The sequence below is a fragment of the Rhyacophila brunnea genome, unplaced genomic scaffold (assembly GCF_057557595.1).
Source record: "Rhyacophila brunnea isolate RB1 unplaced genomic scaffold, BYU_Rbru_1.0 scaffold_14, whole genome shotgun sequence".
Lineage (NCBI taxonomy): Eukaryota > Metazoa > Arthropoda > Insecta > Trichoptera > Rhyacophilidae > Rhyacophila > Rhyacophila brunnea.
Window position 1 is genome coordinate 23,260,086 of NW_028232796.1, and position 122,405 is coordinate 23,382,490.

Consider the following 122,405-nt stretch of genomic DNA (forward strand, 5'->3'; position numbering starts at 1 on the left):
CAATTTGGGTGACCCAGCTAAATGCTGGATACTTGTGTCACTAAACTTGGGTTTTCTTAAAAATTTTAATTGTACCTAAGCAATTGTGCGTCGGTAGTGAACGTTAGCGCACGATTATTTTTTGGTTTTCAACCTAGTATATTCAACACGCTATTTGATTTTTAAGTTTGTATGTAAAACCTGACTGCGAGGGTTTAAAAAAAAAAATTGTAGTGAAATCTCTTGTAGGATAGCTAGTGCGCAATTCTGCATACTTTTTTTATTTTTCTCTTCATATAGTGCGTGAGTTATTTGATATGAAATATTTGATGAACGTTAAGTAGAACCACCCAAGAAACTTTTTTAACTTTTTGTAAAGTCATCAATTTGTCTATTTTTGGCTTACGTTTGTGCACGTGCTTTTTTTGTTTTCGAGAATATATCATGGGAGATACTATTATTTAAAATTTATTGACTTGATACTTGAACCATTCAATTTGCTTTAATTTTTTTTTGTTAAGTGCATACGATTATGTATAACTATTTAAACTTTTTAATTTCAATTTTTTATGTTAAGCTAGAAATTTGATTTTGAGCGGCCGTTAAGTTTGATTACCATACATTTTTTTTCATTTTTTTAAATGCATACCGTTGAGTAATTTAATTGCATAATTTTTCATGTAAGTTTTATTGCTTTTCTATTGAAATTACGTGAAAAATTCGCATTTTGCTATTTTCACTAAGTACCCCGAACAAAAACAACCGCATCCGCTTGGAAGGTCCAGTTAAAAGAGTCTGGCAAAATAGCCAAAACGGTGTAATGCTCACTAAATATTACGGTTTATAATAGATTACTTAAAAATTGATATTTAGATTACACAAAAGTGTCAAAATTGCAAAAACACTCATTATAAAACTTAACATTTGTCTTTTTATTTATGATTTTGAATGCATCAATGTCAGTTTCATAAGGAAAAAATGCAGCAAATAATATATAGGTATACTTATCTACGGGTTTTCTACGGTATGCAATACCTATATCTTTATGCAACGATATTTTCTACATTATACACTATTGGAATGACATTTATATAATTATATATATTTTTTAAATATAAATCCTACCTACACAAATAATTAATCTTTATTGGTGGGAAAACTCTCCCAAAACCTCATCCTAATTGCAGGCATTTACTCTTCCTCCTTATTTGAATTATGAATTACTTTTTTTTCTCTGTAACCTACTCCAGATGGCAGGGACGGCTCTTGTATAAGAGCAAATGGTGCACTGATCTCCCAAATTGTTATGTAATAATATGTATGTATTCAAATACCTAAATATTGTAATATATAATTATTGTAAAATATCTTTAATTTGTCGCCCGTCCTATACGCGCATCCACGTACGTATTTCTGGCGTATTTTTGACCCGCCACTGAGCTGGATGTATTATACATGTAGGTACGTCTTTCATAGTATTTTACAAACTAGATTACATTCTACTCCACTCTGGTTCCCACCAGACCACACCAGACAATTTGAGAATTACTCATGTCTCTTCGGAGCATTCGCTTCCCTGACGCTGCTTAAAACTAAGGTGATCTTACGCTAGTGCGCCAGGGTCACAGATGTCTTAGAGCAACATGATGCTGTAAGGAATTGAACCAGAGATCAGCCAGGTCCACACGTCACAGTCCATCTCCAAACTTGCATCTGACTCTATTGTTAAATTTTGTGATGTATTGAGTACCTACCGCATCTTTCTGACCGGTATTTATGCCGAGTCGTTGTTTCCGAAAGTTCGTAGTGTTAGATATATGCCTTCAGCTTATAAGGAATAAGATATGAACAAGATAAATTACATTAAGTTAATAAGAGTTGGTTCCTTAGGTCCCCACTTGAGTTTATTTGGTCGTGCGCCCTCGAAAGTGACAGATTTCACTTTTCCAATACCTCTCTACCATTAGTCAGATCACAGGGCCAGGACACACTGCTTTTCCCAGCTGGATTGACCCTCACCCAATTGCACGACTCATTGCACAGAGTCCTGTGTACAATTGCAGAATTGACCAAACAAAACAGAGCAAGTGAACTTAGACCTCCCAGTTGTCTTTCTCACAGCTGTCAAGCTCTTATCTTGAATGCTTTAATTAAACTACTTTACAAATTTTCGACATCTCAGTGGCATTCATATCGATTTCATCTGTACCGTGAGATCGGGTGTATACCTCTGGTACAGATCTCGTTGCGTGATCGCAACAACAAGGTTTCTTTTTGGAAGAGACACACTCTTTTTACGGAGTAATTTTGTAAAGGCTATTTGCATGTCTTACATGCAAGCTCAGCGTTTACAATATTCGGAAAACATTACAAAGAGGTCAACTTAATATTTATCTGGTATTCACAGCACAGGCTGTGACGGAGCATGTCTCAGATCAGCAGGAGGTCAAGTGTATTTGACGACTTCAATGCCGATCATTACTTTCTGTCAATCCCCTGTGGATCTCAACGTTCCTGCTTATAGACGAAATCAGATGTAATATCATAAAGAATACAGCAATTTTGAAATTTGATAACAACCTTTTGAATGAAAAACAATCAATATCTAATACATTGGTTAGGCTTATCGCCTTTCACAGAGATGCAACTATAGTAATTTTCTGAACAATAACATGCGAATCCAATTTAAGATAACTAGAATCTTATATACTTACTTTCTTTATAAATTACTCACAATAATTTTCACATAGTGTATACTGTTTTTCTATGGCATTCCCATAAGGTATGAATGTCTCTAAATGGACATATTTGTGCTCTTTCAAAATTGAAAGAATTTCAATATGACTTTTTGATTATTAGCATGTATAATAATTGTGACTCAAGTGTACTTGTTAGAAATGAACATGGATTTTAACCATTTTTGTGTGGCACAGACTGCTACATTTTTTTTATAATACCATCAAGGTAATGATGGTATACCTACTTCAAATTTAACTTAAATTATATTGTTAAATACTAAGGGACGGCACGTCATGTTACCCTATGTAATAATAAGTCTAGATCCCGGCAAGGTAGATCCTTCATCGATACGATGCAGAATAGGTACTATATTGCGGTTGTCTCTCAGTGGAATACAATGAATGCGGTGTACCTTGGAGGGATACATAACCTTGTAACTTGCATGACTAACACGCGTGTTATTCATTCATTGATGTTTCAAGAGATGAGACAGCTTCGGTGCTCTCATGTATACTTAATGCAAAGGCAGCGCTCGGAATGGACCGGAACGCACCGGAGCGCCGTTGTGGTTCGTGGAATTCCAAAATATACCGTTCCGGCTCGTGGATTAATTTAAAATTGCGTTGCGGTTCGTTAGATTGAGATAATTATGTATGAATGTATCTTTTAAAGTTTTTCTCAAAATTAGAAATTAACGAAGTTATGTTATGCCGGGCGTGCAAGGGTTAAAAATAAAATTTATGACATCCCTAAATTTCTTTAAATTTTCTTTTTTTGTGTCGATACGTCCGTGTCTAAATGCATTGTCTAAACACTCCAAATAATTGCATATTTACATGAAAAAAGTAACTGCAGCTGCAAGTTATAAAAAAATTGTGCCTTTGCTGACATTGTTTGAAAACCTTTTGTACTTAAATAACTTAAATTCAATAAAAAATAAAGTAGGCACCTACATATTTGTATAATAATTTCTAACGTATGAAACATCTCAGTACAGTCTCGCTTTTACATTTGACTGGTATGTATTGCCAATTTACTTACCTACTAATGTATTACTTATATTTTATTGTGAGTGATAAAACAAATTTATTTTCATCGCCATCTAATCGCCGTGTTAATTTTATACCCACGTATATTTTTGCGGGCAAATGAATTGAGTTTTCGGTGGTAAAATTAATATGATAAAGTTAGGTAATTTAAATCGTAAAATTCCACTAAAATATACTTATTAGTGATAATCGCTCTTTTTAAAGAACATTTTGTATTATTTAAATTTGTTCTCTTAAAATTTGGTTAAACATCTCAGCAGGCGATACCTTTCTATATATTGCATATATATTTTTTGTCGTTGGTATCCAAACTGATTTAACATAATGCTGTTGACCAGTGGCCACAAGCAGAATTATAATTAGAATTTACAATAAGAATTATAATTTTGAAAATGATAAATATGAGTGGATATTTATAAATTTAACGAAGGCTTAATTAAGTAGTAGGTACTTCGTGTAAATCTGCTAAAACATTAAGAATTCACTCCGATAAGCATTTAAGATCGACAATACAGTGGAAACAGGGTTTTCTGATTCAATGTCATTTCAACAATTGACTCGTGTTAAAAAATATTTATAACGTGTCGTAAACCCATATTTTTACAATGAATAATGAATGAATGCACCAAAAATGTTTTTGGTATGAAACTATTGAATAGCCTACCGTAATTAGTTTATTTTTAAGGGACGTTTATATTGTGTTATAATTACATACGTTGTAACAAACGTTACATACATACTTCGAAATATTTTATGGCATTGCTATGGTAATAAACAAAAATTTCTAGGCGTTGCCATGGTAAAAAATTTAAAATAAACAAACGTCACATCATACTTCTAAATATTTTATGGCGTTGCTATGGTAATAAACAAAAATTTATAGGCAATGCCATGGTAACAAATTAATTATTAAAAAACGTCACAAACATACTTCTAAATATTTCATAGCGTTGCTATGGTAATGAACAATAATTTCTAGGCAATTCCAGGGTAACAAATTTATAAAAAACAAACTTCACATACATACTTCTAAATATTTAATGGCGTTACTATGGTAATAAACATAAATTTCGAGGCGTTGCCATGGTAACAAATTTATGATAAACAAATGTTACATACCTACTTCTAAATATTTTATGGCGTTGCTATGGTAATAAACAAAAATTTCCGGGCATTGCCATGGTAACAAATTTATAATAAACAAACGTCACATACATACTTCTAATTATTTTATGGAGATACTGGTAATAAACAAAAATTTCTAGGCGTGGCCATATTAAAAAAAATATAATAAACAAACGTGGCATACATATTTCGAAATATTTTATGGCGTTGCTATGGTAATAAACAAAAATTTCTAAGCGTTGCCATGGTAACAAATTTATAATAAACAAACGTCTCATACATACTTTTAAATATTTAATGGCGTTGCTATGGTAATAAATAAAAATTTATAAGCGTTGTCATGGTAACAAATTTAAAATAAACAAACGTTACACACATACTTTGAAATATTTATGGCGTTGATATGGTAATAAACAAAAATTTTAAGGCGTTGCCATGGTAACAAATTTATAATAAACAAACGTCACGTACATACTTCGATATATTTTGTGGCGTTGCTATGGTTATAAACAAAAACTTTCGAGCGTTGCCATGGTAACAAAATTATAATTTACAAACGTCACATACATGCTTCTAAATATTTTATGGCGTTGCTATGGTAATAAACAAAAAATTCTAGACGTTGCCATGGTAACAAATTTATATTAAACAAATGTAACATACATACTTCGAAATATTTATGGCGTTGCTATGGTAATAAACAAAAGTTTCTAGGCGTTGCCATGGTAAAAAAAATATAATAAACAAACGTGGCATACATACTTCGAAATATTTTATGGCGTTGCTATGGTAATAAACAAAAATTTCTAGGCGTTGCCACAGTAGAAAATTTAAAATAAACAAACGTCACATACATACTTCTAAATATTTTATGGCGTTGCTATGGTAATAAACAAAAATTTCCAGGCGTTGCCATGGTAACAAATTTATAATAAACAAACGATACATACATACTTCGAAATAGTTTATAGCGTTGCTATGGTAATAAACAAAAATTTCTAGGCGTTGCCATGGTAACAAATTTATAATTAACAAACGTCACATACATACTTCTAAATATTTTATGGCGTTGCTATGGTAATAAACAAAAATTTCCAGGCGTTGCCATAGTAACAAATTTATAATAAAAAAACGTCACATACATACTTCTAAATATTTTATGGCGTTGCTATGGTAATAAACAAAAATTTCTAGGCGTTCTCATGGTAACACAATTACAATAAAGAAACGTTAGATACATATTTCGAAATATTTTATGGCGTTGCTATGGTAATAAACAAAAATTTCCAGGCGTTGCCATAGTAACAAATTTATAATAAAAAACGTCACATACATACTTCTAAATATTTTATGGCGTTGCTATGGTAATAAACAAAAATTTCTAGGCGTTCTCATGGTAACACAATTACAATAAAGAAACGTTAGATACATACTTCGAAATATTTTATGGCGTTGCTATGGTAATAAACAAAAATTTTGAGGCGTTGCATAGTTACAAATTTATAATAAACAAACGTGGCATACATACTTCTTAATATTTAATGGCGTTGTTATGGTATTGAACAATAATTTCTAGGCGTTGCCATGGTAACAAATTTATAATAAACAAACGTCACATACATACTTCTAAAAAAATTATGGCGTTGCTATGGTAATAAACAAAAATTTCTAGGCGTTGCCATAGTAACAAATTTACAATTAATAAACGTTACATACATACTTCGAAATATTTTATGGCGTTGCTATGGTAATAAACAAAAATTTCTAAGCATTGCCATGGTAACAAATATATAATAAACAAACGTAACCTACATACTCCAAAATATTTTATGGCGTTGCTATGGTAACAAATTTATAATAAACGAACGTCACATACATACTTCTAAATATTTTATGGCGTTGATATGGTAATAAACCAAAATTTCTAGGCGTTGCTATGGTAACAAATTTATAATTAACAAACGTCACATACATCTATAAAATTTATGGCGTTGCTATGGTTATAAACAAAAATTTCTAGGCGTTGCCATGGTAACAAATTTATAATTAATAAACGTTACATACATACTTCGAAATATTTAATGGCGTTGCTATGGTAATAAACAAAAATTTCTAGGCGTTGCCATGGAAACAAATTTATAATTAACAAACGTTTCATGCACATTTCGAAATATTTAATGGCGTTGCTATGGTAATAAACAAAAATTTTGAGGCGTTTCCATGGTAACAAATTTACAATAAACAAAATAAATGTCACATACATACTTAGACGGCTAAAAAGTTACGTAAAAACGCAGGTTTTTTCACTTCAAAAATACAATTTTTAACCTTTTTTTCATTTTAAATACACGCCTAGAAAGACAACAAAACACATGTTTTTTTTTACGTTACAAAGATTTCATGTTGAAGATAACCCTTGTTTTTCACGGTTAAATTATGTGCGTTTTCAGTCTCTTTCCAAAAAATTTTTTCATCTTGAAAGACGGCTTAAAAGTTACGCAAAAAAGCATGTTTTATCACATTAAAAATACATTCGTTTTGCGGAGTTTTTTAAAGCCTTTTTTCATGTTAAATACACGCCTAAAAAGACACCAAAAGAACATGGGTTTTCACGTAAAAAAGATTTCATGTTGAAAAAAACCCATGTTTTTCGGGGTTAAATTAGGTCCGTTTTCTGATTCTTTCTAGGCATTTTTTCATATTAAAAGACGGCTAAAAAGTCACGCAAAAAACATTTTTTATCAATTTAAAAATACATTCGTTTTTCGGAGTCTTTTAAAGCCTTTTTTTCATGTAAAAAAGATTTCATGTTGAAAAAAACCCATTCATGTTAACACGCAAAAAGCATGTTTTATCACGTTAAAAATACATTCGGCTTTCGTAGTCTTTGAAGGCTTTTTTTTGTTAAATACACGCCTAATAAGATACCAAAAACATGTTTTTTCATGTAAAAAAGATTTCATGTTGAAAAAAAAACCATGTTTTTCAGGGTTAAATTACGTGCGTTTTCACAGACTCTTTCTAAGCAATTTTTTATGTGAAAAGATGGCTTAAAAGTCACGCAAAAAAGCATGTTTTATTACGTTAAAAATACATTCGTTTTTCGGAGTCTTTTAAGGCCTTTTTTTCATGTTAAATACACGCCTAAAAACATACCAGAAGCACATGTTTTTTTTACGTAAAAAAGATTCCATGTTGAAAAAAAACCCATGTTTTTCAGGGTTAAATTACGTGCGTTTTCAGACTCTTTCTAGGCAAGTTGTACTGTAATCGGATGAATGGAATAGGAACGCATACGAATAGAAGAATACAGAATTGAAGAAGAAGAAGAATATTGTTGTACTAATTCAGAAACCTTTGCGGGTGTTACCACAACAACTGACGAAGGTTTCATCAGTGATGCCAACCGTACTATAATTATAGTACAATACTATAATTTTGATTCCGCGAAAAATGTAAAATACTATAATTTACGCCAAATATACCAAAATACTATAATTTTAAAGGATTTAAGACGAAAAATGTTCCAATACTATATATTTTTTAGAAATACTATAATTTTTACCCCTTCGTACTATAATCAGCATAAAAAAAGATGGCAGCACTGGGTTTCATCGCAATCGGATGAATGGTATAGGAACCATATGAATAAAAGAAGATATAATGAATAAGAAGAAGAAGATAGTTTTCTAATTCAGAAACCTTTGCGGGTGTGCACACAACAACTCACCAAAATTTCATCGCAATCGGATGAATGGTATAGGAACGCATAGGACAGACAAACAGACTTTCATTATTATGTATAAGATATAGTCTATAATCTGCGCGCAAGTACAAGCAATAAGTTGACAAAGTTTTATTGCAATCGGATGAACGGTATGGCAGCGCATATAATACGAACAAACAAACAAACAAATATTGATTTTTATATTATAGATTATAATCAGGGAATCGATATCGCAAAATTATAAGTATTTTTTTTTATATACTAGGTTATACTAGGGAAATTATCTAAAAGTAGGTATGATATATCTATAGTCTTAGAGGTATAGACTTAATACGTGCGTATAAGTTCAAGTAGCGTAGAGATTTATATTTATTAATGTGTATTATTTCAGCATAAGAAACATGATATCAAAATATATTTAGTGGAAACTATACGATCGGAGTATTTTTGTTGTTTAATTATTCTTATGTACGTATATTATTTTAATGTATTTTAAAATCCGATTTTTAAGAATACTTAATAACATGATACAATAAGATCACAGTGTTTTAAAATTATATAGGGAATCGATATTGCAAAATTATAACTATTATTTTATGTGGTGAACGTGATAACGCAAGTCCACACAGATGTATGCTACTTAATAACATCCCTCGTTCGCTTAGGATGAATTAGCCACCCCCACTCTCCGTGAAATGACAGCGTATGTTGGTTGTTCCATTTAAAACAGATCGAGACACGCCATGGTTTGGTTATGACGTACATTTATCGATGTCCGATATTATACACGATTATAAGATAATTGCATGTAATATACACAGAATAAAATGTTAAACGATGACTAAACAGTATTTAAAAACATACTTTACCTTTTGAAGCAATCAATTAGCTTTTAAAATGCCAATTTTCTATCGGTCCACTGAGTGGACAGCATGGGAACGCGCGTAATTTTTTTACCATGGTAAGAGAAAGGTTAAGATATACGTTTAATATATTTCCAAAAAATATACTTATTAGTATATTTTTTTAAATATAGGTATATTAGGTTTTATTTTTGCTAAAAAATCTGCGACCCAGTCAGATACTGCCATAATAATATCGTGAGGCATAGAAAAGGTTAATGGAAGCAATCTTAATCGTATATTATACATTATCGTTAGCAATGTGGTACACTGGATGAATAATGATCACTGTGGCTGCCCATCGTGAATCTCAAACATGCCTAATTTATTTAAGTAATACCTAGGTACATAGCATTAAGTTGAACTTACAATGTAAACTATATCATTGTACGCTTCATCAAATAATATTTCAACACGTAGGCCAGAAGTCACCTTCGTCATCATCCAGACAAAGTAACCTTTGGTTCACACGCAAGCCTGCAATATTTTTTATCAAATCGCGTAATTCGCGAATTCGTGACCTTAGAACAATAAGGTATGGTTTCTAGAATACGTCATAATTTCATATATATTCTCCTTTTTATTATTCAGGTAGGTGGAAGTACTTGGAGGAGTATGTTGTTTGCGAAGAAAACATAGATGTTGGCGATGATATTGACTAAATAATAATAGTTGCAATAGCTCTTTTCATAAACTATGTAATTATTACTTCATGAAACACTGCAGTGACAATACAATGATATCTTTATTAAGTTTCATTTAAAATTCGAGTAATTTGAGAGGTTTTGTAATAATAGTTTTGTGAAAGTATTTTTTTTATGCCAGTCTATTACCATAAAAACTTTTATTTTCAGAGCTGTGAAGTTATGTGAGTACACTGGAGAGTTCATCATGGATCATATTATGAATTCTAACAACAAAAACCTTGAAAGTGAAGATACTTTCCTGTCATTTTATAAACTATTAATATTGTTCTAAATCTCAGTATTATGCAACATTTTTTTATATCACGTCCTGTCATTTTTCATAAACTATGATTAATTTAATGTTGTTCTAATAAAGAATTAATCGAAAAAGGTATTTTTATTCAATTTTAAACACAATAATTAAGCCCTATAGCAAAACATTTTCACAACATCAAGGTTCAATAATCAGATAGAACTTTGTTGCTCTGATTTTTTTCGATTTTCAGAGCAATTAAGTTCCATCACAATGTCTGGATCAAATAATATCAGATATATTTAGTATAAAATGCTTTGAAAATACAAACATAATGCAATAATAATAATATTGTTATCTACCAATTTTCATTGCATATAGTTGAGATTTTATTCATATTCAAAACTTTGGAGCTTAATATCTCACTTTGGTATAAATGCCAGATGATACCTTGTTGTTCTAAGGTCACGAATTCTTGTTACAATGTAATACGGAACAAATCAAATTGCATATTTGTAAGCGATTCTTTTGGAAGAAAATATCTATGCAGGCAAAGGCAAGACAAATGACCGCTAAACAAGCTCGTTCAAGAAAGCACTGACCTCAGCCCTATCTTGACGCCCTTCCATTGTATTCAAACAATATAAAACGGAGGTATTTTTACCTACAAAAATACAGTCAATTCAGATCTCTTGCAACGCAATAACGTCCGTCGAGCCGTCATTTATCTCAGACATGATCTTCGTAATTGTCAATTATTATAATTTAGAATCAGTAACATTAAATACTAAAAACGTCCAGTAAAATTTGTAATCAATTTTAATAGTAGGGAGTAAATAAAGTCAGGGTATTATATTTCACACGCCAATCTGTTTATTCATTGGAGTCAAGCAACCATACCTCTCCTCACACACTCCCAGCTACATATTATATCACTATTATTATTAAACTTCACTTTGTGAAATAGCCTTAACGTTATTAGTCACTGTATATAACATGCATTTCAATGGTTGAAAGATTGCCACATCATTAATAATTTATCTCCCGGATCGAGACAATATAGTGCGTGGACTAATATTGTTATAATATTATTATGTTAGAAAGACACAAGGCTAAAGATATCTACATAAGAAGCATGGCTTCAGTGTTGTCTCGAGTTCTAGTTTGTTTTTAACAGTTTTTTTTTTAAAAAATCAAATAAGAGGCACGATATTGATAGCTTTTTTAAAATTCTTTATTTAAGTAATAATGTAACACAATGTATTATTACGGAAATATGTCAAACATTATTTATTGAAATAGGGCTAGTAAATACCCAAATAATTATAAAAGATAGGTACTTGAATAAATGTTCTTAATTTTATATGTGCATCAAAGTATAAAAATATCGAATGGCATTAAAGGTCATTATTTTTAATCTTCTAAAGTGACAGGCTTCATCGATGGATCCAATCCGAGTCTTTTCATTTCGACGGCCATCTCAAAAAGGTAATCGTAGCATTCAGTCCTGAAAAAAAAAACAGGTTTATTCGACCAAACTGATTATGTTGAATTTACCTTCGTTCTGAAGTAAGAACAAACCAAAGAAGAAATAAAGCTTAAATCCATCTACTTCACAATTAATACTGATGTTCAGTTAAAATCGATTTGTTGGCAAATCGATTATTTGTTGATTAGTTTCTCAGGGCAATTGGATATATGATGTCGTCTCATTAACATACTGGGTACTTTCACAGCTGTTCAATTTAGATCTATGTATAACATTTTGACATTACTTTGATTTAACCTAACTCAAGATTCTATGTATCTCGAACTTGGACCAATATAACAAGATTTTTTTGTGGCAAAATTATAGGAGCTATGAAAATTGATTTTTATGACTTTCTTTTGCAAGAATAACGGATAACCCTGCTCCAGATTTTAATATGAAGGTTAATTAGATACCCATTTGCTCAATACCTTGGATTCATGCTATGGATCATAAAGACATAGTATGTTAATTGAAGTAACAAGATGAGAATTTGACTCTAATGCAGAGATTCAAATCTGTGACCTACTAAACAGAAGTCATGGAATTGAACTCAATCGGAGTTATTGAATATAATATAATATTGATTATGCACATACGTAGTCTTCGCGATTTGCCAGGAATCTCCCCATACATATACGCCGTGTCGTCTGACCAATATGGCGCTTGTCCCTGGATATTTTTCAAGTGTATCAGCCATACTCGCAGCGAGATCCTTTTCAAACGGTGTATTTTCGATGATCGGCACAACAAGTTCTTCATCATACTGAAGATTGCGACCTAGCTGAGCATCTTTTATTCCCTGAAATTTAATAAAATTATACTATGTACCTACAAAGTATGTAGTGTTAACAATGTAATAACAAAGAAAATAGAAAGTTGATTTGTTTAAATTCACTAGAAATGAAGAGTTTCTAATTAAAAAAACTGATAAGTGAAACTTATTATGGTCAAAATTATAAAATAAAAATAAAATACATGATTTTTTGTAGAATTGAAACTGATAAAAATGTATTTGCATTTGGTCCAGTTATTGCTGTTAAGCGACAATCATTATAGTTTACATCCATGTTTTATCCGAGCCCTTTAATTAATTCAGTAGAAGAAAAATCGCACCTTTATCATCTCTTGGTGAGTAATACGAAATTCTTTTCCAGGCCATAGTAGCGTAACTCGAACCGCGTGCGGGGAATGGGTGTGGATGACAGCACCGGCTCCCCTCTCTCGATATGCCAGCATAAACAGCGGAGTGCATTGACTTTTCTTCAATCTAGATAAAAAAAAAAATATATCAAAATTATTAAAAAAAAATACTTAAGCTACTTCCTCGGAACCTAAACTCGGTTGCACATATATGTGATTTTGTTCTCATTCAGAAAAGCAAATATATAGAATAGCAAAATGTTGTAGCACAACATACGCAGATGCTGCTCGTCGCGATCAACCATTTGTTGTGGCTAGCCACGTGACGTCACTATCCCGGCATGGTCCCGCCAGTGTGCGTGGAAGAGAGTTGCAAAATTCCTGGCAGTTTTGATTTATCGCCATGTCAGAGTCAAGACAATTTTGTATGTATGACTGGGTTTGTGAATCGTGGCCCAGATGATTTGACCATCTGGCGACGAACTGTCATAGATGTCACCAAGAGTTTTCATACTTTTTAAATACATGAATTACAGTTGAAATAATCCATAATGTGAATTTTTATTAATCCTTTTGACGCAGGCCTATCATATCATAATTTATTGATTAATTGTGCCAAAATTTAATTATAGTTGATTTCGATTGCGCATCCATTTTTTGACCATTTTTATATGTTCAGCACGGTGAACATGCTAATTCGTGGGTCGGGATGTGAAGTCAGATAAGTCACAAATTGTCATTTTGAGATATAGCAAAAACAAAGTTCAAAAAATTCCCCACGTTCCCCTAATTATAATTATTATGTTTTTTTATGAGTAACAAATCAAAGTACATGTAATTTGCTTTCAATTATATGTCCTAGAAGTATTCTAACTATTTTGTTTCGTTAAAACTTTATTGGTTTAAAAAAAAAGGGAATTCACTTATCTGGATTTGCACAAAAAATGATTGACTTATTGTACGACAACATCTTCTTGGCTACGTGAAGGAGGGCGCTGTTGTCGACTAAATGGGAGGAGCTTTTTAGTTTATAATGGAAGTGTGGTTAAAAATGGGAGGAGCATGTTAGTTCACAGTTTTAACACGTAGCCAATAAGATGTTGTCATAGAGTACCTTACTACGCACAAAGTAATATTATTATTTTTCCATGGTAAATCCGACTAATATTAGCAATAAAACACACATTTTATACATAAATCTTATTGGTTTATTGAACAAAATATATAAATTTAAAATTAGCATTTTTATAACTTTTTTTTTTAAACTTTAAATTGTTATGTAAGTAGTGAAAAGGCACAAAAACGTGAATATTATAAAATTTCATCGTTATCATTAAACTTCAGTATGGATTTCTTCAATGGTAGCAGGTTAAATCCCTAAGTGTCTCAAGTGACTCTTAAAATTCTCTATAATACGGTGAAATGTATGGAAGTAAGTCTCAAATCTTTCGTCATGTCTCGTCTTATATTTGAAATTTGTTAAAATGCAGTCGTCTCGTCGAGAGTTCTTTGAAATTTCACTATTCCCGGTTCATGTTTGTTGAATTGAAGCCACTTAACATCTCTCTAAACAAACTTATTCCTATCTGTGTATATTTTTCTTAGTTGCAATGGTCCTTTTAATTGATCCGAGTAGTTAAAAAAATCTGCACGAGTCATTTCAGTGACTTTAAAAGGATTTTTTTTGCAGCCTCGCACATTAATTTGGCCCAATCATGAGGATGTTCGATCATTCCACCAAATGTCTTTTTCTTCTTTACAATTATGCGATGGTCACTATTGCACTCCATTTTATGTGTGTGGCCAGAGACTAAAAATTTCGTTTAAAGTCTCAGAATGTTTCACTGCTATCATGCATCCCCTCGGTTAAGCATATGAACAGGCATGAAGCGATATCGTTAGCTCGTTAGCTTACCTATTAGCAAGAGCCACATGCCATACATAGCAATATCCCTGGTTATTATCAAAATCATGCACTGTCAAATTTAATATCCATAGCTGTCGTTTGTAAAAGGCCAGGCAACTTTCAACAACTGGTGTGGGCAGACATTGCTGCATGTCAAATGTTACAATCTGGCAAAAGGGATCTTGCAAGATGTATGTTTTATCACAACTCTTAGCTGAATATGCAAAGCCAGCTTCGTCATGATGCTCTTTCAATTCCTCACGATTTTTATTTCTTTCCTCATCGTCGGTGGAATTCTTAATTTGTATATTAAGTTTAGCACATTTTTGGCAAGTATCCTTATTTGGCCGTTTGAATGTTAAGTTCATGCTATGAAATATTTCACTGTATAAACGAATATTGATGGGATTAGAGCTCTCTTCAAATATTGAGAATAAATCTCAGTTATTGTCAAATGTGGCGGTAAGTATTTTCTGACACTGACAGAGTCCCTTCTAGAGTAATGACTCTCATATGATGGGATTGAGAGTATATTATGTGTCTTTGCTATTTGGCTATCTTCTTCGCTGTTTTTTTTTCCTCTAGCATCTTCTTAAATAAGTATACCGGAAGTAATCTCACGTTATTTTTCAAAACATGTTCAAAAAATTGTGACTTTCACCCAATGTTTTTATTTTACAATCTTTACAAATCGGTTTCCGTAACAGTTCAACAGTCAAGTAATATTGAACTGTTACTTGGCGAAAATGTTGTTTTCCTGGTTCGCTTTGTCTGATATGACTTTTTTTCGTATTCATAACTTCCATTATAATTGTTGTGTAACTTTCGCCAGTATTTCGTACAACTTCTTTATCATTTCTGAAGGCTTTTGTATCATCCTTTAAGTTACGTTTTTGGTGATTATTTCTTCTCCATCAAGCGTGAGGGTTATAGGTTAAAACATCGTTGTGATGTGTAATCGTGGAAGCATTATTTGAGAACGAAGGGTGTGGTTCTTCAATGTCACTATCATCAGATGGTAAATTAGACTGTAATATTCTTGAATATTAAATTCAGGATTTTTTATGCTGTCATCTCAATACTCAACATACAAGTTATTGGAGTATGTGGTTGAACCTAGAAGTAGGATTATTTGTTTAGATATTGTGTACGTGTTTTTAGATTTAAATAAATCAAATTCGATAAATTTTGTATAATTTACAAATAATACACATACCTACTTATTTTTATAAGTCATATTTATAATATGACTATTTTACTTACGTTCTGTTGTTATTTTTTTTCAAAATCTCTCAAAATATCTTAAAAAATACGCTAGATTCACCAAAATCAACACTGAGTAGGTATGACGTTTGAAGGTCATACACCAACTAATGCCTACTATGAGTAGTAAGGTAAGTTACACAAAATGTTGACTTATCTGACTACTCATGTGACTTAACTGTGTACACACACCATAAAATAAAAAATATGTTTTGACTGAAAATGCATCTCGCCAATGGTGAGATGTACGACTTACCTGACTGCACACAACGAAAGATTTTTTTTTTTTATTATATTGGCATTCATATCTCATTTTTGCTGTTTTGTGACTTACCTGACTACACTCCCGACCCACGAATTGTCTCTATGAAACTTTATTTCAAAATACTTACTTCGATCAGGCAGTATTTTTACTGTTCAGAAAAGCCAACATTTTTTCTGCCAAATAGTTTCTTTTCTTACTCTGTCTGACATATTTTTGTCTATTTGTGTTGGCAACATTGGTCATAACAATAATGTTCAAACCAAAATTGGATATAATCTTTTTGAAAAGCTGCCAGCCTCGCAGAAATCTTATATAAAGGCACGAAACATTGGAACTGCCATTATTTATTTGTTCAAGATTGTTCTATTGATGTAAAATATGTAGATATACCATGACAATAAAATATTAGGTACAATTAATAATAAACCTATGAACTAATGGTAATCCTCACTTTTTTTCTGGAGGGGGTAGTTCAAGATCCTCATCATGAATATTCTGTACGAACATATCATCAGCCTTCATTCGCTCCTTTTGTACCCCAGATGGGGCTATATAAATGTGTTCCCTGAAATAACCAGAATATTACATTTTATCAAACGCTGAAGATTTTTCTATAAAGTAATTTGTATTGAGTTTGACCTATTGAAGAATTTAGTTGAAGTTTAATGGCAACAATCTCGAAAGATATTTTATAATTCTCATTATGTATTCTTCTTCAAAACACAAGGATTGTGACACAGGTAATTTCGGCATCACGTGACGGGTTACCACCAGATATACACCTGAACCAAATTTCAATAAAAATAAATAAACCAATTACAAATCATGATTGAAATTGAGGTGCTAAGGATTAAGATTAAACTAATATAAGTGCACTGGTAAAGTAAATTCAATTCAAAGTTTAATACCTATGCAAATGTAAATTTTATAGTTTTCAACTTTCTGTAAATGAGATCTTCTTCTCAAATGATCCTTTATTCCAGGGCTCGAAATGGAACGGAACGCACCGGAGCGCCGTTCCGGCTCGTGAAATTTGTAAAATTATCGCTCCGTCTCGTGGAAAAAATATGTTTACCATCTGAGCTAGATAGGCCATAGAATAGAAAATCTGACACACTTATTTTTATAAAATACACATACGATTTGATGACTATGTAAATATCTTCAGCAAATTTGTCCAGCGCTCCGGTTCGTAAACTTTTCCATTTCGAGCGCTGCTTTATTCCATGAAAACAGACGACAAACCAAGCCAAAACAAATTATATAATATGGTTACTATGGAAATAATAATGACATTTTATATACCACATCCATGGGATAATTATATACTCCAATGTCGAGAATAAAATGGTTATATCTTTTCATACAAAACAGTAACATGTTTGAATATGCCATATTATATGAATTCTGTTTCATGCATAAATAGTTATGTGGTGTGTGAAAACAGCTTATAACTTTTTTTTTAATTAATATATTATGTCACCTGTACTCTTTTATTTTGTTAACTGTTAATTCATGGTGGAACTGCATTGTATTGTTGTTTTTATTTAATAAAACGCAATTTTTTATAGTACTTATTCCACTTTTAATTAATATATTAGGACCGGTTTCGTCCGCCTCAGTTGGGACATTTTCAACTGAATACATTTTTTTTAAAACAATATTTATCAAACAAAATTCAAAGCGATAGAAATAATATAACAATAGGTACATAATAATTATCCGTCCAATAATATTTAATAATTATGTATGATAATTATTATGTACCTATTGTTATATTATTTCTATCGCTTTGAATTTTGTTTGATAAATATTGTTTTAAAAAAAATGTATTCAGTTGAAAATATCCCACTGAGGCGGACGAAACCGGTCCTAATATATTAATTAAAAGTGGAATAAGTACTATAAAAAATTGCGTTTTATTAAATAAAAACAACACTCACCTGTACTCATCAAATCTAAATCTAATCAAATAATCGAGTCATCACTTATCGATAGTCTTAATTTTTTATATTTATTATGATTGTGAATAAAGTGTTTACACTTTGAATGCTAAACAAATATATATCGTTGTTAATAATACCAACGAGAAATGCTAACCAAAATCATTGCTGACGTCACAACGCTTATAATGGTAAATTATTTTGAGAACTTCGTACACCATTATCAAACCAGTTTTTATTATGTTTGCTTTACATATTTAATTACTGTTTTCAAAACTTCATTTGGGGGTTAGATGATTTATTTATTGGGAATTAAAGTTATTTATTAAAAGGGAAATCAATGTATGCACCTATGTCTTATTAAAACTTCTAATTGACATTAAAATGTTACAATTAATTATGTGCACTTAATAATGCCTGTACATGTGCATTGATTTACTGGCACCAATAGTGTGTAAATTCAGCTATCGCGATAATAACTGTTTACATGTAAAAGTGCTGACTGTCTCTCCAATCTCATTCTCTAAGTGTAAGCGAGATTCAATGTTGTCATTGTATGGTGCTATTTGACAGGTTCGTAGATAATCAGTAAACGTCAAAATGTTCTGTGCGGTATAGTTCATACTTCTTCCGGCAGGTTTGCCTCTATCGTTTATCTATCAAGTACCAATTATTGTGTGAAAATTCAAAAGCTTCTGAACTTTTTTGATTCATGCATGCAATCTTGCAACTTGCACGATAATACGTGTTTCCACTGTATTATCTTGTTATGACCACGATAATGTGTACCTACTGTCAGCAGTATATCAATGCAAGTGTAAACGGGGTATAATGGACAAATACAGTTAAGTAATACATTTTATGAAATACCTACCTACCTATTATTATTATGTCATATTCTGAATAATTATTATAATACAATCAAAACATAAAGAAATAACGTAATTAAGTGTAAATAATCTGAAGTTATTGGCAATAATTATCTGATCAATGTAACTTTAATTGTACCCGCAGATATTTATTTTTAACTTTATGTGGTTCCGCTGACAAAACCATTACAATCTGCGCCGTAAACTTTCATAGTTGAGCAAAGAAAAAAGGTGTGTGTGATAAATTATTATAAACAGTGGCATGTGTGTGAATAGGGAATGTAGATTCCTCTACCCACAATTGGCACGTTTGCAGGCAATCGGACAATCCTATATTCAATTCAACCTACCGCGAGTTGTGTTATTAGTCTCCCGTACGCTTGGCGTTAAAATAATAATCCAATATCCCACAATCAATAAGAAAGGTAGAGTGTTTTAAAATAATACCATATGTTTTTATCGACAATAATAATTATAAATCAGCATTTCTCGCTGGGTTTTTGAAAACCATCATAGCAGCGAAAAGGTTTTCATCGACAGATGCATTAAGCAACTATATTTTTTAATGAATCATCTCACCCATGCTTGATTGATATTCCACCGCCTGTACCCGTGACCCATCCTAGATGATAGAATTGTTTGCACAGAGCAGGAATTAAGTTTCTAGGATGTTCCTGTAAACCAAAATTTTTAATTGCAATAAAATTACCTTTTGAAATTTTTCTAAACAATGAAATCGTTTTGATTCAGTATAAATCGAGTAATGGTACGATGAGCACACACCTATAATGCAATGAGTTCCAAGGAGTGATGGCTGGTCCAACTAATATCGTACAAGTGCACTGCCTGCCTGCATTTTTTTGGAATATTGCTCAACATAGTTGAACATAATATATATTATTGTTCTTCATAGGTTTTCAATATTATCACTCATTTATTGTAGTGCAAACCATAAACATCCACCATGGATCGCATACGTCATGTGAGCGCAAGTACTCTAATTCATAATGCAGGGGAGGGTAGAGGGCAGCAGAAGCGTAGGTAGAAGGAGATTCTCTTGGTTATGCAACCTCCATAAGTGGCTCAATGTCCAAGGTGTTGGGGATCTGGCACATGCGGGCATGACCATCATGACGCTGAACACGTCCTCTGGGACTGCCCACTGATGGGATCTGACCTGTTTGCCAGGGTCTGTACACAGACGGGCCCGATTGGCCACACCGGCTTGATATCAACTAAGGCCATCTTTGAGGCATTTGAAATTTTTTTTTTTTCATTTTCTAAAACTCTTTCTTTAAGCACTAAGGTGCATGGTTGCTACATCAGTTCCATGCAGCATCATTTCGGGACAAGTGTGGCACTAAAATCTTTTCATTCTGACACGTTTATAGCGTTCATAGAAGGCAGTCGTGCACAAACCGCAACTGCATATACATGGCGTGTGGAGATGGGGTAACTCAAATCATGGCCTATGATAGGGTGGTGTACTGCGAGTTGGTCATCAACCTTTGATGGAAATTTTAATCAAAAGATGGAAATCATAGACTTACCAGCATTCTTTGTCTTTGATTTAGGGCATTCAAACCGGTATAAACCGAACCAAGTTAAAATTCTTAGCACCTAAGTATATGTATATAAGTATATTGTACGCCCACGGTGGCCGCGCGGCATAAGCGTTGGACTATAAAGCCGTGGGTCCCAGGTTCGAATCCTGGGTCTGACAAGTACACATATTGTTTTTCAATTTGTGTGTGTCAGGGTATTGACACGAACAAAAACGCCGACCTTCAGTTAGTGTTTATGGCAGAGTATGGTTTAACGACATAACTATACAAATCTAGCCTTGTAGTCAATTCTACTTCTCAATAGCCGTGCGACAATCTCACGACAAGGTACAAACAGAATATATAAGTCCCATGGTCCTAAACTATGGAAGAATCAAGAATGAAATGGTCAAAAAGACTATGAACAGGTAACCACTAGCGTAATCGTTTAGTATTAGGAAGTAAAATGTATGTTGTTTACCTTTTCTTTGTAAATGTAATAAAATTTTACGTAGAAAATTTCGCCCCCAAGAATCGAGACTGCTCAAGTGTAATTGGAACGCTGTGACCACAGGCCTCGAAGTGACACGTCGCGTAGATTTGGCGCGATGTTATTTTGGAAATAATTTCCGGGAAATCTCCATTAAACTTAGAAAATAAGTTATGGGAGAGATTGTTTACGTAAAATTTAGCAAGTACATGCTTCAATAACTTTTATAGCAATAATGGAAATGTATGAAAATTGAAAAAGAAAATTGAATATTTATAAATTTATATACTGTATAATTATGAATAAAGAATTTTAACACTAATTTTATCAGCACAAGATAGAGGCGAACTACCGTTATAAAAATATTGTAAACGCGTATCTATATCTATAGACGCGTAATTATAATTATAAATTTTGTTAATGCTATAACTCGCTAACTATAATGAATATTGTAAAAATAACAATTGGAAAAACTTAAGGTTCTGGTATAGATGGGTTTCTACCCATAAACAATAATAAATCTTAATCGCGTCTTGGATAAATAAAAGAATCAAATACTGCGACTAAAAACACAAATTGACGCGTGACCTTGAACCTTAACTGAATTCTGTTCGACTAGAATTTACGGCCCGGCTGTGTTGAGTTGCCAGATAAAAATAGATTCAAGGTTACGTTTAGATTACTATGGAAAAGCCACTATTAAAGACTAAATAAAGTTGTAGTCGCTTGTAAATAACATCTTGTTAGGATTAAGCATTTATATATTTAAGTTGAAATGTTAAGTATAACATTATAGTATTTTCACGTAATAATGTTCGTCCGAAAGGTAAATATCGAATGAAACGTTTTCTGCGGCTCCAAATAGTTTTATTAAAACTTAGTAAAATTCTATTGGCCTAAAAAGGCCAAGAGTGGTGGAAAGGACTAGTACGTGGGTGTCAACCTTTCGTTTTGACATTTTAAGTTTAAAGACTGCCATTCCCTTATTTAGTACCCGAATACTTATTCCGATACCTCGATGGAAAGCTAGAAACTTTCCCCTTCGTTCGAACACGAAAAATCATATAAAATCAACTATTTTGCTTACGTCACCGCTACGGCGTATTTAAGGGACTTGTTCTAGAGGGTGCTTGAAACACCCCTATTGAAACTTTATTTTGTGAAAATAAGGTAGAGTAATTTTAACCCGATTTAATTAGAAGATATCTCTATTAGAAAGTTGCCAGGAACGGGAGATATATGTAAATTTATCCCGTGAGAGAAAGATATACATCTGCTATCCCTTACGGACTGTTTCCTGTTAAACCTCTATCCGAAGGGTATAAAAGGTGACCACTTTTCCCGTAAAATCATTAGTTTCTACACTTCTCACCAGCGATCTCCTACTAAGCAGCAGTCCTTCCGCGGATACGAGACACGGTTCTCAGTAACATTCGTGAAATTTACCTACAATAAGTCCCCATCGACGGGCAAAAAGTAACGCGAATATCTCGTATCTGCCGGTCGTGACGTGTGCCGCAAAACGTAGCGCGAATAACACGTATCTGTCGGTAGTGACGTCGGCCGCTAAAACGTAGCTCGAATACCACGTATCTGTCGATAGTAACGCGCTCGCGGAGTAATTTCATTTTTCATTACTCATCATACGAGGTGACGTAATCGGGATAAATTACGTGATCGGATTTGTTTTATAAAAACAAATTAATAAACTCAGTTTGTAATAATAAATTTTACAAATCTTTTTTCGGAATTATAAAATAAATTTTTGAAACTTTATTTAGTAAACATAATCATAAAATAAATTTTAGTAAACAAATTTATAAACATAAAAACAAATTTTAGTAAATAAATTTGTAAACATTAAGTAAACCTTTTGTAAACAAGTCTGTAAACACAAATAAATATTTGTAAATACACTGTGAACATAAATAAACTTTATAACGACAATAAAATAATTCTATTCTTTTATAAACCTAATACTGTGTGACCAAAGAATAATTTATATTTTCTTTCTTATGGGAAAATATTTCTCGAATTAAAAATATCCAAAGAATATCGGCGTATACATTCTCTGAATTAGGTGTGACTTTTCGGGAATTTGTGAAAGATTTCACAGAGATCCTATAGTGAACAAATAAATAGTTTGCTGATACTTTAATGAGATTTAATTACGGGAACAATGACAGTTAATCTTATTGTGTGACCGTGAACTCTAGTACCTGAATAAATTCGGCACCACACCAGCTGAGAGTTTTATTCGGGAATTCAAAAGTTGTGATACTACAAAGGAGATCCACCTCTCCTAATTCATCACTAGTCTCCTCAGTGACGGCCCGGTAGCATTATTGAGCTAGCCGTGAGCCGGGTCATGTCAGTATGGACCTAATAGGTTGAGCAAGTGGCTGATATCCATTTCTCGTAAAAAACAAAATCTGTCAAGACAAACCTCCACTCTGTGGAGGCCCATATGATCCTATCAGGATCGGACATGGTCAAAAAAAAAAAAAAAAGTATATGAACCAAAGATAAGTTTGAATATAACCAAAATAGCATGTGAAAGCTATTACGGCACATGGTGACAAATAATAAGCAACACTTATAAAGTCGCCTGCCTAATTTACTTTATTATCCAAACTTATTGTTATTAGTGTTGTGACAGTCTATTTGTTTGGTCAAAGTTATTAGAATAAATAATGGCGCGGCTGCCTTTAATGATTACGTGTATGCCTCAGGTGTATGCAACTGACCAAATGCCCCATGGCCATCTATAGAGAGCGGTCGGATATGCACAACTTCTTTGAGTTTTTTTGCTTAATCCACCAATGGCCCAATTACAGATAAAGTGTTGACATTGTATAATTTTTCCCATATTATGGAGAGTAGGTTTATTTATATTAGTACAATTTGAAATATAATATTGTTAATTCAGCAAGCAAAGCAACTGGCATACCTTTTAGCACCATTCAGATAACAATGCGGGAAGGGAAAGAATCAATATAATATGTGACGGGTAACTCATAATTCAGTACTCCAAAAAGCAACAATGAATATGGAGAATTTAACCGAAAAACATAAAATTGTTGATCGGTTTTTACATATTTACACTCTGAATAAATGGAAAAAATTCTGTGTGCATGTGATAAAAATCAAAGGCAAGTAATTTAGGAATAAACACAAATAATATGGATAATTTGATAACAAAAATTGGCACGGAGTCGAATGACAGTGGCAACGATTATTATTTAAACAGCTAATCAGATGCAATGTTAGAGTAATGTGCAATTTATGTTGTAAGCCATTTTAATTATGTGTAATACAGGTTGCTCCCCTCTTAACCTCTTTCGTAACAGACCGAAAACTGGCGAACCCATCCGTACTTTAAAAACTCCATGCATATGTAGTCTACTTATAGTTATATGTATCATCGATATTTTATATAAATTTCAAAACTAAAAAAATTCCAATGTGTACATATTCTTTTTGATATCATTATCAGGTGTATTAACCACATCATATAAAAAATGTAAAACACTGCTGGAATGTATTTACATTTTGTTTTTTTAATAATTTGTGAAGTAACTTATTGAACGAAGACCAAACATGATTAAAAATGAAGAAACAATGGAACCTCGGAACTATTCACATTTTTGAAGGGAACTAGTTCAGGCTGCGGGTTCTTAAGGGTCCTAGTCCCGGTTCCAGCTACAAAATAATATAGTGGTTCTTTCCAGTTCTATTTTTAGCTTTAGTAGGAAAAACATAGGTTAAATAAAAACACAAATATACATAATGTTGTACTGTACATATTTTCATGTTTATTATTTTCCAGTTTTCCATACGTTATAGTGATCGGCACCATCAGGTTTTATAGAGTGCTGTATTACTGAGATTCTACTTGGCTATACCTCAGTTGAGGCATGGTCTAAAAAGATCGTGGCTAGGCGATGCGCGGATTGCGGGTGCAAATGACACACGCTGACCGAAATATAATTTGTCATATAAATCCAACATGCGTCTATTTAATGTTCTGTTTATTATTCTATTAGTAACAATAATAATATATTCATTGACATGTTTTCTTTTTAAAGTAAATGGGTAATGTTTTAGTCATCTTTACACGATTTAAGAATTAATACCCCCGTCGCCATCACGAAACAAATTAACGTATTCACACCTCGACGTTCGGTCTCTGAGTGCCAGCGAGTCCAAAATTTCGTCGTGCCTATAGTTGAAAATTATTTGCCGCTTCACTGAAGTATCGCCTTAATAATTATTATTATGTACCTATATATACACAAGTTGGATAATTGTTATTTGCTTCACAAAGGTGAATAACATTGTTATGAAAAAAGTTTATAAAGTTTTTTTATCTTGTAGGAGTACCTACCTACCCAGAAAAAATTTCATGAACATAGAATTATCTTGACAGGGAAAAATTTTTTGCATTCTGTATTTTTTACCCAAATACTATAATTTTTATATATTTATCCCATTTTGAGAATCTGGATAATTATTCGGTAATGACTTGTTTGAGGTACACCCGATCCTCTTTTTGTACTTTTTTTTGCTTTTACTTTAAAAAATCTAAAAAGAATAGAAATAGGTATGTATGTACATATTTATCAAAAAATTGCATTACAATGGACCGCACGCCACTGTTGTCATACATACATATGTATGTACATGGCGCGACTAGTCAGTCACTTCGGGTTCGATACGAGAAGACATGCTGCGTGCTTTGGCATCAGCGTCATTAAGCCAACGAACAACAGCAGTAAAATGGCATGTTTATTGTCAAGTAGCGACACTGAATGAATATATTTCTCTATGCTAAATATAATTTAAATCAAAAACTATATATTTTTTATGTATAAATAATAAATACATTCGATTTATTTTTGAGTTCAAGATTGTCGTATTTTGAGTAATGGAACCTACCTATCTACCATTTTTGTATGGGCACCTTATCTTTTTTTACAGTTTTGTTTTGCACGGTAGTCTTTGGAACGTATCCTCCGTGCAAAAAGAGGATTGGGTGTATAAATAACACATGAAAAATAATACCATGTTCAAGAACAATTCAGTTTTAAAAAATCTGGTAACATTTTCATTGGACGATCAATAGACTGTACGGTGACACCATCCTATGCATTCTCTTCAGATCTAATCTCTGCCTTGAGAACCGCCTCGCTCAACAAAAGTTTTATATTGGTCTGCTCTACCATTGGTAGTTTCTTTATCGCCTTAGCCATGCTCAAGAAAAACAAATCAAGGCGGTCAAAGTGATCCAACACAGGGAAAGTATTATCTCTTTTTTCCTCAGCAATTTTGATTGACTTTTTCAACTCCTCATTTTCCTTTTGTAGTCGTTCATTCTTTAATTGAGATCTGTTACGTTCATGTTTTTTGAAGTTATTTGGGTCGTGATTTGTGGTCTTCGCTGACTCTTCCAATGGTTTAAACCAACTTACAAAATCTGCGAAAAAATTACAGACAGTTGATTTCTTAGTGTAAGGTAGGGTAAATAAATATACAGTATACCATATTGTGTCATTTCCAGTAAGTATAAAAAAAGGTTCAAAATCGGTCTGAACCATTAGTTTCCTTACTTAAAAACAAACTAAAACCTCTAGTGGTCATATTAACTCACATCAAGTTATTCCCGGAGATCTGTCAAAACGGCCCGGCCTGCAACTGATCATCTGGTCCTGCCTGCTTTACCCTGACGGCCAGTTATGTCATATCAAACCTTGGTATCGGTAATGTATCAAAAGAAAATTGTCTATACCTACTTACCTGCTCTGTATCGATAGAGAAATGGATGTCAAAGTATCAGCAAGTAGGTATAAAATACTTATTGACATTTCTAATGGCGGTTGAAAACACGCTAAATTGATGGTGTCATGTAGCGGAAATTGTATCTGGACACGAATTCATGGTAGGTTGAAATAAAGCTGCAGAATAGAGCAGCAACACCTTACCACAACCTAATAGTTTCTGGGGTGCAGTAAGTTGTGCTAGTGTTTAAGTCTAAAAACCATGCTACGGTATACTGTATATTTACCCAAAGTCGTATAATTTCATGAGTAGGTAAGGTAGGTACCTAAATATTATGAAAAAAAAAACCTACCAGGATGGCAATAGCTACTCCTGTCAATAACCATTGACGGGTGGCAGTGCTTCAAATGTCCGGATAAATTGCTTCTACCGCCTCCTGTACAGCTCAATACTTTCAAGCAAGCGTCGCATCTCGCACAGTCTGAATTTTCAGATTTCGTAAAATATCTCCATATATAACTTGCATTACGACGCTTGTAGGCTGGTATCCACATAATTGACAATTTGTATCCAGAATCAAGACACTTACGCTGTGACTAGTATTGTGTTAATATTATGTAAAAAGCCACAAGCCTTTACATACATAAAAACAAGTCTCAAATAATATGTACGAAAATAATCGCAGCTGTCAAAACAACATTGTTTTTTGTTGCTATCTTTTTGTCACAAATTATAGTATGCGTTCCGAAAAATTATAGTACCTACGCAAAAGATAGTATGGATGATATTTTAAATATTTCCAAATTTTTTTGGAAGTGAATTAGAAAAATTTCGTTCAGTGGGTCTATTCTATACTTATCGAACACTAAATTGATAAATAGTATCAAACTTAGGGTAGGTTTGTATCAAAATATTAGCACTTATTGTAACAATTACACGAAGCCGGTTTTTATTGTTGCAATAAGTGCGATATTTTAACAGCAGCAAGATAGGTGCTGTTAAAATATAGCACTTATTGCAACAATAAAAACCGGCTTCGTGTAATTGTTACAATAAGTGCTAATATTTTGATACAAACCTACCCTAAGTTTGATAATATTTTTCACTTTATCACTTTAGCGGTCGATAAGCATAGAATAGACCCACAGAAATTGAGAACTTTCTTTTAGTTTTAGACTCATCTAAGAGAATGCTAACGAATATAGAAAATCGTTTACGCGTTAATTTTTGGATCGAACTTCAACGCTTTTTTTCTCACATCTTGGCAAATATTTCGTGTCTGAATCATTTTAATTTTCCAAGTTAATTTCAAAATTACAGTATTTCCAACCAAATTATAGTACCTATGGAAAAGCGAAATTATGGTGCTTTTGGCGTACCTACCTATTATACCTTTTCCATAATTCGTAATAGTACGCAGAACAAAATTATAGAACAAATACTATACATATTGTACGGTTGGCAGCACTGCCTGAGAATGACCTCTGCAATGGAACGAAATGCCGAGGAGGTTGTCGAAGGAACGAATAATAATTAATAGTACTTTATTAACAGAGTATTTAGTATTGTATTGTTATAGCAATGATATAAGCCTTACGTCAGAAAGATCAGCCATCTTCACACTCAGCAGGTGGATACAACACAATACAAGTCTCAGAAAATTTTCCGAGCGTTAAGTCAAATCTTTATCAGTAAAGTTGTTTTTATCAGAAATAATTAAACAAACATACTACGTATGCGTGCGGACTGAAGAAGTAGGTATTAAAAAATCGAGCGTTGTTGCAGTTTGACATCTAGTAAGTGTCAAAACAATAATGTCAAAAATATCACTGAACCTGATAAAGTGACATTTTGAGAAGGCAATCGTGTTTACTGAAAGGCTGTAGTTAACTAATTTTAAATGCCCGAAAAATGAATAGAGTAGGTAGGTACATACGTATTGGGTATCAGAATTATAAATCAAACGCTATTATTTAAATAACTATTTTTTGAATTTGAATTAAAAGTTTGAAAGACCGACGAGTTGCTAGACGAAAAAAATAGGAAATAATATCCAGTACGTATTTATTTTTACACAGGTTTTATTGTATTTTTGACAAATAATAATATTATACGAGACTTGTCGGGTTTGAATTGTTATTTTATAATTTTAACGGAGCATTTACAGAGTTGATCTAGAATTTAAAAACAAAAAAATAAAGTAGTTGGGATAATAAATACTGAAAATGTGTTATTTTAATTTCATAGCAATCTTTACTTTATGCTATAGTCTATGGTAATATTGGTAATAAGTGAGTTAACTTTGTGTCAATATTGAAATAATGTTGAGTAGTTGTTTTCATTTATGTTGAAAACCTTGTAATGTTTTGAATATTTCATGCGACACGATGGATCAAGACGATCCAGTTCTAGCAGGTTACTTACTGTTTCCTCCTCACGGGAATGTTTTGAACAAGATTACTAAAAAGGTAAGTTTTCACACCAGCATTCTTTCTTTGAAAATTCGCGTACTTTTTTCTATCGCGGTACGTATATTTATTCCTAGTGTCATTACCATACCTTTATTTTTATATTTGTAGAAGCCGTGGCAGCAAAAATACTGCATGCTCTTTAAAGCCAGTAAGCAAGGAATAGAGAGACTCGAAGTGTACGACAATAAAGAAGACGTGACAACATGCGTTTGTCAAAGAATAATTACTCTGGAAAACTGTATCAAAATCACCCATACGAATCCAAATAACATAAGCATCGTCACGAAATCATCCACTCAACTGCTTTCAGGAATCACTGACAACGAATCTATCGAGTGGGTGACCGCCCTGCAGTCCATCGCTTTTACGGACGATGCATCTAAGCGGGCTAGTTTGGACCAGGATAATGATCTTTATTGTTCTTCTGGCGAAGGAGTGTTTTCAGTTAAACTTAGTCAATCGGAAGCTTCTGTCCGTTGCGCGTTTGAACCTGTCAAATATATTCTGTTGATGACGGCTACAGCAATTGAGTTGAGAAATGTCGACGATAATAAACTTTGCGCTACTTGGCCGTACAGGTATATCCGCAGATACGGTTACCGTCAAGGAAAATTCGCATTCGAGGCGGGACGCAAGTGTGAGACCGGCGAAGGGACATTCCATTTTCAACATTCAAATCAACAAGATATATTTCGGTGCCTATCGATGAAAATCAAATCCATGAAGAACATAATGAATGGAGAATCTCTGCACAGTCTGGATTGCGGAGATCAGTTTCAAGCGGCTTTAAGCATGGAGGCCAGGTCTCGGAGTCCCCTTCCCCTTTCGGCTCGTTCTGAGGAATTAAATTTCAGTTCCATGTCGACTAAGTCATCGCTGCAGCTGACCTCAGATTCACGGTTGCCATTATTGGCTAACAGTTCTACGTCTAAGCCGGCTTTAAAACCGAAACCTGAAAAACCTCCTCGTAAACATATCTTCACAGTTGCAAAAGAAAAACATGAGAAAGACTTCACAAGCGATAAGGTAGAATTCGGCAAATATCGAAAGCTCGATTGTCACGATTCTCCGGAGGCACCGATAAAACCAGCGGTTGTCGGAGGGCCTTACGATAAGGTCGAAATCAGGAACGAAGCTTGGAAAACCTTGGGCTTAAATGAAATAGACCACACTGAATTTTTGCCAAAAGTAACACATGAAAATAGTTGCTTAAAACTGATATCGAGATCGCAGGATAATTTAGACACTTTGGGCCCAGGAGAATCATCGAAAGTAATCATTCTACAGACTCCAATGTTGGATTCGGATGACGCCAACTATGATAGGCTGCAATATTTCAGATCTTCCAATAAAGGCAGATCGGAAGGCTACAAATCTGTTATCGCCCGTCCGTTGGCTACTCAAAATAATAACACGTCAAAAGAGACGTGGAACGATTACGATGAAGTGGAAAACGTGATGCAGTCCGTGAGGCTGGCAGACGATTCTTACTTAGGTTACGGTATGATAAGGAAACCGAGCGTCCCGGGTCCTCAAGTGCCTATTAAAACTAAACTAGTTGAATCTTTGAATCTGGAGAAACCTTCTCCGTATTCTGATATAGATCACTGTACGTTTAATACGTCTGAATATGCAATTGTAAGCAAACCGAAACGGGTATGAATCCTGCAGTGAGTTGCCAATACTTACAAGGTGATTAATTTTTATTTAGACTGATATTTCATACAGCTTTAACATAGTCCGATTCTGAAACCTGTTATTTACTTTTCAATTCAGTAGTTGATATCATATTGAAGACTATCTGCATTTAAAATGTTTAGCAAAATACTGCATTTAAATAGGTGTCATTTTTATACATTTTACTGCTTTTATTATATTTTTTCTCTCATTGCTTTACCCATTCCGACCAAGTATTTGCTATCACTGTACATACAATTCCAGAATTATGTTTTTAAATATACATCATATTTCAGAACATTAGATTTCATATTATTCATAAATTATGCATGACACATTTTATAAATATAATAATAAAACGTAAAAGATACTCATTAAACACAATGAGGAAAGGTAATTTTCATAAATCATGGTAAACTGAGTCAATATATTTTTATATTATGCCATTTTAATATTAGTTTCTCACTAAGTGAATCAACAGAATTGTTTCATATTACTTATTATCTTTAGAATTTAATAGCTGATGTATACGAGCTATACTTATTTCACTTCTATATAGATAGTTAGAATTGTGAAAAGCTTTTTATTTATAACAAGACATTACCATTGATTTACTAATAAAAGGGGCTTCTTGAATGAGTCTTATACAAATTTCATTCTTAAATGATCTTATAAATACACGTTTTTATGTAATTTGCCAATGTGTACACCTGTACACGTTAATATTGAGGTTTTCTATAAGTAATTGTATATTATTATGTTCATGATTCCGTTTCGATGCTACATTGTAGTAATATTAAGTGAATAATGCATACATACATATATCTTTTCTGTGCAGGTAAATTTCATATTATTAGATCATGCATACTTAAGCGGTATTTAATGCATAATTTTATGAACTGAAAACATTCTGCCGGTAAATAAATACATAATATGAGACATCTATTTCCAAATACCGAAATGTCCACAAATGAATATTTGTGATAAATGACGCTTTTGTGTTTCAAGTTTATATTCTTTTTTTCAATTGTGTTATATTTTGAAATTAGAGCAATGTGTTCATTTTTATAAGCTAAAATTAATATAACCAAAATATAATTGGGTATATCGACACTTCTTTGTGTATTTTCAATTCGACAACTTTTTTTTCCGTATGCTTTTGATTGTTTTCTGTTTTGGAAGTTATGGATTAGGCATGTCCAACTTCAAGTAAGCTGTAATCTACTATCTAGTATCAAAACTGGCAGTGATTTACTATATAGGATAGGCCTTTAGCTAAATTCACATAGATTTGATGCATACATATATTCGGAGCCATTCATTGGTCGAGGTATTGGTATTAAACGATATGCAGCCGATGAGGTATCACCTGATTAGAATGGAGTGGTTTTTAACCAATGAGATATTAAATCGGGTTTGCCCAAACTGAAGAATGTATGATTTTCGTTTATAAAAAAGACTTTGCTAATGCCATTCTTCACAAATGTTTTATATTTGCCTGAGGAGACTGCGGCGTTACAAATTAAACAACAACACTTATCTTTCATCATTACAAACAAATGCTCAATTTCCCATTCGTCGTGAAAATATAAATTTTTGTCATCTTTTGGGCACTCATTGCCATGGTATTCTTCTGTGCAAGAGAAATTACGCATCAGTTTAAAGCGCGGAGATTCACTCTTCTCTTTCTCTCACCCCTGCAGCAGGCCATGAGTGATACAATGCGAATTAAGTGCAAAACGGGCAAAACGACTTCCACGTAAGTTGGTTAAGGAAATAAAAATAGGAATGGTTAATGCATCCCCTTCAAAATTTCGATGAATTCATATTTCTATTGCAATTGAACGTCCACTCCTTTTACATTTTCATGACTCAATTCCAATGGGCCTAAGGTGTGATCGACCAAAATCTATCCAATGATCGATGTGTTGGACATGCCTGTTATAGATCATTAGATATTGTGTGAAATTGCATGTATTTTTTGTTAAATTTTAACTGTACATATTATATGGAGTTTTGGAAATAAATTCCTCAATATTGTTCAATACTTGTCTTTCTACCTTAAATTTTATTTCTATTTGAACATTGTGTGAATTTACATAATAGATTATGTACATATTTTTTGTTAGATTTTGGCTAAATATAATATGTGGACTTGTCGGTTTTAGAAAATAGATGCTTCATAATATTGTATTATCTTTGTGCCTTATTTTCGCATGACTGAAATGATAATTAGGTATTCTAGTGTGTAAGGATATTAGAATATTTTTTGTATTACGGGATCAATAGTGATTTTAAATGTTTTTCTTCATGGCCGTCATATTATTATTCCGACACCGTAGGTTAAGCGTTATTTAATATTGATGATTATTTTTGTAGTGCCATTCCTGTTTTGTTAATATTTATGATTTTTCAAAATGTACAGAGGAGTGAATATAATAATACATATTAAATTATTAACTGTCATTTTCTGATCAATATAAATTGTTATTGTGGCTAAAATCTATTTTTTTTTAATTACAAATAAAGCTGTTGAATATTTGTGCGATACAAATTTGTGAATCCATTTTATATTGATTTTGCTTAGGAACTTGAAGGTCTTAATATATACAAGTATACAAAAAGGAATACAGGTAACCCCCCCCTTGATCGCGGGTATGCATTCTGAACACAGTCACAGTGAGCGAAATTTCATGATTGACAGGGTATTTAATATGTTATGAAAACAAAGCGAGTGTCATATTACATGAAATAAAAGTCATCTAATTTTGCAATAAACTGAAAACATAACATTCATTTTGTTTATGTTGCAAAAATGTGTGGCGACGCATCGGCATACTTTTGTTTCATTCACGCTTGCAACTTTATTAGGTATATATTATGAACAAGTAAGAAACGTTGTACATGCCTGATTCCACTCATGACAATTACTGGCATGTGACACACATCCAAACAAATGCAGGATAAAAATATTATCAAAATAAATTCGCGCTCATTGGGGTTGCAGTAAATGAGGGTTACCTGTATATAAAAAACTATTTTGACAATATTGCCACATTGGAGGTTTTAACATCTCAACGATGAAATGTAAAATTGCAAGAATACCTGAGTAAAACCATAATGATGTGCCTTAAATTTTGCTGCCTTTTGGAGAAATATATTATAAGACACGTTGGCGTGTTCTGTGCCAGGCGGGTAAAGGTCCCATTCAAAAATTTATGCTAGTGCTACGTCTTAATCGGGATCGAGCCAAGAGGTTATTATGTATTATTAAATAAATTTTAGTTATGTGAATTTTGTGTGCTCACTTTCGTAAATGAGAGTAATTAATTTAAGAAAATATTCTACAGTAATTTTAGTGAATAGAAATTTTGTATTTATTAGTAATATTATGTTAAAAAAATATATGACTTATAAATGCGCTATGAGCGAAAAAAAATATTTTATCTTCACCATGGTGCTATTTATAGATCAGTTCGAACCAATCAATACACTAGTAGTTTTTGTACCCGAATAGATAACCAGACCACATTGCATTTGTGCCATCAATTAACATATTATATAATATATCCCATGTATGATAATCCAATCTACTTTTTATGATTGATATTGTTCTTTTGAATATTAATTGACGCATGTTTAAGTTTGTCTTTTTAATGTTAAGACAAAGTTTTGAACTAACTTCGTATTGCAAGAATTTATAGTTGCTGTTTGATATCCCTATTTTTATATTCTGTAATGGGCTAAGTATTGAAAGGTAATACTATTGTTTGTCATTAATGATAGTAAATTTCAGATTGCATAATGTCTAAACCGGTGATTCTCAACCTTTTTTGTTTGGCAGAACCCTTACATTAATTTGTAAAACCTCAAGGAACTGCACTTAACTGACTGACACAATATATTAAGGGTAAATTATAAAATATATATGTAAAATAGTAGACAATTACATACATTGGTAACTACACATCCTTAAGTAGACTCAAAATGCCATCCATTTTAGTCTCACGTTGTATTCTAAATTCACTATCTATGACATTGACTAACCCCGCTTTCAGACGGGATACCGGTGTCGCGCTCGTATATAATAAGGAGGTCTTTGTATTCGAACAAAAGGGTATTTGTATAATATTTATGAACGCCCCGAGCTAATGAGTCAAAGCGTGTATGGTACACTTTTCCGTCGGCCGCTACATTCTCAGGCCGCCGGTACACATGTTTTTATGATCGCAGCCAGTTTTATGTTCTAATTTATATCGCGAAATTATGCGTTGACTCATTAGCTCTGGGCGTTCATAAACATAATACAAAGTCCCCTTTATTCGAATACAAAGGCCTCCTTATTATAAACGAGCGCGACACCGGTGTCCCGTCTGAAAGCGGGGTAACTGTTGGCACTGTGAAATCTAATTTGAAAATTTGTTTCATTTGCGTTCCTTACTTAATTTACCGGCCCCAAACAACACTCGACTTGCCTATCCGCATGAGACATCACTTCACGTAGGATTAGTAAATGTTAATTAAGTGTTTTTGTTAAACTAGTAATATTTATTGCCTCCATTTAGGATACATGAATTATCTCAATGCGTTTCAATAATGTCAACATTTTTTTAATGTATGGTACCAAAACGGTTTTAAGTAATTGTACTTTTTAGCAAACTTTTGGGAATGCTAACGGAACCTGGTTGGGAATCACTGCAGTGAATTAAATATTCCTATAACTTAATCGTAGAAAATAGTGTGTACACTAAATAGCTATAAAATATATTCATAAAAATGTAAATTATACAATGACCGACACAAAATGATTTTATTAAATAAAAATGATAATAATGAATCTGGAAATAAAAATCATTAACGTTAAACTATAGCAATATTGAAATCAATTTTCAACAAAAATGGCGCTGAAAATTTTGAAACTTTGAGTTAGATTTTGCTAAATTCTACATAACTACGATAAAACAAACTGTGTTGAAGATAAATTGATAATATGTGTATAAAACTTGCAGAATATACGAGCATTCTGTTTAAAAAGCAATATCTAGCTGATGAGTTAATTTTTCTAATAGAACTGTAAAACTTAGAATCTGACATTTTCGATTGTTTTCACAAAATGTCAGAACCGATGCTATAAACGTGTAATAAATAGTAAACCCAACATCGGCAGTCTAACCCAATATCCAGGAAACGTATTCGATACTGTCTAGAATAGGGGATTAAATTTTATCCCTTAAGTTACCATAAAAGTAAGAATACCTACCAGTCAACAACACTCTTTTATAATGGTGCCTTTTTCGGTGGATATTCATCCCTAAATCACTAAATATACCCACAAGTTATCAATTGATTTTAAGTTACTGAATTTAAGATTTTTGTATCCTGCTGTTTAGTATATACCAGGACATACTAAATGATGTGTTTAGTATCAGAATTAGGCTGTCTAAAGCTTGCTTTTCCATATTTTCTAAATACCATATTGCATTGATTACAACATGCATATTGTTTCCTGTCTCTGAATTCGGGGTGTGTCTTGTAGAATTGAGTTTTACAATCACTGTCAAAAATGACTCTCGTGTCAAAGAATTTCATATCCAGTTTCCAAGAATAAAGTTTGGTTTATTTAAATTTTATTGCTGGTATTTAAAAATAAGGATGTGGCTTATGATTAATGCAATACGGTAATTGATTACCAGTGATTTAAATTGTATTCAAAGGCATTAACTTCCTATGTAATGTAAATTCGGCAATAAATATTGATTTCAACTTTTTTGTATTTGCTATGTATTTACTAGGTGTGGCCGCGCGGCTTAAGCGTTGGATTATAAAGCCGTGGGTCCCAGGTTCGAATCCTGGGTCTGGCAAGTACACATATTGTTTTTCAATTTGTGTGTGTCAGGGTATGGACCTAATAGGTTGAGCAAGTGGCTGACATCCATTTCTCGTAAAAAACAAAAATCTGTCAATTTAAAAAACCTCTACTTTGTGGAGGCCCATATGATCCTATTAGAATCGGACATGGTCGAAAGAAAGAAATTTGTAGAACATGTATATTTTTTTTTAATAAATTGGTAACTAAGAAATAAGCCGTTCACAAGAGCTTTATACGATTAATTTATTTAGATGAGCGGAAACCCGAACATAATATAATAGGTACTAGAGAATCAAATGATGCATACACATTTCCTAATGTGAATATCGTGTATGATGAAGCAATGGATCTCAAAACCTTTATATGAGGATTCATCAATAGTCATTCTTTCAACCCATTGTATGTGTGCGTTGGATTACAATGCAAATTAATCAGAAAATGAGAATTTTACATAGTGTTACATGGTGTGTGTAATTTCATAATATGTATAATTACCAGTCAATGCGCGGCTAAGCGTCGGCTTATAACGTTGTGGGTCCCCGGCCCGGTTTTGCATTGTTTTTCAATTTCTGTGTCAGAGTATGGACATAATAGGTTGAGCAAGTGGCCAACATCCATTTCTTATAAATACAAAATCCTCCACTCTGTGAAGGCCCATATGATCTTATAAGAGCCAGGCCACACCGGGTGACTCTGGTCTCGAGACCAGTCGTGCGACTGTGGTCTCTCGGGCGACCAGAGAGGCAGCCATTAAATTATAATAATGAATGTACACGCAAGTTATGCAAAAAATACGTCTCTCCGCGGCGTGGCTGCTCGCCCAGTGTGGCAAATACAATGCTATATGTTTTCATACATCACTACCGATCGCCCGACCAGAGAGACCGGGAGACCAGACCGAGCGCAAGAACGAGATTTTACTGACTGCCCCACTATTGCTTGCGCGACTACTGGGCGACCAGGTGTGGCATGGTCCATATAACTGCATACATCGGTCTGGTCTCGAGACCAGAGTCGCCCGGCTCTTAGGATCAGACACGGCTTAACTATAGTGGTATTTTAAATACATTTCGAACATGCAATTTCCTCTAGTGCCCACAATTTATGGTTTCTATTGCTGATTTGACTATATTATATTGCCTATTGCATTACTTTCTCTCACTCAGCGATGTACCGACTGTGAATTATTTTCTGTCAATACTATCGAACTCCACACTATTGTTTATAACTAAAGTTCACGTACTGGTAGAAATTCCTGCATTATTGCATGCACGATCAATGGTGAGTCATGTCAATGATACATTACCATGTAAAAAGGGATATTGACTTCGTCACTAATTTATAGAATTTTACATGTAAGCTTTAATAATTCCATACCACAAATCAAATATCAATAAGCATTAACCTGTCAAACTTCTGATGTACTCGGCATTTCACTTACCCACTGTTTTGCCTGCTTATAGAATATAATAAGAACAAAGCCGTTCTTGGATACGTACCTCATTTCGACAATTGATTTTCTACCTCATGATGGTATCTTGTTACTGAAATGTGAACTTTCATTTTTTGTTTGTATTCACACTTCCCGTATGTAATTAAAACTACATAATATTATGACAAATCTTTGTTTCCCAGTAAAAACAGATGTAAATAATGTTTACAAAATCTAAAATGAAAGAGCATTTTTCTTGTTGTGCATACAAAAATGGCGCATACTTTAAATTGGAACTTGATTCAGCAATTTTTATAGGGAAACGAGAGACATTTTTGACTTTGTATATTATTTCATATTTTGATATCCCTTTGACGAGATAACATTGCAGAGGGTTCATTTTTATATTGGACTCAATTGAAAACGAAACAATCGGTTTTTACAGAGAAACAACTATCATTTTGGGTAATTAATTTGAGGCATTTATGTCATATCTTTGTATCATTCTGAGTATTTGTGAATGTAATATTAAATGAATAAAAATTGTAAAATGTATAAATATCTACAAATTTAAAAAATATGTCAGTGAAGATACTACGTTTATTGAACATGTGCTTCATCCAGTTGTAAAATAAATAAAACATTCTAAAAATTTAAATTTGTTTTATTAAAAATTTTAAATATAATTTTGCAGAACAAACAAAACACTTCAACCATCATCCAGCCCTGTTTTTTCTAAAACATTATCATTACAGAATTGCGAACTTATTTTGGAGACTCACTGTCATTTCAAATAATACATAATGCACAAACAATGAAATAAGTCACCACAAATCATAACTGGTCATTGTAACCTTCGAAATTTCAAGATTAAAATTCTTAATTGATGACACCATTTTTTTTCAATCCAAAAAACAAATTATAGATGCCTATACCAACAAAAATCATTCCAGGTTTTGAATTTAGAACCAAGCTTTTCACAATATTAAAAACAATGAATGATAGTCCTTACATGGTCCTTACTCAGTGAACTTATACTGGTAGATCGAAAGCTATATTTGGATGTTACCACCTAATTATTTTTTTATGGAATAAACACGAAAATTAGCTGTTTATAAAAGTATAAAGCAAAATTAAAAAATAGAGCCTCCTCAGCTTGTATTCAGTTAATATCTTATTTATTTAAAATACATTTAAGTATACTAGTTATATACATAGTAATAATTTTAAGATTGGTTGCCCTTTTCAATTCTTGCGGTGCCAATATTTGTTTTCTTGACTAATGTTATATAAAAGGAAAACTAGATATATTAGGTGTCTAACAAAACGTACCCTATTCAGTGTGCAATTTCTCACAATATGCAATGATCTATAACTTGTAAAATGTGCCAAAATTATACGAAAAATCTGATTTAAAATAAATGTTGATGTCCAATTTTATTTATCATATATTTAATGGAAAAATACTTTTATCAGTTAATAATAATGAGTAGATTATTAACTTAAACTTACATTAAAACCAACCAGTTCCGCTCCACACACAAAAACGTCATTAACAATAATATTGAATTATGGACTTACCGGTTTTTGTTATTATACACCTCATATGCAATATTATCATCATTAATTTAGCCGGAAAAAAAATCTGTAACACTGCGTTGAGCAAGTAGACATGCCCAAACAAATCGAGAGATTTAAACGTGCAAAATTAATTAACATCAAATTTTGCCACAATTAATTATTGATAAGTGGAATTATACAGGAAGAACTTGTGAGATAAATTTATATATTAAAAATCAATGACATTAATATGGACGAATCATCTGGAAAAGAAAATGACACTCACTTTATTGTCGGGTCTGCCGAATGGCATAATCTGTTCTAACGCCATTACAATAAAGGTGATATTGCTATAAATTCCTGATGCTTTTTGTTGGGTCTGCCGAATGGTTCAGTTCAAACTGGTCCGCTTAAATGAACATTGACATTAAAAACACTGCTTAAACGCCATTACAATAAAGGTCATATTGCTATAAAGTCCCGATGCGTGATATCGCATAATGGAAATTGCGTGACGTCTACCTATACATGCGAATTTACTTGCTAGCTACTGTATTGAGTGCGTCGTCCATTAATAATGTCATTGTTAAAAATAGTGTCACCCATAAATCACAAGATTTTGGGCATTTATCGACCTCCTCATTCTCACAATTTTTTGCCCTGCTGTCTAAATTATCTAGGCCTCCAGTCGGTAACTTATGGCATGCAGAAGGATTAATGATGACACGGCATGGACTCTGGAGAATGACGATTAATAAATTTTTTCAGTACTTTAATAATTATCCAATAAGCTCTGTGTTTGGCTAAATAGAATCTCCGACTTGGTTACATGACGAATTGCAGAATGCCAATCACATCCTCTGGGAGTGTTTTCTACTGAAAGGGAAGAGCTTCTCAAGTCGGTCTGACCCTCCATTGGACAAGTCGGCCATTGCGAGTTGGTATCTACAAGGCAGGTGAGCGAGAAGGTTTTCTCTCACCAAGGATTGACGTAATATATTATATCAAAGTAGGTTACCGACCACTGATCTATTAAAAAAATTATTTGGATAAAACTTATCGATTTCAGTGTGTTGTCGTGAGTGCATATTTCATTCTCATAAAAACTTTGTTGGTTTTAGTGATGTAATAAACCCCCATTGTGATGTGACCTCATATGGATGACCCAATAATTTGAATGAACATTTTATTTTCAATATTAAGTGGTAGGTAAGTACTCTGATATATTTTTATAGCATCCATCCACACAAATGGAACACTACCCAAACCCTTAAATAAGTTCATGGTTTTAAATGCACAACAGAAGAATTTTATGGTTTGTTTGTGTTATCGAAAGCATAACACATCATACATAATGAGAAATAAATATTTTATAAAAATATGTTTTAAATGAATCAGGTGAGTTGAATAGGTTTATCCGGTTTTGAAGAATCTTCTTTATCAGTAGACTTTTTTTCGTTTTGTTTGAGTGTTTCCCTGGCGATGATCTCCAAATCCATGGATGTTATTTTCTCCACTGTTTCGCCTTTCGCTTTCAGTATTTCTTCAATATTTTTCATTCCATTTAAATCAGTGAACCAATTCAAATTGTCAGCAATAAGGTGGTTGTTTTTGCATTCGTCGCATTTGACAATCACCACACCTTTGTTGTAGGCGACTTTTGATATTAATTTGATGTTTCTTGTGTTACACTTCTTGCATGTATAGCATAGTTGCAATTTCGCCTGGTTGGATATTTCGTCGTTGAGATTGTGGTCCGACGCAGCAAAGGTTGCGAAATTATTTTTGTTATTTACATCATGCAATCGGTGGTTATTGTTTATACTGCTGGTGAACACGTTCGCTCGTGAAAATACCATTCCGTTCAGTAATCTCATATTCGACCTGCCTCTGATGCACAATTCAATTATACTTCTCACTGACATTTTTATATAGATTATGTGAATTTTCTTAATTATACAAATCTTTCAGCTCACCCAAATCTCAAGTTTATTCTATTGAATTCTACCTGACATAAACTAAACAACATTGGCGCATGATGCTATAGACAATTTCAGATTTCAGAGCCCGAAACTCATAGACTAATATGGTAGCCAGACTACAAAATCTAAGTTTCCCTAAATAAATAAAAAAAACTTTCAAACAACTATCAACAATGTTACCCCAATACATATGTACAATACACTACCATAAATAAGCGTCACGTAAAATATATTTTATTATAAGTCATTAGAAAATATAATAGAATTAATTTTTTTATAATAAAGTATATATTATTACACATATATTTTTAAACATTTCTAATTCATTAATTTCATAATTATAACATAAAACTATTTTTAGGGTACCGTTCATAAAGCTATACCTTATATCTTTTGGTCAAGGCTCTATAAACTAAATACATTTATTAGTAGCACTTAATGACAATAATAATTTAATAAAATTATTAATATCGACGATGACAACCCCGTTAATTATAATCATCTGCCAAAATCTAATCTAGGCCATTCAGTAATTGTCAAAAACTTGCCTAAAACATGCCTTCTCCTTGGTTATCTGATGAATTGTCAGATCAAGTAAAACAAAATGAAAACTTCCAGGAAAATGCACACATCATATGTGAAGGTAAAAAGTGGAAACATCATTATTTTACAAAGTTTATGTCTACTTTGTGGTATTAATTAATTGAGGTTATGTTTTCAGATATAATGACTGGGAAGTTAGACATAACCCAGTTTGTAGAACGACTAGTTGGCGTATTGACTGATACAGATGACTCAATCAGAGCAAGAGGATTGCAGGTCTACTCGCAAGTTCTGAAACAGCTCCCTTCAGATTTTTTAACCGAGCAGCAACTAAAATATGTTACCGTATTTTACCTGGCCAAATTACGGGATGATTACTTAATAGTCACTCCAGCTTTGGTTGGTACACTGGCACTGTTTGCCATGAAGCACCTGCCTCTGAATATGCACAAAGAATTGATTAAGGCCATGCTTTTAAGTGTTAATTGCCAACAACAACCATATGCTGATAGGCACAATGTATATAGTATCATACAACTGTTCTCCATCAACTATCCTAACGGTACGTCATTTAATTACATTGTAGTTCTGTTCATCAATTGTGTTAGAATTTACTAGTTAGAATTACAATTCTCAGAATGAAATTATAAACTATATTATTATATATCGACTAATAAATCAACCTGTATAATTTACATAATTAATATTATCGTTTTGTCGTTATGTTCATTACGACTTTGCGTGAAAATTTAGCTAAACGTTGCGTACACGTAGAATCACCTAACTTGTCTTGGTGTTACTGTGAGTGGCCAAATTTATTGCATCACTGTTTTTCAATTATAGACAAGTTGTGGGATTGAAGCTATACACCATGGCTTATCAAGTGGGCGCTGGAGGATTCTGAGAAGGGGGACTTTACTGGTTCCATGGGAATTAGGAGAGAAGTGAGGAGCAAGTTTGCAATAAGGAGACACTAAAAAAATAATGGTCACATTAACAATTTTGAAGCAAAAACACTTGCCTACTTCACGCTTACTATAGATTTTTACAAGTTCTGCATTCTTAATTTGTTTTATTTCTAAAGAAGCGTTAGTTAAGAGAGATGTAGATTTTTTTGGCCCATCTAATATTGACTAGGCTACATCCTAATAATGTCACTATGTCCTGTTTAGTCATGATTGCAAGAATTTCGTAACTGTATCTTATATGCAGATCGGTTTTAAATCATTATATTAGTACGTTTGGAAAGAAAAACATTTCAGACCCTGTTATTATTCGACCCCGACTATTATATAGAGCTCAGCGATATCACAGAAGACAGAAGGGGCACCCGTTCAGCTATATAAAGCACTGCTTGACCTTCAAATATACTTTCCATTGTTAACAAAAAAACTTATTTCAGATTTACAAGAAATGGGTGACGATTTCATTGGCGGTTTTATAAATTCAATGGAGGGTGAGAGAGACCCGAGAAATCTAATGCTCCTCTTCAGAATGTTGCCACATTTGTTAAAACTGATGCAGCTACGCGAAACCACTGAGAGAATGTTCGATGTGATCGCTTGTTATTTCCCAATTTCATTTCAACCGTCACAAGATGACCCAAACGCAATAAGCAGAAATGATTTAGCCGAAAAACTCTGCGTGTGCCTCTGTGCTATTCCCTCCTTTGCGGAATTTTGCTTACCATTACTGACTAAAAAAATTGATTCAACGTTGAAGCTTGCAAGATTAGATTCCCTCAAATTGCTGGTATGTATTTATTTCATTAATCTTTTATGTGTTTACACATCTTTAATTGTTCGATTGTTATTCCAGTCCTATAAGTCTTAGCTATTGTCTAAAAGTGCGGCAACTTCATGGTATCTTTATCGGAAGTGAGATGGAATAGGGAACCGGAGGGTAGGTTGGTTTGACTCCAATAATAAGAAGACGGATGCGTGAATGAAATGAACCCTGGTTTTATTATCTCCTTCCGAATAAATGTCAATTTAATTATTACAGGTAAGTTTCCAGATTTATAATTTAGCTGGGTGGAAGCACGTGTATGCGTTATAAGAAATTGCGAAGTCGATCGGGCGGAGCGGAACTATAACCTTATGGTTAAATCTTTGATAACTGACTGACAATATTGTTTTCATATACTGGGTGTTTTTATAGTGATTCGATACAATAGAAAATGTTGTTATCGCTACTTGAATATTTTGATAATCATGCTTTGTTGTGTAATGCATGATTGTTTTTAAATTATAAATTATTGATTTTAATTTGAGACAATTAAGCACTTTTTAATTATTAGGCACGATTGATTTTCATATAAACAATTTTGTGCATATCATAATGTTTTGTAAATTATAAATAATTGATTAATATAATTATTTTGCTAAATTAGCTTTCTGTTTAAAATTGATTTATTCACATAAATCACTTGTTTTGCTATTTCAACCGTGTTATGTTGCAAGATACATTGTAATTATAAATTAAGTCATGCAGATGGTAGGGTATTGATCCCTACATCTTATTAATAATGGCTAAATGCAGTCATTGACTGATTTCTGTGTTTCTGACATTTCCTACATACATTAGTGTTTGATAGTAAAACAATTATAATAGAGATTCATAATTGTGGAGAATTTGTATTGAATCCATATTCGCATGACTAAAGCCCTGTTGATAATGTTTTCGTAAATAAGCAGCTAGCTTAGTGGTAACCCACAACGTGGGTAAGATACTACATCAAAAGTGGTGATTGCAACCGAATTGAATGCATACATTCAAATGATACGTAGTATATAGCAGGTACATGCATTGTAATGCAACTGCCCATTGAATCATTTTGATTTTGTAACAATAATTTTTCTATTAACCATTAATTTACTATATAGCATAGGTTTTTAGCTAAATTCACATAGATTTGATGCATTCACATTTTCTAACAGTTTGAAAAGCATTTGAAGTTATCCATTGATCGGCATATTGGTATTAAATGGTAAGACAGCCAATGAGGTATCGACTGATTATTATGGAGTTGTTTTCACTCAATGAGATTTTATATTGGGTTTGGCCAAACTGAATGTGGGCAATGTACGATTTTCGTTTGTAAGAACGTTTCCATTAGCACAGCATAGAAAATCAAAAATTATTTACCTCACTCTCCCAATGCCATTCTTCAACTTAAACAAATGTTTTATATTAAGCTGAGGACACTAATGTGTTATAAATTAACAATAATTTTCATTAGTTGTAATTTCTGAAAAAACTATTCTAAACTGTTATTATAATATGTTTATGATTGCGATTGCATTGTTGCTTATTTTAATCATCAGTCAGCTGAACTTTGAAACATGAACATAGTAATATCTAATATGTTAATTATGCATTTATTTAAATACGCTTCATGCAATATTTTATTATTGTACTCACGCATTTGGAAATTGATAGTGTGGTGTGTTAATTCATATTAAACATGTCAGAATAATAATTTTGATGCATTTTTTTGTAGGAAAAAAGCTGTGAAACATTCACTCCATTGAGCTATGAACCGTACCTATCAACAATTCTGTCATCGTTACTGGAAGACATGTCTCCGAAAACTGATGACGACATAACGCAATGCGCCCATGACGCTTTATCTGCATTAGTTCATAATTTATGCACCGACGAATCAGAGATGAAAATATTCACACCGTTTTTAAGACAGATTCTAACATCTATGCAAGTCTTGCTTGCAGATGTCAAAGACAGAGCATCTTTAGAATTACCGCTAAGAGTACTTCTAACCACTGCAGGTTCCTCGAAACAAGCATGCATATTTATCTGTGAGAATGCATTGCCTATTGTATCGGCAACTTATAGCATGATAGACGACAATAGATGTAAGGTCTCCATATTGAAATGGTTTACAGGATTATATCTAATTTGTCAGCGCTTGGAAATGTTTACAGAAAGTAATAATTATTTTAAACACATTCCCGAAATATGCCTCTCGGCTATCATCAGTACGCAGAATGATTTAAAAGTCGCCGGATTTGAGACACTTACATCTGTGACCGAGTCCGTTCAACTCAATGACGTATCAGCACTTCCGGAGATATTTTATAAGTGCATTCACAACGAAACGTGTGAAAGAATATCGAACGCTAGTAAAAAGTGTCTGCTTTCATTGGCAAATAAATATCCAAGAAATTATCTCGAGTTGATCAATGACAAACTAAATTTAGACACACTTCCGAATGATACATTCCAAATCAAAAGGAGAACTGATATTGTGTGCTCTCTTGCGAGTATCGATGAATATAGCAATGCCATTGTGCCGAGGATCTTTGAAGTTCTTAACAGAAACGTTGACATTAAATTTTCCAATACTATAATAGCGGCGTTAGTTGATAATTTGGGACGAAAAGACTTATTTAACAATGAGAAATTACAAAAAATACAACACAATCATGACATACTGAAACATGTTTTATTTTGGAGTAATAATAATCTTAACAATATAGGACAAAAAGAAACAACAAATGTTTCAAAATTGATAAGTATAATCGTGCAATCGCAAAACAAAGATGTTCAACAAATTTTATATTCCTGTTATCTACCAAATTATTTAGACCAAATTCAAAAAGAAAATGCTTATGTATCTATATTAGAGGCTTTATTAAAATGCAGTAAACCAGGAGTGGTCATTGATAATTTAAATGACATCATATCGAAAGCTGTTGAATTAGCTACAGTTGAAAATGATAGTTTACGTCAACATCATGCCTGCGTTATTGTTGCAAATGTTTACAATAAATACGGAGTATCCGGTAATGTTTATGACTTATACAACAATATCCAGAAGAGGTTATTTGATGTCATCGACGGAGCTAATTGTGATGATTTGATTTACAAAAATGTAATTGAGTTATGCTCGTTCATTAGTAAAGCTCTTTTGCTATCTGGAGATCAAAATGCAAGCAGTTGGATTGCAAAGGTATCATAATTCATTAAGTATATTTACACCCTTTTCAAAAACTTGATTTTTGGTACATTTTTGAATTCCCCAATTCAATTCAGCTCAAAAAATAAGTTTATATTTAGCTAGTTTTGTGGTGTCACATATTCTACATCCTTTCTTCCTATTGCAGCTATAATTACTATTCCATCTAGCGGTTGTGATCGAGAAATCTCAAGAATTAATCTTGATTATCTTAAATAGTCGAGAATTATCTGACAAGAAATCGGCGATGACAGGAAGTCACTGTAGTTGCATATAGAAGACTTCTCGGTGACGTACCTGTCATGGTGGCAATGCACGCACGGCAGTCGTGTTTAAATAACGTATCAGCTCTCTTTTTAGATGCGACTCCTTTTCTTCTTCACAATAAACCAAAAGTTTACTAATAATAATTATAACATTACTTCTGATCATTTTAGATATATTTTTATTATAAAAAGCTTAAAATTATGTAAATTGATAGATCCGCACACCACGGAAGCGTAAAAGTCTGTTTAGCTGCGCTGCAGGGGATTCTTAGTTCACTGTTTTAACATGTGGACAAGAAGTTCTTGTTCGACAGTCAATAATATAATTCCGCAACCAAAATTCAAACAATTTGGCAGTTTTTTCAATTTTTGCCCATAACCAATGTATGAATGGATCATTTTATTTTAGATTACTGAAGTTTTGAGTAAAGAAAAATGGGGCATGCAAGGAGCCAAGAGTTTTAAACAAATAATGAGCGACTCCGATGATCTGAGTGCTGAATACTTTTGCCTAGTGAATAAATATTATCGACAAAAAGTCTTGCATCAGTTCTCATCACTGACGAAGGATATGAAGCGGACCCCAACTGTTGACAGCAAACGGGAACCATATCTACTGGCTTGGGCCTATATAATACAGTCTGTTCCAAAAACCGTTCTCAAAATGCAATCATCAATGGTGAGGCTTGAGTTTTTATGTTTGTCAATTACCATTACATAATATGAAGTCGAGCTTGGTTATTACGATCACGGATATAGCGAGACCTCGGATGTAACGAGGAAACATTTGTTGATATGTTAGTATGATTTTTTCAATACATTTATTCACTTTTATAACGAGCTCCTTATCGGATATACTGAGCTAAAATATCGTCAAAAATTTTCTTAAAACTATTAATGTGTCGATTGTTTAAAAACAATTCGACCCTGCAATAAAATCAGACCAGACAGGATACCGCCGGGTTCGGATTACGTTTATGACACTAGTTAAGTGTCTAAGTACCTATTCATTGGTGTTTTCACCTACAAGATTGAAGAGTATCCACGCATATTATGGCTGAAAAAAGAATCCAAGGTTTGTGAAGTAAGTAGGTACCTACCAGCGTTCATTACAATAAACAACTTCTTTTGTAGTTTATAAATGCCATGCTTTTTCAGGGAAAAATTCTAATTGTGTATATTTGTTTGAATTGCGGCTTTTTGTGTTATGTGACCGCTCATTTAAAAATACCTATTCTCTGATATAACGAGTAACACTTATAACGGGCAAATTCAGTCTGTCCCATCTTCCTCGTAATAACCAAGTTCGACTGTATTATCTATTAATATATGCTATATAATATATCGTCACTGTTCTGGCAGAAGACACTAATTCGAAAAAATTAGATATTGAGTTAGTTATACCAAAATGTTCCTTATTTCAAACTGTACCGTCTGGAAACCTTCTTAATAAATAAACATTCTTTATTTTAAAGTCAACCTTTTTACGATTACTTAATAAACTCACATGATGGACCATTTCAAACATTTCAACAACTTCAAAGTCAAATTACTCAAAACTAGTATTCTCCAGTTAGTGTGTTCTGCCAGAACAGAGACGATATTATATTAGTGGTTAACTTGGGTGCTGCATCTATGCATCATTTGTTGACAATTGGAAGTGTTTATCCAGTTTAAATAGCTGTCTTGCTAGATCTGTTACAGCATTAAGGACCCTAGTTATGAAGTGTGCAGATGCTATTTCTTCCTACAGCAAATAGGCGGAGCTAATTTCAAAGCCGACTATTATTGTCAGACCGTGACTTGAAACTATAAACTTAGATGGTAGTGCTAGTTACATTAAATAAACTGTTTGTAGAAAATGATGATTGTTGCATATTGAAATAAATAGTATAGTTTGAAAGATGTTTTCTATTTGTCTTTGCTTTACATAAAAAAATAATAGGTTTTTTTTTAATTTTCAGATTCTGCCAATTTTATTTGAATCTTTGGACTATGCTGACACGGATATTTTACTAGCTTCATTGTCATCATTATCATATTTCGTTCAAATGAAGCATTCTTCAGTCATCGACAGTCTGCAGACAATCTTACCAAGATTTATCAAACTAGCAAAGTTTCCCACGTCTATGGTAAAAATATATAACTTAACAATTAATAGACTATAGCTATACAACTTAAGCACGGACCTATGCAGAAGCACACCTCCTTTTGTGTGCATAGAGTAGGGATGGATAATTAGTACATCCCTGAGTCCTCGGGTATGGTAACGTCGGTACATGTTCATGATAAGTCTGTTTTACACGATTCAATCGTATATTTAAAGTTTTACTATGAATACCCCATCTCGATCGGGGTATTACAAAAAACCTTTACAAGGACAAGCGCGAGAATTTGTTTATAATTTGACCGAATATTTAAAAAAGTTTTCAAGTTAATAAATACCTGCAGCAATAAAATCAGTTAACATGGGTTTAATGATTTATTTTCTTCCAAACTCATTAATTATTATTTATTATTATTATTTGACCATGTCCGATCCTAATAAGATCGCATGGGCCTCCCAGAGTAGAGATTTGTATTAACAGAATATTGTTTTTACAAGAAATGGATGTCAGCCACTTGCTTATTATTATTGCCAGACCCAGTATTAATTAACCTAACCATCGTAATAATAATAATAATTAAGTTGAATTATTGGACATTGAATAATTATTGGACTTCTAAGCGAATTAGGTGCTGAGAATAGAATTTTTATCCATTAAAAACCTAACTCAAAAAATGACAACACAGAAACTTTCTACACCCGACCACAGCGCCTTCCTGTTATGGCCGAGATCTTGTTGTGGACAATGGTTTAATAATTATTTATATTGAAAGTAACTTGACGATTTGCTACATGTAATACGGGCTGTTCCCTTAGGGTCGTATGCATGCGATTCCCAAAAACCTTATAGGCTATATATTGCACGTTTGTATGCATGAGCACAAACGTAATTAGCTGTTAAGTGACGTCACGAATGTGACATCTCATGTGTCATGGTGTTCGTATTTTAAAATTTCTTTCTTTCTTTTCTTCTGTATTTTATAATTATTCTACTGTGCACCGAATACATTTGGTGGCAATACTGAATATTATTATGACTAACTTCACTTCAATTATTATGAGATGTCAAAACAGAATAAGAATAAATGACAAAAAATGCAAATGATTTAGATAATAATATGTAATGATCTCTGTATAATATTATCATTTATACCAATCACCGTATGACACTATTGATGTTTCCAGTGTATTTGAGAGTTGTGCCTTGTTTATTACAGTTATCTTACAATAATTAACTAGGTAGGTAGGTACCATAATATTTTGAAGAACGCAGAATGCTTCCAATTGCATATTTTAATGCCAGATACAGCAGTAGGTACATATTTTTGCAGTGGTTTAGCGGAGATACTTTATCGTAATCTTACGTAAGTCCATCTTATGTCTCCATGAGAAATATTGCAAGCAAAATAGGTACGAGGCATTTTATCAGTTACCTACTATCTAGATTATAGACTAGGGATCAAAATTATACGTATTTTGTAAACAGCACGACTAGGAACTGTTTTTAAAGTTCGCAAATGTTTTACAGAATCTACAAAACGAACAAGGGCCTCAAGCAAACGTTTGTTGCAATGAATGCAAAATTAAAATGACATTTGAAAGTGACAGCTGAGGCAGCCATTTTTAATGGCGCGTGACGTCAGATCGCTTACGTCACAAACAGTGTTATACGCTATTCGATGGAAAATCGGTTAAATAGCTTATAAAGAATTTGGGAATCTCAAACATACGGCCCTTAGACGCTTCCGTACTGGCCGAAAACAGCCGAATCCAACCGAACATCAAAAAGTTAACGTTTATGTTGTCGGACTATAGTTATTGAATTCCTCCTAAATATTTTAATTTTTTTTGTTTGATATTTCAGAAAGTTCGAATAGAAAGTTTGCAATGTTTATTTGACGTCGCCAACTGCTTCCCGACAATATTATTACTGCCTTACAAGCAAGATACCGTTATTCAAATGGCCCAATGTTTGGACGATCCGAAAAGACTCGTGAGAAATATTGCAGTGAAGGCGAGATGCAGGTGGTTCCTTATTGGTTCGACAGAGGAAAAGAGCAATTAATTGATTGCAACATTTGGCCCACGATAATAGCTCTACTAACGAATCATAATATGAGCGTTTTTATTGCGGTGTTGACTAAAATGACAAATTAAAATTTTTTTAGATATTATTTTCCTTCGAATAACGTTGCTTATTTGTATACCTATTTTTAAAAGTTATTAGAGATGTATCACGAATGCACAAAATGATACCATTAGTATAGATTAAAAAATGTTTTGAATATTCTTGGAATAATATTTTTTTAATTTTTATAATCATGTATTTTATATTACATACATATATTATATTTCCAAATTTTTCTAACGCTGGTTTTATGACAATAAAAAAATCCAAAAAATAAGATGAAAAATGTGAATTTATTATCACAGATTGCAGATTAATGAATAATTTCATAATTCTTGGAAACTTCGACCTTAATAATTGCATCATTAAACTTAATAAAACTTTGCCAATGACTTCAAATTGTTTACAATAATTCAATACACCTTTGTGGTCAACGTCATTTTTGTAATTCATGTGTAAGTCGTGTACCTACATAATATGTTTTAACGTTAGTTTTATTTTTCTGTCTTATTTCAAATTAGAACAATATTAGCTAATTAATATGCTATAAATATTAGCAAAATAAAATTGGACATATCTGCATTTTGTTTTTTCCGTCATGCATGAAGTCATATCTGAGTATGGCATGAATATGCATATCTCAACAAATTAAATTTAAAAACATTTATGATTTAACACAGAATACCAACCTAACAAATAGCTGCCTTGAGGATTGATGTTTTTAGAGTAAACGACATATTCACGCCATGCACGGATATAGCATAGAATATGAGGCCATTGGTTTCAAAGTCGGTTACCGCCATTTAATTTTTCTTATGTCTTTCATAATTCTGGTTTTCTAAGCACTTTCCCATTACAATATGTATATTCATAAACTCTCGAATCAAGCCCCACTTGTTAGAAAAATACAATTAAACCGGAGATTGATTGCAATGTTTTTTATATTCATTATTTTATAAATTGACAGTTTTTTGCGAATATCTTAAAATCGCAGATGGAGGTAACTGACTTTGAGACTGTTTGAAAGTTTGACTTTGTTTGACTTTGAAAGACCTACATATTTTTGTTAGATTTTGACCGTATTATGTGGACTTAACGATTTTTGGAAAAGCACACCTCAAATCAAATAGCCAACTGTTATAATGTGTATGTACACATTTATACATAACATGAACGTAAACTTTCCTTACAATTATTTTCTTATTCGTCATAATAATATAATTTTGGATGAAAAATTATATCAAACTGTAATGAAATTTAGTGTTTTTTATAAAAATCAGAAGTTGGAAATTGGAAATTAATTTATGAAGATATTCGTCATATTATGTTATGTTACATCATATCTGTTAACTATTAATTAACATATTTTTGTACAATACGCACAATGGAAGTTTTCTGTAGATTATTAAATGTATTTTCTTACTTAATATAAAAATAATATTTTAATGACTATTTGCCTTCTCCAAAATAAATGTTATTATTATGTACCTATATTTGTAATATATTGGTTATTAAAAAAAATAATACTACATAATGGAATTTTAATTTAAATTCTGATTTAAATTTTGTACTATTCCATTGGAGTTGTTTTTTGCTACCTGAGTTTCGCCTTTCAGCATCTTCAGGCACTAGCGCACTCATCAATGGTAAATGCACACCGACAACGAATACAGTTATTTCTCATTTATTGACAGTTTAATGCGCTTACTGAATGTATTAATAGTGGGTATCTAATGTATCTAGGTACAACAGGTTTTTACAGACACTTCAAATATTCAAAATTTATATTTACACTCGATCCTTTACTTAGTTGGTAAAATTTTTACCTTCATTTGTTGTATTAATTTATTATATAAACGAGAATTAACCGTATTGTTAGTATTTACCATTTGCCAAAAGGTGAAACCTGGGTCGCAAAAAACGTCTCAAATGGAATAGTACAAAACTTAAATCAATTGGAATATTGGTTATTATATTAAAATACACTAAATGCTATCTTTATTTTATGTAGGTATAGCAGCTATTTCAAAATTGTCATTATTAACCGGCTCTATGCCTTTGGATCGATAGGCCGCACATACAAATTTCGCGAGTTATCTCATCCAACTTTAAACTCAAATTACTAGCCATTATTGATTTGCATAATCTAAGAAATTAAACGCAGGACATCTATTTGAATAATTATGAAATACTAAGCCACGAATTATCAGTATTACAGCGATTTTAGTAAGAGCTTCGCTCTATATTGAACGAGTGTCATTAAAAATCTACGGCCTATCAGATACTGCTATAGTAATATCGTGAGGCATAGAAAAGGATAAACATTTTGTAAGACTTGTATTATTACAGAAAGACTTTTATTTCTATATTTATGCAATGCAATACTTTTTTTCTTTCGTCTCGTTAACAATCATTCAGACATATTAACAATCATCAAATGACTTTTGTGAACTCAGCTTATCATTTTGACCCACTTAAGGTTAAAATATTTTTTTAGGTGATAATTAAAAATAGGATAGGTATTTATACTCTTTTACGTTATCACTGTGTGTGAAAGTTTTTGTCAAATTGACAACCAAATATTTCAATTGCTTTATGTAATTAACTATTTTTTTTATTCAACGAATAATTCACAAGATTTATATAAAATAATTAAAAAAATGTGTACGCATTCCTGTGCAGAGAGAACAATACATTACAATAAGACGAATCTCTGCACGGGAGAGCGTAGACTCATTCATAAATTTGAAAACATTTCTGAGAAAATATATTATAGAAATAATCTTTTTGAAAAAAGTAAGATACCACACCCCGCAGGAATCGAACCTGCATCTGTCGGGTATCGCACCCACGCACATAGACTACTATGCTAAAGGAGTCATACTTAATTGCGACAAATTTTAACTAATGGCTTTTAATATTCACTGAAGCGCTTTCCAAATTAAGCTACTATTGGCGATCGGCTTTTGTATTTTAAATCAAAGTAGGTATTACTTTAATTACTAACCGACGTCACTGATCATTCGGATTTTTTGTTGTACTCTTGGAGTGATAGTAGTTATATTTTTCCGAAGAACAAATTTCACAAAGAAAAAAAGTATATCTGGTGTTGAGTACTGCATTCTACCGCCAAGATTTTGATTTTGCGCGTTTTTTTAAATTCATACTGCGAGTTTCTCTCTTTTCGAAAACGGGATATTTTGGCGTCCCGAAACTATGTTCGGGGAGACCGGTGGACACGCCGCCTGAAAACGGGATTGTCCCTGTGAAAATGGTACGTCTGGTCACATTAGGTACCTATACATTGAGATTTATTTTACTAGTGTTATATAGAATTTACTCTTACATAGGTATACTATCAAAGAAATTTTGAATATATTTCACAATATTATTCGTAAACTCATGTAACTATAGAATTATTTGTTGATATTAGTCTCGAATGTCACTCTTCTTGTTGGTAACCTTTTATGTGAGCACTGAAAAATAAATAATAATAAACATAAAAGTAAATACACACTACAATATACCCATTAAAAATCAGGCAATTTAGAAACACAAACATGCTCTTTCTCTCTTTTGTCTCGATGGCTAATCGAGTGAGAAATTGGTACATTTATCCCCCCTTCCCTCTATTGATAAGTTCTGTACTAAAAAATAGCAATTTATTATGCAACTTATCAGTTTTATACATAAGGCAAAAAGTTAGTCAAACAGATAAATTAAAGTACCTACTCATCATGGCGAGGTTTTATTTATGTACAATATTTGTGTTACTAGTTAGCATAATTATTTCTACAGCACGAGCTGGGTCCGAGTCGAATATAAATGTTGTTGGTAAGGTGGTTATTTTTATAAGAGTGAATTAGTTTGTTGGTAAGCTAAATTTTTTAGTGGATTTGTACACAATAAAAAAAGTGACATTTATTATTTGCCATTTTTATGTGAAATTTTATATTTCTGTGAAGATTTTATCAATCTATGTATCTCACAGTAGTTGTCTATCGAATGCTTTGACTATTATTGCTCATTCAGTCATAGAGTGAGGGTGAGCTCCAGGGGGATCGCCAGTTTAATGATAAACTGAAAAACATTATCTATGATGCAAAAATCATTATGGTGTCGAATATTGAACTTCTTAGGATGACATTTCAGATTTTTCTTTTTGTGTAAGTATAATTATGTAACAGGCATGAGTTGCCCCTTTGCGAGTGTGGTGATTTTTGGATCACGGCCATGTGACATGTAGGTATGTCTTCCCCGGAGGAGTTTCAGCCATACCCCAGGCCGAACCGGAAGCTATTGTGTAGATTGATACCATGCTGATTTCCCTCTGACCCAAAGAGATTCCGAAGAGAGAGGAGTCCAATCTCTTTGCTCTGACCTCATATTACCTAGTTATGTGATTTTGTTTTCTAATGACTTTTTCTTTTTGAACATAATGTTTGTTAGGTTAGGTTAGGTAAAATATCAAATCGAACATATCAAATTTGATATCTGATAACAAACAGCGTTATTATGAGATATTTGAAACCAGTTAATATCAAATTAATGTTCGTATTGAATCTAATAAAATAATTGGAACATTATTGTCTGCGTATAGTATACAGTCATCTCTTTCCGATAAGAAAGCTCACGGCGAACTGTGCTACGGTGAATTGTAATACGTACAATTTACATGTAACCTAAAATTATAAGTGCGATGAATAAAGTTTAGTCCAGACCAATATACATTTGCCGGCAAACAAATTATACAATAGTTTATGAACCTTTGCTGCTACACAAACGCATGTGCACAATTATTTGTTTGAAACTCCACGTATGTCCTTTCCTTCAAACATTGCTGTCAAATAAAATATAGTTTGGGCAGTCAAAATTTACATGCTATAATGAAAGCAACGTTCGATGACAATTAAAATAGAGTGAGAGACATAGGGATAATTGATCACAATCAACAGCACACAACATTTTATTTAGTATTTTAATCACCTTATTACAAGTGGCTTTTTATAAATGTGGTGAGGGGGGTGTTCACAGATTACTTGGCTATTAATTATAGAAGGGGGTCATGATTCAAATTGTGTTGGGAACCGATCTATTAGATGAACTGACATATGCCATAATATTTCTTATTGAATAATTTATCTTTTATAACGCTGGATACATTTGAACAGCAGTTTCATAAGAAATTATTCAGTGTAACATTTGCGTACTCTACACGAGGTGATCATGTAAGCCGTTTATTACTTAGGAGGCAAATATAACATTAACGTTGAGCCCATTTTTCAATGCATGTCTTCGTGCAAGTTTTTATGTTGGTGTTTGGCAATTTTCGTATTGTAATAATAAATGAGACAATATAATATTGTTAAATTTATAATTCTTTTAGGAGATTTGAGTGATCCGATGGTCTTCAGCAATGTAAGAACTTTGGAAGACTTGAAACTTATGGAGGAAAATATAAATCATGCAATGGAAGAATATTTCAAAAAACATCCCAAACAGTCCAAAGAAAACTGAAGATTTACGATCAACATAGAAACAAAATGATAGTTTTTATTCCTAATAAAAAGTAATAAATGTAAAACAAATAATTAATTTAAACAGAAATCATTAAATACTTTCCTTTCTAAATAAATTGTAATTTAACAATATGACGTTTGTAATATTATTAATATGTAGTAATTTTTTATTATTTCAAACAAACAGTTACATATTATATTACATTGAGAATTATATAGAGAATTAAAAAATTATATGGAGAAATGTGACCCAAAATGCGACAAAAGATGTAAAATTAAATCATATAAGCACATAGATAAACCAATAAAATGATAATTATAAAACTATTGATATACTAGGTTTCTCCAAGTATATAAAATACCTCCTCCAATCCCCTGGATACCTCAAGAGTAGGGATTCCAATCCCGGGATCCCGAATCCCGGAATCCCGAGCTATTTTCGATACCTATGAATCCTGGGATTGATAAACATAATCCCGAAATTTTCGGGATTGACTTTTTTATCAATTTTTATGGAAAATAAAATAAAAACGAAAATAGAACAGAAAAAATACTTTTAATAACAAATAATTACATTAGAAATAAACTGAGTATGAATGAAGTTTGATTTATACCCATGTGTAAGTTGCCGATTCATTTTATTTTTTCGAATAAATTAATAAAAATGAGAATGATTGGAAAAAAACAATGCTTCACACTATTAACAAAGTAATTCCACCATGATCTTATTCGTTTTACGGCAGTTTCATATTTGGCTGACTTATCAGATTTATGAAGCGGAAAGGCCATAAGTACACATGATTTGCTTTACTATCAGAAACTGCAATCGCATATTAAATTCACATTATTATTTATATTACAAATTATTTACTCCATTAAACTTATGTATTTCCAAGATTGAACGTATACAATATTAACAATAAATGTCTTAAATAGTATAAAATATACTAGATTTTTTTTTGACCGATTTAATCGATGTTATTTGTAAATACAAATTTTTATATTAACAATGGAAAAAAATGCCAATCCCGGGATCCCGGGATTGTCAAATTGTAATCCCGAAATCAGAATTTTGGCTCGGGATTGGATTCCCTACTCAAGAGTACCCAAAACAGCAGTTGCATTACCTCTTTGAATTTCTATGCTTATTTGCTGTCTCAGGTACTCAGTTGAACGGCACTCATCTGTCTTATCAGTCAAGCACTGACCTATCTCAGCCACTGTCTTCAAAGCAGGTCACCAAGGTCCAATGTTTCGAAACCCAGTGGACAGACAGTCATAGTTTTTGGCTTAGAACTACTGAACCTGACGATTGAACTGATTAAATTAGAATTAATTTGTAAATCCCAAAATCTGACGAACTTTAGATTCGAGACAGACTTTTCTGGTTTGCTGTTTTGGAATTTATTCATAATATAGCCTAGATATATAGATATCCTATATATATAGATATATATATATCCTATATAGATAGGATAAAATTCTTCATATTGTGTCAGGTTAAAGATCGGAGAGTGCGACGAAGAGCTCCCTTCAGATGGAAAGACCATATTAAGAATGCCACAGGTTTCACGCTGATAATGGCCCTGCACCGTTGAATGCTGAGAGGGATGGAGTAATGCTGCAGAAAAGCCTGGCAGACAGCCAACCTCATCTGGGTTTGGGTTTTAAAGAATAAAAATCTATAAAAAAAGCTAATGTATCTTAATTTTAATTATAAATTATTTTTAACACATTTACGGACACAATATGTTAGCTAATAAATGTTACTGATATGACACATTGAAATTATTGTATTAAGAATTTTTTAATCACTTTTTTTAACTTTTCGATTTAGGGCTTGCGCAGACAGGGAGCGGTCAGGCGGTCTGCGTTCCGCGTTCGGAGTTCGGCGTTCTTTGTACTGTACGGACTTCATACTGTATGGTCACACAGCCGGCGGTCAGACCGCGCCGGTCAATTGGAACGCTAGCGTTCTAGAGTTCTATTCCCGCAATTATAAAGAACTCCGTACCTCTCAACCGTTGCAATGTCTGGATCAGAAAAATGAATCGATATAGAGAAGATTGATACTTGATTTAAGTGACGCAAATTATATAAATCGTTTTTAATACTAACATATTGTTTTTAAATCAACACTTGATTGATTTACGTGCATAAATACTTGATAATTTGGCGAGATTTATAGTTTTCATAGTTCAATAATAGAATAAATTTGACATGTGAGGTTATGGGTAAAATTAAAAGGTTAGAATCGAAATGTCAAATATTATAGATAGAGGTAGGTACACAAACAAATAAGTTTATATGTCACTTCGTTTAAAATCATCGATATTAAGTTTTTAAATATCCGGTTTGATAAAATGCATTGATTACAGCAGTAATTTTAGTACCTAGATTATATTTAGTTTACAAGTCAATGTCAAATGTAATCAAATTATATAATTCATCGAAGCTTTGTATTGAAATGCGAAAGTAAATAAAAATTTGAATGGAATTTGAGCAGTCAAACAACATAGAGCGAAACCACACGAGGGAGTGAGTACGCAACAGCGGTGCTTTCTCACTTCCACTCGCAGTCGGAATATAGCGGTCTCGCATTATGCAGCGCCTGTGTCACTACGTTTGTATACAAATGGAACGCATATTGTTGACCGCCACCTGTCTGCTGTCCCTGAACGCTAGCGGTCAACGGTCGGTTGAACGCAGAACTCCGACCGCTCTCTGTCTGCGCAAGCCCTTAGATATGTTGAAATGAGTTAAATTTTAAGATATGACACACTATCTAATGGAAATATCGCACTGTGAGTGTAAAACCATGGCATATGCAAATTTTTCAATTTCGAGATTAAATTCAAAACAACTGCAAAAGTCGTGAACTTGATAATGTAAAAGTGAAGTAACCGAAAGAACATGCCACATATTGTAGATATAAACCAAATATTATGTATTTTTTTAGAAACTCTATTTTTTCTCCTAACAAAACGAAGACTTCAAACCCTAATATATCCAAAATATGACTTCTATAAATGTCATGTCGTATTCCGTTCTACAGTACAGGACGTCAATGGACGTTCTGTCATATCACATTTCACGGAATACAATGTTTATAGACGGTGTCCGCGAACGTGTTAACATTGTTTCTTCGAAACAAAATAACAACATTGTTCAACACATTTTACCAGAAGTGAGGGATATATAAATGGAATGAAAAAACAGTTTGTAACATAATTAGTTATTATTGAGTTTTAATATAATATGCAAAAAAAAAAACAATACAATTGGTGACTTTAAATACAACTGTTCTAACTCAATTAGGTTTACATTTGATAAGACCATTTAAATTTCAAAGACAATAATAATATATTTAGGTGCCTACAAATAGAATGTTTTCCTAAAAAATCTTAGTCTTAAAATAATTTTTGAGTAATTAGAATAATTGTATTTAGAGTTTACAAATATACAAAATGTAAGATAAAACAACTTTTACATACCTACACTATTTTTGACCATAAAAAAGAAAATGACGATACTGAGTATGACGATTTGCAACTTGTTAGATTGCGAAAGTTTGTATTTATAATATACGTACAATGTAATAAAATATATTTATGATTTACAACACGCAGAATATGACGTATTCTATGGCTACCAATTCGACCACACTGAAAATGTTCTGAAATCACCATCGAGTGTTATTTTTTTTTTTACAAATCTCTATTCGTCTATTTTATCATTGGTTGCGGGCTGCACTGGGTACGATCAGTGCTCGAAATAGAAAATCTTACGAACCGGAACGCTGAATAATCATTTAAAAATATCAAAATTATGTTTAATATTTTTCGGATATCATAAGGGCGATATGCCTAATAATTAGGGTTTCATTTATACTTGAAGGGGCTCTGCGCTAATACACATTACCCCCCCCAATACAATATTAAAATGTAGTTTTTTTTAAATGGGTACCTACTCATTTTTGCAAAATCACTTATTTTTAGTAAATTTTCTTAGAATTGGGCTCTTATCTTCAAAATTCTTGAAGCTCATACATTTGTGTATAGCTTCGCTGCAAGGTTCTTTTGTGATTTTAAATTATTTTTCAGGTTCCGGAGACCTACTAATTTAAGGTCCTGGACCTGTAGCCCCTTTAGCCCTTTTTGTAAACACATCTGAAATCCGAACAGCCTATATTATATTATAGACCTTGTAGGACTAATCATTAATAAATAATATACATATTTTGTCAGCGCCGCAGGCAAATTTTTTTCCCACGAATCAGTTCTTACAACTTTAAAAACTACATACCTACATGCAATATTATCTCAATAACATGAATCGGAACGCAATTTTCAAAGAAGCCACGAGCCGGAACGGTATCTTTTAGAATTTCACGAACAGGAACGGCGCTCCGGTGCGTTCCGGTCTATTTCGAGTCCTGGGTACGATATATTTTTAACGAAAGTACTGTTAATTTTTTTAACTCACAATTTCACGGACATTCATTGCTATATGCACTACGCATCAAGCTATAGGGAGGCGTTATAACTTATATCTTATTTATATCTGTTTGTACAAATGAAAGCATTATATTGTCTGTACACGTGCATGGATTTATTTGCACCAATAGTGTGTATTTTAAGCTATCGGGATAATAACTGTTTACACGTAAAAGCGCTGACTGTCTCGCTAATCTCATTCTGTAAGAGTAAGCGAGATACGATGTTGTCATTGTATAGTATTATTTGACAGGTAGTGAAAATCGGTTAAGCTTAAAATTAGTCTGCATTTTCTCATTGTGGTCGCGTTAATATGTACTGTCAGCAGTAAATCCATGCACGTGTAAGTGGGATATTAGTTTTTTTCCATACGTATTTCATTTAATCAGTAGGTTGCATGCAACCCATGAGTAGTTATATACTTCTCTGCTTTAGGTATAGTCCAAACCCTTGATTCCATAATAATTCTTTGATGATTTAATACTATTTTAGTCATAGCAGCCAAATTATTGATTTGAACCTATTTACATAATTCTGAAATCAAGTAGGACTTACCCAGTCAGTATTGGGCTAATATTTACATATTATGAATGACATCGACGTTGAGGCAAAGATATGGTTGCGAAATTGCATTCTTAAAGGCAAATTAAGATTAATATAAAGGAGTGATGATCGCCATCCTTCGCTAGGAAAATGCCTTTAAGAAGAAATTTATTCTATTTTGTAAAACAAGCTATGTTCTTAGATACAAGTGAATTTTAGAAATACTTCAAATTAACTGCGTCGGGGTTTTACTGTAAAATCAATATCTGAAGTAGGGTAAAGGTCTCAAATGAACCTAGAAAAACATGTGTATAAATGAAATTATCACACATACCCTACAACTAAGTTTTGGTACTAGTTGGTTTAACTGGGATGGGTAGAAATGCAGTGTTCAACTTTACGCGTTATTTACAGGTCTACTAATAACCCTATGTATTTTTTTTTTAATTCTACAGACATGATTATGTACAACATGTACATAGTTGACATGACATTAACAACTATTTCCTGAAATACGTGATGGTGACTCTGCTGTCAGGTTCATACAAGAACGTAACATAATACCAAGTGAGCAAAACTTGGACAAATGTGTCCATTATGAAAATTAATTTTCGAAAATGTTCAAGTTTAATTTGCAAATACATTAGGTTATTGTAGTGACTGATTTAGTGTCATCCCCGTAGACATTGTCGGGTTAAGGCAATCTGCACAGGGTAAGTTGTTTATGTGGGAAAACAGAGGAGTGGTGAAATTATGTGAGTACTGAGTAATGCAATCATTGATGAGGAGAGGGGGTAGCAGGCATGTGAGTAATTCGTCAGGTTGAGCACCACGCTTTGATGCCCTGGTTAAATACTCGAGTAGCACAAAATCAATTAGACTTGGTATTAAGCGCCACTCCTACAACCAGGGCCACCAGGGTCAGTCCTTGTGCGACAACTCGGAGCCTCATCATATTCTGAGACATTTGTTGTTTTCCTTGTCGGAAGTTGTACAATCCATAACTAAGAGCCATAGCTGTGGCAATGCATCCTGAAACATTACAATAATATATTTTAATACGTAAAATTGGACAGTGAAGGAGTGTCCAAGCGCCTAACTCTGAATATTCTGGGGCTTGCAGCAATACCAAATAAAAAAATTGTTAATATAACCTTCATACTGCGGAGGCGCATGTGTTCCGCTTAGGAGTGAAAATAGTAATTTACCATTATTGATTAATCTTGACAAATTACATTCAGATAAGGGTGCATAATGAAAATTCATATTCATGTCTTTACAGCATAGTCTTATACCCCATTTACATGTGCATGGATTTATTGACAGTAAAAAAATGTATAGGTAAACAATCCTGTAATTGGCAAGAATGTATACATGAATCAAAAAAGTTTGGAAGCTTCTGAATTTTCATACGACAGTAGGATTTTTTCGATCAGCGCCTGCGCAGTAGAACGACAGTGGCGAACCTGCCTGCAAAAAAACCAACTACGAACGAATTTTCAGGTTGACCGATTTTCACTACCTGTCAAATAGTACGAAATAGTACCATAAAATGACAACGTCGCGTCTCGTTCACTCTTAAAGAATGAATTGGAGAGACAGTCAGCACTTTTACGTGTAAACATTTATTGTCACGATAGTTTAAAATACGCACTATTGCCGCCAGTAAATACATGCACGTGTATAGGCGCTATTATTCCGTTAATTTGTATGTACATTTCTGCTTAAAAATTACATTAAGAATATATTGTAGGTAAGTATGTGATTAAAAATAAATTTTACCCACAATGCAATAGTGAATATTGCAAATAACCATTCATGCCTTTGCCATATTCTGCTAACACTCTATTTTAATATGAAGATTTTGTATATAAGGTTGAATACCGGTAAGTATATGGAAGTCAATGATTATTGAAAAGAAATTATCAAATTTGAGCAACTTGAAAATATGAGAAAGATACAGTACTACAAATATTTTAAAATAAGACAAAAAATAAATTCCTATTTATGGGTATTTTTTACAGATTAAAAAATATAATTTACGCAGCAAAGTTTTTATGTAACTTTATAAATTGATATCGTGAACAGGTTATGTTGGGATTTCATTTGCTCACCTAGCGGTACAAAAGGATTCTCTTTTGTTTTTCGCTGGAGTTTTTGTATCATAGTTTCACCATCTTTGTGTGCTCCAATGTCCTTTCTTAATTGAATCCAATCAAACTGTGACAAATCCTCAGCCGTCGGTTTCGCCTCAACATTCTTAGCCATTTTAATATTATTTTGAAGTTTCGAAGTTTGACACTTTTGATTTTTTGACGTTCTATGTTAGTGTTGCTAGTATCCGAAACTCAGGTAGTGCTACCAAATACAAAAATTCGAGTTTATAATATCACTGGTATACATAATAATATAAATAATAATATGATTATTATGTAGAACGAAAAAATATAATACATGTCTCACACGATCGGCTGTTCGTCTTTTCCGTCATTCATCGGATACAAAGACTCGAAACCTCCGTTATTATCATACTATAGAACAGGGTTTCTCAAATTATGTTCCGCGGAATGTGAATAGTTGGTGATCCACGAAAACGTGAAATGGTTTTATATGCTGCAACGGCTGCAACAAATTCAAACGTGTTCGACTTTATTAGGAACTTCATTCTCTTGAATTTTTTATGTTACATTTAACAATAATTACTAGGTATATAAATAATTATTGCTTTCCTCACCTTAAAATTTTTGTATTGAGTTACCTACCCTACCATACATAACTAAAATTCATTTTTAATGTTGGGGGGGGGGGAGTTTTGGGTTGGTAACAGGGCGGCAACCATCCTTGTCGCGGCGCGACCCTGACCTTTACTATAAATTAAAATGCATTGTAATAATAATATTATGTCTCCTAGTAAAAACTACTTATTTGAGGTTCATATCTTTGCTACATTTCACTATATGTACATACTAAATAAATCATTCTACAGTGGCACCCTGGGCGATTCGTAGATGTATTGGTGTACTAATGATTATTGTGCTACAATGCTTGTTTCAATTGCAATACAACTGCGAATCGCTTTTGTTGTATTCATGGCGCCATTGCAGACTTTCGTGTAATGTTACCAGGGAACACAGAATTAATGGGAACTGAAAACCTAACGGGTGTGGAGTAACATGCAACCGATCTCGAGTGTGGAAGGATGCTCATTCAATATTGGCGTATTTGAAGGTTGCAACACACACCATTGCACGTCTATAATGTGTGTTTCATTTTCGCAGGATACTCACACATTCAAAACCCTGCTTCAAAATGTAGTGTATTGGGGTATATAACCTAGGTACATGAATTCCATTTAATAATCTGTTCTGTGAACATTACCAATTTTCGACGTCATAGAACATGCGTAGGTACATTAATCATATCGGTCGATTACCGATCGCGACACAGCTTTTGAGAACTATTATAGATAATTAATAGGTAGATACCTAATGCACATTATTGCAAACATATAAATAATTGTGAGCGATACGACGTTCGACTAGATACAATTGTATTCTAAAAAGCTTCAATTTGAAAAGAATTAAAATTATCTTCTTACCCATGTATTTCTAGTGCTAAAATTATTTTCGTTTATATTTCTAGTGTTGTCTTTTTATAAATCAGTGAACATAACATCAGATTGTGGCTAGGCATACAATCAGATTTTCCTGTACTATTTTGTATCAGAAAATTATTCACCCACAACCTGATTAACAAGTGAGCATGTATATATGTATTAAGATAATAAAAAGTGTGTAATATCATTAGTACCTAATTGGTTAGGTTAGGTATTCTATAGACAGGATGAAAGTGTGTTTATTTATTTTTTGTATTTAAGATGGTTTTATTTCCAGAATTTATATTACGTATCACAGACAAGTTTACAAATTTTAAAGTTTATTTTTTTTTAATTTGAAAATGTAATAGGTATGTAACCGGCTTTGGAGTTATGATATAAATTGTTGAAATAATCATCATTTATGGCACTACAACCCTTGACGGGTCTTGGCCTCCTTAACTCCGTCCTGGACGATCCAGCGCTGACACTCTCCGGTTGTTTTGGCCGAGCATTCACTTAATCTCCTGCGGCGCACTACAGCCTTCTCGATTTCGGCCCTCCAGGTCTTCTCTTGCCCTCGGAGGTTGCGTACATAGCCCGCCTCGCTGGTATATCCTCCGACATTCTATCCACGTGGCCGATTCAGCTCAGTACCTACATTTTTATATGCCACCTGATCTTTTCGGTCCTATAAAGTGCGTACAGCCAGTGACGTCCCTAAACAAAATTCCGCCCCTAGGCAGCGCCAAAATGCCGCCCCATTTTTTATACAGCATGTTTTATCATACTTTCATGACTAATATTATCTAAGAAATGTGTTGTATGGATACATTGCTAACAAAATATATAGGTATAACTAAAACAGAAAATTAAATTTATAAATATATTTTTGACGTTGGTAATACAGTGGCTTCTTACTTGACAATAATTTGGTCTGTCTTGAGGAATTAAGGGCGATCTGTGTCGCTTTTCTTCTTCACAAAACTTGGCAACATTTGTAATGATAGTTTTAGCCTGAGATCGCATAGGTTTAGGCATTATTAACTCGATTTATGGTCACCAAGGACATCAAAGGGCAACGGAAGTAAACTAGCCATCGCGAACCCTACAAAAAATACTGTCCTGTTAAACCTTTTATGTTAATAAAAACACACACCAGTGAGCTGATTTTTTTAATGGAAAGATATTTTCTTTATTACTAAGTTTAGGTACCTAGCTATTTCTATATATATGTATCAAATGATTCTCCTCGATTTGCCGCCCTTCGAATAACTGCCGCCCCCAAGCGACGTGACTCTCGTGGTGCAGTGGGTAAGGCGCTGGCCTTCCGCCCGAGAGTTCTGGGTTCGATTCCCAGTGAGGACACTATATTTATGTGTTTTTCTCAAAGCCTGGGTGTTTGTGATTGTTCAAAATTACTAACAACCACCTTGTACGAAAAAGCAGGGACATGGTTATTAATAATTCAAAAAAAAAAAAAAAATCTGCCTACCCCTACGGAACCTCACTCCGTACAGCTCATCATTATATATTGTAGGTATCTCCAAGTTCCACTTTCTTGAACATACGTGGAAATAATACATATGTACTTAAATCATTGAAAAGTACTAAAAAATGGTGTCATTCCTTTCAATATTATAATATGTATTAATTATAATAAATTCACTACCTATATTAAATATCTCAGTATGCAATGCTTGACCTGCCCATCCCCACGAGACGTTGATCGAATGGTAAACAGATGTAATTTAAAAAGTTGTAATGATTTATAAATCGAAATATTGTCGCTTTTGAAACAATCCAGAAATACCTCGTTCAGACAAATGCGAATATAAAAACATAGTTTATACTTAGATGAAATAGAATAGGTATAAACAATAAACAAAGGAACCTCTTTTATTTATTTCTCAGTTCAGTAAACAATAATTATAATATAGATAAATATATTGTGAATAATTATTAATTGTAGGTAGGTACTCAGTGTGATTTAACTTATGTATTTATTTTACATTGGACGTATAAAAATTTGTTCATAATATTATCAAGTTTCTTGAGTATCTATTTATAATTGTTTACTTTATGTAGTCGTAACAAATGATTAATTTCTTATTATTTTCATCATTTAATAATTATTGCGGAGATTGAACTCTTGTTTTGATTGGTTCATCTTGTAATTCTAAAATTTTCATTGTGTTAATTATTATTTTTTACAGTAATATGTGTCAACAAAAATGGTATAAGGCCGGTTTCAGACGGGACACCGGTGTCGCGCTTGTATATAATAAGGAGGCATTTGTATTCGAATAAAAGGGTCTTTGTATTATGTTTATGAACGCCCCGAGCTAATGAGTCAACGCGTGTATGGTACACTTTTCCGTCGGTCGCTACTTTCTCAAGCCGCCGATACACATGTTTTTATGACCGCAGCCAGTTTTATGTTTTAATTTATATCGCAAAATTATGCGTTGACTCATTAGCTCTGGGCGTTCATAAACATAATACAAAGGCCCCTTTATTCGAATACAATGGCCTCTTTATTATATACGAGCGCGACACCGGTGTCCCGTCTGAAACGGGGGTAACTGTTGTATTATGTAGAAAAATGGTTTGGGGTGGAGGTCCATCTTGTAAAAAAAATATTCATAATATTTTTTATTGATTTTCAATGCGGCGGGGTCAACAAAATGTAACATGTAACAACTCTCAAACAGTTGTGGTTTTAAGTTACGTGGAGATCTGTTTAGACAGGTTTAGAGGCACTCATGTGAAAATTTTATCTGTGCGATAAACCGCCATTACAATATGTGTTACAATACAATAATAGTTATATTGTCAGAATTATTTATGCATTCGATTATTTTATAAACTAAGATGTCAATAATTTATAATGAAGTGACAGCATCGTTTGATTCATGGAAAACCGCCACGGCCTCAAACGGTAAAAATACTCGTAATATGCCGCCCCTATGCAATATATGACCCGCCTACCCCCACGGGACGTCACTGGACATGACATAATCCATAATAATTGACCATTCGTTGGACGAAAACAATTAATTTCGATTTACATAATAATTATGTAAATTTTCAGTAAATTGTATTCAAAATCATGACTCTTACTAGTTTTGTCACTTTATAGAATTACTTCCATACATTTACATTAATGTATTTTAATTATAATTGATTAATTGTTGGTAATGATGCTAATTATAATAATCTAGTACAAATTTAATTGTAATTGCGTTGTATAGCGATGGCAAACACATTGTGTATACTTGTCAAAAAAAAATATAAATATTGGTTATAGTAGAATGGATGGTGTGCCAATTGGAGAAAAATGATGAAAAAAATATAAATAATTACAAGATAAAAAGAACTTTTTATATACTTACCACGTTTTTAAATTTTCTGTTGAATAATATAAACTTGACAATTCTATATATTAATAATTTAGGATAAATAAGGCGATTGTCAACAAATCATTTTTTTGCTATTTTGCAACAAACAAATATAGAATACTGAAATGTCATTTTGATTTTCATAGTAACGCACGTATTTATTAATAATTTAATTGCTAGGACCACACCGTTATCAACCAATAATAGTGGACTGGATTACGGATTTCTTCCGAAATAACTTTTCATACAAAACAGAATTAACTGAAAATGAATTCAATTCTACTTAAAGATGGCTAAAAGTATTAAAAGAATGCATTGGCATCGTGTTCTGATATATTTTAAAAGTTTAAAATGTCTAGCTAGTTGGGAAGTTAGTTAAAAATCGATTGCAAGATTTGTACTGGATAAAAAACCACCGGACAAACAAGAATACGAGCTATAAAAAACGTGGTAAAAATTAAGTCAATGTTCCGCATGTTGACCCCTAAGTTATGATAAATGAAATGTTAAAAAAATATGTTTTTCATTTGAACAGGTGATCATTCGAATAAATTAATTTAAACGGTGTCTTCTAAACATTTCGGTGTTAATTTTTATTTTATGACAGTAGTTTTTTTGTGGTGAGGGAGGCCAGTCCTCCAGATATGGATCAGAACGTTGTGCTATATTATGTAATAGTCTGAAAATGATATGATATTTTGAAAGAAAGATTCTGAGAGGGATATTTGGAGCAACGACGTAGTGTACAAATACAATACAATCATATTGTAATCTACAAAAAATGGTGTCGATCGTAAAATCGATGCAGGTATATTATATGCATCCATTCTAGTGAATTTTATATGTTGTTCTACATCACAGATACTGCCGACTTCATCATAATCATCAGGGGCGCGACAACCCGGTGTGGGTCTTGGCCTCCTCCAACAGCTCCTTCCACCTGTCCCTATCCAGTGTGGCCGCTTTCCAATTTTGTACCCCTAGAATACGGCAGTCATTGGCAGCTCCATCCAACCAGCGAATCTTTGGCCTGCCTCTTCTTCTACGCCCGATTGGATTGCCGGACATCATTCTCTTTGCCGGTTCATTGCCATTCATATGGTGCATATGCGGTGCAGTCTACCAATCTTAATTGATTGAACTGCGTTGCAATCTTCGTATAGCCCGTAGAGCTCAGCATTATATCTTCTCCTCCAATTGGTGTCGTCCCTGATCGGTCCATATATACGGCGGAGAATTTTTCTCTCAAAAATGTTCAGGGCTCGTTCATTTCGCAGAGTTAATGTCCAGGTTTCCGATGCGTATGTGGGCACTGGCTTTACAAGTGTCTTGTAAAGAGTGCTTTTAGTTCGGCGAGATAGTATGCGGGACTTAAAATGTCTTAACTGGCCAAAGTAGCATTTATTCGCAGACATGATTCTCTTGTTGATTTCTTCTGTAATATCATTATGTCGAGTTACGAGAGAACCAAGGTATATGAAACTGTCGACACTGCCGACTTATCTACTGTAAAATCAGTTTTAAGTTTAATCAGTTTTTGTAAAATCAGTGTTAATACGTATGGATCATTTTCTTTGGTGAATTCTTTGGTGCATTTGAAGCATTGATTTTTAAACATGTGACATTTTATGTCTATAGTAGTCATACCTTATATGCGTAATGATTAACATAGGATTTTTAACGTTTTTTTTTATTATTAAAATTTAATTTTTAATGATTCATATGTGAGTGACACTGAGGAAATATTTGCTCATAAAGAGGTCGTTAAGGCAAAAAAGTTTGAGAAATTTGTTATGCATGAATACATTTTATTTCATCTATAAATTCATAAATCAATATGAATAAATTATCGTCGCTTTTCAAATCTAATCAGAATGTATTTCACTCACATACTAATAATTTATAATATATTCAAAATAAAATACAGTCGAACTTGATTATTACGAGGAAGATGGGACCGACTTAATTTGCTCGTTATAAGCATTACTCGTTATCTAACATGTATCGCGCCACGTTCTATTCAAGCATAGAACATAAAAAATCTGAAAACCATCGTAAAATCTCCGAAAGAAGCATGGCATTCATAAACTACAAAAGAAGTTGTTTATTGTAATGAAGTGCTGAGTCGCCGGCGCTGGTAGGTACCTACTGACTTCACAAAGCTTTTTTATATGCAATTTCAACCATATGCATGGATACTTTTTCAATGTTGTCGGCGAAAACACCAATTAGGTACTTAGACACTTGACTTAGACAACTTGTGTCATAAACGTAATCCGATCCCGGCGGTTTCGGTCTAGTTAACTGCCCGGTCGGATTTTATTGCTTAGGGTCGAACATGTTGTTTTTAAACGATCGACACATTAACAGTTTTGCTCGGTATATCCGAGAAGTAGCTCGTTATAGAAGTGAATAAATGTATGGAGAAAGTCAAAGAATGTTTCCTCATTACATCCGAGATCTCGCTATTTCCGTTTCCGATTGTAATAACCAAGTTCGACTGTATGCACATAATATCTTCATACTTCGTGCCTATGATATTAGCTGTATGCCGTTCGAAAGCCTTTTGAAAAAGAGTTTATCGACGGCTCTGGATAGAAGAATTTTCTTAACACTCACAATTTTATTTAGTTCTGGATGGAAAGAATCTTTTCGTCAAAATAGCTAAACAAAATCTCTCATTCTCGTTTCTCGAAATTTTCATCCCGGATGAAAAAACCGACAGCGTTGAAAAAATATTGGAAAGAAGAGAATCCTTCTATTAATATTAATCCTTCTATAAATCCGGAAAAAAATAGGGGGCTGAGAAAGAATTTTTACACACTGATCCCAGTCGCACATTGAAAACCGTCTTGACTGGGATTATTGCGAAATAATCGTCGCGACGTCTTACTTGACCTGGGGTTGCTGACCCTGGTCTGCATGTAGACAACAATTGATTTACAAATTATATTGATACAATGTATACTTAACAACCAGGTTTCTTACAATGTAACATAGGTAAAATAAATTATGTTCACGATGCATCCCTACATAGTCATAAATCAAAACTGAGCGCAATGTTGCACTTACAGGAGAGATTAATATAATATAAATGTGATGGAAAGTTGCCCTGGACCAAGGTTCTGAAGCCGGGGTTTATTATTATTGTATGAACCAACCCAAAGAACATAACGCTGACGATCTTCAAATATTGAACGTGCGTTTTGTTTACGTGACAAAATTAAATGTACCTATGTTATGATACAGGGTAACAATTGAACATAACACACTATTTAACACTTGTTTAAGTTTATCCCATATTTCTCCACACTCGAGGTCTGAAGCCTGTTATACCACACTCAGTAGGGTAAGCAAGTTCTCGTTAATTTTGTGTTCCCTGGTTGCATCTTCCTTCCGTGAGCATAGGCGACGCGGCTAGCCAAAATGAATAACGAAGTGCAACATTTTGGTATTATACCTGCGTCACATCGGGTGAAATTTATTGCTTCGACACCAGCTGTTTTTTTTTCAAACTAAAATGTCGCTTTCGAGCTGTGTGCAAGAGGTAGATGAGATTTCTTGTGTTTTGTCAATACCAACAAAATCACATCGACATATTTGACATGTTGCAGTCGAAACAAGATTATTTGTGCGATCCGGCCGGCTAAGGGCACCGTAAAACAAGTTTAAAACTACCTATTGCAATGCGAAAAAATGTAAAGGGAGGGAGGAACTAATACAATGTCAGAAGAATTTCTTCGTTGGCCCTCTGGAATAATACCTACCAGAAGTTTTCTAATCGTGACTCAATTTCTGCAATACGTACTGATCGAATGCTCTCCTTCAGCTATTGCATAGTTTGTTGATTGTTGAACCCTTTGATTCACAAACATAGATAATGTCACGATGTTGAGAAATTTCGGTGTTACCAGAACGAATAAAGTAAGATGAATTTTGAAAATATCTAATGTTTACATACTATTTTATTCTATTTTTATATTTTACAGCATCGCTTTCGACTAATTATTCATTAAAATGGACACCAGCGAGTCGACAACGATAAACCGATCCCACGTGAAGACTTTTTCTAAGGAAAGTGAAAATTGGTGGGACCTGAACGGACAACTTCAAATGCTACATCTATTTAATATTATCAGGTGAATGATTTAATCAGTTGACCGATTACTGCCGTTTCACACGCAGCGAATTATATCGCGTGATAAAAATCCGCGCGGGTTATTTTACCGTTAAGCGGTTGCAGTAGAATGTAGATTGTAGATACTAGAACTGTATATGAACTATCGTATTATTACTCCCTCCCCCACTTCCAAACAGTACCATGAAAGGAATGACGTTTGATTCGAAAAATAATCGTTTAATGTAACATCGATACAGTTAATAGAAAAAATAGTTATAAACGAGGCATTCGTAGAAACCTTTTAGAAAGACGTTTCTAATGACATATAATGATGTTATGTAGACATTGGAATAAAATAATATAAATTTATGATTTCAGGGTGCCGTTTATACAAAATGGCTTATTGAACAATGTGAATACTACAAATAATGATGTTAATCATCCGTTGAAAGGGTTGAAACTGCTAGATATTGGATGTGGAGGAGGAATACTTACAGAGGTAATTTTTATACATATTAATTGAATTATAAGGGCTCGGATTGCACGTGGTGTAGAGTTCCGGTCCACAACGTCTCAATTCTTACTGCTTTGACTCGAAAAAATGTCCACTATAATCGACCCACCGATAATAGTATTATATTATTCTTGTCAGTACTGCAATAAAACCATAAAATGTAGCCGCCTTTAGAAACATTATTCCCATTTTATAAGGATGACTATATCTCTAATGCATCCTGCTAGAATCTGAGCCAGGAGAAAGAGAATGACGATATTTAAGAGAAATTTAATTTAAGTGTTGATTGATGAGAGGATTGAACAGCGTTCGAAATGGAAGGTTTTACGAACGCTCGATAATTTTCCGAAAATATGTACATATTTATTTGATATTTGTGTGTATTATATAGAGATATATGTACATACCCGCTAAGCTCAGACGGTTAAGTTGAGTAAATTTCTTTAAAATTGTGGCATGGGGGGACATGCTCGTCGTAGGTCAAAATTGAGTTTTTATTGTATTTTCAAACCATGATCCTGGACACTCCTTAAACGTTGTAGATAATCTATTTATATAATTTTGAAGCCTTATTATCCTTTATAGTTATTTTAAACATTTGATGACTGCATAAAGTATTTTTGTTACATAAAATAGTATTCTTTTAAACCTCTCGCTCTAATGTTTTAGAATATAGTCATATTTCGGTACATAACTGTGCAGTGGTGTTAAGATTTTTTACGTTTATTAATTTTTAAACGCATTTATGAAACCATTAGTATAATTTATTACGAGATAATTTTTGTAAAATATTCACGATAAAAAATTATATTGATAATCTCTGTGGTCCCAAATTTGACAAGAATTAGGCATTTTATTATTCAAAAATCGGCAAGATTAACACATTTCAAGATAATTCTAAAGATACTTATTATAAGCTATGTCTTTGACCATTCAAGTGTGATAAACATCTTATGAATAATGATTGCTTTATAATAATTATTGACCTAAGAATAAGGTAGTGTTTTTTTGAAATACGCCATTTCTTTTGTCATTCTCCAGTGGTTAAGCTACAACATACGGCCGTAGCCATAAATTGACAAACTACAATTGAAGTAGGGAGTTTTTATTTTTGTATTTTTTTTTTTATTTCTCAACATAATCTCCTTGGAGCTCAATACACTTGGTCAGACGTTTCTCAATTTTTTTTAAACCGTCAGAAAAATAAGTTTTCGGAAGGTCCTCAAAATAAGCATTTGTCCGATCGATGACTTCTTCATTTGAAAAAAAACGTTGTCCACTTAGCCATTTTTTTAAGTTTGGGAAAAGGAAAAAGTCATTGGGGGCTAAATCTGGCGAATACGGTGGGTGGTCGACCAATTCGAACTTACACTTACACTTGAATGGTCAAAGACATAGCTTATAAGAAATATCTTTAGAATCATCTTCAAATGTGTTGATCTTGCCGATTTTTTGAATAATATAATGCCTAATTCTTGTCAAATTTGGGATCACAGAGATTACCAATATAATTTTTTATCGTGAATATTTTACAAAAATTATCTTGTAATAAATTATACTAATGGTTTCATAAATGCGTTCAAAAAATAATAAACGTAAAAAATCTTAACACCACTGCACAGTTATGTACCGAAATATGACTATATTCTAAACATTAGAGCGAGAGGTTTAAAAGAATACTATTTTATGTAACAAAAATACTTTATGCAGTCATCAAATGTTTAAAATAACTATAAAGGATAATAAGGCTTCAAAATTATATAAATAGATTATCTACAACGTTTAAGGAGTGTCCAGGATCATGGTTTGAAAATACAATAAAAACTCAATTTTGACCTACGACGAGCACGTGGGCCGTTAAGGTATTATATTGTAGTCGTCGAATATCGAGGAATACGTCACGTCATAAATATTATATTTTTACTAAGTTCCGACAAGTTTCGTTTAAAATTAAAAAAAAAGTATAAAAGTAGGTATTCTTAACGAAAATTAATTTTATTACTTTTTCATAATTCACGATCATGAACGAAATATTTAATTTTTCCACCAGACGGAGCGATGAACTAGGAGATTTCATGAACAGAAGCTCCGCTCCGGTGCGTTCCGGTTCATTTCGAGCACTGGGATTGAACTATTTAACAGGGATTTATTTTAGTACCTAGTACCACTTAGCCATTTTTTTAAGTTTGGGAAAAGGAAAAAGTCATTGGGGGCTAAATCTGGCGAATACGGTGGGTGGTCGACCAATTCGAACTTCAATTCTTCAATTTTAGCTTTTGATCGTAAACATGTGTGAACACGGGCATTGTCCTGATAAAAGAGGATTTTTTTCCTGTTTAAATGAGGCCGTTTTTCTTCAATTTTGTTTTTTAGCTGGTCCAATAAAGATGCATAATAATCCCCTGTTATTGTTTTTCCTTTTTCCAAATAGTCAACGAAAATAATTTCACGTGCATCCCAAAATACAGTAGCCATAACCTTACCAGCTGATTTTACTGTTTTCGCCTTCTTTGGACATGGTTTGCCTTCGCAATCCACTGCTTTGACTGTTCTTTCGTCTCGGGAGTATAGTGGTGTATCCATGGTTCATCTACAGTCACAAAGCGACGAAAAAATTCATCCGGATTGCGTTGCATGAGCGACAACAGGGCTTTAGAGGCCACCACCCTATTGCGTTTATTGTCGACTGTGAGCAAACGCGGCACCCATCTTGCAGAAATATTTTTCATGCCCAATTTGTCATGTAAAATAGAAATGACGCTACCTTTTGAGATCCCTGTAACCTCAATTATCTCATAAATATTTAATCTTCGGTCACTTAACACCATATCGTGGATTTTATTGATCATTTCTGGTGTAGTCACCTCTACAGGACGTCCTGAGCGTGGTTCATCCTTTGTTGATGTACGACCACGTTTAAATTCATTTAACCAGTTATAAATAGTTGCAAGTGAAGGAGCAGATATGCCGTGAACTAAATCCAACTCATTTTTTATTTCCTTTGCTGTTAACCCTTTTATATTAAAATGTTTAATAACAGCTCTAAACTCAATTTTCTCCATTTTCCATTTTTCCATTTTCCACAAGCAATTTTTTTTTTTAAATGTACGAGAAACACACAACAACCCGACCAATCTGATTGAAACTTCGCAGCATACTGAATCGGTAGTGCCGCTGCATGAAAACAAACCGCTTACAGTACTAGTCGCGCCACCTGTCGGCTTTTCTAAGGACTTATTGACCCACCCTCGTAATTGAAACAATTCAAAAATGTAAAAACTGAGTTAATTTCGTAAAAGTTAGATAGGATGCACATGGATTAGTTGGTAGAGCACATTGGCGCGAATCCAGTGAACGTGACTTTTTGATCCGTTGGGTGTCATATTTTTTTTCTTCTAGTAAGTACTTATATTTTCTCGAAGGTGTTTTTAAATTATGTATTACATTTATTTTATATGAATATATCAATTATTAAATATTATAAATAATATCAGACTAAATGGTGTAGGTATACGGGCAACAAATTATTTATTTGACCTGACAAATATTATGTAAAGGATGCGTCCTGATGAATTTGAAAACAGACACTCAATAGCCTATCTAGGATATCTGGAGCGACAAGGGTGGGTTATTATAGCGAAAATTGGTAGCACGTTGAAGCTTCAGGCATATTATATCCTTTGCATATAGCGAATTACTAGATAAGCACAATAAATATATGAGAAGGATACTAATGATAGTATAAGTAAATTATACCAAGTCAAGTGGTCGAAGTGGAAAACTTCATGAACCGCTACACTAAAAAATATTCTGAAATGTTATGCAAATTCCATGACAAGAGCTTGCTTGTCGCTTGATTAAACAGAGCTGTGTGTATTTACTAGATATTATTCTTAAATACTTTGTTCATTTTATATTTCAGGCTCTAGCAAAATTGGGAGCAGACGTAACTGGTGTGGACGCTAGTAGTGAACTAATATCGATTGCATTGGAACATGCAAGGCTTGATACATCACTGCAAAACAATTTGAGTTATGAAAACACTACCATTGAAGTACGCTAATTAATTATTTTGTTCATTAAATAGAATTAAAAAATCGAAATCCTTTAGGGATTAAAACAATGTTTCTTCGTCTCTACGAAAACAAATATCTTTCAAACATGGTAAAAACAAGCTGCTAAAGATTAATCACTTTATCTCCCTATCGAAATTTTCTAGATTGTAACAACTATTTACAACGTTTTTATTAGCTCGTATTCTTGTTTGTCCGGTGGTTGTTTGTCCAGTACAAATCTTGCAATCGATTTTTAATTAACTTTCCGACTAGCTAGACGTTTGAAACTTTTAGAATATATCAGAACACGATGCCAATGCATTCTTTTAATTTTTTAACTTTTACCCATCTTTAAGCACAATTGAATTCATTTTTAGTTAATTCTGTTTTGTATGGAAAGTTATTTCAGAAAAATCCGTAAAAAGTAAAAGACTATTATTGGTTGCTAAGAGGGTGGTCTTATCAACTAAATTATTAATATATACGTGCGTTACTATGGAAATAAAAATGACATTTCAGTATTCTATATTATTCTTTGTTTGTTTGTTTTTTTATTTACTTCATATCAAGTACACGTTTGAGCATATTGAGCATAATAATTCAACAAAAAATTTAAAAACGTTGTATATAAAAAGTTCTTACCATGGTCTGGATTACCACTAAATTTAGTCGAGTTGAGTCGTCTGTTCAGGTCCAAAATGCTGTCCATCAAAACGAAATTCCGGGTGTATAACGTGGTCATCAAGCCAATCGTCATGTATGGATGTGAAACGTGGGGTTTAACAGAAAAACAAGAAAAGGCGCTCCAAGTGTTTGAAAACAGAATCCTCCGGAGAATACTTGGACCCGTCAATGAGAACCACCGGTGGCGCATCCGCACAAACGCTGAGCTCTTCGACCGATACCAACCTAGAATCACTAATATTCTGAGGTCAAGAAGGCTCAGATGGGCGGGCCACGTTGTACGATCTGAAAGATCTAGAACTCTCTATAGGATTTACAAAGGCACACCAGCTGGCACTCGACCTCTTGGCCGCCCTCGACGGAGATGGGCGGTCAACATTCAAAGGGATGCGGAAAGGCTGGGGATAGTCAACTGGGAAGAGAGAGCGCTGGACAGAGATGCCTGGAGAAACTTTGTGCAGTCGGCCATGGACCTGAACGGCCCCTAGCGCCAGTTTAATAATACTAACTAAATTTAGTCAAAATAGAAAATTTTGCCAAATAAGATTAAGTACTATAATAATATTCCACAAAAACCGTATTTTTCTTACATACAAGATAATTAATGAACAAGACAAATAGTGATAAATTAACAACATAAACATGGGCCATCCAAACCAATCCGCCTCGCACCACATACGGTCTTAATCGAGCGTATCACGAGGCACTGGGCAATGAGTGTGAAACATCAGCAGTTGTTTACGACTGGAAATGTCTCGGCAGCAGATACCCAAGACTTTGACTGAGTTTACTGAAAGACGTAATTTAATAAAAAGTGCCATGGCAGAGAAAGACACTGAGATTTAACTTAAAGCTAAAACAATACGTACAAACACAACTATTTGAAGTTCACGTCCGTAATAAGACGCCACAATTTTTTTTTAAATGCAATATAATTGGCCTTTTTGGCGACCAGGACGGACGTTTGATTGGACCGACTTAAGCATCTCTTCCCTCTCGGACAACATTCTCGGACATTCCCAGAGGATGTGGTTTGGATCCTGTAGTTCTCCGCCACATGGACACGTTAGCCGTGATAAATTAACAATAAAAATAGCCGACTACTTAAAAAATATGTAGGTACAATCATGCAACCACATTTTTAAATGTGAACTAAACACGATAAAGAATTGTGCCTCATGCGAATTTTTATTTGATCAAAAATAAGAGTAGGAGTAAAAATTGTATGATAATACAATAACTGTTCATCTAAATTTTAATTCTTTAAGGATTTAATCCTTTTTATGAAATGTGCAGTTTACTAAAACACTAATAAGATGTTCCTTAAAACTTTTACAGGAATATTCACAGAACAACGAGAATAAATTTGACGCGGTTATTGTTTCTGAAGTCATTGAACACATAACCGAAAAGGATCTATTTATAGAAAACTGTGCAAAAACTTTGAAAGAAGGTGGCTCCATATTTATAACCACTTTCAACAACACATTTCTGTCTTGGATGCTTGGAATTATTATATATGAAAATGTTTTCCGATGTATACCAAGAGGTGCCCACCAAACGGACATGTTTATAACACCCGAAGATATGACAACGCTACTTCAAAAATGTGAGAATCATAAATATTATGTTTTATTCTAGTGATAGTTTACTAATAATAATTCTAACATCACTCCTGATCGTTTTAGACATATTTTTATTGTTAAAAAAACTTCAAATTACGTAAATTAATAGATACGGATCTACGGACACCACGGGAGCGTAAAATGAAATGATAAATTTGCGGGCGTTCTTCATTTGAAAACGGAAGTGCGATTAGCTGTAATGGAAGGGATTTTTAGTTCACAGTTTTAACACGTGGACAAGAAGTTCTTGTTTGACATTTTGTTCATTTTGACATTCATATTCTTACTGTCATCGCACTGATGGTGGACGTGTCTGACCTCTAATAGGGGATGTTAAATAAGAAGAAGAGTTATTACTGTGGTTGTTTGTAATGTAGTTTACCCTTACTCCATATATACAAAAATAAATTCAGACTAATGTGATCTAACAATGAAAATGTCAAATTATAAAATTGTCCCTTAAAGGAGTGAGTAGTCTAGTAGTGTAGTGAGGCCGGAAAGCGCTGGATCGGTGACCTGGGACCTTTTGCCAGACCGGAGAGTGTTCCGGTAAATATTCAAGCAGTACTCGTCACCACCAGGCAAGTCCTGGATAAATCGCATCGTAGGTCCAATAGGAATTCGTGAACATGTACATTCAGTTGTAATATAATATGATTTCATTAAGATTTTGAATGTGAGATTTTAACCATTCCTCTATTTGTTTCCATAACCAGCTTACGGCTCAGACACACAGTACCTACTGTAATTGCAGCGTGTCGGTGCAGGCTTGATTCCAAATGTATCCAGTATTTGAAACTCAAATTGTTTTTTTACCCAACTGGATATTCTAGAACTACGTCGACGCGCTGCAACTACACTGTGTGTCTGAGTCCTTACATGGAAATCTTTTTCAAATACCAGTTTACCAAATACCAAATTTCAATACCTACTTACTCGAGTGAGAGAAAGAGAAGGTGTGAATCTCGCGCTTTAAATTTCTAGTAATCGCGTAGTTTCTTCATCAGTTTCTTATCGCCACACAGTAGGGTCTTTGCACAGCAGGATAATAGTTTATCAATGAGTTCCCAAAAAAACTTATCGTTTTCACGACGAATAGGAAATGAGAAATTGAGTATTTCTCTGAGATTTCAATAACAAGTGTTATTTAATAATTAATTGTCCTCAGCCAAATATAAAATATTTTTTTCAAGTTGAAAATGTGATAGTGTAGTAGATCACTGCCAGTTTTAATACTAGATAGTAGGTTACAGCCTACTTGAAGTTGGACATACTTATCTCTTATACACCATAACTTTTAAATATAAGTATTAACAAGCATACGATTATGTCGTTTGTTATTTTTAACATGGTAACTCTTTACACCCACGATGGCCGAGTGGCTTAAATGCCGGCCTATAGAGTCGAGGGTCCCAGGTTCGAATCCTGGGTCTGGCTAGTACACATATTGTTTTTCAATTTGTGTATGAGTCAGAGTATGGACCTAATAGGTTGAGCAAGTGGCTGACATCCATTTCTCGTAAAAACAAAAATCTGTCAATACAAACCTCCACTCTGTGGAGGCCCATATGATCCTATTAGGATCGGACATGGTCTAAAGAAGAAAACTCTAATAGTTATAATGATATCCTATGAACTGGGAGAAAAATGTCAGAGAAATTCCAATTCCAAGGATAATTATTTATATACTTATTGTCTTTTGGCGGTCAACCACTACACCAATGCTGTCTAAAAAGGAAACATAGATACACAATCTATTTATGTCGTCTCTTGCCAGATACAATAACAAACTTTTAGGAAATCAGTTATTTTGAATTGTATATAAGACGATTTCAAAGCCTGAAACAGTTGTCAACATAAGTACCTATTATAACTATCATACCTATAATCAATAAAAAAACTTCCTTGTAAAACTAATTTACAAATTACAGAATCTCTTAAAATTTTAGTTTCGTCGCATTGTTGATAATTAATTATTAAATAAATAATAATATTATTTAGCGAATAATCATGTTCTTTTTTTCTTCAGATAACTGCAAGACCATGGCTATAAATGGAGCATTCTACAATCCTATAACGCACGTGTGGAGTAATGTTGAAAACCTCAAATTATTTTATTTGCTTCAGGCGATTAAGAAATAATAAAAATATAATTTACAACTGGTTTACTATATTTGAATTTGACACTGAGTTCGATTTTGCACTATATTTTTTGAGACAATTTCATACAACAACGACACGTAATATTGCCGAAGTGAATGCAAGAAGTGTCGGTCGACAGCTGTTACAATATTACACCAAGGTAGATGATATCCCTAAAAAATACCTTGCATTGGGAATATCTCATGTAACATTCAACTCAATGTGCAATGTCTAAAAATCAAGTGGCGACAACTGGACGGCGAACACCTGACCGCCGCACGGATGAATGAAATTATACTTAATTGCGATAAATTTTCTGGGTTCATGCACATATTGAAACTAGGGATTGCAATACCGGTATTTCAGTATTTTTCTATACCAAAATACCGGTTTAAAAAATCAGATAATACCGATATATTCGGTATCGAAAGTGGAAACAAGATGTATTAATTAATGTAAAAGGTTACATGACTGTATTTTTTGTCGGGTTACGCGATGTCTGGTTTACTTCCGTGGCAATGGCACGCGCTATAAAATATTAATATTTTAAAGAAATTTATATTAATTATTATATTTATACATATATTTATTTATTGGTACCTAGATACTTCTGTTTTCCCATATATTTCACGAATATCGGTAGGGATTAATATTTTCATTCGGTATTGCAATCCCTAATAATTGAAACTTCTTGCTAAGATCTACACCAGATTGCAAAGGCAGCATGTAATATATTACATAATTATGTTATTTTTAAATATAATATTATTAATTTCGTTTAGTCTTGACAACATTTAATAACATGTTTCATTAATAGATACAAATAAAAAGAGAAACCTATGTATCTACAAAATTATAATAATTAAAAACCCTTTTATATTTTTATTTAAATATAAGGAGTCCTTTCCTATGCAAATATTTTGGGTAAGTAAGGATTAGTAAATAGTTACTCAGGGACGCTCCAAGCGCGGGTGTTGGGGGTGCACAATACCCATGCGTCAGGATTCAGAGAGCGTCAAAATACACACAAACTAAATTTTATAGTACGTACCTAATATTAACTTATAAAAATATATTATTATATTAATTTTAATCAAGTAAACTGAATTTAATCTTGAAATAAAAGTAACTAGGTATGTGTGTTTTATGCTACCATATTATATATATTTTAATAATACATTGAGCATATAATAAAAAAATACATAGCACAAACAAGCAATTGAATATACAGGTTTATAGTGTAATATAAATTTTCTCTCCAGTAAAATGACAACACTAAAAATCTCGCTAGTTTGAATCAGTCACAAGGATTTGTAAGATAATACTGTAAACACAGAAAAAAATCATAAGTGGCACCCCTGGCTTTTTTTTATAATTAAAATTTAGTTTATTAAGTTTTCTCTAATATAAAAACTATTTTTGACTTATTCGTAGTTTTAATGTTGAAAAACATAAAACAACAAAAAACCTTGCTACGCCTCGGCGTACAACAGTCTGAATTTTACCCTCATTGCATCTCGTTTTATTGGAAAATACTAAACGGATGGCAAAACATCGGTTTAATATTGAATACATAAAATTATCAAGTTTTCCATGATTACTTAACCGAGTTGATTTATATTTACACAACATGTCTAAAAATCTCTAAGATAAGTTGTAATTATTTATTTTACGAACGATAGTTAATAATTATTCAGATAATAGGTGTCTTCTATTACCGAATAATTATCTAAAATGACGTTATTACAAAATAGCTAATGAGTAACTGAATAGGTAACCACTAAAGACAGTCTAATATCACGAGTCCAATTAGGCATGTGTCATTTTGTAATAGATACATGCTTGCCCAATAAACAATTACAATTACAATTATTCTAACTTGGGTTGCTAGAAAGTTTTATATAATATACACCTATATTTAAATATTTATAGAAGTAGGTACCGATGCGCTCTACTCAAATCTCTTTAGCAATACCAGATTTTGTTTCATAGAATTATTTTTCAAATATTTGTATGATATTCCTTTAATTCTTCTTCTACAAGGCTCTATGTATCGAATCCGTATGACTATGCGTTTCATAAACACATTGTTTTTTTTCAGCACGAATATGGGAGTAACTATTTCTGCTTTCTAGTCAATGTCTTGGCTTAAATAAAGAGTAGGTATTTTTTTGACGAATGTGAAAACCGAATGGAAGCTGGTGCGCATGTCATATAAGTTGAAGAGGTATACACATTTCTCCGTGGGGTGAACGCGTGGCAATAGTAACAAAATCAGGGCTTCGAACAGTTATTTTTTTCGTTTCGGTTCTCATTCGGGTTTAAGTAAAAAATGTATATCGGTTCTGTTCCGGTTTTCGTTCCGTAAAAATAACGGTTTTTCCGGTTTTCGGTTTTTGGTTCAGCTCCGAATGATTAATTTTTAAATTTGTATTAAAAATTATTTTATACCATAATTTAGAATTCTTATCATATGGTACTTGTATGATAGCACGCAGAGTTTCAAAGTTATTTAGTACTGAATACGACTCAAGTGCTTAGATTAGTTCAATAACTTTGAACTTTTATAAAGAACCATTTTTTACAGCATTGAAAATACTGCACGTGTATAAATTATTTTAAATAAATATATACTCGGCTCAAACTGAACTATATTTTTAATTGCTAATATATCTACTCTATCTATAATAAAGTTATGATTAGTTTCGATTACGTTGTTCTCAAAATACCTACTCATCGTGAAATACGTATTGTAAGATAAAAACACATTTTATAAACACCGAGTCTTTATAATACCTACCACAGAATTATTTGACATTTTGCAAGGGGTATTTATACTTCAGTCAAGTTAAATGTAAAACGAATGAAAGAATGTTAAAAAACAACAATACATCGGTGGCATATCGAAATTTTCACGTATGATAGTGCACACTATCTGGGAAATTTCGGATGTTGCATGGTTTCAATACCACCAGGTTTATATTTAAAAAAAATATATTAAACATATGAATTATTAAAAAATATTTATAAGTAGATTGAAAAAACATACATAATAAAAAAATTAAGCATATGATACGTAAAAATCATTTATAGAATTTATATTTTTCACGTTATTTAGACATTTGAAACACGATTCACATTTTCCGATAGGCGACTCTGGTAGTCTGTGCTCAAGCAATAATAAACATTTGTTTTAAAGCTTCCTTAATAGATGCCACTAAGCAGCAATTATCTTCTAAAAATAATATTGTTATCAGTTATTTTGGTTCTCCTAGTTACCGAACGAAAGGCGTATCTATCTCCATTTCGAATAATCAAAAAGTTTTTTAGTAATAATACTAATCAAAGAAAATAATAAAATATTTTTAACTCTAGTCACAATGTCTCTTGATAGATGTCGTCCAGCAAGAAAAAAATATTGAAACAGTACTAGTATGAACTGATATGATTATTTTCACCATATTATTAAAATATTGAAGTCATTCACATCACGTCTGCGACGTGATAGACGTGAATCTATTAGAAAAAATCTGCAAAAGAGCTTGGTTGTAATTGCAGTGTCGATAATATAGTGTGCTTTTATACTCATATATTTGAGAGGGAGGAGAAGGGGTAGTATAATATGGGTAGTATGCACCGGCGAGCCTCACGATTTTGGAGTCCTCAGTTTAAAAAAAAATCATAATTTGTTTGCAATGTATTTTATAACAAATAATATTGTTTTGTATAAGGTATATATTGTGAAAGGAGAAAGATCATATTAGTGCCAATACAATGAAAATAATGAAAATTTTTGTATCGAAAATAATGAGTCAAGAGTGACTAGCGAGATTGCACATAATATGTGCGATTACATTAGATAATATAATATAATTAAATACTAAATTTGGTGGTGCTAACCCGTGAAAAGCTTTTGGGTATAAATCACTAATATTAAATACCTATCGTGAACAAAAGTGTTTTATATTTTCTTCCTAGTAGTTTTGAATTTTGATAGAGGGTGGGGACAAACAAAATTACCGGTTGCCCCAGGTCGAGCTTTTTCTCGAAAAGGGTCTGATTTAAGTTACCTCATCTACACCCGCCCTGTCTATTCAGCCGCGATTTGTGCACGGCCGCCTTCCATGACGATGTAAACGTGTCAGAATGAAAAGATTTTAATGCCACATTTCCTTGTTCCGAAACGAAGCTGCACTGGGCTGATGTAGCAACCAGGCATCTCAGTGCTTATAAAAAAAATTAGAAATAAAAAAAAAACAATGTTGACTTGCTAGGCTATTCTTTATCTTTAGTGACATGCAAGGCTCGAAATGGATCGGAACGCACCGGAGCGCCGTTCCTGTTCGTGAAATCGGTAAAATTATCGCTCCGTCTCGTGGAATAAATAATTTGACCGTCTGAGCTGGGTAAGCCATATAATAGAAAATCTAACACACTTATTTTTATGAAAAAAACACATAAACTTTGATAACTTTACTATGTAAAAATCTTCAGAAAACTGTCGAGCGCTCTGGTTTGTAAATTTTTCCATTTCGAGCGCTGGACTGACATGAAAATTGAAGTGTCCTCTGTAGGTATATTATATGCAGCCGAAAAGGCAGTTGGCGTTTTTCTTGTATTTTTGAATAAGCATCTAGCTTGCAAATTTTACATCTGGCGTGTGGCGTTAAGTTGAGTGTTTTTCGTAACACTTTACAGCTTGAATATTATACTAGAAATGCTTGAACATCAACGTGCTGGTATTTTATACCTTATATTATCCCATACATACAAAATAATAACTAAATTTCTTACCTGCATATTTTCTTAATTTATTACATAGTAGTAAAAAAATATTCTTCGATCTTTGCTCTTGTGAAAACAATGTTAATAATTTTGACATACTTTTTTGGAATGATAGTTTCTAACTAGACACTTTGAGCGGAATGCGCAATCTAAGATTTCGATCCTAAGGATAAGTCGCCGAAAAGCATGATTTAACTATAGACAATCCTGAGTATAGAGTTAAGGAATCCGTAACCATAGACTACTTTTGTTATGAACACGCTCCATTCTGTATTACTATTTACCACTGACAGCTGCTGTCAAAATAAATTTGCATGTCTATAAAACAGTCCATACACTCAAATTCATTTAATAATGTATCTCAATATTGATATTGATAGTGTTAATTCGTTTGGCATGTAGGTACTTGGAGAATATTATTTTACTTTTATATGCCAGCCCGCAGAAATACAAAATACCAGGTGAAGAATGACACTTGACGCTAGTGTTACCATGTTAAAAAAATTATCTTGCGGTGCCTGTGGAATCACGTTTAATGACTTATAACAGAAACATAAGAGTATTATAATTAAATATTATTATGTATTTATAGTTATTGCATTTATAAAATGCAGTTGTCATATTTTTGTTATCGTATAATAATTATAAAATAATTTACCTAAACTATCGGAAAGAGAATTTTTAAATATGGTTTTATTTTCAATAGAAATGATCTTAACTAAGGACAATGTTTCTGCATATAAATTTTAGTTATGACAAATGTTTCTGCATTCTGCTCCTAGAATTTTGAGAAATCTAGCATTTTTTCTGCATCTAGCTTATTTTCTTACACTATCTGGCATATTTTTGTAAATGACAGTTTCTAACACTGCTGACAGGACAATGACTAACGATGGGTAGAGAAGGAAGAAATAAAATCAATACACAAGTAGATTTGTCATTTATATATTTTTATTTTTATTAGAACATAGTGAATGTCTTTTCGCTAGTGACAATGTTTATTAGATAAGTATAGGAAGATATGTATCATAAAAGATGATAATGTTTATCATTTCTAATACATACTGATACCTACATCTCGTGTACTTATTGAACAATAAAGATACTCAATAATAATTATTATGTAGCACTGTATTGTACGCCTTAATTTATTTAATGGTGTTAACAATCAGTTGACATTTGTGTCTAGTTTTTAATCTTTTATCAACCCCTTTTACGATATACCTACAATTGTTACATGTAAATTACATTAGGTAGCTATGTAATAAATTATTGTGGCCAGATGTTGTGTTAAAATATAACCAACCACGTCTTTAATGTAAACACCTGTTCCAAAGATTAAAATTATGTACCTACTTAAACAAACAGAATAATAACATAATGTTTTACACGTTTGTCGTTGTTAAAGTGACCACAGCAAATTACCTAATGATTTCATTCATCAGCCTTTGGTCTGTCGTACGATTTCTTAGCGAACTAAACTTAATAAAGCTGTCGCGCGAGGCGCAATAATTCTCCTAGTTTCTTCATCATGGTGTCATAAGTTCATCCAGTGGGACTGAGGCGTGGAATTTGTTGATGACCTTAAGGCAAGCGCTCATTATCTGATCGACGGCGGGCGGCGACACATCGTTCATGATGACTTCCCAATTCTCGTTCAGGAATCGTAACGTGGGTTCCGCTAGAAAGAAATAATTCAAACAGCTGTTAGTTTTAATCAGGGAACACATATTTACACGAAAAAATCCCTTATAACTAACTGATAGTGTGAAAACTATTCCTAACTCATTATTTAATCATATTGCTTGTACTGGTTTAATACCAGTGGCGAAGACTCAATATTAGGCCAATATTTAAAATCTACATTCTTAAAAAAACTGCCAATTAAATTAGTTAAATAATAACTTCATTATTTTATATTCAACAAAAATGATATAATTTGCCAACGACATCTGTCTGTAGGTATGTACGAGTAATATAAATTGATTTTCAGTTAAGGTTAAGATATTTAATAAAAAAGGTCCATTACAGTTTTAGATGAAGTTATCTTCCTCCATTTATTTATATAATTTTCTTAACGGCCAGAATTAGAAATTTTGTGTAGTGTTCTTGTATTATTTTATTGTTTATTATTTTATGAGATATTTGGAGGTAAAGTTCGTGATTTATTTTGTCTGCACAGTTTTTTCTAGCATTGGGCAGTCGTTGATGATATGTCATAATGTTTGAGACGTTTAGACGTCACATGACAGCAGTCATATTCTCTCAATTAAAATATATTTAAGTATGCTCTCAGTGATCTGTATGTGTGTGTGTTTATATGATTTTATGTTTTTATGTTTTTTTCCCTGTTTTTCATGTTTTATGTTCCTGGCATGAGTGCTATGCTTGGATATTGGAGGTATGGATGAAACTGTTGGATGAATCAACCCGTTCTCATAGTATACCGGGCTGTTGACACAATTTCGACCAAGGACGATTTGAAACATTAACAATAAAATAAACATGCGTTAAGACTTTTTTTCGTTGCACTTAACACAATTGCACTCGAGGTCGGACATTATTAACAATTCTTTTTTTACGGCATAATGATGGTATAATACGTTAACAATGAAGCATAGAATCTAGTTATTTGTATTATTCAATGAAATGACATTGATGCGTGCTTTGGCATACTGTGGATTTAATTGAAGATCCGATGATCAATTTTACTATTATTACTCTACGACTCGCTTCTTAGAACAAATTTATTTGTTTATTTATAAACGACGCATGTAGCTAATGCACCTATTCACAACAGATCGTGGAAAGCGCTCTTTTATACGACGTGTTGAAACACCGACACTGTGTCGATAGACGATAAATGTTTGCCGGTCATGGCCCATACACAACACGTATGTTGCCCTCTTTACATTAGTGACCAACACGTGACCATAACATTCGCTTTATTTGATAAATTCTGAAGAGGCAATATAAGAAGGAAATTGTAATATAACATATTAAGTAAAACAGTTGAACAGAATACACAATAATCTCTATATTATATATAAAAATCTCGTGTCACGATGTTTGTGGTCGAACTCCTCCGAAATGGCTCGACCGATTTTTATGAATTATTTTATGTATATTTTTTAGGTATGAGAATAGGTCAACAAGTATATTTCATACCGCTAGGTGATTAGGGTATCTCTATCCAGAAAATTTTTCTTTTATTTTTTTAACAAATTTTTTTTTGTATTTTTTTTATTATTTGGCATAAAAAATACTTATAATCCCAAATTTTCACTCTTTTACCCCCACCCTCCCATTTTTTAATCACGATTTTATTATTTTTGTATGAACAAACTTAACGTCGTTCGTATTTCAAACAGAACGAAATTATTTATGTTGTTGAATGACAGATGGCGCTACGTCCGAGAAGAATTCAAGAGAAGCGTCGCGTCATTTTGACATTTCATTCGGCATATTACAACGCAGTGCGTGCAAAATTTTGTACGATTTATTTTAATTTATCTATTTTTATGTGCGTGTATCAAAGTCACAATGCCAGCAAGACGCAAGGGGGGCCATTTGGGCCGTCGAACGAATAAAGCAACAAACATGCAAAATAGTAGAGCAGAAAGAATAGACGAACAAATCCAACAAGATAACAAAAATGTGCGTGTAAGCATGTCGCAATTGCGTGCATCTCAATCACAAGAGGTACGAGCTGAACGAAATCAACAACGACAATTGGAACGGAGCCAAGCGCGCCGGTTCGTAGTTAACACACGCAGAGCAAATGACCGACAACGCCAACAAGTACATCGAACATTTACATCTGCTTCGTTCCTTCGTCTCGCATTCGAGTACGAGCCATATATTGAATATTCCGCTCATCTGAAAGTGCTGATTGGTGCTATGGACAAAGAATGTTCCCATTGTCATGCGCTCAAATTCAAACATGAGTCAGCCGGGATGTGTTGCGCATCAGGAAAAGTGCAACTACCAGAAATTGAGATACCACCAGAACCATTGAACGGCTTGCTCATCGGCACGATTCCAGATTCAAACCTGTTCCTGAAGTCCATTCGCACATTCAATTCATGCTTCCAAATGATTTTGTTCGGAGCAACAGAAATAGTTCACAATACTGCGGCAAATGGTCAACAATTCCATTTTACGTTCAAAATCAAAGGCCAAGTATATCACAAAGTAGGCTCATTACTGCCAATGCCAAACGAACCACATAAATTTTTACAAATCTACTTCATGGGCGGTGAGGACATCAATCATGTGGATGCACGTTGCGGCTACAATAGCCTCAATTCGCCTAATGCCTGGCGCATCGTCGGCGAACTGGACGCCCTGTTGAATGAGCACAATGAATTATTGAAATTCTTCAAAGCACACATGCACGAATTGCAAAGTGGCAATCACGCTATTGTCATCAATACTGATAAAACACCAGCTGGAGAGCACGTGCGTCGATTTAATGTGCCTGTTGTTGACGACATTGCTGGAATCATGGTTGGCGACCGCACATCGACGCGAGAAATCGTGATTCGAAGAAGAAACAATAATCTGGAATTTATCGCTGACACACACCGTTCATACGACGCTCTCCAATATCCGCTAATTTTCTGGAAGGGACAAGACGGATATTGCATAAACATTAAACAACGAGATCCTGTCACAGGTAATTCATTCATTATGAACATCATTCTATCAACATTCTTCTCAACTATTCATTCAACTCATTTTGAATTGAGAAAATGAATGGTTGATGTTTTTTTGTTTTTATCGACGGTCATCGTCTACAGCGCTCTATTCATCTTTCTGTCATAGATTCCATCCCCACACACTTAAGATACATTCGTTATTTTTTATTTCACAACTAAAATATTCACTAGAAATAATTTAAATGGCAGAACAACGTTTGCCGGGTCAGCTAGTAATATATATATTTTTACCATGTTCGATCCTGATAAGATCATATGGGTCTCCACGGAGTGTAGGTTTTGTTTTAACGAGAAATGGATGTTAGCTACTCGCTCAACCTATTAGGTCCACACTCTGACTCATACGCAAACTGAAAATCAATATGTGTACTTTCCAGACCCAGGTTTCGAACCTGGCACCCACGACGTTATAAGGCCGACGCTTATGCTACACGGCCATCGTGGGCCAATATAATATATATCAAAATACAATTAATAATCATTAATTATAAAAAATAAAAAGTTCCATAGAATAAAATTAGCATACTGTTGTAATATAATAAACTATTTTTTTATTCATCGAGTTTGGAAAGATCCTGATGTCGGTTAGTTATTAAGGTAGGTACATAATAGACACCTCGATTTAAAATACAAAAGCCGATTGCCAAAGATGAATTCAATTTGTTAAGCGCTTCAAGATTTTAAAATTACTGGTTAATTTCATTGTAAAGCACATTAGGTTTATGTAAATTCTCACATACATTATTACACCTAGTTTTATATACTTTCGATTTAGAAATAGTTATTAGAATTTTGTTATTATGTAATAATTATTTATTGTTTTGATACTTACACAATATTTTGTTTCCTCCAAATAGATTTTCAAAATCGAAGACTGCGTTGTCCAATTTATAAGACCTCTTGTTGATCGAGAATTTCCAGTGATCTTTACCATCTTTCCCCTTGATCGTTTCAACGTTGTATTTGATAATAAGATTCATATTATCTGAAATATTGTAAATTATATTAGAACAAGAGATTAAATGTAATTTATCAATTTTGCAATAAGGTGGGGAACATGTGGGCATTTAACAATATATTGACTACAAATTTTCAGATTTTTTTAAACGCAGATGATGCAATTGATTCGTCCGAAGATTTAAAATGGGGTCTCAAAATAGTGCACACTAGGCATAATTTAAAATATAATATGATCGAAAGCCTAATAGATTTTCTGAAACAAACATCAAAGGAACGTTTCACATAGGTAACCACGCTACGTATTTGTACATAAAAATAAACCAGTAATATTATTATATACCTAATTATCATCAGGGTCATATTTTGTTTTAGTTGCGTTAGAAAATGATACATTACTATTTTTACTAGGTAGGTATTCTTACTTATTTTATTCTATTTTTTATCGTAGGGGGCCTAAAAGTCAGTCAATTCCTCAAGCCTTAAACGCGACATTTTGGCTGGTCTGTTACAGTATTTTTTCATTACATATTCACATATTCTAAATAAAATATAATAGCTAGTATCATTAAGTGCTTTTTTTTCTCTTCAATATCATGTCTTTTTAAGAAATAACAGTTGAAAAATTTAGAAAGCAAACGAAGTATAATATGGGCCTACATATATATATCTATAAATTCACAATTCCACACAATATCTAACAGAAAAACTGGATACTTTTTCAGAAAAGGTTATGGACATCTGTCAAAAATCTGTAAAAGTCACCTATATTGCAATGTAGACAGACTTCAGTTTAAATATTCTACATTTATGTAGGTATCAAGAAAACTGACGTATACAAATTAATGCAGTTCGGAAATTGATACTTGATACAATCCAGGCAGAGTTCATTCATTTATCTATTAAGTATTATGAAAGAATAAAAAAAATGGAAGGAATTATTCCGGTAGACTATAATTTATTGAAGTGAATTTAATTTTTCGTTAATGAATGTTTGTTATCAATTCGCCTGATCCATTGAATTCTTGCCCTGGACCTTGGTTTGGACACTGGTGCATTTAATATCTTTTAATAATCAGATGTTAACATATTATTTTAATTTTTGAAAACATTGGAAAAATCTAAATAAAAACTATCACATAATTCACGAAACTCACTTAATAAGTTCACAAAGTCACCATTTCCATTGACTGGCAGAATGAGAACTCTTCCATCGACTTTGTATTGACCTTTCATTGTGAGGTTTCCAATATAGTCGATGTAAGCTTTTCCTTTGTCGAGGTTCATCCTGAAATTACACAAAATAAATTATAAGATATATTTATACTTATTTAGAAGGTATTTGTTGTGTATATAAACGGACAATGAAAACTTCACGGTGACAGCCCAAAAAGAATAATTACAAGATAAAAAGAACTTTTTATATACAACGTTTTTAAATGTTCTGTTGAATTATTATGCTCAATATGCTCAAACTTGTACTTGATATGAAGTAAATAAAAAACAAACAAATACAGAATACTGAAATGTCATTTTAATTTCCATAGCAACGCATTTAGTTGCTAGGACAACCCACTTAGCAACCAATAATAGTGGATTGGATTACGGATTTCTTCCGAAATAACTTTTCATACAAAACAGAATTTACATGTTCTGATATTATATTCTAAAAGTTTCAAATGTCTAGCTAGTCAGGAAGTTAGTTAAAAATCGGTTGCAAGATTTGTACTGGATAAACAACCACCGGACAAATAAGAATACGAGCTAATAAAAACGTTGTAAAATACACTGATTCGTGACTGTCTCAAGAAAAGTACACCTACTATAATTTTAAAACGGAAAAATAATGCTGTGTTTAAATTGTCACAAAAAAAATCATTTACGTAGTACATCATATACACCAAAAGAATAATGATGACTTGTAAAATACCAAAACCTTACAAATCCAAAGATAAAGTTCCCAAAAGCCCGCTCGGAAAAAAAAACAAAATAAAATCAACAGAGGAAAAATAATCTTTGAAGACGAATTGAAAATACTTATTTTGACGCCTCTGTACAAATGACAATAATTATTATACTTATTACGTACTTGTCCTTGATCAAAATAAATGGTATGTTTTATTTTAAATTTAATAACCACCATCTCTATAAAATAATACAGTTGGGTATTATTTGTATTTTAATCTTATAATCGAAACAAAGAAGTATAATTTGTTCTTTGATATCTTCTTGAAGGTCTACCATTTCCTGCATACACACATTAATAATGTATGCGCATACTCGCACTTAATTTTATATTTTAATTCACCGGACTTTATATCAAGATTTTACTATATAAATTGTTTGTTTAAATAATATATAAAATCCTCTCATTAAAACAGTCACTAAGTATGGAATAATTGACCACCTTCTACTGCCATTCTCGGTGAAGACAATTAAACATGATTTATTATACAAATACTATCCCACGTTACTTACTGCAACTAGGGTTTGTAGTCCCGGGATCCCGGTCAATTTCTTGATTACAAAATCCGGGAATTGAAAATACTGAAATACCGGGATTTCTGAATTGGTTTTGCATACTTTTTTTTGTTAAAAATTGGGCGGATTTTTGTCATGTTTCTAAATGAAAAATATACTCATACAATTTTAAATATTTTATAAAATTAATTATTTAAGATTAAATTTAATGCAAATATTGTCGAAATTCTAGATTATAATATGACACCGTTACTTTTAATTGTCATGTGTTTCTCTATATTTAGCATTATTTTAAACCTTTTCTTGGTGATCATAATAGTAGCTTAAAGATTATTATCAATGGTATTCAAAATGTGCAACTCACCACTGGGAATGCCGAAGACGATTGATTTGGCGGAAAATTTGTATAATTATTTCAGACAAGATTAATTAATGCACGATCACAAGTTAATGAATACGTTTGCAGATAGAAATAATTTATATGTTTTCAAGATCTTGGGGAGCTGATGAGGCCAGCTGCAATAACGTCCCATGAGGGTGAAAAGACCATGCGATACTCGAGAATGAATTCAGAATTTAAACAGAAATCTTTGTAAGTATCCGCTTAAAATAGTGAAATAATAAAAATGTAACAGAATTAAGGCTATACTTCAGTTGAGGCATGGTCTAAAAAGATCGTGGCTAGGCGATGCGCGGATTGTGCAAATGACGCGTGCCGAACGAAATATAATTTGTAAATCCTATCCTGTAGGAATCCTACATGCGTCCATTTAATGTTATGTTTGTTGTTATATTACTAATAATCATAGTATGACATGTTTTCTTTTTTAAGTACATACGTAAAGTTTTTTAGTCATCTTTACACGATTTAAGAATATTTTCATCCGACGCCATGACAAAACAAATCGACGTGCAGACACCTCGACTGTCGGTCTCCGATTGGCGACTAGTGAGAAATTTCGTCGCACCTACAGTTGAAAATTATTTGTCGCTTCACTGAAGTACGCTCTTAAGTAATTTACTAAGAATAAAAATAGGAGGAGGTTGTGTTTCTCCTATGTATCACTGTGTATATTTTGATTCCAAGATTTACGAAATTGCTTAGTGAAAAACATGCTCACTCGTTCTACTAACTTGAAATATTGAGTGCGCTGTAGATCGAGAAAATGTTATGAAAACATTAATTGCCGCGTTAAAATATATACATAATCTTTTATGTATTGGGGGTTTCATCGTGTATTTATTTTTCCTTTTTCACCATTTTGGGTCGTGCAAGAAGAATATACGAATACAAAATAACAGGCCAAATAATATGAATAATAAAACGCAAGCATATAATATTAAATTCTGATACATTATTATCAAGCACATGAATGGTATTTTGTAATAATTTGACAATCAGTTAAGTACTTTTTCATAAGTACTCCGCAGGTTAGCCCGTATCGGTTTCAAATTAACTTTGATCAACAGTATGTAATTAAAGACAGTTTATAGCAAAACTGTCCCTCGCATATCATGCAGGTGCAAATAACATAGTGCAGTGGCGAATTGAGGACGTAACTCAATATATTATATATGTATAAATATTTAAAAGGAATCAAAACAAGGTAATTCCTTCCCATTATCTCTCGTTCTGAGATATTTGAGCCCTGCTTACTCTGTTTTTTTTTTTTTTTTTAAATAAATGTATTGCCGATATTGAATATTATGTTGAAATGACAAAATTAATACAGATTGTAAGATGTACCAACGGACTGTAGATTATATTTTGAAATGAGACGTGTCTAATTCAGAAAAGGTATTATTATTATTCTAAATACTTAAGTTCTGATAAGTTGATCGTATGAAGTAGTTATATTCTATTTAAAAATAGAATAAAAATATGTATTTCGAAATGTTTGATATTCTAAGCCTTAGGGTCTTATGCATAGTATGTCAACTACAATGACATTGGTCATTAGTCAACTAGAAGTGTAATTTTTTAAATTATGATTTTCCATAAATTATTCATACTTATACTGAACGGTAAACGGTAAATAGTTAATAATAATAAATTTAAATAATTTAATTGTTAATTTGTATTGTAGTCACTAATATTTACATACAATTATACCCAGACTAATCGGTTAAATGGTTAAAAATTATACATTAATTGTTTTTTTGGTTGACGGTAGGTACTCAATGCAATATTGTTTCGACGGAAACTATAATATTTACTATTTCAGTTTACAAAACGTAATTAGTTTTGTTTCAATGTTTCGCCGCCAATGGTGCCGTAATCGTAATGTGATTTTTTTTTTATCAATTATCCGAAAATCTATTCACGTAAGTGCGCAATCCGACTTATTTAAATAACTACTACTATGCATATGGTCATTAAAATCAATGATTTTAGGCAGTGGTCGAAATACAAAATTCCATAAACCGGAGCGCTCATTTTCAGAAAAGAGCGAGTTTTTTATTATAGGTACCTTATATACATACCTACCTACTTTAGATAGATGAAATAACAATATTTAGACATATAATATGCACTAGAACTAAAGATATGGACAGGCAATAATTTTAAGCAGGCGAAAAACTATTTGTTACGAAATATATAGGTATGCTATAAAATTATTAAGTTTCCTTCCTTTATTTGCTGTATATAAGCAGTGCATTGTAAGTATAGCCCCTGTGGGACGTCACTGTTTTGTGCTCATAAATAATGTGTTATATTTATGATCGTTTAACAAGTTCGATTAGTAATTATTTATCATACAATATCCACAGACATTGAAAATGTCGGAAGGCGAATTTTGGAATACTAAACCCAAATTCTATGGAATCATACAAAACTCTCATTACCCAGAATTTATGTTATATTAAACACAAAATCTTTTATTTCTTTGATGAAATTGTGTACGACATGTCAAATTTATTATTAAACTTTTAATTAACTATTATTATTATTCAACGAATAATTCACAATATTTAAGAATGTAACATTCTAATTATTAAACATACATAATTTTGAAAACACTTCTGAGAAAATATATTATAACCAATAGAAAAAATCTTTTTTGAAAAAAGTAGGACACCCAGCAGGAATTGAACCAATTTGGAAAGCGCTTCAGAGAGTATTAAGAGCCATTAGTTAAAATTTGTCGTAATTAAGTATGACGCCTATAGCATAGTGGTATATGTGCATGGACGCAAAACCCGAGAGATGCAGGTTCGATCCTTCTGGGTGTCTTACTTTTTTCAAAAAAGATTTATTATATTGATTATAATATACCTATTATTTTCTCAGAAGTATTTTAAAAATTATGTATGTTCAATACTAAACTATATAAAAAATGTAAATAGATGTGACGATTTTCTTAATAATACCAGACCTGGAGAGCCATTTTCAATTTTTCCATGAGACAGAGCTGTAGTTCTGAGTATTTCACGAACCGGAGCGGTGCTCCGGTGCGTTCCTGTCCATTTCGAGCGCTGATTTTACACCAGCTATTTAGATGGGCGGTTTTTTACTCGTGGAATAATCCGCCACTGCATATATAGGTGCTATAATATATGTCAGAGGGTCTACTGACTTCTAGTTAGTACGTCTTATAGAGTAGCAGTTAAGTTGTTGAACGCAGTCGCCTCACCTTGAACGCTCGAATCCGGTTTCTGCGAGAAACATCCTTGGCACCCATCGCAAATAAACTGCAACTGTCAAAATGACCGCGCGAAATAATCACAACGCGAGAGACATTTTATTTTCGCTCGGGTCAGTGAAACAATCATAAAACTCAGGTACATTAAGTACACAATATTTTTTGTCATATTGGATAAAATTTGCATCTAAATTAATCAGTCAGGCTACTCCAAACATAATCCAAAAAATGTTTAAGGTTAAAGCAAGACGTAGAGGTATTTAGAGTTTACAACGTATTATGTTTATATATATAAAAAATATGCTTACTAGAAATAAAAATCAAAGCAATCCGATATATAGAACATGCGCATAAAGCACACAGAAATTAGCATTATGTCTGATTTTATAAGGCATATCAAACTTTCAAATGGCAATTATGACCAACATGATATTAATATAAAGACGTACCAACTTTTGGCAGTAATACCATGAATTTAATATAACAACGTTTAATAAGTCATACAGCAAGCTATGTAATGAGGTAGGTATGTAAAGCCTTTCTCTATTTTTAAACGTTTTTACAAATTACATAAATTACTATTATTTTATAGAAAAGAAATAACAAATGGAAATGAATTTCCCGATTGAAAAACTAATGAGAATAGTTCACTGTATTGTATTTTATGTTTATAATAATATAAGAATAAATTATTAGTGAATGTTCTTTAAGTTTCTCGAAAAGAAATTTATGACGAACATAACGAAATCGGCACCTATAGTATTTTTAGGAAATCAATTTAAAATATTAAAACAATTATATTTTCTTTTATAATACATATATAGTATACATATACTTAAACAAATGCACAAAAGAGTAGGTAAGCGTATGTGGGGCATGGTGTTGGAAATCCTTAGACAAGACATTCAATAAGAACAGTAGGTACCTACAGTATATAAACATAGGTACCACATAAACGTAAAGCTCGATAGTTTTAACAGAAAATATAACGTAGTTAGAGCGACGCCGAGCGAGAGAAAACGATGCAATAGGCTTCATGTGAGAGCGTCGGAAAGAATTAGGGTAATAATACTTAAATGTACCCTATGTAATTCGTGTGCAGTAGACGAAATTATAATATGCGTAATTTCAGGGTTAAGTTGTGTCAATGTGTCTTTGTGTCAATGTGTCGTTGTGTCAATGTGTCTCAATTTGTGTCTTTGATTTTTTACAACGTTTTTATATTAACTCGTATTCTTATTTGTCCGGTGGTTGTTTATCTAGTAAAATCTTGCAATCGATTTTTAACTAACTTCCCGACTAGCTAGATATTTTAAACTTTTAGAATATATCAGCACACGATGTCAATGCATTTTAGCTATCTTTAAGTAGAATTGAATTCATTTTCAGTTAATTCTGTTTTGTATGAAAAGTTATTTTGGAACAAATCCGTAATCCAATCCATTATCATTGGTTAGCAACTGGTCCTAGCAACTAAATTATTAATATATACGTGCGTTACTATGGAAATCAAAATGAGATTTCAGTATTCTATATTTGTTTGTTTTTTATTTACTTCATATCAAGTACAAGTTTGAGCATATTGAGCATAATAATTGAACAGAAAGTTTAAAAACGTTGTATATAAAAAGTTCTTTTTATCTTGTAATTATTTTATTCGATTAGAGGTTGTATACATAGATTTTTGTTTCTTTCTGTTTCTGGGTCCAAATATTTAGTGAAAAAAAAACATGTAATTTTTTGCGGGATTCGAACCTACGACATTATAGTCCGACACGTTTCCGCTCAGTCATCGTGGGTATAAGAATTTCTCTGCTAAACTGTTTTTAATCGAATCATACCAAACACCACTGAAGATTGATTATACTTATACACTGATATACATATTAATGGATCATGGTTAATAATTATTACAGGTGTTTGCGGTGAACAGGTCAGTTACTGAAGCAATTAATTTTATAGGAAGGTGATGTCTTGTGCAAAATTAAAATTAGTCATAAAAAATGTGTACATTTACGATAATAATTTCAATCAATATTGTAATATTTCAAGAATATACGGAAAAGTACTGTTCAAAATGCGACAACTAATAGTTGTTATTGGTCTATTTGTAATACACAATCAATTAATATTTGCATTACTACACTCTTTAGGAAGTAATAATACTATTCTTTGTGTAGGTAGTCATATGGTTGATAATTGTTTTATTATTTATTATGGCAACTTTATAACGATTTCCAAATTGCAAAAACGGGTTCAAATGATGTTCTATTAATAACTGGCAAACGAATTTTTCTTCATAATCTTCTTACAACTACCACTCATATTATTATAATTAAAATCAATTTTAATTAAAATAAAACCAGTTTTTACCGCTATAATGGGACATCGTCTAATTTATAACGTTATTCACCGTGAGCTGTCTTACGGGAAAAAGTTGGCCGTGTGGCATTGAAATAAACAAATAACGCACTGTTTGTCCTAGTCGTATTTGATTATTTCCGGCCTGCCGCAGGAGTGAGAAAAAAGAAAATGTTAATACCAGCGCTTTTAAAAAAAGTGTATTTTCCCCTTACCGTCGCGCAGTATGTTCTTTGCGCGCTATGAGAATAGTTTGGCGATGACTACAATGAGTATAATTATTGCACGTAGTACGTGAGCTGTCTTACCGGAAAAGTTGGCCGTATAGCATTTAATTAAACAAATATCGCATTGTTCGTGGAGCATTGCATACAGTTGTGTTCCAATTTTATTAGATTCAATAAGAACATTAATTTGATATTAATTGGTATCAAAATATACTTACGATGGCTCACTTACTAACTTACTCATTTAGTATGTTATAGGTTTACATATATACACGATATAATTGTATATTTTCTAATTTACTTACTTCACTATTTTCTTGTCTTTTCCTTGTATACCGGTGGTTTTTTTATTACGTAATTTTAAGTATTTTATTTAGACATGAATTTGGTATCAATACTATACTGCCATATATCTCTGATACATACGTAAAAAAAATCTGGACACATCAATTTATAATTCAATTATTGTTCATATCTTCAATAAATAATATTGGTTTTAAAATATGTATATCTGTAATATTGTATATTTTATACTGGTTAATAATAGTATTGATATTGTATTTCGGTTGATGATGGCTCACTCTTGAATATTATTAATGTGTTTTATTTTCAAATAGAGTTATAATGTCTTTCAACTAAAAATTGACATAGAAAGAAGAAATTAGTTAAAAATAGTTATTAAGTTTTGTCCAAGAACCAAATTTCTTCTTCAATTATTTCCATACACCAGTGGCGTTCTTTTTTTTTATTTTCACGGAGCCCTTATTATATAAAGACACTTTAGAATTCAGAATTGAGATATGTTAAAGCTTCGCAGAGGTGCTAATTAAAATTATCAATATCAGTCAATATGTGGACAGTATTTTTATGGGTAGGTAAGTAAGATTATTATTCCATTACCATAAGAAAAAATAATTCTTTAGGTTTTAGTATTCGAACAACTGAATGAGTCTTGTCCAGAACAATTCAAATTATATACGCTACTGTAAAAATAATCTTAACAATATTTTTTACGTTATTTCTATGGGATATTATTCAATGTTTGAAATAAAATACATAGTACATTTTACACAAAACAGTTACATGCGTGAATCTTATTTTATACAAACATTTAAAACTCTACATCCTGCATGATACTCTGAATACCGCTCCTAATTCATTCTTTAGTATATTATATCGCAATTGCATACGTTTGATCCCCGATAACTCAATGATAATAGGTACGTAAAAAGCCATTTAAATTATAATTGTATATAACTGTTTGTTGAATTTAATATTTTAACTGCAGTTTTTGTGTGGCAAGTTGTTTTTTGTAATACACACATGTTCATAGAGACAACTGAATTCACTATTGGCACCTGTGAATCTTCAAATTAACTTAATGAATGTCGAAACGATACGTATATTGTATTATAAATAATTACAAGATAAAAAGAACTTTTTATATACAACGTTTTTCAATTTTCTGTTGAATTATTATGCTCAATATGCTCAAACTTGTACTGGATATGAAGTAAATAAAAAACAAACAAACAAATATAGAATACTGAAATATCATTTTGATTTCCATAGTAACGCACGTATATATTGATAATTTAGTTGCTAGGACCACCTCCTTAGCAACCAATAATAATCTTTTACTTTTTACGGATTTTCCTAATATAACTTTCCATACAAAACAGAATTAACTGAAAATGAATTCAATTCTACTTAAAGATGGCTAAAAGTATTGAAAGAATGCATTGTCATTGACTTCTGATATTATATTCTAAAAGTTTCAAATGTATAGCTAGTCGGGAAGTTAGTTAAAAATCGATTGCAAGATTTGTACTGGACAAACAACCACCGGACAAACAAGAATACGAGCTAATAAAACGTTGTAAAAATGCACTTACTTGAAATCGTTGATTCTCCCTCCCCCCAATCCGAAGAAATTCACGTTATCGAAGGTGACCTTCAGTCCAGGAATGTTGATAGTGATTTTCTTCACGCTGACAGGGTCTAGGGTAGGGATGTTCATTTCTGGTATTCCCTTGGTGAATATGCCGTATACTGACTGAGTCACGTTTAAGAGGCATTTGTTCAAGTTGGGACTGGACCGGCTGCATGGCTTTATGAATGATGCTGTTAACAAAATAAGGAAGAATAAGTTCATTATAGCATTTATCAAAAATATATTTACATTAGTCATAAAATATTACTTAAAATTATTTATAGATTGTATTTATTCATTTAAAACATACTGTGTGTAGTAAAATCATTAATTAAATACGTTGAAAATATAGCATTTAGATTATCAAAGAGCGGGTTGTAATAAAGCAAGCTGTAATAAAATTCTAAGCAAAGATTAATCTTAACAAATTAACATAACATCACTGAAAATCTACATTTCTAAGAAGCGCATTGACTATTCTCTCAGCACTCCCTATTAGTGCCTGATAAGCCTGACACTAGGAAATAGTGTTGTGATTCAGAATAGGTTAAGTATAGCTTTGACTATGCAGGTAAATTGATCATTGTAGACCAAACCATGTTAGAGCGGGAAAAATGCTTCAGTAACTTACGAGATTCAAAAATGTAAAATGAGTTATGATTCGATATAATTAATATATGTACCTATTATATATTATAAAAATATTCACTCTACACAATGTAAGAGACAAGAGACAGTAAAATGTACAATTTGACGTTGGTATATTATATTATTTCAACTATATCAGATGGATTTTAATCGTAATTCCAATGTGTCAATATATTTTTACCTCTATTTTTGCATACAAGTAATAAACAGTGACAGGTTGGAAAAAAGAGGTTTTTGATAGTGAAGGAATACTACTTTGTTTGGTAGGTATTATTTTCGTTTCCAACAGGAATTTGAGTTTCGAGCTTGAGAGAATCGAGAATCCCCCAGATTTTGAGTTGACGTTATATTAAAAGATATTTTTTGTAAAAGAAAAAAATGTCCAATTCATCGATTTTTTATTTTGGATAAATTATACTGAAAAAAAGTATTTTTGTCACACGAACGGCGCACTGTCAAGTACTCCACCGTGGGATGAAAGTATTATTAGCCTACACAATAACGATGTTATCTCCAAGTTGTGAAAAAATGACAATATTTTATTAACATTTTTTTTAATGGATAACAAATTTTCGTCAGCTGAATGCAGAACTATAAATTCTAACTTAAATTTGAAATTTTTGAGGAGAGAGTTTTTTGAAACAACTTACTGAAATTATTTTTTATCTTTATGGATAAATGGATACATCATATTTTAGTAGGATTATTCATGAAAAAAATAGTGCATATCCTTGTCCATATAAATAATAAATAACTGAAGTAGGCTGTTTCAAAAAACTCTTCTGCAAAATATTTCAAATGTGAGTTAGAATAGTTCTGCATTCAGCTGACGAAATGGTTTTAAAAAGTAACAAACACTTAATAAGTTATTAGGTATATTTTATTTTTGAACTATTTCCAAAATTTGATTTAATCCAATACTGCTCTCTTCCTTCAGAATCAAATTGAAAATGTGTTAAGATACTAGTTATTTCGGTACAGTTCGGTTATGCGGAATACAGCGGAAAACACATTTTGAAAATACCCGATATACTGGATTATTTGATAGTTTGGGTTAGTTTAGGTTAGGTTAGGTTGAGTTAGGTTAGGTAAGGTTAGGTTAGCTTAGGTTAGGTTAACCTAACAAATAATCCAGTATATCGGGTATTTTCAAAATGTGTTTGCCACTGTATTCCTCATAACCGAACTGTATTTCTTGATCTACACTGACATTAAAATTGAGGTAGCTATGTCTGCCCGATTGTTTGGTTGTAACTCAAAACTACTGGACCGATATTGATAGAATTTGCACAACTTATAGACAATATTTTTGGTAGCTAAGATTAATTTACTAAACTTTCATCTCGATTCTAGATATCTACAAAAACTTTTCGAAGTCGAAATCAAAACTGTGTAAATAATTTTCAATTATAAGAGGTGAAGCACGGATAGAGAAATGAGCGCCTTCTCACAATAAATAATACGAATCTATCTATATCTTAATAATTATTGTGTATAATATCTGTACTTTTATGTGTTCCACGTGGACAAATTAATAGACGATCGTTTGTAAACAATATTTATGTATATTCAATATTTATTTACGCATCTGGATCACTGAATTCAAATTAATAATAACATAACCCTATAATTTTCTATTCATAATCGTGTAATTTTCAATGAATATTTTTACATAATAATTTAATATTTCTAAGAAGGTACTTAAAATATTAATTAATGCAATAACTTACCTTGAACCAATGAGAAAATGAATATAATAATAATTACAATATCTATGTGCATACGTCAAATATAGCACTAATCGATTGATGCTGATTTGACATTAATTATAAAAACAATGGATATATAATTATAACATTTTATTACTTTCTTGAAACGTTTTTTACACTTAAACTATCAACTATTGTTATTATTCTGTTCACTCATAATTTCATTTTAGTGAAAACAATGTAGGTACGTACTATATTTCGTTTTATAAATACACTGAATTTGAAACCAATTTTAAGTATATATAAACACTTTATAAACAATATAATCAAAAATGTGATGTTATAATATTTATTATATCAATGTGCTGATTGATGGATGGAACGAAATTTGTTATTTACACACAAAATACTCTTCTGCGTTATATATTATATTATCCATCCAAATAATATGTAGGGTAGGTACCTATTTGAGAAGTTATTATCTTATTCAATACATAATAAGATGCATCCATTTCTTCAAAATAGTATTTTGTGGTAAACCTCGCTTTTGTTTTTAATGTTAGTATATTTTTTCCATGTATTCTATTTTCAAATATTTGATAGTCGATGAACCTTTAATGTAATAACTATAAGTAAAATATTTTTTGACGTATCGGTATTTGTTATAATGCTAGTTTATCAGTTTATGAAAGTACATAATATTGTACCATGTTTCTATTAGCTTGTATTCTTGTTTGTCATGTACAGATTTTTTTCTTGTTTGTCCAAGATTTTTAACTAACTTCCCGGCTAGCTAGACATTTTAAACTTTTAGAAAATATCAGAACACAACGGGAATGCATTTTTTTAAATACTTTTGGCCATCTTTAAGCAGAATTAAATTCATTTTCAGTTAATTCTGTTTTGTATGTTTCGGAAAAAATTCGTTAAAGGTAATATTTACTACTCACTATTATTGGTTGCTAAGTGGGTCCTAGCAACTAAATTATTAATATATACGTGCGTTACTATGGAAATCAATATGAAATGTCAAAATGACATTTCAGTATTCTATATTTATTAATCTATAGAATTGTCAAGTTTATATGATTCAACAGAAAATTTAAAAACGTGGTATATAAAAAGTTCTTTATATCTTTAGTAATTATTTAGTATACTTTTGGCAGGTTTTGGTTTAGTTATTATTATTATATTATATTGTATGAACGTAACTTTGTTGGATTTCTATCATATTTTAAAATAGCGGTTATTGTTTCGATTTTAAATCGATTTGAATACTTATTTCAAATTTATTTATTCTCAAAATATATAAAATATAACTGTATTATACAACATCTGTATTTCCCATTGATTATTTGACCAAATACAATATTTAAGCCACAATGACGCGTATAACGAAATACATTCAATATAGTTTTTATTTTAATGAATAAGTATGTAATAAAAAATACTATTAGCAAGATTTATTTTGATTATCAAGTTCTCTATTATTTAAATTAATTATATCTAAATAAAATGTACCTATGTTACAAATTTCTTTATAGAATTAATATAAAACATTACTCACGGAGGGTTGTGTTTTCAACTACGGCCACCGAAGCTAATATTGCTGCAAAGCAGTAGAAAATTGTCGAACGTACCGTCACCATGATTGTAATGCAACTAACTTACTGCAAAGAACTGAACAACTGAGTCCCTTTTTGTGTGTAACTAATGTTTATATACACTTTGACTTTACCCGAGCGTAGTTACTACGAGGATATCTAATATCGCCCTAATGCAGTGGTTCTCATTTACTTATTACTTGTTATACGTCATTACATAATCGATATTAAAAAAATAAATAATGTTTACATTAATAGAAAAAATATGCATGTCATAAATGTAAAATTATTAAAATTATAATTTATACTTATAATGGATAATTTAATTTTTGGCGCACTTTAAATGGGTACTATGATGGAAGTGGAAAGATTCCAACCAAAGACAATTGCTTTTGCAATTGCAATTTGCTCTTATTATCGATCGATTTCACGGTAGATGCAATTTAAATGTGAAGTAATGATAAATACGTCATCGTCATATATGTGGACTTTTCTTAAGTCATTGCATTAGTTTCAAATAAATAATATAACTGATTAACGTTGTTAAATTTATATTCAATTCTATACAATATTACAATTGTTGAACGATTTGGTTTTTTTATATTTGATTCAAGGTTCATGTCAATTTATAAATCCTAGAAATAGTTTTGGACAGGGAACTCAGAAATAATGGGAACTGAAATATATAACGGGCAAAGCGGTAGCAGGTAACCGACTCGAGTAAGGAAGAATCCGAGTTAAACTTACACACGTGTCAAGAATACGTTTTACGTCGAATACTGAAAACTGCTCTCGGCTTATGCATTTACGCTCATTTAATGTTAGTGTATTACACACACTATTGCACGTGCATAGTGCGTGCCTCGTTTTCGTAGGACACTCACACATTCAAAACCCTGCATCAAGATACGGCGTATTGAATATAGCATATCTGTATTCTATTTATTATCTGTTTATCTGTTCTGTGGTTTTGGACCATGTGGGATTCGAATACACATTTCACTTTACTCCTCTTAACCAACATTAGGCTATCAATAGAAGTGGAATACTTGAGAATATTTTTTAAAAACAACGCTGTCTGAAGTGTTAAATATTCTGCCTATAAAAGGATACCAACTTTGTAATTTAAATCATGGTAATGAAATTGAAAACAAGGTTTACAAATGGTTTGACAAGTAAACCAAATTTTGACATGCTATTTACTAAAAAAAGAGAAACTCCGATAATTTCCCACGCTCGAAGAACTTGGACGGTGCGGAATTATTAATAACTTTTTCCAAGCCTTATATTTTAGGAAAATGTTTGAAAAACGTTGGTTAAGTTATTATGCAGGTTTTCATTTAAAAGACACATGGGGTGAAATATCGATGTAACTATTCATAGATTTTCCTTGTATTATTTACCTACACATTTATTATAATATTTCATTATGTTAATTTACGTACAATATAATATTATATTATGTAAATTCTCAATAAAGGTTTTTCCAAATGGTTTCCATGTTCTCAAAATACAATGTTATTGTTTTAACATTTTATTATGGTTGTGAGAATATGTTTCTTGCAAAACAAACTTTAATACCTATTATATATTAATAAGTGTTTAGGTAGGTACCGTATATTTTTGGTGGACAGATAGTGTATTAGTTAAAATAAAACACATTTTTCAATATTGTATTTTTTCCAAATGATTTAATAATCATCAGGATTTGATGAACCAATGATTAAACTGATGATTCAGCTGAAAATGTATTGTTGATGCGGACGAAATCGATCTTGATGATTGTTGGACCATAAGGAATACGTAGGTTCTACTTACATATTGAGTTTAATTTAAATTTTAAATAACTATCATTATTGTAATATTAACTAGTTTAAAAAAATCAATTATTTAATTGGATTTTTTTAGCAGTAAATGGAGAGATAGAATATTAGCAGCCATGCCAATCTAAATTCTTAAAACAAATCAGTGGCTGAATATGTTACGTTTCATGTGCAGCGCCACAATCAGATTGGCATAAACCTTTTTCGGGGTGAGGTTAGGCTCTGATCGATATTATAACCGGTTGCAAATCCGAAACGAGAGTTTTCGTGATTAGGAAAATCTCTAACTGGAAGCCCAAGATTTCGCGATTCACCGTATTACGATAGAAGCGATGTTTCAATTCAGTGGATCGCAGATTTATATTCAGTATAAAAGTAATATAATAATTATGAATTCATGTTGAAGTAGTGACATATCTGCCGCTATAGTCATGCATTCGGATTCAAATTAGTAAATTGGTATATTTGATAAGATTCAATGGGTAAAACAAATGCTTAAATTTAAAAAAAGAATATCTAGATTCTTTGGAAGACATGAAAATGGCAACAAATTATTCTATATAAACTTTTGAGTCAATATTACGAATAAAATTTCCTACAGTTAATATATAAAAAAAATAATGAGTTAACCCAGTGGTCGGCAACCGTTGAACCACGGACGATATACGCATACACAATATTTTTGGGACCTATATATCGATACCCAACATCTATAGGGAAAAACTCAAAATTTAATGGTTTTTAATTAATAATGGCATTCAATGTAGAAAGATATTTTCTTTATAATTCAACAAAAAAGATAAATAACCAAAAAAGTTTTCAACATATCATAAAATAGATTACTCAACCCTTTTTGGAATTAATCATTAATTCAATAATTATAAACAGAAATATTTGGGTTGATTATTTTTGTTAAACTGTAAAATGTCTTTGTTCATTTCTAAGTAGCTTTAACATTTCTTCAAACACTATTATCTTAGAACAAGGTGTTTTGAGTTGTTTCCCAAATAGAAGTTGAGTATCAATATGTTGAATTAAGTATATCAATAAGACATTTTTTACGATAAAAAAAAATGATTTTAATTAAACAAGCAGAGAAATTCTATTATTTCTAATCCTTTTAATGTATACATAAATAATGTAGGTAACAAAGAAACTCCAGATGTATATTTTGGAATTGCAACATAAATGAATCATTTTCGCTAAAAAATAAGCTATTATTTTATTGATGCTTACAAAAATAAATGTAGAAATAATTAATTTCGTTATGAAGATGTTAGTAGCATTTTGAAGTAAGTATAAGTATATATTTTCAAATAAACATTTTCAGTCATGAGTTTTAGAAAGAATACATACTATGATTATTGATTGACTGGTGAACATCTTATTCATATTATGAATTTGCATCTCATGTTTTAAAGTTGATGTACCTATAATATTATTATTTGGCTGAGCGAAAACAAAAACAGTCATAAAAATCGATACTTGAAAGCAACAGTGCCAATAAGTCATAAATACAATAATTATTGAACTTTAATGTTTGTGTCTTACAAATGAAGTAGTTAACTATATGTTTATTTTGTATTTTCTGTGGTTTATAATAATGACGATATATGATAATTAATAGTAAGATGACGTTATTAACAGTGGGTTATCTGAGGTATCCCACTGTTGCTTTGAAGTTACGGGACAATTTTAATAAATATAAGTTTTGCTTTTTCTTTTACATAGGATATCATTTTTTTTTAAAATCTAAGTGAATCATTATGTAGGTAGGTAAATTGATAGCTTTCAGAAATTTATTGGCATAATTCTTAATATCGATTCGTTTTTAACTTTATCTCACTGTTGCATTCAGGCAGCAAAACAAACGTTACTTAGTGACACGGATAGTAATACGTAAATAATATTATATTTTTATGTATCATTTTCGTTTTTATTCCATATCTCGTAGGTACCTTCTTTAATTGGTTCAATTCTTTTAAATTTTAAAATAATTAAAATAATATATATTTTTTTAAACAATTATTTGCAGCCATTAATAAAATAATAATTACAAGATAAAAATAACTTTTTATATACTTACAACGTTTTTAAATTTTCTGTTGAATCATGTAAACTTGAATTGACTAGCTTAAACGATCAAAAAAAATTGTACTTGACATGTCATATTTATTTCCATAGTAACGCACGTATATATTAATAATTTAGTTGCTCGGACCCCAGACACCTAACAACCAATAATGATGTCGAAATAACTTTTCATACAAAACAGAATTAACTGAAAATGAATTCAATTCTACTTAAAGATGGCTAAAAGTATTAAAAAAATGAATTGACATCGTGTTCTGATATATTCTAGAAGTTTCAAATGTCTAGTTAGTTGGGTAGTTAGTTAAAAATCAATTGCAAGATGTGTACCGGACAAAAAACCACCGGAAAAATAAGAATACGAGCTAAGAAAAACGTTATAAAAATTGCCAGTAGCTTTAAGAAGGTTGTTTGCCTCTGAGTTAACCGACCAAGGTTATATACAGTTTACGAAAATAAATAACAAGCATGCAATAACCACAATAAGGAAACGTGAAAAATTGCGGTTAATGAATCGATTATTAAATGCGCTAATTATATTAGGAAATATCCCAAATTTTCCGATTAATAAACATGCCAGCAACATTGCTAATTTAACACAATTAACTAAACATACATATATATTGTTTGATTGATCTATGTAACTATAACCGAGCCATAAGGGTACACATTAAGATAGCTCAAAATACCTTTTTAAGAGAATATTTACAATGAAGACCTCTTGCTTGAAGTTTGTGTGAGAATATTTTGATGCTTATTTTACAACATGGGGACTCAAAAAAGACGTCATCGACCTTATTAGATGGGGTTGATCCATTACTGAATACTCCTTCCATTATGTTACTAACATCCGCCGAATTTAATAATATATTAGTTGATTGAGCAGATTTGTATTATATCGCGTCGACATTATCTAGTTGTTATTACCTTGGTTACTCTTGTGGCATAGAGTATCCAAGTAAATAACAAGTAGATATTCTCTATTCGACATATTATTTCAATCGTTGTGGGTATCATGGAATATAGAAGCTGTGATAGTTTAGTGCCCCTTGTAGAATTATTAGTATATGCTTCATAGTTTTGCACTTGGGTTCTAGGATGAAAATGATGTAATATATTCCAAAAATATTTTATTTACATAAATTATCTGTCTATTTATTTTTTACCACATATTATATTAATACAAGTAAATATCATTTGATCTAATTTTATGCGTGGTAATCAGGCAAAGAGGCGTATCCGTATAGTAAAGAGTGCAAAAAAGTGCAAAGTTATAAAACGTATACACTACCATTGTATGACTGCATCATTTGTTCGGTGGTTGTACAGCATGGCCCCCACATCTTGAAGCGGGCCCCCAGGCTAAAATATTTGGCGGCCCCCCTACCTATCGCTAAAGCTAAAGGCAGTGTGATGATATACAGTGGTGTATTCCAAATAGTGTTCGAGGTAAAATTTAGGGTATTATCGATTTTTTGTATTTTTAATACACCCACTTGCAAAAATTGCATTGCACGACCACGTAATTTTAATTGTTAACATGCTTTAAGTAAAATAGCGCCGCAGTCGACATTTTTTTACTATTATTGCAATTTTGTGATGTGTGTTTATCTCACTTGACTGGTCGATCCGCCAGGCCGGGCACCCTTTAAGCCCGGGCCCCCAAGCTAGAGCCCTGTCAGCCCCCCCTTATGGGGGCCATGTTGTACAGTCACCGAGTGACATATCAGGCTAATATAATAGCATTATAATATCACGCACTTTTTTCTGCCTCCCTTATCCAATTGCTTCCTTTGTAGTCTTTCCACGTTATACCTATCGTAGTTTTAGGATTTAATTTACATTAAGAGTAAATGCTTTATATTATACATACGTACAGTGACTTTCCGTGGAGGCAGGTAGGTCATGCGTTGCATATGGGTGATGCATGAAGGAACTAGTACAAATATAATATATTACAACTTTTGAGAGCAGTGGCGGTTTAGTTACAGATGCGATTGTTTCATAAGAAAGTATCGACATCTTAGTTAAAATATAATCGAAGCATAAAAAATCCTGACAGCATAACTATTGTTGTGTTCTAATATCCATTGTAACACGTCATATTGTAATGGCGGTTAATCGCAAAAGCAAAATTTTCACATGGGTACCTACTTAAAACTACCACTGTTTGAGAGAAAGTTTCCAAAAAATTTACTAATTTTTAGTTTGTATGTCAATTTAACAATTTTTGGTGTATGTAAGCATCTGTATGTTTAATTTAAGCTAAGGGCTAAGACACGCGATAACGCATTCGCCGTTGCGTCAAAACGAGTCTTCCATTCCAATAATTGAATACCTAGAGAATTAAATCAGAATTACTTTGATGTAGGGATTGCAATACCGGTATTCAATTTTTTATTTATACCAAAATACCGGTTTCAAAAATCCAAAAAAAGGTATTTTTGGTGTTAAGAAAGCATACATGTATAATGCAATTTTTTCATTACTTACTACTGCATTGTATATTAAATTAAGTTTTATCCTGCCAAAACGCAAATATATTGACTGGAAACCAATTAAAGTTAAATAACATTAAAACAAAATCTCTCGAATATACCTACTTATAGAATTGTCACGATGAATTAACATCTATTTATTTATGATATATATATATATATATATATATATATATATCATAAATATTTATGAATATTTCTAAAAAGAAAACATTCATGGCAAATATTTCCAATTATTCTATAACTATTGTAATTAATTATTGATACAACGTTTATAGAACATCCAACAAACGTTGAATTTCACAGAGATTTTTCTGTACCCGAGACTTATAGTATTTGTAAAAAATTAGCAGTTCTCAAGGTCAACATAATAAATTTAATGTAGATAGGTACTTTATAAGGTTGCTATAAAATAGTTTTTTTTTTTTTTTTTTAATAAATTGTAATAGTTATATTTATTCATAGGTACTTCTTTTTTCAATAATATGTTTTGACGAATACCGTTATTCGTAACAGTCAACAGGTAACAGTTGTGCTAAATATTATATTAGCTGAACTCATTGGGTCCTTAGATTAAGACACTGTGGTAAATGTTAAATGATATGACTTTACTGTATTGACATCGAGGCATCCAATCCCAGATCATTTTTTTATATTCCCTGAATTTAAAATGTTTAGAATTAATTTCATGTTTTATAATGTATGTTTTGAAGCGATCGAAATTACTATACTTACAGTATTTTCGATTGATTTTTTATTGTAAATGTAAGGGCAGCATTACGTTTGATTTTTATTACCACGTTTTCATTAGCTCGTATTCTTGTTTGTCCGGTAAAGATTTTTTCTTGTGTGTCCGGTATTTTTTTTTCTTGTTTGTCCAAGTTTGTATTGGACGATTGACATTTGAAACTTTTAGAATATAACAGAACACGACGACAATGCATTCTTTTAATACTTTTAGCCATTTTTAAGCAGAATTGAATTCATTTTCAGTTAATTCTGTTTTGTGTGGAAAGTTATTATTGTTAGCAACTAAATTATTAATGTATACGTGCGTTACTATGGAAATCAATATGAAATGTCAAAATGACATTTCAGTATTCTATATTTATTCAGTATTTCTATCAAGTACAATAAAAAGTTTTTATTAATACATAGAATTGTCAAGTTTATCTGATTCAACAGAAAATTTAAAAACGTTGCATATAAAAAGTTCTTTTTATCTTGTAATTATTTTTGATAAAGATTTTACGAATATTCCTTTACATTGTAATTTTTCGTCATCAGTAACATCGTGTAAACTTAATGTAATAATCATATTTTTTATATATGAAGCACAATCATGAAACACAAAAACAATGGGACGTAGGCTGCTTTCTGGGTGAGTTTGTAAGAACGTTTAAATTTCAATGTGATAAAATTAAACACGTGTTATCGGTATTTTAATTTGCATTGAAGTTTGTCATCGATTCGTGATGCGTTTCACGAGGCTGGGATGTATGATTTGTGATACTCTGCATCCTTGTCACACATCATCCCAGTTTCCATCATAGTGAATGATCTTTCAGACTGGCGTTACCTTCTGCTTGCCGTATGCTCAGGTAAAAAGCTGTGGTTTACCCATTATCGATTCTTGAAGGAAGAATTCGAAAAGCGGGTAGCGATCGGAATGCCTCGGGAGGCGATGACAAAAGATGTTCCGGATGCACCGGTTATGTCATGTCATTGAGTCATGCGTGATCAGTTCACAGCGTTTGTGTTCTGCGCTCAGGTTAGCTGCATTTTGACGGTCATGTGTGGTTTGCAAAATTTAGAGGTGGTTGGTAGCCAATAACCCGTGGCGTTTTAGCTGTTCGTGTAAAATGTCTCTCTATATAGTCGCGTAGCGTTGTCAGTACCTATTTTAAAACTATCGTTATTGGTACATGTTATAATAGCTACCGATTTGTCAATTCTTTCAGTCTCAGAATATATATGTCTACATACTTCCATTGTTATAAAGATCATTGATTTTCCCAGCACATTGGAATTTGCACTATTTTAAGATAATGATGTGGGCTCTCGCACACTAAAATTATCTAAAACGTGTGCTACCTACACACGAATTTCCCACGGAGTAATTACTCAGTTTAGGTTTACTCTTATTAACACTTTCTTTGAGAAAAAAATGTCACATTTATAATTGAACGGGGTTACTTATGTAGGTATATAAGTGATGTCAAAGAAAAATGAGACAATATAAAAACACGAAATTGGGATGTATCAATGTAGCATTTAAAAATTTATACAAATCCCAATCAGTAATTACTTGGCGGCTCTTGTGGTGCAGTGCATAAGGTACTTGCCTTCCACCCGAGAGTTCATGGGTTTGATTCCTGGTCAGGACACACAATATTTATGTGTTTTTCTCAAAGCCTGGGTGTTTGTGATTGTTCAAAATTACTAACAACCACCTTGTACGAAAAAGCAAGGACATGATTATTAATAATTCTAAAAAAAAATCAACAATCTGTAAATGAACAATGTTTCTCATCCATGGCGATGTAGAAAACACATTATAAACGTGTATCTCGGTCTGCAGTATGCATTTTAGCCAGGAGAAATGATAAATCATCTTTTTCTTGTTAATAAATATTAAAGAGTAGTTAGGATACAATATAATATTCTCTATAAATAGAATCTCCGACTTGCTTATGTGGCGAATTACAGAATGCCGATCACATTCTCTGGGAGTGTCCCTAATTTATATTGTCATAATAATGAATATTTACTGCAAATCAGTGTGACTTCTGCTGTTGCCTTTCAGAGACCAGTTCAGAAATGGGCGGCTTCACCTTGGCAAGTACCACTCTCATGTCATTTTTGCAACAAAGTCTGTTCTTTTTCTTCGTTTTTATGTCCAGCATCCTCGAGAAGGATAGCTCGCAAAGATATGTTGTAACAAACGATATGAAAATCTCCAGAGCTTTCTTAGCAATAACAGGGTACACTCAGCGGCTAGCTCATCTAAGTGCGCGGCAATTGCTTGCTTCAGGTCCGCGGGTACAGAAATGTCTCCGATTCCAGATACATCTTCGATCTTACTTACACAGTCGTCTAGCAGGGGAAAGTTTGCGAAGTTATCGTTGTCTGCTCGTCGTTTCCATAACGGTAGCTTTTTTTGAAAAATCTTCAGGTTATCTTCCGCTTTCTTCCGCCGAACCCCTGAAACTGACCGAATCCCTGGGCTTCGATCGAACCCATGTTAAGAACCACTGCTCTAGAGTCTAGTGCACGCCAACCAATGTCTTGGGAATATGCTTCCTGGACATTTTCGGCACAACTTTGAAGAGCGCCTGACGTTCGTTACGCCACGATATACGCCTGCAGACTGGGTGTAGAGACGTTGCGGGCGGTGGAAGGAAATGCAAGCATACATAATATCTCAATGACATGTTGTTTTGACGTACATAATTTCCATATTTCTTGATATAATATTACTAAAGATCAAACCAGCGACGACTTTCTTTAATACAGATGACACAATCGATTCGTCAGGAGATTTGAAGGGGTGCTTGAAACAGTTAAAACCAGTCATACAATATTGTTAAATTATACCCAAATTTAATAAAGAATGCGTTTCTCATACAGATACGTACTTGCACGCAAAAAAATAAATCACTAAAAACACTTACAAGAGGCACCCAGTGGAAAAATACGAAGTTTACAATTTTAGATATTTTTTTAATAATTCACATTTTAAAGTATTATCTCTATATATATAAAAATCTCGTGTCACGATGTTTGTGGTCGAACTCCTCCGAAATGGCTCGACCGATTTTTATGAATTTTTTTATGTATATTTGTTAGGTATAAGAATAGGTCAACAAGTACATTTCATACCGCTAGGTGATTAAGGTATCTCTATCCAGAAAAAAATTCTTTTTTTTTTTGACAATTTTTTTTTGTATTTTTTTTATTATTTGGCATATAAAAATACTTATGACCCCAAATTTTCACCCTCCTACCCCCACCCTCCCATTTTTTAATCGCGATTTTATTATTTTTGTATGAAAAAATTTAACCGTCGTTCGTATTTCAAACAGAACGAAATTATTTATGTTGTTGAATGACAGATGGCGCTACGTCCAAGAAGAATTCAAGAGAAGCGTCGCGTCATTTTGACATTTCGTTCGGCATATCACAACGCAGTGCGTGCAAAATTTTGTACGATTTATTTTAATTTATCTATTTTTATGTGCGTGTATTACAGTGCACAATGCCAGCAAGACGCAAGGGGGGCCATTTGGGCCATCGAACGAATAAAGCAACAAACATGCGAAATAGTAGAGCAAAAAGAACAGACGAACAAATCCAACAAGATAAAAAAAAACGTGCGTGTGAGCATGTTGCAATTGCGTGCATCTCAATCACAAGAGGCACGAGCTGAACGAAATCAACAACGACAATTGGAACGGAGCCAAGCGCGCCGGTTCGTAGTTAACACACGCAGAGCAAATGACCGACAATGCCAACAAGTACATCGAGCATTTACATCCGCTTCGTTCCTTCGTCTCGCATTCGAGTACGATCCAGATATAAAATATTCCACTCATCCGAAAGTGCTTATTGGTGCTATGGACAAAGAATGTCCCCATTTTCATGCGCTCAAATTCAAACATGAGTCAGCCGGGATGTGTTGCGCATCGGGAAAAGTGCAACTACCAGAAATTGAGATACCACCAGAACCATTGAACGGCTTGCTCATCGGCGCGGTTCCAGATTCAAACCTGTTCCTGAAGTCCATTCGCACATTCAATTCATGCTTCCAAATGACTTCGGAGCAACAGAAATAGTTCACAATACTGCGGCAAATGGTCAACAATTCCATTCTACGTTCAAGGCCAAGTATACCACAAAGTAGGCTCATTGCTGCCAATGCCAAACGAACCACATAAATTTTTACAAATTTACTTCATGGGCGGCGAGAACATCAATCGTGTGGATGCACGTTGCGGCTACAATAGCCTCAATTAGCCTAATGCCAGGCGCATCGTCGGCGAACTGGACGCCCTATTGAATAAGCACAATGAATTATTGAAATTCTTCAAAGCACACATGCACAAATTCCAAAGTGACAATCACGTTATTGTCATCTTTCCTGATAAAACACCAGCTGGAGAGCATGTGCGTCGATTCAATGCGCCTGTTGTTGACGACATTGCTGGAATCATGGTTGGCGACCGCACATCGACGCGAGAAATCGTGATTCGAAGAAGAAACAATAATCTGGAGTTCATCACTGACACACACCGTTCATACGACGCTCTCCAATATCCTCTAATTTTCTGTAAGAGACAAGACGGATATTGCATAAACATTAAACAACGAGATCCTGTCACAGGTTATTCATTCATTATGAACATCATTACTCATTTTGAATTGAGAAAATGAATGGTTGGTGTTTTTTTGTTTTTATCGGCGGTCATCGTCTATAGCGCTCCATTCCTCTTTCTTTCATAGATACCATCCCCACACACTTACGATACATTCGTTATTTTTTATTTAACAACCAAAATATTCGCTAGAAATAATTTATATGGCAGAACAACGTTTGCCGGGTCAGCTAGTAATTAATAAAAACATAGGTATCTTAAAGACATTACAAATACAGCTATATTTTATTAAAGTCAAAGATAAGCTTATGATTAAAAAAATATTTGAAATGTGAATTTGTTAAAGCAGTGCTTCTTAAACTTTTTCATTCCATGGCTCCCTAAATCAGAAAAAAAATCCAAGGCCTAAAATTTTTAGCCTTTATTTACCAACAGTACTTTATTTACCATTAATTATTATTATAGATACATTTTTATTAAAAATAATAGAACATTTCATTTATTTGCTACAAAGCAAAGCAAAAATGAAAAAAAACGAACAAAATTAACTTCAAATTTATTACAGCTACAGCATACAAAAATAATTTAATGAGGGGTGCGATTGCATATTTTTGCATTAGAAATCAATATCCTTTGCAATGTTTGAAATCCTAATTCTCAGGGTTTTCTCCAAAGACCTGTGTTTATGTTTTATTACCAGTAATGATAAAAATGCTATTGTATATTGTGGCAAAAGGAAGTATGATTAACAATGCTGCTTTTGCGATTGACCGATATTCTTGCTGTCGTCTTATCGAAAATTGTGGAAGACTTCTTTCATTAAATTCGACTTCAAGGGAAGTATCTGATCTAATATCAATCAATTCTTCTTGAGCTGCCTACGTAATATGATCATATTTTAAGAATTTAGCAAGTAGTGTTATTATCAAATTGCACTTTGGTCTTAATTTAAGTTTGGGAAATATTGTCGTCCATTTATCACGTTTTTATGATTTTTTTTTTCAAATACTGAAATATTTCGCGGTTTCCTGGCAGCAGCTCCAGGGCCCCCAAGGGGGCCACGCCCCCCAGTTTGAGAAGTACTGCGTTAAAGAATGCCATCTTAATGTTGCATATTATTTTATGGTCATATTTGGTATAAAAATTCGAAAAGATTTTTGACCAATACATAGTTTTGGTGTATTTTATGTTGATTTTTAAAAACATCGATTTTTATATAAACATAGTGTACTTATAACTAACTGGAAATCCTCTTTATTTGTGCCCTGTGCGACCTGGAATACGCCGCTAAAATTATTGTCATATTCGACAACTCAGTCGAGGGCAAACAAGAGACAATCGACATCCTGCATAACAATAACTTGTCTCGCGTCGCGTCGGTTTAACAATCAACGTACTGAAAACTAGCATTTTGTACAACAGCAACTTATTCAGATCCAGATTTTCCCTTGATTAACGACGGAAATAGAAAAAAATCTACATCGTTCGGTGTCCACCCGAATTCTGGAGTGGTGTAGGTCATGGCTGGGGAGGGCTGACAGGGCTCTAGCCTAGGGGCCCGGGCTGTAGCGGGCCCGGCGTGTCGGGTTGACCAAATAAGTGAGATAAACACATCAATAAAAACAACATAAATTAGCTTTAATAGTAAAAAAGTCGCCGGAGGCGCTATTATACTTCATGACCATGAACATTTAAAATTATATAATTGTGCAATATATTTTCTGATTATTATGTGTCGATACTCGACAGCTCCATTATTAAAGTAGATGTATTAAAAATCGCCAATATTTTGAAAAACGTTAATGTAGTGTTTCACACTGCCTTTAATCATAGCGGTAGGTAGGCGGCCCGCCAAATATCTTAGCCTGAGGGCCCGTTTCAGGATGTAGGGGCCATGGTGTAGGTACCCCGAGTGCAATAGACAAAAGACCGATAAATGAGAAATTAGGCTGTGTTGTGTCGAGTAGGTATGTGTATTAGTTAAATGCAATAATACTTTTTTTGTCCATTTTCAATTAATATTTTGAAACCTCAATATTAAAAAACCAAAAATCGACGATAAACATTTGGCGAAAAGAACGACTACAATACAGTCAGTGGTGGTGTAAATCAAAAGAACATTTTTTTTCTCTCTCAGTGATTATGAATTCGTTCCAAATCAAAATTAAAAGAAGCTCTAAGAGCAAATTAAAAGGTTTGACGTCCATGAATTGACGTCCATATCATTGTATTTACATTTTTATTACTTACTTTAATTATGTATTATTATAAAATGGTCTTGTTTGTTCGACATTGAGTGTTGATAATTGCTGTATAAATCGGAAGTTTATAAATAATAATACTGTATGTGCATATCGTTTTAATACTACTCATTACCAGTGATGTCAATCCAGTTTTATTAATTATATGGGTTTGGTTCAAAATTACGCCACAATGTGCATAAATCACGTGCAACAGAGAGATGGGAGGGGAAAATATTGTATAATATGTAAATTTTATAATATAATACATATTAGTTTTTTCACTCAAGTCACTTTTTACAACGTTTTTATTAGGTCGTATTCTTATTTATCCGGTGGTTGTTTGTCCGGTACAAATCTTGCAATCAATTTTTAACTAACTTCCCGACTACCTAGACATTTGAAACTTTTA

At 32.6% G+C, this 122,405-nt stretch overlaps 7 protein-coding genes and 2 long non-coding RNA genes across 10 annotated transcripts; 5 read left to right on the forward strand and 4 right to left on the reverse strand.

The window, feature by feature from the left end:
- Nucleotides 1-10,064: 10,064 nt before the first annotated feature.
- Nucleotides 10,065-10,597, forward strand: LOC147075737 (uncharacterized). Its single transcript, XR_015069957.1, has 2 exons — nucleotides 10,065-10,219; nucleotides 10,376-10,597. It is a non-coding gene; the product is annotated as an uncharacterized LOC147075737 (long non-coding RNA).
- A 711-nt stretch (nucleotides 10,598-11,308) lies between these two features.
- LOC147075738 (putative methylthioribulose-1-phosphate dehydratase) lies at nucleotides 11,309-29,050 on the reverse strand. Its single transcript, XM_085942027.1, has 6 exons — nucleotides 28,787-29,050; nucleotides 19,957-20,051; nucleotides 17,017-17,130; nucleotides 13,105-13,258; nucleotides 12,588-12,790; nucleotides 11,309-11,967 (listed from the first exon to the last, which is right to left on the reverse strand). The coding sequence occupies exons 1-6, from the start codon at nucleotides 28,802-28,804 to the stop codon at nucleotides 11,874-11,876; spliced, it is 678 nt and encodes a 225-aa protein (XP_085798153.1). The 5' UTR covers nucleotides 28,805-29,050; the 3' UTR covers nucleotides 11,309-11,873.
- A 422-nt stretch (nucleotides 29,051-29,472) lies between these two features.
- Nucleotides 29,473-32,448, forward strand: Dok (docking protein homolog). Of its 2 annotated transcripts, none has more exons than XM_085942025.1 (2): nucleotides 29,473-29,657; nucleotides 29,769-32,448. In XM_085942025.1, the coding sequence occupies exons 1-2, from the start codon at nucleotides 29,577-29,579 to the stop codon at nucleotides 31,320-31,322; spliced, it is 1,635 nt and encodes a 544-aa protein (XP_085798151.1). In that variant the 5' UTR covers nucleotides 29,473-29,576; the 3' UTR covers nucleotides 31,323-32,448. The 2 variants fall into 2 exon arrangements, with proteins under 2 accessions (XP_085798151.1, XP_085798152.1); XM_085942026.1 differs by having other exon boundaries at nucleotides 29,772-32,448.
- Nucleotides 32,449-40,969: 8,521 nt separating this feature from the next.
- LOC147075740 (uncharacterized) lies at nucleotides 40,970-42,237 on the reverse strand. Its single transcript, XM_085942029.1, has one exon. It carries the CDS (start codon nucleotides 42,121-42,123, stop codon nucleotides 41,593-41,595), a length of 531 nt encoding a protein of 176 aa, XP_085798155.1. The 5' UTR covers nucleotides 42,124-42,237; the 3' UTR covers nucleotides 40,970-41,592.
- Nucleotides 42,238-42,680: 443 nt separating this feature from the next.
- On the forward strand, nucleotides 42,681-52,368 carry Mms19 (MMS19 nucleotide excision repair protein). The gene is made up of 7 exons (XM_085942030.1): nucleotides 42,681-42,823; nucleotides 42,902-43,285; nucleotides 44,126-44,475; nucleotides 46,226-47,695; nucleotides 48,377-48,646; nucleotides 49,932-50,099; nucleotides 51,939-52,368. Exons 1-7 carry the CDS (start codon nucleotides 42,736-42,738, stop codon nucleotides 52,137-52,139), a joined length of 2,931 nt encoding a protein of 976 aa, XP_085798156.1. The 5' UTR covers nucleotides 42,681-42,735; the 3' UTR covers nucleotides 52,140-52,368.
- A 3,485-nt stretch (nucleotides 52,369-55,853) lies between these two features.
- Nucleotides 55,854-57,853, forward strand: LOC147075742 (uncharacterized). The gene is made up of 2 exons (XR_015069963.1): nucleotides 55,854-56,036; nucleotides 57,589-57,853. It is a non-coding gene; the product is annotated as an uncharacterized LOC147075742 (long non-coding RNA).
- Nucleotides 57,854-60,942: 3,089 nt separating this feature from the next.
- LOC147075743 (HIG1 domain family member 2A, mitochondrial) lies at nucleotides 60,943-65,090 on the reverse strand. Its single transcript, XM_085942053.1, has 2 exons — nucleotides 64,875-65,090; nucleotides 60,943-63,792 (listed from the first exon to the last, which is right to left on the reverse strand). The coding sequence occupies exons 1-2, from the start codon at nucleotides 65,026-65,028 to the stop codon at nucleotides 63,632-63,634; spliced, it is 315 nt and encodes a 104-aa protein (XP_085798179.1). The 5' UTR covers nucleotides 65,029-65,090; the 3' UTR covers nucleotides 60,943-63,631.
- An 8,683-nt stretch (nucleotides 65,091-73,773) lies between these two features.
- On the forward strand, nucleotides 73,774-82,919 carry LOC147075744 (ubiquinone biosynthesis O-methyltransferase, mitochondrial-like). The gene is made up of 5 exons (XM_085942372.1): nucleotides 73,774-73,895; nucleotides 74,255-74,375; nucleotides 78,313-78,444; nucleotides 80,468-80,738; nucleotides 82,784-82,919. Exons 1-5 carry the CDS (start codon nucleotides 73,774-73,776, stop codon nucleotides 82,894-82,896), a joined length of 759 nt encoding a protein of 252 aa, XP_085798498.1. The 3' UTR covers nucleotides 82,897-82,919.
- A 6,291-nt stretch (nucleotides 82,920-89,210) lies between these two features.
- Nucleotides 89,211-117,621, reverse strand: LOC147075745 (circadian clock-controlled protein daywake-like). Its single transcript, XM_085942373.1, has 5 exons — nucleotides 117,594-117,621; nucleotides 103,968-104,196; nucleotides 94,517-94,647; nucleotides 93,235-93,387; nucleotides 89,211-89,362 (listed from the first exon to the last, which is right to left on the reverse strand). Exons 1-5 carry the CDS (start codon nucleotides 117,619-117,621, stop codon nucleotides 89,211-89,213), a joined length of 693 nt encoding a protein of 230 aa, XP_085798499.1.
- Between the last annotated feature and the right edge of the window lie 4,784 nt (nucleotides 117,622-122,405).

Excerpts from the sequence above, each read along its gene's own strand:
- LOC147075738 (XM_085942027.1), bottom strand. Across the intron at positions 17,131-19,956 it reads GGAATATCAATCAAGCATGG|GGAACACATTTATATAGCCC; the intron begins GTGAGATGATTC and ends TGGTTATTTCAG. Across the intron at positions 11,968-12,587 it reads TGGCAAATCGCGAAGACTAC|GACTGAATGCTACGATTACC; the intron begins GTATGTGCATAA and ends TTTTTTTTTCAG.
- Dok (XM_085942025.1), top strand. The coding sequence starts at position 29,577 with ATGGATCAAGACGATCCAGTTCTAGCAGGTTACTTACTGTTTCCTCCT. Across the intron at positions 29,658-29,768 it reads TGAACAAGATTACTAAAAAG|AAGCCGTGGCAGCAAAAATA; the intron begins GTAAGTTTTCAC and ends TTATATTTGTAG.
- LOC147075740 (XM_085942029.1), bottom strand. The coding sequence starts at position 42,123 with ATGTCAGTGAGAAGTATAATTGAATTGTGCATCAGAGGCAGGTCGAAT.
- Mms19 (XM_085942030.1), top strand. The coding sequence starts at position 42,736 with ATGCCTTCTCCTTGGTTATCTGATGAATTGTCAGATCAAGTAAAACAA. Across the intron at positions 42,824-42,901 it reads TGCACACATCATATGTGAAG|ATATAATGACTGGGAAGTTA; the intron begins GTAAAAAGTGGA and ends TTATGTTTTCAG. Across the intron at positions 47,696-48,376 it reads CAAGCAGTTGGATTGCAAAG|ATTACTGAAGTTTTGAGTAA; the intron begins GTATCATAATTC and ends ATTTTATTTTAG.
- LOC147075743 (XM_085942053.1), bottom strand. The coding sequence starts at position 65,028 with ATGGCTAAGAATGTTGAGGCGAAACCGACGGCTGAGGATTTGTCACAG. Across the intron at positions 63,793-64,874 it reads GAATCCTTTTGTACCGCTAG|GATGCATTGCCACAGCTATG; the intron begins GTGAGCAAATGA and ends GTAATGTTTCAG.
- LOC147075744 (XM_085942372.1), top strand. The coding sequence starts at position 73,774 with ATGGACACCAGCGAGTCGACAACGATAAACCGATCCCACGTGAAGACT. Across the intron at positions 73,896-74,254 it reads CATCTATTTAATATTATCAG|GGTGCCGTTTATACAAAATG; the intron begins GTGAATGATTTA and ends TTATGATTTCAG. Across the intron at positions 78,445-80,467 it reads ATGAAAACACTACCATTGAA|GAATATTCACAGAACAACGA; the intron begins GTACGCTAATTA and ends AAACTTTTACAG.
- LOC147075745 (XM_085942373.1), bottom strand. The coding sequence starts at position 117,621 with ATGGGTTCGATCGAAGCCCAGGGATTCG. Across the intron at positions 104,197-117,593 it reads GATCGAAGCCCAGGGATTCG|CATCATTCATAAAGCCATGC; the intron begins GTCAGTTTCAGG and ends TTTTGTTAACAG. Across the intron at positions 89,363-93,234 it reads TGGAGGAAACAAAATATTGT|CGGAACCCACGTTACGATTC; the intron begins GTAAGTATCAAA and ends ATTTCTTTCTAG.